This window comes from Salmo trutta, chromosome 27, assembly GCF_901001165.1.
Source record: "Salmo trutta chromosome 27, fSalTru1.1, whole genome shotgun sequence".
NCBI lineage: Eukaryota > Metazoa > Chordata > Actinopteri > Salmoniformes > Salmonidae > Salmo > Salmo trutta.
Window position 1 is genome coordinate 26,179,655 of NC_042983.1, and position 144,179 is coordinate 26,323,833.

At 43.1% G+C, this 144,179-nt stretch overlaps 4 protein-coding genes and 1 long non-coding RNA gene across 8 annotated transcripts; 3 read left to right on the forward strand and 2 right to left on the reverse strand.

Moving 5' to 3' along the window:
* Positions 1–5,647: 5,647 nt before the first annotated feature.
* On the forward strand, positions 5,648–26,850 carry LOC115164730 (uncharacterized). The gene is made up of 21 exons (XM_029717490.1): positions 5,648–5,763; positions 11,676–11,851; positions 12,751–13,035; positions 13,200–13,351; positions 13,479–13,632; positions 16,901–17,090; positions 17,214–17,308; positions 17,396–17,582; positions 17,679–17,776; positions 17,998–18,151; positions 18,330–18,448; positions 18,726–18,878; positions 19,060–19,173; positions 21,229–21,296; positions 21,499–21,610; positions 21,872–22,934; positions 23,967–24,115; positions 24,385–24,454; positions 24,566–24,758; positions 24,851–25,358; positions 26,153–26,850. Exons 2-21 carry the CDS (start codon positions 11,746–11,748, stop codon positions 26,203–26,205), a joined length of 4,023 nt encoding a protein of 1,340 aa, XP_029573350.1. The 5' UTR covers positions 5,648–5,763; positions 11,676–11,745; the 3' UTR covers positions 26,206–26,850.
* On the reverse strand, positions 26,630–81,425 carry ptgs1 (prostaglandin-endoperoxide synthase 1). 2 transcript variants are annotated; one of them, XM_029717492.1, is made up of 12 exons: positions 81,326–81,344; positions 81,132–81,180; positions 80,933–81,022; positions 64,778–64,894; positions 61,316–61,456; positions 58,535–58,678; positions 58,241–58,422; positions 51,525–51,608; positions 46,285–46,531; positions 45,801–46,087; positions 36,690–36,837; positions 26,630–27,415 (listed from the first exon to the last, which is right to left on the reverse strand). In XM_029717492.1, exons 2-12 carry the CDS (start codon positions 81,136–81,138, stop codon positions 27,066–27,068), a joined length of 1,797 nt encoding a protein of 598 aa, XP_029573352.1. In that variant the 5' UTR covers positions 81,139–81,180; positions 81,326–81,344; the 3' UTR covers positions 26,630–27,065. The 2 variants fall into 2 exon arrangements, with proteins under 2 accessions (XP_029573352.1, XP_029573351.1); XM_029717491.1 differs by having other exon boundaries at positions 81,132–81,425.
* LOC115164733 (uncharacterized) lies at positions 27,712–29,572 on the reverse strand. The gene is made up of 2 exons (XR_003869976.1): positions 29,292–29,572; positions 27,712–27,826 (listed from the first exon to the last, which is right to left on the reverse strand). It is a non-coding gene; the product is annotated as an uncharacterized LOC115164733 (long non-coding RNA).
* Positions 81,426–104,797: 23,372 nt separating the features above from the next.
* LOC115165186 (LIM/homeobox protein Lhx6-like) lies at positions 104,798–109,511 on the forward strand. 2 transcript variants are annotated; one of them, XM_029718205.1, is made up of 8 exons: positions 104,798–105,226; positions 106,481–106,663; positions 106,910–107,031; positions 107,883–108,103; positions 108,461–108,561; positions 108,751–108,846; positions 109,017–109,167; positions 109,385–109,511. In XM_029718205.1, exons 1-8 carry the CDS (start codon positions 105,110–105,112, stop codon positions 109,465–109,467), a joined length of 1,074 nt encoding a protein of 357 aa, XP_029574065.1. In that variant the 5' UTR covers positions 104,798–105,109; the 3' UTR covers positions 109,468–109,511. The 2 variants fall into 2 exon arrangements, with proteins under 2 accessions (XP_029574065.1, XP_029574066.1); XM_029718206.1 differs by lacking the exon at positions 104,798–105,226 and adding an exon at positions 105,679–106,102.
* A 9,998-nt stretch (positions 109,512–119,509) lies between these two features.
* On the forward strand, positions 119,510–132,714 carry krt1-c5 (keratin, type 1, gene c5). 2 transcript variants are annotated; one of them, XM_029717493.1, is made up of 9 exons: positions 119,510–119,629; positions 120,320–120,744; positions 121,023–121,105; positions 121,771–121,927; positions 126,682–126,846; positions 127,187–127,312; positions 128,294–128,511; positions 131,841–131,866; positions 132,013–132,714. In XM_029717493.1, exons 2-9 carry the CDS (start codon positions 120,337–120,339, stop codon positions 132,126–132,128), a joined length of 1,299 nt encoding a protein of 432 aa, XP_029573353.1. In that variant the 5' UTR covers positions 119,510–119,629; positions 120,320–120,336; the 3' UTR covers positions 132,129–132,714. The 2 variants fall into 2 exon arrangements, with proteins under 2 accessions (XP_029573353.1, XP_029573354.1); XM_029717494.1 differs by having other exon boundaries at positions 120,325–120,744.
* Positions 132,715–144,179: the final 11,465 nt, after the last annotated feature.

Sequence of the window (144,179 nt, forward strand, 5' to 3'; positions counted from 1 at the left end):
AACACTTACAATTTCTTTCCTTTTTGGTTAATAAGCAGTTCAATCAACATTTAGCATCTAAACTAGCAACATTTGCAAATCCGTTAAAAGTTGGATATTAAATATGAAATAATGTGTGTCACGCTCTGACCTAGGAGAGCTGTGTTTTCTCTGTTTAGCTAGGCCAGGGTGTGATAGGTGGGTGGGCATTCTATGTTTTGTGTTCTATGTTTTGGCCAAGTATGGTTTCCAATCAGAGGCAGGTGTCTATCGTTGTCTCTGATTGGAAGCCATACTTAGGCAGCCTGTTTTTCCTTTGTGTTTTGTGGATAGTTATTTTCCATTTAGTTGTAAAGTACCTGACGGAACTGTCTGCTGTCATTTTTTGGTTTAATTTGTAAGTGTTCATTCTTCTTTCATTAAAACTAGAAGATGAACATATTCCACGCTGCACCTTGGTCTACTCATTATGATGCCTGTGACAGAACTACCCACCACAAGAAGACCAAGCAGCGTGCACTCTCCAGGAGGAGGAGCGGGACCAAGCAGTATGGCTCAGAGGAGTGGACCTGAGAGGAGATCCTAGATGGGGCAGGACCCTGGACAAGGCCTGGGGAGTATCGCCGTCCGCAATGGGAGATAGAGGCAGCGAAGGCGGAACGACGATACTGGGAGGAACGGCTAGGCAAGCAACAGGAGGCCGAGAGGCAGCGGCAAAAACATTTTTTGGGGGGGGCACACGGGTAGATTGGCAAAGGCGGGTTTAAGACCTGAGCCAACTCCCCGTGCTTACCGTGGGGAGCGAGTGACCGAGCAAGCACCGTGTTATGCGGTGATACGCACTGTGACGCCAGTGCGTACTCACAGCCCAGTGCGCTCGGTGCAAGCTCCTCACCGTTGCCGTGCTAGAGTTGGCCGGCAGCCAGGGAGAAATGCACCAGCTCAACATATCTGGCCTCCAGTGCGTCTCTTCGGCCCAGGTTATCCTGCGCCTGCTCTACGCACGGTACCCCCCGTTCACCAGCACAGCCCAGTTCGTCCTGTACCAGCGCTCCGCCCTTGCAGGGCTATAGTCAACATCGAGCTAGGACGGGTTGTGCCAGCCCTAAGCGCTAGACCTCCAGTGCGCCTCCAAGGCCCAGTGTACCCTGTGCCTGCTCCTCGTACTCTTCCTCCAGTATGCCTCCATAGCCCAGTACGGCCGGTGCCTGCTTTGAGCACACGGTCCTCAGTGCGTCTCCCCAGTCTGGTGAGACCGGTTCCAGCTCCCCGTAGGAAGCCTCCAGTGATAATCAATGGTCCGAAGCCTCCAGTGATAATCCATGGCACGAAGCCAGTAGTGATGATCCATGGCCCGGAGCCTGTAGTGATAATCCATGGCACGAAGCCTCCAGTGATGATCCATGGCCCGGAGCCTGTAGGGATGATCCATGGCATGAAGCCTCCAGTGATAATCCATGGCCTGGAGCCTCCAGTGATGATCCATGGCACAAAGCCTCCAGTGATGATCCATGGCCCGGAGCCTGTAGGGATGATCCATGGCACGAAGCCTCCAGTGATGATCCATGGCCCGGAGCCTGTAGGGATGATCCATGGCATGAAGCCTCCAGTGATAATCCATGGCCTGGAGCCTCCAGTGATGATCCATGGCACAAAGCCTCCAGTGATGATCCATGGCGCGGAACCAGTAGTGATGCCCGGAGTCTTCAGCGGCGGCCTGCAGCCCGGAGTCTTCAGCGGCGGCCTGCAGCCCGGAGTCTTCAGCAGCGGCCTGCAGCCCGGAGTCTTCAGCGACGGCCTGCAGCCCAGAGACTTCAGCTACGGCCTGCAGCCCAGAGTCTTCAGCGGCGGTCGGCAGTTCAGAGCCTCCGGCGCTGATCCCCGGTTGAAACTGTTGAAACTGGAGCAGCAGCACGGCCAGGTGGACTGGAGACAGCAAGGAGTCATCATGCCAGGTAGTCCTGAGGCATGGTCCTAGGGCTCAGATCCTCCGAGAGAGAGAAAGAGAGAATTAGAGAGAGCATACTTAAATTCACACAGGACACCGGATAAGACAGGAGAAATACTCCAGATATAACAGACTGACCCTAGCCCCCCGACACATAAACTACTGCAGCATAAATACTGGAGGCTGAGACAGGATGGGTCAGGAGACACTGGGGCCCCATCTGATGATACCCCCGGACAGGGCCAAACAGGCTAAATAGCCATCACTAGCACATTAGAGGCTGATGCCTTATATACATAGACTTCAAATCACTGGCCACTTTAATAATGGATCACTAGTCACTCTAATAATGTTTACATATTTTGAATTACCCATCTCATATGTCTACACTGTATTCTATTCTATTGTACTGTATCTTAGTCTTAACCGCTCTGACATTGCTCCTCCAAATATGTCTATAATCTTAATTTCATTCCTTTACTTAGATTTGTGTGTATTGTTGTGAAATTGTTAGATATTAGTTGTTAGATATTACTGCACTGTGGAGCTAGAAACACAAGCATTTCGCTACACCCGCAATAACATCTGCTAAATATGTGTATGTGACCAATACAATTTTATTTTATTTGTAATCTGTATTCAGTGTGAATGCGATTTTCATCATGAATCATTGCTCAGGAATGTCCGCCTGCTGGCCCAAAGGGCCTGATTAGAGAACCAGAGCTGAGGGCTTGAATGAAACCACTCTACACACCCACAACGATGAGGGAAGTCCTCTCATATCTCACATTGTCATTATCCCACAATGAGCCCTCTCAAATAGTATCACTGCATTAAAAAAAATGAAACAAGCATCCATTACAAACAATGTTCTGATTCTATTTGTTTTATACTTCGGGGTTGTAGGCAAATGCATTTACATTACTGTGCAAGAGATGCATCATTTATAGATAGATATTCATAGCTCTAGTGACAATTTGGCTTTAATAAATGAATGACTCAACTTAGTACATTGCATTTCAATTACATTATTATTACATTATTGATGCTCCTGAGTAGATATATTTACAGCTAACCAATGACCACATTTTCTCCACAGGACTTTCATTATATATAGTGCTTTTTTTTCAACTTTATTACATCAGCAGTCAGATAGAAATGCTCAGTGTCTAGGCAGGTATTGAGCTGCACACCTCCTTTGGTGGATGTGTGTGTTTGATGTCCAGAATTGACAATATCACATGTGCCAACTAAATCAGTCTTTGTCCAGTTAATTAAAATCACTCTCCTTGCATAGATTATACATCGGTCTATTTGTACTTTAATTTCCATTTGATTGTGCTGAATTGATTGGGGAAAATAAGTCCATTTACATTTGCAAAGACTTACTACAGGTAGACCAAGGCGAGGCTATGCTTGGATAATACCCATGCCTTTGAATGTGCTAAACAGTGCTACTACAGCCTCAATTCCATGGAGATGAGACCATTGTGTTATGCTGTTCAATCAGGTTAAGCCTATCTGCTCTTCTCCCTAACATGGGTATCAGTGGAGGCTGGTGGGAGGAGCTATAGGAGGATAGACTCATTGTAATGGCTGGAATGGAATTATTGTAACGGTATTTAACAGATCAAACATATGGAAACCATATGTTTGACTCCGTTGCATTAATTCCTTTACAGCCATTACAATGAGCCTGTTCTCCAATAACTCCTCCCACCAGCCTCCACTGATGGGTAGAATAAAACTGCTTATCCTTTAATGCTTGAATTGATGTGTCCTTAATTGACAGTCTTGTCTATAGACTTTACCATTAACCACCAGTTATGATTAATTTAATGGGTTCAGTGCAGGTAATCATAATAGCCATATTTGCTATGAACAATCTGCATAGGATAAGTGTCTCACCAACATCTTACATGACATAACGGTGTTGTTATCAATTGTTTGATAATGTGTTCATTTCTGTTTTTCCTCATCTAAGACAACACATAATTCCCAAAGCTGTTGCAATATTGGTGAGTGGTGTTGCCTTGCAGTCATTCTCATTAGCCCCATTTAATGCTGAAACAGTACAGACAGCACATTCCATGATGAGCACATTCCATGATGCACAGTCCATTAACAGATCCACTTCTATAGATTGTCTCATGCCCAGACAGACATTCTATAAAACTGCCTGTTTTAGTCACTCAGGATACAGGCAACTCTTTTGACTTGTTGCCAGAGATTTCCACGTCACTAAGGACCTATCATGGTCCAAACACACCAACACAGTTGTGAAGAAAGAGGACACAAAAACGCCTCTTCCCCCTCAGGAGGCTGACATTATGGGCCATCAAATCCTTAAACAGTTCTACAGCTGCACCATTGAGAGCATATTGACTGGCTGCATCACCACTTGGTACTACTCGGCATCCGACCGCAAGGCACTACAGAGCGTAGTGTGTATGGCCCAGTACATCACTTGGGCTGAGCTCCCTACCATCCAGGACCTCCATACCAGGTGGTGTCATAGGAAGGCCCTAAAAATTGTCAGATTCTAGCCACCCAAATTATAGACTCTTCACTCACTAGACTCTACCCACACACTCACAGATACTACACTGACAATCCAACATACACACACACACACACACACACACACACACACACACACACACACACACACACACACACACACACACACTACATACACTTACACACACACGCATATTGACTTCACACTCACATATAGACACACTTTCACACTCTTTCACACTCTTCACATGTGCTGCTGCTACTGTTTATGATCTGTCCTGAGTGCATAGTCACATTTTCCCCTACCTACATGTACATATTACCTCAATTACCTCTTAACCATGCACATTGACTCGGTACCAGTACATAGCCTTGTTATTGTTATTTTATTGTGTTACTACTTTCCTTTTTAATTTAGCATTTTTTTGTTCTTACTTTTTAACTCTGCACTGTTGAGAAAGGGCTTGTAACGCCTTGATCACGCCTACAGCGTTGTTGCGCAAAATGGTACGCAGCATCATCTGGATATGTGGAAAACAAAAGTTCAACATTCACCTTCTGCAACCATTTCTATCAAGCCATCTACGCATACAGTTTGACGCATACGTTCGATAAATCCAATGTAGTCACCACATAGAACGCACTGCAACTGCCTCTGCAACGCAATGCTGCAAGGCAAACGCAGCGTTCTATTGGAAATGAATGTACTTCTGGTGTACCAAAATGCAATGATGCTGTCGAAGTGATCGAGGCGTAAGTAAACATTTCAGGGTAAAGTCTACACCTGTTGTATTTTCAGCACATGTGCCAAATAACATTTTATTTTATGTTATTCATACTGTATGCCCCATATTTTTCTAGATAGTACATTCAAATAATGTCTTTTGGCATGAACTGAATGGTTAAACATATTCATGAGTTATAATTAATATGAATTTTCATTATCTGTGCAAGTCTTCTTTCACAACTCATCAGTGCTCCTTCACTGGGAACAATAATAGAAACACAATACTTTGTATTGTATCGTGATAATAAGCTTGTAATAATACTGTTGGAAGTGGAACATTTGGGATCTCCTTGTTCTCACGTGTGTGAAGGTGGTTTTGTTCTTCATTATGGCTATAATTGGATTATGCTCTGCTCTGCTCTCCTGTGTGTGTGTGTGTGTGTGTGTGTGTGTGTGTGTGTGTGTGTGTGTGTGTGTGTGAGTGAGAGTGAGCGTGGCTTGTCCTTTCCACCTGGAACCTAAGCACATGCAGCTGACGAACGGAGGGTTTGCACGACTGGAGAAAGCTGGAGAGATCTACTGAATGAAGGTAAAGTATATTACTTTATACAGCATAACACTGTATTTCATATTTCTATAACTTGCAAATAAGTAGCATAAGCAAAGGTTGTCTTGTAGTTTTTGTTATTTTGCTACAATAGGTAACACTTGCATGCTTTCTGCATTTTATGTTGTCATTTGTTTGAATAGTTTATAGCTATAGTCTTAGTTCCAGTAACAATAGTGCTAGTTGCAGTTACATTCAAATATATTGTAATATTACAGTGGGTGTTTGTGCTTTTCTGGTAATGACATTTCATATTAATTTGGTAATGTTGCAGTGGCCTTTTACAAGCACTGGAATTATTTTCATGTATCTATGCATGTTTTCAATATTACACATAAATAATGTATTATTCAAAAACAAATTGATAGCATTTTGATGGTTTGGGAGCCTGTCTCATTGGAGTATGATTGTTCTTTCACATAAAAATGCTGCTGACAAATAGTGCATGTCTATAAGGCAAAACATCTGAAACCAAAACAAAGAAAATCTTAGGGGAAAGAGAGACAGAGCATTTAAGTGCTTGAGTGAGAGATTAAATCCAATCTTAATGACTCGCTAAACTGCTTGCGAGGTAAATGGTCTGCTGTGAGGCCAAAGCAAACACACACCCCCAGGCTCTCATCAGATGTGTGTTAGCATACCCACTGCTGGCTCTGCTTCCCATGCCAGATGAGTCAGTCCCGTAAGTGCCCATTCACATGCCCACTATCAAGCACTTCCACTACCAGCCAGGGTCCATGGCCATGGGACCACTTTCACTATCACAGTGTTTAACCCATTACAGTCTAAGACATCAAAAATATGAAATAACATATTTGGAATCATGTAGTAACCAAAAAAGTGTTAACGTAAAGCTAGGCTTCCCGCTAGCGGGACAACTTCCGGTGAAACTGGAGGGAACGCAATTCAAATAAATAATCATACAAATTATGGATATTAAACATTTAGGTCTTATATCGGTTGAAAGCTTAAATTCTTGTTAATCTAACGGCACTGTCCAATTTACAGTAGGCTTTACAGCAAAAGCATGCCATGCGATTGTTTGAGGACAGCGCCCCACATCAAAATATTTTCCCACCGGCACAGGTTTCATAAATTCACAAATAGTGATTAAAAATTCCCTTACTTTTTGAAAATCTTCCTCTGATTTGTCATCCAAAGGGTCCCAGCTATAACATGTAGTGTCGTTTTGTTAGATAAAATCCTTCTTTATATCCCAAAAAGTCAGTTTAGTTGGCACCATCGATTTGAGCAATCCACTCGTTCAACATGCCAAGATAGGATTCTGAAAATCTACCCCTAAACTTTGTTTCAAGAAGTCAAAATATGTTTCTATTTAATCCTCAGATACCCTAAAATGTAATTAAACTATAACATTTCATGCAGAAAGAAGTATGTTCAATAGGAAAACAATATTAGCAGGTGCGTGTCCTCTTCATCTCGTGCGCATACACAAATTTCCAAGTCTGTGTCCCTGTAGTAAAACTCATTATTCTTACTCGTTTTGGAAGAAACAAGCCTGAAACCTTGAGCATTTAGTGCTGACATCCAGTGTAAGCCATAGGAATTGCTTCCTGAGAGCTAGATTTCAGAATGGCCCTATACTTTCCATTGTAATAGCATGGGCACTCCAATAACTAAATTCTGGTTGGTTTTTCTTTGGATTTTCTCCTACCATATCTATTGTGTTATAGTCTCCTACATTATTTTAACATTTCTACAAACTGCAAAGTGTCTTCTTTCCAATGGTACCAATTATATGAATATCCTGGCTTCAGGGCCTGAGCAGCAGGCAGTACACTTTGGGAATGTCAGTCAGGCGGAAATTGAGAAAAAAAGGACCCTAGCCTTAAGAAGATTTATTTAATTTAAATTAAGCAAATCAAAATATATTTTATATTTGAGATTCTTCAAAGTAGCCATCCTTTGCCTTGATGACAGCTTTGCACACTCTTGGCATTCTCTCAACCAGCTTCACCTAGAATGCTTTTCCAACAGTCTTGAAGGAGTTCCTACATATTCTGAGCACTTGTTGGCTGCTTTTCCTTCCTCTGTGGTCCAAATCATCCCAAACCATCTCAATTGCATTGAGGTTGGGTGATTGTGGAGGCCAGTTCATCTGATATAGCACTCCATCACTCTCCTTCTTGGTCAAATAGCCCTTACACAGCCTGGAGAAGTGTTGGGTCATTGTCCAGTTGAAAAGCAAATGATAGTCCCACTAAGCGCAAACCATATGAGATGGTGTAACGTGCAGAATGTTGTGGTAGCCACGCTGGTTAAGTGTGCCTTGAATTCTAAATAAATCACTGACAGTGTCACCAGCAAAGCACCCCACACCATTACACCTCCTCCTCCATGCTTCACGGTGAGAACCACACATGCAGAGATCATCCTTACACCTACTCTGCGTCTCACAAAGACACAGCGGTTGGAACCAAAAATCAAAAATTTGGACTCATCAGACCAAAGGACAGATTTTCACTGGTCTAATGTCCATTGCTCGTGTTTCTTGGCCCAAGCAAGTCTCTTCTTATTATTGTCCTTAAGTAGTATTTTTTTTTCTCAGCAATTCGACCATGAAGGCCTGATTTATGCAGTCTCCTCTGAACAGTTGATTTTGAGGTGTGTCTGTTACTTGAACTCTGTGAAACATTTATTTGAGGCTGGTAACTTTAATGAAATCCTCTGTAGCGGAGGTAACTCTGGGTCTTCCTTTCCTGTGGCAGTCCTCATGAGAGACAGTTTCATCATAGCTCTTGATGGTTTTTGCAACTGCACTTGAAGAAACTGTCAATGTTCTTGACATTTTCTGGATTGACTGACCCTAATGTCTTAAAGTATTGATGGACTGTCGTTTCTCTTTGCTATTTTGAGCTGTTCTTGCCATAATATGGACTTGGAATTTCACCAAATAGAGCTATCTTCTCTACCTTGTCACAACACAACTGATTGGCTCAAATGCAATAAGAAGGAAAGAAATTACACTATTTAACTTTAACAAGGCACACCTGTTAATTGAAATGCATTCCAGGTGACTACCTCATGAAGCTGGTTGTAAGAATGCCAAGAGTGTGCAAAACTGTCATCAAGGCATAGGGTGGCTACTTTGAAGAATCTCAAATATAAAATATTTTTTAATTTGTTTAACACTTTTTTGGTTACTACATGATTCCATATGTGTTATTTCATTGTTTTGATGTCTTCACTACTATTCCACAATGTATAAAATAGTCAAAATAAAGAAAAAACCTGGAATGAGTAGGTGTGTCCAAACTTTTGACTGGTACTGTAGATGTAGCCCAAACTGTTCAGATTCCACAGACAGAAGTTGGCAGATTGGCTGTACTGACTTCAGACGAGTCCCAAGACGCTGTTCGTGAGAGTCTCATCTTTCCATAGAGGGGTCATAATATACTGAACTAAAATATAAACACAACATATAAAGTGTTGGTCCCATGTTTCATGAGCTAAAATAAAAGATCCCAGAAATGTTCCATACGCACAAAAAGCTTATTCCTCTTGAATTTTGTGCACAAATTTCTTTACATCCCTGTTAGTGAGCATTTCTACTTTGCCAAGATAATTCATCCACCTGACAGGTGTGACATATTAAGAAGCTGATTAAACAGCATGATCATTATACAGATGCACCTTGTGCTGGGGACAATAAAAGGCCACTCTAAAATGTGCAGTTTTGTCACACAACACAATGCCACAGATGTCTCAAGTTTTGAGGGAGTGTGCAATAGGCATGCAGGAATGTCCACCAGAGCTGTTGCCGGATAATTAAATGTTCATTTCTCTAACATAAGCTTCCTCCAACGTCGTTTTAGAGGATTTGGCAGTATGTCAAACCGGCCTCACAACTGCAGACCACGTAGCACCTCCACATCCAGCTTATTCACCTGCGGGATCGTCTGAGACCAGCTACCCGGACAGCTGATGAAACTGTGTTTGCACAACCGAAGAATTTCGCACAAACTGTCAGAAACCATCTCAGGGAAGCTTATCTGTGTGCACGTCGTCCTCACCAGGGTCTTGACCTGACCGCAGTTCGGAGTTGTAACCAACTTCATGTGGCAAATGCTCACCTTCGATGGCCACTGGCACGCTGGAGAAGTGTGCTCTTCACGGATGAATACTGGTTTCAACTGTACCGAGCAGATGGCATACGGCGTTTATAGCATTGTGTGAGCTAGCGGTTTGCTGAGTGCCCCATGGTGGTGGTGGGGTTATGGTATGGGCAGGCATAAACTACGGACAACTAACACAACTGCATTTTATCGATTGCAATTTGAATGCACATAGATACCGTGACGAGATCCTGAGGCCCATTGTCGTGCTATTCATCCACCACCATCAAGTCATGTTTCAGCATAATAATGCACTGTCTCATGTCCCAAGGATCTGTACGCAATTCCTGGAAGCTAAAAATGTCCCAGTTCTTCCATGGCCTGCATACTCACCAGACATGTCACCCCGGGAGCATGTTTGGGATGCTCTGGATCGACGTGTATGACAGCGTGTTCCAGTTCCAGCTAATATCCAGCAACTTCGCACAGCCATTGAAGAGGAGTGGGACAACATTCCACAGGCCACAATCAACAGCCTGATCAACTCTATGCGAAGGAGATCTGTCACGCTGCATGAGGCAAATAGTGGTCTCACCAGATACTGACTGGTTTTCTGATCCACGTCCCTACTTTTTTTTAAAAGATATCTGTATTTCCAGTCATGTGAAATTCATAGATTAGGGCCAAATTAATTTATTTCAGTTGATTGATTTAGTTATATGAACTGTAACTCACTCAAATCTTTGAAATATTTTTTTGTTGCGTTTATAGTTTTGTTCAGTGTAGTTTTTAGGCCAAACCTACAAACTTGGGCGCTACAGACAATTTTGTGAGAAGACTGATTTTCAGGACATTTCATGGTCTGACAAACACTGCTCCTAACTCTGTCACCTTTCACCGCAGATTGAGATGCATACAATGCAAAAATATATCTCTAGCTTAAACTGACAGATTGTTTTGTATTTTTAGTTATTATGCTAATTAGATTTATGTGGGGGTACGGACATCGCCTCTAAGGGGTACGTTTTCTGTGTCCATACTTCCTGCACTGTTACACTTAAATTAGTGTCGAATTGTCAGGCATCTACTTCAAATATTTACATTGAATGGAAATTGAAGTGTAAGCTTTGTTGCCTTTGGTGTTGTAAGTTTCCATACTATTAAAATCAATGTTCATGTGCGTGAAACACACGCCTCTACGAGCACCAACTGTCACATCACATAGTCATTCTATCCTTACATGGACATGTTGGGCTGAGCATGAGCATGAAAGCCCATGTGATCAGACAGGCAGCTTTCTTCCAGGGGGGCTGATGATAACTGATCTTCACAGTACAAAGCTCCGCAGTCCTTTTCATGTCACCTTCATTGAGTGGAGGGGCTGCTGCTGCTGCTGAACTGGAGGATGAAGTGGCTGGCCCATTGAAGAGAGAAAAGAGGCTAGTAACAGACAATGCTCCACTGCCATCGCGGTACCACTGAAACACACAACCAAAATAGGAATCATACAGAGCGAGAGAGTGAGAGAGAGAGAGAGTGGTGCTAAGTGAGCTCTTTCATATATTACATGGAGCACTGAGAAAATGCATACACACATGCACAAAAGAACTGCAGCAGTGCAACACAATTGGCAACCCCTTTGGATGCAAAATATTATTAGTTACGCACTATAATAAATCCACAATGAGATGAATAATTGCAAACAACACAGGGAAAATTTGAAATATACCAGGCCAGGCCCCTGATTGAACTGGTCAAACATTCAAGCTACCTTTTTTAAACCTACTTATATAATATGATGGACACAATGTTTTTCAGGACACGTACACTGCTGGTGCCATGGACGAGCCTCTCTGGACCTCAGTGTCAGGTGGAGCCCTGCAGTAAGATGCTCGAGTCTATGTTTGTCTGCAGTTCCCCTCCTGTGACCTCTCACCTTTGGCTGCTCATTCTCTCCTGCTCTCTTCATGGTCAACCAGCCCTGTCTGACCTGGGTGAGTGAGAGGCAAACTAAATACAGGGTGCACAGTATGTATGTTCTCGCTTTTGTTGCTGTTAATGCCGTTTAATGTTAAAGAGTGGGGCCAAATGTGGTCATGAACTTGGTGTTGCCTAATGATTGCATCCATAATTAATGCATAGACTGGTTGCTGCACAATTATTGCAGCATGCTGGTGATTTTTTTCTCGTCATATCATTAATGACACTTACAGAACAATGTTTTCATTAGAGATAGGTCCACCTTTATGAATTGCAACACTAATACTACGAGATAATTATGTATCAATTAAATACTGATAACTATCATGATTTCTACAATGATCGAGACCAGTTTTTCTAAATAGTCCCAATGCTAATTTCCAGACCCCATGTATAATGTGACAAAAGGCTTTAAAAAAACCTGCTTCAGCTTCATCTGTCTCCTAGCAACATGCAGCTTCATGCCACACTGTAATCTGTGATTTCTCTCAGTCCTCAGGTAGACTGGATGTTTGGGAACATATTCAATCATTAGATCTTTTGTAAATTCATATATTCATGTTATTGAATCCTCTTATGTTTTTTATTTTACTCTGTAAAGTAATAACTCAAAACAATACTCACTTTTGCTGGGTACTTCACTGTCAATGATTGTATCTAACATTAATGTTTTGAAGTAAAGAATTCATATTACTATACATAACTAGCAATGTGGGTGCCTAACTGGTGCACTGATCATTGCTGTATCCTTTCCTATGACAAGTTACTGACAATTAGACTGACTGGGTCTCATGTCTTACTTAACATTACTTATAGGATCAACTCTTAATAGGGAAGTCTCAGAACACAGTTTGTCAATTTGCCGCCTGTTCTCGCTCTCCGGTTTGTATCTCACACTTGTGTCTGTGTTCAGTGTTCTCCACCCATCCAGAGGATGGTGTTGGTGTACTAGGTGCTCCCCTCACACTGTACTGTGCAGTGTATGACTCCAGCAGCCAGGGGGAACTGTCTGTTAGATGGGAGAGGGCCAGTGGAGAGCCAGCAGCATTGAGTCCTGGTCCTGGCAGAGGGATCCACCAATTGGCCAACGGATCTCTGTTCTTCCCCCAGCTGAGAGAGGGGGACCTGGGGAGATATGTCTGTAGCGCAGGCATTGGAGCCAAACACATCATGACTGTTGTCCAAGTGATGGAAGCTGGTTAGTTGGCCTTCTCAGCTCTTCTATATGCTTCTGCTGAAATAATACAATGCATTTGCTTTAATACACATATCATCTGGCTTTTTTGTGAAATCTGTCTCGGAAGTGAGAAAAACATAGATACATTGGATCCTTTGTTTGACACTGTGTGTCTTTGTGTGTAGACCTGGAGGGGGTGTTCTTCAGTCCTCAGTCTCAGACAGTCAGTGAGGGTCGGGCAGTGTTCCTCCAGTGTGTCTCAGGGGACAGCTCCCCCCCAGCACACATCACCTGGCTCAAAGACAACACACTCTTCACCAAAGGCGCTCAGATTCAGGTATCAAATGCATTAGGCTTTGCATGCATTGTATGGATTTGATCGCATGTCAATTTTTATGTCTTTGTGTATGTAAATTTGATTGTGTGTGGCTGTGTATGTTTAAATACAAAGTGTGTTTCTCCAGGGTCAATATGGAGGGGGTAACCAGAGGAAGACCTCAGGCACTCTTCACCTCTCTAATGTCTCAATGGAGGACGACGGGGAATATGTCTGTGTCACACACAACGCCTTACTGAACACCAGCCAGGAAAGCAAGGCAGCTACACTCACAGTACAAGGTGAGACAAAGCACAGCCTCTCCCCTACTCCCTATCCCTTCTGTCTGCCCTGTCCTGTCCTCTTAGAACAGCATGGAGGACGGAACTAGTGTTGAGGTCGGTCTGTTTCTGTTTCTGTATCAAAGCAGTGGTGGAAACAGTACACAATTGTCTAACTATGAAGGTAAAGATTTCACCTTTATTTCACCTTTATTTAACCAGGTAGGCTAGTTGAGAACAAGTTGTCATTTGCAACTGCGACCTGGCCAAGATAAAGCAAAGCAGTTCGACACATACAACAACACTGAGTTACACATGGAATAAACAAGCATACCATCAATAATACAGTAGGAAAATCTATATACGGCATGTGCAAATGAGGTAGGATAAGAGAGGTAAGGCAATAAATAGGCCATGGTGGCAAAGTAATTACAATATAGCAAGTAAACACTGGAATGGTAGGATGTGCAGAGGATGAATGTGCAAGTTGAGATACTGGGGTGCAAAGGAGCAAGATAAATAAATAAATAAATAAATACAGTATGGGGATGAGGTAGATTGGATGGGCTATTTACAGATGGTCTATGTACAGGTGCAGTGATCTGTGAGCTGCTCTGACAGCTGGTGCTTAAAGCTAGTGAGGGAGGTAAGAGTCTCCAGCTTCAGAGATTTTTGCAGTTCGTTCCAGTCATTGGCAGCAGAGAACTGGAAGGAGAGGCAGCCAAAGGAAGAATTGGATTTGGGGGTGACCAGTGAGATGCTGGAGCGTGTGCTACGGGTGGGTGCTGCTATGGTGACCAGTGAGCTGAGATAAGGTGGGGCTTTACCTAGCAGAGACTTGTAGATGACCTGGAGCCAGTGGGTTTGGCGACGAGTATGAAGCGAGGGCCAGCTAACGAGAGCATACAGGTTGCAGTGGTGGGTAGTATATGGATCATTGGTGACAAAACGGATGGCACTGTGATAGACTGCATCCAATTTATTCAGTAGAGTGTTGGAGGCTATTTTGTAAATGACATCGCCGAAGTCAAGGATCGGTAGGATAGTCAGTTTTATGAGGGTATGTTTGGCAGCATGAGTGAAGTATGCTTTGTTGCGAAATATGAAGCCAATTCTAGATTTAATTTTGGATTGGAGATGCTTAATGTGAGTCTGGAAGGAGAGTTTACAGTCTAACCAGACACCTAGGTATTTGTAGTTGTCCACATATTCTAAGTCAGAACCGGCCAGAGTAGTGATGCTGGACGGGCGGGCAGGTGTGGGCAGCGAGCAGTTGGAGGCCACGGAAGGAGAGTTGTATGGCATTGAAGCTCGTCTGGAGGTTGGTTAACACAGTGTCCAAAGAAGGGCCAGAAGTATACAGAATGGTGTCATATGCGTAGAGGTAGATCAAAGAATCACCAGCAACAAGAGCGACATCATTGATGTATACAGAGAAAAGATTCGGCCTAAGGATTGAACCCTGTGGCACCCCCATAGAGACTGCCAGAGGTCCGGACAACAGGCCCTCCGATTTGACACACTGAAATCTGTCTGAGAAGTAGTTGGTGAACCAGGTGAAGCAGTCATTTGAGAAGCCAAGGCTATTGAGTCTGCCGATAAGAATGTGGTGATTGACAGAATCGAAAGCCTTGGCTTAGTAAAGTACAGATACCCCTAAAAATGACTTAAGTAGAACTTTTAAGTATTTTTACTTAAGTAAACTCAGCAAAAAAAGAAATGCCCTCTCACTGTCAACTGCGTTTATTTTCAGCAGACTTAACATGTGTAAATGTTTGTATGAACATAACAAGATTCAACACCTGAGACATAAACTGAACAAGTTCCACAGACATGTGACTAACAGAAATTGAATAATGTGTCCCTGAACAAAGGGGGGGTCAAAATTAAAAGTAACTGTCAGTATCTGGTGTGGCCACCAGCTGCATTAAGTACTGCAGTGGATCTCCTCCTCATGGACTGCACCATATTTGCCAATTCTTGCTGTGAGATGTTACCTCACTCGTCCACCAAGGCACCTGCAAGTTCCCTGATATTTCTGGAGGGAATGGCCCTAGCCCTCACCCTCCGATCCAACAGGTCTCAGACGTGCTCAATGGGATTGAGATCCGGGCTCTTCATTGGCCATGGCAGAACACTGACATTCCTGTCTTGCAGGAAATCACGCACAGAACGAGCAGTATGGCTGGTGGCACTGTCATGCTGGAGGAGATTGCTTGCAATGGCAACAATCTCAGTCCGATGATGCTGTGACACATCTCCCCAGACCATGACGGACCCACCACCTCCAAATCGATCCCACTCCAGAGTACAGGCCTTGGTGTAATGCTCATTCCTTCGACAATAAACGCGAATCCAACCATCACCCCTGGTGAGACAAAACCGCAACTCGTCAGTGAAGAGCACTTTTTGCCAGTCCTGTCTGGTCCAGCGACGGTGGGTTTGTGGCCATAGGCAACGTTGTTGCCGGTGATGTCTGGTGAGGACCTTCCTTACACCAGGCCTACAAGCCCTCAGTCCATCCTCTCTCAGCCTATTGCGGACAGTCTGAGCACTGATGGAGGGATTGTGCGTTTCTGGTGTAACTCGTGCAGTTGTTGTTGCCATCCTGTACCTGTCCCGCAGGTGTGATGTTCGGATGTAGCAATCCTATGCAGGTGTTGTTACACGTGGTCTGCCACTGTGAGGATGACCAGCTGTCCGTCAGGTCTCCCTGTAGCACTGTCTTAGGCGTCTCACAGTACGGACATTGCAATTTATTGCCCTGGCCACATCGGCAGTCCTCATGCCTCCTTGCAGCATGCCTAAGGCACGTTCACGCAGGGACCCTGGGCATCTTTCTTTTGGTGTTTTTCAGTCAGTAAAAAGGCCTATTTAGTGTCAGAAGTTTTCATAACTGTGACATTAATTGCCTACCGTCTGTAAGCTGTTAGTGTCTTAACGACCGTTCCACAGGTGCATGTTCATTAATTGTTTATGGTTCATTGAACAAGCATGGGAAACAGTGTTCAAACCCTTTACAATGAAGATCTGTGAATTTATTTGGATTTTTACGAATTGTCTTTGAAAGACAGGGTCCTGAAAAAGGGACGTTTCTTTTTTTGCTACATTTACTGAACACTACTGTATCAATGTATACCTCATTCCTGTAACTCATCCAACTCATATGCTGTATGCTAAATCAAGGTTGACTATAGTAGGGCAACTAAACATGAGGAAACTGAACCTAGGAAAGAAAGCCACTGTATAGTATTGAGGCACACCCCCATGTTTTTCTGTTGCTCTGCAGGAGTCCCTACAAGGCTGCAGATCACTCGGGGCCCTGACAACATCACAGTTGCCATAGAGACGGAGGCCTCCATGCGCTGTGCTGTCCGAGGCTTCCCACCTCCCACAGTGCAATGGTTCAAAGACAGCCATCTCCTTGTGAACAACTCTGCCTTGAGTCTGCAGAACAAGGGACAGCTGCTTGTTTTCAAGTGAGATCTTGAGGACATTAAGACATTACAAAAGTTGTTTACCTTTAAATCAAATGCAAAAAGCAAGCAGAGATAACAAAAGTGATATGAATGTGTGTGCTGTGCTGTGCCCTTTTTCCCCAGGAACGTGTCTGAGGATGATGAGGGTTCCTACCACTGTGAGGCCAGGAACAAGAGGGAGACAGTCAGGTCTCAGACTGCCTTTCTCCTTCCAGCAGGTACTCTGGTTGTTGTCAATCAAACCCAAATATCATGTCCATACTAGCCCCTTTACTGACATACAGTACCTCCCTCCCTCTCCACAGTGATGGGGTGGACCTTTGTCCAGCAACCTATCAACAAGGCTGTGAGGATGGGGGAGTCTGTTACTCTGGTTTGTAGACCCCCCTACAGCAGGCCTCCAACAACAGTGTCCTGGTTCAAAAACAACCGCCTCCTCGCTCCCAAGACACACTTCACTGTCAGGCCTAGTGGAGACCTCATCTTCCACAGGTGTGTATGACTAGATCATTTTTCTGTATGATGGTAGTCCTCCAGTCATACTGTACCAGACAGTTTCAAGCTGTATTTAACTGCTTGTTTCTCCAGTGTCTATGACACAGACAGTGGAGTCTACTTCTGCAGAGCATCCAATGTCCACCTGTACAGATCTGTGACCTCCAGAGCTGCCAGACTGACCGTTCTGGGTAGATACTGTATGACATCACACAGGATGTAGGCTTATTATTGTCTAGCCATGTGTCTGTATAGGAGATATTCAGGATGATACTTGATACAGCATGTTAATATTCATACAAATACACTTGTATATAATAATCAAAAACAGTTCATTATCTGAGATATACTTCCTTAGGTACAGAAGTAATAAGCTCACCAGCCAATTCTTCCTCCTCCCCCTGACCACCAGTATCTCCCTCGGTGAGGCTGTGGCCCCCAGTGGTGACGGTCCCTGTAGGGGCCCAGGTGGTGTTCCAGTGCCAGGTCTGGGGACAGCCCCTCCCCTCCATTGTCTGGTCCAAACAGGGACGCTCCATTCAGACTGGTGGCAAGATCGCTGTGGGGTACGTTCAGTGTAACAGAGGTGGTTCTGTGAGGCTTTAGCTTAGTGGGTGAACACGGTCTTGTGTTACTGATCACTAGAGGAAGTATTTGACGTAATCAACCAATCTGTCAGGAACCGTTAGCTTACAGACCACTAACCTTCTTGTGGTAATGAGTGACACGCTTCTCTGTTCTCAGCGTGAGAAACACTACCCTCTACATCCTGTCTGTCAGGAGTTATGATGAGGGCACGTACACTTGTGAAGCTTCCAACACTGTGGGGCATGACCGGAGAACAGCTACTTTACGTGTCGCTGGTAACTTACCTCCCCCAGTACAGTACACACATTCTGTTTGATGTTATACTATAGAACTGTGTATAATGGTTGTCTGGATGCCTTAATAGAGCCGAGTACTGTTGATCATGCTACAAATCTTGGCCTATATCCCATGTATGGACAACAGAGTTAACTTCATCACATTAGCCGGAAGTGAAGCTCAGGCGTGTGATTAAGGTGCTTAGTACCTGAATGTATTGAGACAATGTGGTGCTCTCTCTCTCTCTCTCTCCCCCCCCCCCTCTCTCTGACTTAGTAAGCCCCATCATAGTGTCCTTCCTGGGGGCAGTGAGCAGCTCAGAGGGGTCCTCCGTGGTCCTGCCATGCAGGGCAGTGGGGGACCTCCCCATCAGGTACACCTGGACCAGGGGACACTCCATTACTCCAACCCTGGAGAGGCATGTAGATGGTGAGCCAGTCACATTTTATATAAAACTTACACCTGCCAAGAAACATACCCTACCACATTCCCTTATGATGGCATAGTCCCTTCTACTTTAGTGTTTGCAGATCTGAAGAGATGAGATTGGTGGTAAGGAGAGTAATGAGAGCTTTGGTGAATGTGTGACTGTGCCTTCATGTGTGTGCAGATGAGGGGGCTCTGCATATCTCCAGTGTTCAGGTGTCTGATGCAGGGGACTATCACTGTACCGCTGAGAACATAATGGGACGACAGCAGAGAAGAGCCACCCTCACCATCTCTGGTTTAACCATGTCTTTATGATATCACCTCAACATTAAAGTAGACCACTTTTGCAGCTTCAAAATGACTAACAAATATATATTCATAATGAGTGAGACATAAGGTAATACACGACATCAACTTCTTATACATGTGTAGTAACTTTGATTATGACAATAGCAACATTGTTGTTACATAGGACTTGCAATATAGTTGCAAATTGCAATATAGTGCATCACTATTCCTTGTGTACAGTAGTTACAAAAACTCCCAGCTCATTGCTATGCAAGTGTAACAGTGTAGGTTCCGTCCCTCTCTTCGCCCCAACCTGGGCTCGAACCAGGGACCCTCTGCGCACATCAACAACTGACACCCACGAAGCATCGTTACCCATCGTGCCACAAAAGCCGCGGCCCTTGCAACGCAAGGGGAAACCCTACTTCAAGTCTCAGAGCGAGTGAAGTCACTGATTGAAACGCTATTAGCGCGCACCACCGCTAACTAACTAGCCATTTCACATCGGTTACACAAGTATTATGGCATACTAATAAAATGTTGCTCCAAAAGTAATTACAGTTTTATTACACAGGCACAATACCAATTTAATGTTAAGTGTTATTGAGAATGATAACAGTAACAAAATATGTCTATTAAGTGTTGAAAGGAAACTAAATATTTAAAAACGACCTTCTTGAATAAACTACACCCAAGGTAGCTGGAAAATCATGTTAGTTTGTATTCAGCGTAACTATCCCTTTATAAATGTTATAGTGTGTGTTTGAAACAAGAACACTTTCCTTCAGATGGACAAAGAGGTTCAAAGTTGTTTTTGCTAAGCATCCAACTTGCTGTTTGCAATTGGCTTTGAATTTCTCTTCAGTATTTTCAGGTATCATAAAATTAAGGCTGTGGCTACAGATAAATAGTTTTCGCCCCACCCCGCCCCTCCTGAAACCGATTTCTCAAAGCTAATGCTTCTATCACACCTACATCATCTTTGCATTTTGGTACACCAGAAGTGCATGAATTTCCAATGGAATGTTGCGTTTGCCTTGCAGCATTGCATTGCAGAGGCAGTGCAAACATTAGATTTGACAGAAATGGTAGCAGAAGTTGAATTTTGAACTTTTGTTGCTCACATATACAGATATACATAATATTTTGCGCAATAAAGCAGTCGGTGTGATCAAGAGGTAAGATCTGGGTCACATTCTGCGCATGCGTTATTTTACGCACACATTTGTTTCTCTGGCCTTGATCACACCGATAGTATTCTTGCGTAAAATACTCAGCATTGACTGGAGATGTGAGCAACAAAAGTTCAACATTCACCATCTGCTACCATTTCTTTCAATCCGGCTACGCATACAGTTTGACGCATACGACGATAAATCCAATGTATGCACCACAAAGAACGCACTGCAACTGCCTTTGCAGGGCAATGCTACAAGGCAAACGCAGCGTTCTATTGGAAATGAATGTACTTCTGGTGTACCAAAATGCAATTTCAATGTCGATGTGATACAGGCGTAACGTAGCTGCTGCTCACCCTCCCCCTCCCTTCACATTTCGGTCTTTACTCACCCTCTTCTACCTCTGGGCAGCCGAACGGTCTAGGCAGCCAAGCATTTAAAGTTATCCAGAAAAGTAAAAATACATGTCGATAATGAGCAATGGACATTCAGGAGAATGGACATTTACAGAATGTTTAGATATAAATGTATTGTCGAGATCAAATATGACTGTCAGATGGATTGGAATAGTACAGGAGATTGTTTGTGCTCTATTTATTTTATATCCAGCTTCAACATGCAGTTCCAGATGCAGCCCTACCATTAGCTGAAGGCAGCCAATCCAATAGTTTCTGAAAAGTAGTTACTTCCTGAGATCTGTATTAAAATATATATTTTTAAGTAGTTGCTTTCTCAGAACTGTATTCAAATAGTTTAAAAAATAGTTACTTTCTAGGATCTCTATTCAAAGAGTTTCTGAGATCTGTATTTAAATAGTTTAAAAAAGTAGTTACCTTCTGGGATCTGTATTCAAATATGCTCATCACTATCTTCTCTATCTTAAGCTGAAGATGACCCAGCTGATAGAGAAAGGCAGCATAGACAGATTGTGTCTGCAGTGAGTAATAATGAGGTTGGTGTGAAAGTCTCTATCGCTTGTCTGCTGAATTGTTGACCATAATCAGTAGTAGACATCTCTAACATCCTGAGTCACATCTTTGTGGCTCTCTTCAGTTGTGTAATTATTTAAAACGGCTTTCAGTGACTCAGTGTGTTATGCGTTTTATCAATGCCAAATTTCATGAATCTGACAAACATCTTTTCACAAATTGCAGGTTCCAAAGACTGAAGTAGAGCAGAGAACGCCCCTGTCCAGTAATGACCTGAGTCTAGTTCAGCATTCTGAGATGACCCACTCACATGTCTCCCTACAGGGAGGAAGCGCAGGTGTGTAGAGACAAAAACATAAACTGTAGTATGCAGTGCAGGCACATCCTTGTACTAACTACCTTTTGCTGTATTTACTTGCCAAAACAATATTTGACCTTTTTAATGTAATGTGCATTCTTTAGATTTTGAATCACACTCTTTGACATCAAACTTTAAACAGTCAGCTATTGAGCCTAGAAACCCAAAGAAAGCAGTGGTTTTCTTGGTGTTCTACTAGCATGCATTGTTCTGTTTGATACAATTATTTTCTATTTGCAGTCCGAGCAACTCAAAGAGACTCAAGCAATGACATCACCCAAGTGTCTACTCCTGACACTCTACGACTGCTCTCGTCTCTCAGGCAGACAGCTTTAGGACTAGCAGGTCTCTTCAGAGGACAAACAGGACTGCTGGTTCCACCTGACCTTCACTCTCTGCTCCCATTGGACCTGGCCTCGGTCAATCCAACCCAGCCCCCAACACAGATCCAGCATCCAGTGCTCCAACCCCCACCTGTATTTGAACCCTTAGACCTACTCACCCAGCCTTCAGTAACTCATAGAGTCATCTCACTCACTCAGATTCAAATAATACATAACCAGCCAACATTAACACACAACCCACCCCCAGTGACACAACGGCAGGTTTTAGTCCCACATAGACAATCTCCATTAACACAGTCCGAATCCCAAAGCCTCCACAACCAGCCATCAGTCATGCATATCCAGCGTCAAGTCACTGAGCAACCAATTAAACCCCTAAATCACATCGGCAGTATTACTCAGTCTCTGGTCTCACTCCTGCAGCCTCCAGACTCTCCCAGCCACCCTTCTGATCCCTTTACCCAGCGTCCTGATTCTCTTACCCAGCCCAAAGAACCTTTGACTCAGTCTCTACTCATACAAAGCCTGCATGCTCCCGACTCAATCACTCAAACCCACCATCCTGTAACTCAAAGTAATCCTTCAGACCCACATATCCAGGATCCTAGCACCATCACCCTGTTTTCACTCTCACAAACCCAGACTCAACCATCCAAAACTCAGCCTCAACCATCACCAACCCAGCCTGAACCTACACAAACCCAGCGTACAGATCTCCTCACCCAGCCTTCAGGCTCAAACACCCATCTTCCTGACCTTATCACCATACCCCCCACCCCTGACCCCCAGGGCCCTAGTGCCCCTTATGCCTCCACCCCAGACCCCCTGCAGCAGAACACGAGCCAGCCTACTAACCCAGCTCATCCAGCCAAACCAACCAGGCCCAATGACACAGAGCCCACAGAGTGGCTGAAGAAGAACACCTCTCAGTCCCCCATGAGGACCAACGAGGACCCCAGGTAGGGCACCATGCGGTACAGAGATAGGAGGCGGGAGATGGAGGGGACTTTTTTTACCTCCCAGGCTTGCCTGCTTACATCACGGTTCCCCAACTAGCAGCTCACCACAAGTGATTTTATTTGGCCCCCCATGTTTTCTGAGCAAAAACAACACATTTTCTATTTTATTTTTATTGTTACACATAAGACTGTAAAAACACCAGCAAATCAGTTTCAAGTGATTTTAATTTGGAACGTTTTTCCCATAGTATTCCCACGCATAATAGAGAGAGATATGTGACCATTTACAAATGTATGCATGGTTTGAAACGATGTTTTAGGCAAATATTATATCTGTTTGGGCTTCTTGCGGTCAATTTGCAGTCTACATATTATTTGTGATTATGTTCCGGCCCCGTGACCATCCGCTCAAGTAACAGTCGGGCCACAGCTGAATCTAGTTGATGATCCCTGCCTTACATCATACAGTAGATAGTTTCCAATGTCTCTGCTTACAGTGTACATTCATTTATTTCAGAAAAGCTAAATATAATATTCAATGTTTTAAGTAATGGAATGCAACAATAAGGCTTAATCAATGCAAGAACTTTCAAGACCTGAATTTCTTAAAATAGATAATGATCTGCAAAAGATGTCCGGATTTGGTTTGGTGAAGATTGTAGATACCGGTATGCAGCTTTTATCTATCTGGGGCTGACAGGCTTAAACTCCAGATGAAACTCCATCACAGCTGCTATCACTTTATCTTGCTTACATAGTTGCACGAGTTACGACGTGCACGTGGGCGTGTTATTCTGTTGACTGTAACAACCTAACTTTCTGCATGATGAGACCATGACTTGGTTATGTTCCTAATCACTTTGATTGGATAATGTTGCAAGAGAAATGTACATCACAACTGAACCTCCTAATATCCAAAGTCTGTCTTTTACATACTGTATTTGGATCTTTAGACAATTATAATCACCATTAACAATGAGAATAATTGAACAGTCTCTCTCGCTCTCTCATTCCCTCTCTCTCCTCCCCCAGAGTAAAGCCTCCTCCTCCGTGGCTTCCAGTGCTGGAGAAACATGACATCCCCATCGTGGTGGGAGTGGGCGTGTCTATGGCCTTCATCTTCATCACCATGGCCTTCTACTCCCTGGTCCAGAAGAACGAGCCTGTACCCACTATTAGAAGTCAGTGGGCCTGTATAGCTCACTCTGTACTGTAACCTCCTCCTATTGTCCACCCTTTGGCATACTGTACTCATTGTTTAAAATACTCTAAGACAAGACACTCTCATAACAAACCAGGGCACCCCCTAGGAATGTGGGAACCCCTATAAAAAAGATCAAAATTGTTTTGCTCATTCCCAAGATTCTGTATGTGATTTGAACCTTGCATGGAGTCAGAAGTGGAAATATTAATTTCTCTTATTGAATCCCATTAGCCTTGTCTTCCACAGTTCCCAGGAACCTGGGCGTCCCATGCAGACATGCTGAACGTCTGGACACTGGGAGGACCTATGAGAACAGGTGACTGTTTTCAGCACTATTGTTGTTGTTGTGGAAGGATATCTCTATGAAAATAAGACCGTACTTTCCCTAATGGCTAATATTAAGTATATGTATCCACTGTACTGAAAGGGCGTTTGAGGATGATGATTTGGTGGCTGTGATTGAACAAAGCCCCAATATATCAGATACACGCGCCAGGCCTCCTGCCCCCAGCCCAGTCACTGTGATGATAGACCCTGCCTCTGATGAGACACAGCCCCCGCACACTCCAGAACACTCGTTCATAGCAGAGACCTATCCTGAGCCCAGCGAAGACACACAGGTCAGTGTGTGTGTGCGCGTGCATGAATATGTAAAATTGGGTCAAATATAACATTTCCCACACATTACCATAACAATATATTACAAATTCAGTTGCAGCAGCTGTCTGGATCCTCTCCACCTCAGGTTGACCCCTTCCTGGATGAAGAGAAGGAATGCAGCCTGTCTCACCCCAGCATCCAGCTGCAGTGTGTGGAGGACTGGGGGGGCGGAGGAGAAGAATACGGACAATGCCAGGGCCAAGAAATCCTACCCCATCCCCCCTCTCTCTCTCCTTCCCCCCCTCCTGTGCGTGAGGAAAGCCTGCGCTCCTCCCTGACCCTCCAGACTGCTGAGCCCTATGCCACGCCGGTCCGCCACAGTGTCAGCATCTGCCACGGTAATGCCCCCCTCCTCCTCTCCCACTGCATCTCCCTGGGCCTTACCACCGTCGCTGTTGATGTCCACTTCTACCCAGCAGCCCCTGCTTCCACCACCACGACGACTGTGGCAGCCGTCACCCAGATCAATGCTACCACCGCTGCTGCTCCAGGGCCCCAGCTCAGCTCTCGATTGGCCCACAGTCAGGAGCATGACCAATCGGCTCCTAGCGTGCGCCAGAGTAAGTAACTAGATAGAGGGAAAGGCAGATGGAGAGATTATTCCAACACAGATGTTGCCATTAGTCCCCACTGGAGAGTTTGGCTGGATTGCTGGTCGTCTTCACATTTCAACTGTCTTGTTCTGACGAGGAGATGAGGAGAATGTGGTGAGGAGAATGTGTGTGTGAGAAAGAGGGATCCATCTGGATTCTGGAACCATCCACTGAAGACTATAGGACAACAGCCTTTACTCTGATGCCTTTAATCAAACCTAAAGCTACAAATGTGTCAATAACATATGTCAATGTATTCTGTTTCTGTCCTTCACAAAGAAAAATCATGAGAATAATTTATTCATATTTATTATTTCTGCTCAGTTTTCTATTTTCTTACTACTGAAGTCTTTGAATAGGGAAACAATGTATTATGGCTTCAATGTGTATTACAAATGTCAGTTACATAATGGTTCTTTAGGCCTAAAATAATGCAGTCATAGGAAGCAAAAACAATATGTAATATAGGCAAAAAAGTATTATCTGCTTCCATAATCTTCTACATGCCATGGTTTCTGACTTTACTGAATATATATAGTTGTGTACATGTCCATTATATTTATATACTTCATAAACTAGTTTGAATGTGGCAAATACATTTTTATCAGTTGTAAATTCTACAATGAAAAAAGCCAAGGAGAAAACAGCGGTGTACAAAATATTGCAATCTTTATTGCTGTACACTTCCTATTCAGGTAATCCTCTCTCTCTCTCTCTCTCTCTCTCTCTCTCTCTCTCTCTCTCTGTTGGGCCATAAACAGACTGTTACTTCTGTGCTGAAACCAAAGGAAGATGTTATGACGACAGGGCTTAAGTCCCAAATAAGACCCAGCGGACCCAAAATTGAGATGATCAGTGATTTTATGTTTTCATTATCTGGATCAGTTAACTTTATGTTCAGTGAAATGTCTCAATTTCATGAATTTCCTTTTCTACTGCCACGAATTCATCCCTCAGACATTACTGTGTAACAATTTAGAATTCTGTTTTTCCAGTATTTATCATTGTATTTGTTTCAACAACAATTGTTGCTAACAATTACCATGTCAACAGAAGTGATTGTAAACAAAGGTTTTTATTTTGTAATCTTACATATTTATTTTGGTGTATAAAAATATCAATCTTTAGTGATCTTGTTACCTTTGTATGGGTGATAAAATAGCAACTAAAAATATTAAAGTTATTTGACACAGATCTAACATTCACATACTGTGAAGTAAAACAAACAAAAACAGTACTGTATCAAATAGATTTTTTTATTTACTCAAGAATTGCCAACAATTGAAAATAATACTGCTGTACTTCATTTGACAATATTCTATTATACAGTTTCCACAATGTGATTTTCGTTTGTACCTTTTTGCAAAAATACTGTTAAATCAATGACCATAGCTAGATCATTATGGATGTACTGTAATGTAGACCTAAATCAATATCAAATAAACCTTATTACAGACTATTTCACTGTTTGACTATTTTATGAGTTTTTATCTGGGCTACTTTTCATGTTCACAAAGTACAACGTACATAGGGAACTTGGTGATGATTCATAAATGCAGTCCTTGCATTGTAAACATAATATACAGTACAGGCATCAAAGGTGGGCAAGGGCATTAGAATAATACCATACAACAACACTAACGTAACCATGGAATACAGTAAACTCACTATAGCTTACAGTTCAGTGGACGGTTTCCTTGGCGGCGGCTCCTGCCCGGCTGGAGGCACACTGAAGGCTACGTACGGACACCACTTACTGTTCAGACACACCAGGCTCTCCAGCGAGGCTGAGTTGACTATATCAAAGCCTGTCTGGCCTCCGAACGTGCTGGGCTTCCAGTACTCAGGGGAACAGATCGGGTTACCCAGAAGGCCTTTCAGGGAGAACGGAGCCCCCATCTCCACCATGCTCTCGCCAAATATGGCGTTGGGGCGTGTCTTCTCCAGCATGAGGGCGGGGTAGAACTCCAGCGCATCGATGTCACCATAGAGCTCCTCCAGCTCCCTGGCTATCTCCTCCTCACCTAAGAACAATAGAATAGATCTTTATTGTCCCAGAAGAGCAATTCAGTTGAAGCACAATTACACCGATAGGGCACATTTAAAGCATATTAATACAACATTTTATTTTGGTTATTTAGCGGATGCTCTTATCCAGAGTGACTTACAGTTAGTGCCTTTATCTTAAGATAGCTACAGTGCATTTGGAAAGTATTCAGACCCATTGACTTTTTCCACATTTTGTTATGTTACAGCCTTATTTTAAAATGTATTAAAAATCGTGGATACAGTACTTCGTAAAGAGGTAGGTTTTTCAGAATTTTTTGAAAGTTGTGCAGGGACTCAGCTGTCCAGAGTTCATCAGAAACACATGAAGTTAAAAGAGAAGACTGGTTTGAGATGACAGGACGACAGACTGCAGTTGGCTTCTTAACCTCTCTGGGGCATGTGGGACGAACTCGTCCCACCTACGTAACAGCCACTGAAATCCAGTGGCACGATTTTTGAATCGTTAGAAATACTATTACTTCAATTTCTCAAACATATGACTATTTTACAGCTATTTAAAGACAAGAATCTCGTTAATCTAACCCCACTGTCCGATTTCAAAAAGGCTTTACAACGAAAGCAAAACATTAGATTATGTCAGCAGAGTGCCCAGCCAGAAAAAATCAGACACCCATTTTTCAAGCTAGCATATCATGTCACATAAACCCAAACCACAGCTAAATGCAGCACTAACCTTTGATGATCTTCATCAGATGACACACCTAGGACATTGTGTTATACAATACATGCATGTCTGTTCAATCAAGTTCATATTTATATCAAAAACCAGCTTTTTACATTAGCATGTGACGTTCAGAAAAAGCATAACCCCCGCAAACTCCCGGGGAATTTACTAACAGTTTGCTAAATTACTCACGATAAACGTTCACAAAAAGCATAACAATTATTTTAAGAATTATAGATACATTACTCCTCTATGCACTCGATATGTCCGATTTTAAAATAGCTTTTCGGATGAAGCACATTTTGCAATAATCTAAGTACATAGCCCGGCATTACAGGGCTAGCTATTTAGATACCCACCCAGGTCAGCCTCCACCAAAATCACATTTCCTATAAGAAAAATGTTCTTACCTTGCTTGTTCTTCATCAGAATACACTGCCAGGACTTCTACTTCAATAACAAATGTAGGTTTGGTCCCAAATAATCCATCGTTATATCCAAACAGCGGCGTTTTGTTCGTGAGTTCTAGACACTATCAGAATGCTTCTTCACGGCCCTGCGCATGGCGCATTGGCGTGTCAAAAATGTCTAAATATTCCATTACCGTACTTCGAAGCATGTCAACCGCTGTTTAAAACCAATTTTTATGCCATTTAACTCGTAGATAAGTGATAATATTCCGACCGGGAGTATGCATTGAGCCTAAACAGCCAAATAAAATTTCTCCTCAGGAGCGACTCGTGCACGCGCCTCATTCAAAGGTCCTCGGAGCAGCCACTTACAAAAGGTGATAATGTGTTTCAGCCTGAGGCTCCCTCGTAAACCTTCAGTTATTTCCCGGGCTCTGAGAGCCTATCGGAGCCCTGGGAATTGTCACGTTACAGCTAAGATCCTTACTTTTCAATAAAAAGATGCAAGACGCACGACTCCTTGTCAGACAGGGTACTTCCTGCTTGAAACCTTGTCAGGTTTTTGCCTGCCATAGGAGTTCTGTTATACTCACAGACACCATTCAAACAGTTTTAGAAAATTCTGAGTGTTTTCTATCCAAACCTGAACAATAATATGCATATTCTAGCTTCTGAGTTGGTGTAGGAGGCAGTTAAAAATGGGAACATATTTTTTCCAAAATTCTCAATACTGCCCCCTATCCTCAAAAGGTTAACCCATAAGAGTCTAATCCCTATCTAATCTGGGGGGGTGGGGGGTTATTACTAAACTATATGGAATTGTTTTATTAAGCAGGTCATACGAAGGATTATTTTGCTATTTGATTTAGATTTTTAAATACCCTTGAAATATATATTTAAAAAAAATATTTGGCTTTACTGCTATTAGCCCATACAAATGCATTGAATAACAGATCTTTTGGGGGACTATCTAAAGAAGCTTGCTTTTGTCATTTTTTTTACATGTATTTTTACCCTTATTTGTGTCACTAAACAGTCTCCATACATTGAGGGAAAAAGGTATTTGATCCCCTGCTGATTTTGTACGTTTGCCCACTGACAAAGAAATGATCAGGCTATAATTTTAATGGTAGGTTTATTTGAACAGTGAGAGACAGAATAACAACAAAAAATGTTATAGATTCATTTGCATTTTAATGAGGGAAATAAGTATTTGACCCCCTCTCAATCAGAAAGATTAGCTTTATTGCCGATGATGATAAGCATACCCATAACATGATGCCACCACCATGCTTGAAAATATGAAGAGTGGTACTCAGTGATGTGTTGTATTTGCCCCAAACATAAACTTTGTCCCGAATACAAAGTGTTATTTCTTTGCCACATTTTTTGCCGTTTTACTTTAGTGCCTTATTGCAAACAGGATGCATGTTTTCAAATATTTTTATTCTGTACAGGCTTCCTTCTTTTCACTCTGTCATTTAAGTTAGTATTGTGGAGTAACTACTATGTTGTTGAGCCATCCTATCAAAGTCATTAAACTCCGTAAATGTTTTAAAGTCACCGTTGGCCTCATGTTGAAATCGCTGAGTGGTTTCTTTCCTCTCCGGGAACGGAAGTAGGAACGACGCCTGCATTTTTGTTGTGTCTGGGTGTATTGATACACCGTCCAAAGTGTAATTAATAACTTTTCACCATAATCAAAGGGATATTCAATGTCTGCTTTTTAACATTTTTACCCATCTATCAATGGGTGCCTTTCTTTGCGAGGCATGGGAAAACTTCCCTGGTCTTTGTGGTTGATTCGGTGTTTGAAAATCACTGCTCGACTTAGGGACCTTACCATATAATTGTATGTGTGGGGTACAGAGATGAGGTAGTCATAAAATAATCATGTTAAACTACACTATATAGTGCATTCAGAAAGTATTTAGACCCCTTGACTTTGTCCACATTTAGTTACATTACAACGTTATTCTAAAATGGATAAAAAAATATCCTCATCAATCGGCACACATTACCCCATAATGACAAAGTGAACAGGTTTTTAGAAAAGTTTGCAAATGTATTAAAAATAAAAAACAGAAATACCTTATTTAGATAAGCATTCAGACCCTTTGCTACGAGACTCGAAACTGAGCTCAGGTGCATCCTGTTTCAATTGATCATCTTTGAGATGTTTCTACAACTTGGAGTCCACCTGTGGTAAACACAATTGATTGGACAATATTTGGAAAAGCACACAACTGTCTATATAAGGTCCCTCAGTTGACATTGCATTTCAGAGCAAAAACCAAGCCATGAGGTCGAAGGAATTGTCCGTAGAGCTCCGAGACAGGATTGTGTCGAGGCACAGATCTGAGGAAGGATACCAAAAAATGTTATGCTGTATTGAAGGTCCCCAAGAACACAGTGGCATCCATCACTCTTAAATGGAAGTTTGAAACCACCAAGACTCTTCCTAGAGCTGGCCGATGGGAGAAACTTTACGAAGGACAACCATCTCTGTAGCACTCCACCAATCACGCCTTTATGGTATAGTGGCCAGACAGAAGCCACATGACAACCCGCTTGGAGTTTGTCAAAAGGCATCTAAAGGAGTCTCAGACCATGAGAAACAAGATATTCTGGTCTGATGGAGCCAAAATGGAACTCTTTGGCCTGAATGCCAAGCGTCACATCTGGAGGAAACCTAGCACCATCACTACGGTGAAGCATGGTGGTGGCAGCATCATGCTGTGGGGATGTTTTTCAGTGGCAGGGACTGGGAGACTAGTCAGGATCGAGGGAAAGATGAATGGAGCAAAGTACAGAGAGATCCTTGATGAAAACCTGCTTCAGAGCGCTCAGGACCTCAGATTGGGGCGAAGGTTCACTTTCCAACAGGACAACGACCCTAAGCATACAGCCAAGACAACACAGGAGTGGCTTCGGGACAAGTCTCTGAATGTCCTTGAGTGGCCCAGCCAGAGCCCGGACTTGAACCTGTCCGAACATCTCTGGAGAGACCTGAAAATAGCTGTGCAGCGACTCTCCCCATCCAACCTGACAGAGCGTGAGATGATCTGCAGAGAAGAACAGGAGAAACTCCCCAAATCAGAGCCAGTCAGCCCTATACATTCACTGCGGAAGTTGTGTAGGGCCCCGGAAATTACACAAGGGCCCTGCCTCCCCCTCATGTTAAAGCGGGTGTCAATGTTTACAACTTCCATGAGAGGATAAAGCTGAACTATCCTTCTGGTCACGAAAAGAGAAAAAATAAAACACCATGAGAGTGAATTGCGGGAACAGCGATCAGGTAAACTTGTGTTCTCTCCTCTCCAAGTTTGATGTCAGCAAATAACAGTACCGTTAAGTTGATGTGCTAGCTTGCAGTGAATCTCTCTAGTCTGTCTGTCTTGCTAACCTAGCTGGGCAGAGCATCTCTTGGTCTGTCAGTGTCTTGCTTGCCAGCCACTTCCATGGCTGTGTTCTGTGACTTTGTGCCTGACAAAGTGAGAGTGAAATACATCTATTTGGGGCAACAGTGTTTATAAACTGCAGTTTGGAAAAGAAAACCATGTCACTCGTGAACATGCGTTCATATGCGTGTGCACGAAATGAAACTCGCGCTTTCCAGCAGCAACCTCCGTGGGAACCAGTCCAGACAATATATGGGTGTGATGGCACTCCTCATAGGTGCTAAGTCTAGAAGAGGTTTCCATTTAGGCTTATTACAGAGACAGCTGTCAAATGAAGAAAAGATTACCAGGAGCTAGCTTTCAAACTCAATCAAAAACAACGATGTGTATTGTTTTTGCTGTAAGCTCTTTTCTAAAAAAGACTACAAAATAATAAAGGAAGGCGTGAATGACTGGTCAAAAATCAACGCCATTCTGAAACACCATGAGGGTAGTCCTGAACACACAACAATATGATTAAGTGGAGAGAACTTGATCTGTGCCTAAGTTGGGGACAGACTCTTGACCAGATATAAATTACAATTTTGGAGGCTGAAAGAAAGAGATGGCGGGATCTCCTTACACATTTAATAAGTATCACCCAGTCTCTGGCTGAAAGGAACCTAGCATTCAGGGGTTCATCAGACAAACTCTTCCAACCAGATAATGGAAACTTCCTAAAAGAGGTTGAATTCCTGGCAAAATTTGACCATGTTATGGAAAATCATCTCAGCAAAATTAAAGATGGAGGGACACATGCTCATTACCTTGGGAGAGCACACAGAATGAGCTGATACAGATTACGAGTGACAAGATTCTGGAAGAAATAGTAACTCAAGAGACTCAAAGTACTTCTCCATTATCTTGGACTGCACACCTGACATTAGTCACCAGGAGCAAATGTCCACTATTCTAAGAAGCGTGGTTTTAAAGGGAAAGCCAGAGATCAAGGAGCACTTCCTCGGCTTTGTTAATGTTAAAACAGGCTTGAATCTGTCCACTGTCATCTTAGATAAGCTGAAGATTCCATTTGAAGATTGCAGAGGGCAACCATATGATAATGGGGCCAACATGAAGGGCAAGCACCAAGAAGTACAAGCCAGACTGCTCAAAAGAAATCCCAGAGCCGTGTTTGTCTCATGTGGAGCACCGACTCTAAACCTTGTCATTGCAGATGCTGTCAAATCTTCAAAAGATGCAGTTGGGTTTTTGTGCTAAAGTTCTTCACCTTCTTTTCAGCTGGCACAAAGATGGAGTGTTTTGAAGAAACACGTGAACATAACCGTGAAGTCATGGAGTGACACAAGATAGGAAAGTAGGCTCCAAAGTGTTCTGCAATCAGGTATCAGGCTTCTGAGGTTTGGGAGGCATTACTGGAAGCCAGACAGACGATCAACAGTCCTGTGGCCAAAGTGGAGGCACAAGCACTTGCAGAGGAAGTTGGGTCCTACCGCTTCTTGATTTGCTGTGTCGTATGGTGTGAGAGACTGACAATGACAAACAAGGTGAACAAGCTCCTCCAATCCACCTCAATGTAGTTGATATCGCAGTGAATTTAGTCTCAAATGCAAAAGGCCTCCCTCACTACATACCGGGAAACTGGATTCCCTGAGGCCCAGACAACAGCCAAAAGCATTTGTAAAGAAGTGAGTGCTGCATCAGATGATCTGGCCTCCACAATGCCCCAACCTCAACCAAATTGAGATGGTTTGGGAGTCGGACCGCAGAATGAAGGAAAAGCAGTCAACAAGTGCTCAGCATATGTGGGAACTCCTTTAAGGCGGTTGGAAAAGCATTCCAGGTGAAGCTGGTTGAGAGAATGCCAAGAGTGTGCAAAGCTGTCATCAAGGCAAAGAGTGGCTATTTGAAGAATCATAAATATATTTTGATTTGTTGAACACTTTTTTGGTTACTCGATTCCATATGTGTTATTTCATACTTTTGATGTCTTCACTATTATTCTACAGTGTAGAAAATAGTAAAAATAAAGAAAAACCCTTGAATAAGTAGGTGTTCTAAAACCTTTGACGGGTAGTGTATGTAAATGTGATTTCATATTTTTTTTTGGGGGGGGGGTTATACATTTGCAAACATTACTAAAACCCATTTTTGATTTGTCATTATGTGGTAGTGGGTAGATTGATGAAGGAAAAAAATAACGATTTAATATATTTTAGAATTAGGCTGTAACTTAACACAATGTGGAAAAAGTCAATGGGTCTGAGTACTTTCCGAATGCACCGTATATACAAAAGTATGTGGACACCCCTTCAAATATGTGGATTCGGCTATTTCAGACATACCCCATTGCTGACAGGTGTATAAAATTGAGCACACAGCCAAGCAATCTCCATAGACAAACATTGGCAGTTGAATGGACTTACTGAAAAGCTCAGAGACTTTCAAAATGGCACCGTCATAGGATGCCACCTTTCAGTTCGTAAAATGTTTGCCCTGCTAGAGCTGCCCGGCCAACGTGCTACACGCTTCAGCACTCGGCGGTCCAGCTCTGTGAGCTTGTGTGGCCTACCACTTGGCGGCTGAGCCATTTGTTGTTCCTAATGTTTCCACTTCAGGGGGGGCCCTCGGAGTGTGGTGTCAGGAAAATAACCTCACACTCAACGTCAACAAAACAAAGGAGATGATTGTGGACTTCAGGAAACAGCAAAGCGAGCACCCCCCTATCCACATCGACGGGACAGTAGTGGAGAAGGTGGGAAGTTTTAAGTTCCTCGGCTTACACATCACGGACAAACTGAAATGGTCCACCCACACAGACAGCGTGGTGAAGAAGGCGCAGCAGCGCCTCTTCAACCTCAGGAGGCTGAAGAAATTCGGCTTGTCACCAAAAACACTCAAACTTTTACAGATGCACAATCGAGAGCATCCTGTCGGGCTGTATCACCGCCTGGTACGGCAACTGCTCTGCCCACAACCGCAAGGCTCTCCAGAGGATAATGAGGTCTGCACAACGCATCACCGGGGCAAACTACCTGCCCTCCAGGACACCTACACAACCCGATGGCACAGGAAGGCCAAAAAGATCATCAAGGACAACAACCACCCGAGCCACTGCCTGTACACCCCGCTATCATCCAGAAGGCAAGGTTAGTACAGGTGCATCAAAGCTGGGACCGAGAGACTGGAAAATACCTTCTATCTCAAGGCCATCAGACTGTTAAACAGCCATCACTAACATTGAGGGGCTGCCTTCAACATACTGACTCAACTCTAGCCACTTTAATAATGGAAATATTGATGTAATAAATGTATCACTAGCCACTTTAAACAATGCCACTTTATATAATGTTTACATACCCTACATTACTCATCTCATATGTATATACTGTACTCTATACCATCTACTGCATCTTGCCTATGCCATTTGGCCATCACTCATTCATATATTTTTATGTACATATTCTTATTCATTCCTTTACACTTGTGTGTATAAGGTAGTTGTGAAATTGTTAGGTTAGATTACTTGTTAGATATTACTGCATGGTCGGAACTAGCAGCACAAGCATTTTGCTACACTCGCATTAACATCGCTAACCATGTGTTTGTGACAAATACAATTTGATTTGGTTATTCTGACATTTCATATTCTTAAAATAAAGTGGTGATCCTAACTGACCTAAGACTTGGATTTTTTTACTGGGATTAAATGTCAGGAATAGTTTAAATGCATGTAATCTTCCGACTTCAAATGTAAGTCAAGACATTTCAGCCTTTCCTTTTTTATTAATTTATAAAAAATTGTAAGCCAGTGAAAATCTCAATTTAATAAATTTTAAATTCAGGCTGTAATACAATAACATGTGGAAAAGTCAAGAATACATACGGAAAGCACTGTAGGTGCTCTTTCGACCGCAAATCAGTCTTTGTCGACGCTTCATCAATTGAGGTTGAAACGAGTCAGCTTTTTCATCAGTAAAAGAGCAACTATGCATTAGAAAATACATATGGTTGTTGCCGTCTTTTTGGATTCATGACTTTACCCAGATGAGCACCCGATTCCATAGAGCCATTTTCTGTTTATCATCAAACGTCACGTTCGATTGATGCGCACCAATCCCGACATCAAAAAGCTCTGTCGCAGGATAGCTAATTCTGATGTCGAGACCTTGACAAAATTAACAGTGAGTGAGTGATGACCATGAAAACAAGCAAGACTAATGGCTATAGCTATGATCAACAAGTATATTATACTTCTGGCTTTATCTAGCTCTATTTGGGATATTTTACCTTGCCTCCCTGGCTTGCTAGGTAATCAATCCTCTCATGACATCTGCAATGTTGTAGACGATAACCATCTGATTAAGTGTTAGTTTACTTACACCATCTGCATTTCAATTTGCATGTGATCGTATCCACTGCTACGTAAACAAAAAGGTTTCTGATTACGAACTGTGTGTGTGTGTGTGTATTGATATGTAGGCTACATGTGCCTTTTGTAAAAAAAAATAATAATAATTAAATACTGATGCAGTTCTGTCCTTGAGCTGTGCTTGTCTATTAACGTTCTGTATTATGTCATGTTTCGTGTAGACCCCAGGAAGAGTAGCTGCTGCTTTCACAACAGCTAATGGGGATCCTAATAAAAGACTAATACCAACTGCGCATGCAACTTTTTACGATGCAGCCGGGAAATGGTTCTATAGAAGCCTTTAGTATCACCGGAATTTCCAAAACTCTAAATATGTAGTCTTACCAGTGAAGTCAGAGAAAGATGTGTAGGGCCTCAGGTTGAACCTCTTCCTATACTCGTTGAAGGGTTGAAGACGCAGAGCCCTGGACTCTTCAATAACACCCTCGGCCACCTTGGTCACCACTGGGTGGATGTTCTTCCCACCTCCTATCTGAGAAACAGAGAAAGGATTAAAACCAACTTAACCTCTGACCCCATACCCATAGGTACTGGTGTAGACTAGATCTAAAAGGATCAGACAGGCATCACCTGTATAAATATAGGATGCATGACTACATGAAAAAAGTATTCAAAAGAAACAGGTAGCATAATAGCTCTCAGATGGATAGTTGATAGGGATTGATTTGGAAATCGGGAAGAGAATGATCTAGGAAAGATAAACATGTTCAGACAAATAAGAAAGCGAGAGAGCTTAAAACTGCACTATTCAAGGCAAGCATAGTGTGATGGAAAAATTTACGTTTGTGCTTTTCTAATAACCAATTTCTGTGTTCATGCAAGTGACTGATTGAACGAATCCTCACTATCAGTATCTGCAATTTGGCAGTAGCCTCGTGAGGTATTGGTCTGTCACATGCATGAACCAAATGTTAATGATGAATTAATTATGAATGATGAATAAGTTAAATCATGCCTATGTAACGTGTATGTAAGCAGGATATAAGAGATCTAAATGGGACTGCCCCGATAGTACACGTCAAGTTTATTGGAACCTCTCCAGTTAACTGTTAATAAACAATGATTCATTTAAGATTGACTTTGAGTGTCCCTGTGTAGAATTTCCGCAACAATAGAAATCTAAAAACAGGTTCTTTCACTTAAGTCTTCCTGAGTAACCAATGACTATAACGAGCAGAGGATTTCTTCTCAGGCTACATGACAGAAGGTGAGAAAGGTGCCATCTCAGCAATTGTATATTTTGTATACAGTGGGAAAAAACCCTTTAGACATGGAAGTGACTGCATACGAAGATGAAGTTATAAAAACTGCAGTTGAGGGTCAGCTACTCTAATGTGGTCTGGGTGAGAATGGCCCTCCCAAGAAGGGCCCTAAATGTGTTACTCCATATACAGTATACACCCACAGGACTTCACAGTACATGGATTACATTCTGATTATCTGTCACTGACCTACACACAACACCCCATGCCAAAGTGGAATTATGTCTATTTTTTTATTAATAAATATTGAAAAAGCTGAAATGTCTTGAGTCAATACGTATTCAATCCTTAGTTAATTGTATTTATTATGGATCCCCATTAGCTGCTACTGAATCCTGCTAAATTAAGGCAGTTATAACCTCAACTTGCTTTAAAAACATTACAACACATTAAGTGTGTGCCCTCAGGCCACTACTCTACTACCACATATCTACAACACAAAATCCATGTGTACGTGTATGTATAGTGCGTATGCTATCATATGTGTGTGTGTGTGTGTGTGTGTGTGTGTGTATGCATGCGTCTGTGTTTGTCTCTCTTCACAGTCCCCGCTGTTCCATGTTTTTTTTAAATCTAATTTTACTGCTTGCATGAGTTACTTGATGCGGAATAGAGCTCCATGTAGTCACGGCTCTATGTAGTACTATGCGCCTCCCATAGTCTGTTCTGGACTTGAAGACTGTGAAGAGACTACTGTTGGTATGTCTTCGGTCTTCTGGGGTATGCATGGGTGTCTGAGCTGTGTGCCAGAAGTTCAAACAGACAGCTGGGTGCATTCAACATGTCAATACCTTTCAGTAATACAAGTAGTGATGAAGTCAATCTCTCCTCCATTTTGAGCAAGGAGAAATTGACATGCATATTATTAATGTTAGCTATCTGTGTACATCCAACGGCCAGCCGTACCGCCCTGTTCTAAGCCAATTGTAATTTTCCTAAGTCCCTCTTTGTGGCACCTGACCACACGACTGAATAGTAGTTCAGGTGCGACAAAACAAGGGCCTGTAGGACCTGCCTTGTTGATAGTGCTGTTAAGGCAGAGCAGCGCTTTATTATGGACAGACTTCTCTCCATCTTAGCTACTGTTGTATCAATATGTTTTGACCATGACAGTTTACAATCCAGGGTTACTGGATTAGTTACCTCAACTTGCTCAATTTCCACATTATTCATTACAAGATTTAGTTGAGGTTTAGGTTTAGTGAATGATTTGTCCCAAATACAATGCTTTTAGTTTAAATATTTAGGACTAACTTATTCCTTGCCACCTATTCTGAAACTAACTGCAGCTCTTTGTTAAGTGTTGAAGTCTAACAAAACAGCCCCGAGAATCTTTTTATCAATTTCTCTCAGCCAGTCAGTCATTTGACTAAGTGCTGTGCCTGTTGAATGTCCTTCCCTATAAGCCTGCTGTTGTCAATTTGTTTACTGTAGCATTGTATCTAGTCAAACACAATTCTTTCCAAAACTTTACTAAGGGTTGGTAACAGGCTGATGGGTCAGCTATTTGAGCCAGTAAAGGGGGCTTTACTATTATTAGGTAGCAGAATGACTTATGCTTCCCTCCAGGCCTGAAGGCACACACACTTTCCAGTAGGCTTAAATTGATAATATAGCAAATAGGAGTGGCAATATCGTCTGCTATTATCCTTAGTCATTTTCCATCGACGTTGTCAGACCCCGGTGCCTTGTCACTGTCGATAGACAATTTTTCACCTCTTCCACACTCACTTTACGGAATTCAAAATTACAACGCTTGTCTCATAATTTGGTCAGATATACTTGGATGTGTAGTGTCAACATTTGTTGCTGGCATGTCATGCCCAAGTTTGCGAATCTTGCAAATGGTGAAATCCCTGAGTGGTTTCCTTCCTCTCTGGCAACTCAGTTAGGAAAGGCGCCTGTATCTTTGTAGTGACTGGATGTCTTGATACACCATCCAAAGTGTAATTAATAACTTCACCATGCTCAAAAGGGATATTCAACACTATTAAGCACTATTATTGCAAACAGAGTTAGTGCAACTTTGTATGTGACTTGTTAAGCACATTTTTACTCCTGCACTTGTTTAAGCTTGCCATAATGCCTCTGCTGATCCCACAGATATTGTATGTCTCTGCCTGGCCGGTTCCCCTCTCTCCACTGGGATTCTCTGCCTCTAACCCTATTACAGGGGCTGAGTCACTGGCTTACTTGGTGTTCTTCCATGCCGTCCCTAGGAGGGGTGCGTCACTTGAGTGGGTTGAGTCACTGACGTGGTCTTCCTGTCTGGGTTGGCGCCCCCCCGGGTTTTGCCGTGGCGGAGATCTTTGTGGGCTCGGCCTTGTCTCAGGATGGTAAGTTGGTGTTGAAGATATCCCTCTAGTGGTGTGGGGGCTGTGCTTTGGCAAAGGGTTATATCCTGCCTGTTTGGCCCTGTCTGGGGGTATCATCGGATGGGGCCACAGTGTCTCCTGATCCCTCCTGTCTCAGCCTCCAGTATTTATGCTGCAGTAGTTTACGTGTTGGGGGGCTAGGGTCAGTCTGTTATATCTGGAGTATTTCTCCTGTCTTATCCGGTGTCCTGTGTAAATTTAAGTATGCTCTCTCTAATTCTCTCTCTCTTTCTTTCTTTCTCTCTCTCGGAGGACCTGAGCCCTAGCACCATGCCTCAGGACTACCTGGCATGATGACTCCTTACTGTCCCCAGTCCACCTGGCCGTGCTGCTGCTCCAGTTTCAACTGTTCTGCCTGTGGCTATGGAACCCTGACCTGTTCACCGGACGTGCTACCTGTCCCAGACCTGCTGTTTTCAACTCTCTAGAGACAGCAGGAGCGGTAGAGATACTCTCAATGATCGGCCAACTGACATTTACTCTTGAGGTGCTGACTTGTTACACCCTCAACAACTACCGTGATTATTATTATTTGACCATGCTGGTCATTTATGCACATTTGAACATCTTGGCCATTTTCTGTTATAATCTCCACCCGGCACAGCCAGAAGAGGACTGGCCACCCCTCATAGCCTGGTTCCTCTCTAGGTTTCTTCCTAGGTTTTGGCCTTTCTAGGGAGTTTTTCCTAGCCACCGTGCTTCTACATCTGCATTACTTGCTGTTTGGGGTTTTAGGCTGGGTTTCTGTACAGCACTTTGAGATATCAGCTGATGTAATAAGGGCTATATAAATACATTTTTACTTAATTTAATTTATGGGTATCCTTGCTATCAGCAAGAACTAGGGATTTTTTTTAAACAAAACTAAATGGAAATTCACCTTTTAGCAGGACAATAACCTAAAACACGAGGTCAAATATACACTGTAATTGCTTACCAAGACGACATTGAATGTTCCAGACGGGCCTAGTTACAGTTTTGACTTAAAAATTGGCTTGAAAACGTATGGCAAGACTTGAAAATGACTGTCTAGCAATGATCAACAACCAACTTCGCAGAGCTTGAAGAATTGTAAAAATAATAATGTACAACCCAGGTGTGCAAAGCTCTTCAGCCTTTTTCACACCGCAGGCCTTAATGCTCAAATGAGTTTGTTTTTCAAATCCGTGTTGGACTACTGACTGTCCAAACAGCAAATTACAAGTGACCAAATTGGATGTGTGTGTTCTGACAGCAGTCATTTGCTGACAAGGCTATGCTAGTTGTCACAGTAATAATTGGTGTGTGCGCAATTGTGTAGGCTGTTTTGTGGTGGTGCTTGTGCTTCCTATCACTCAGAAGTTACGTAGCAATTTGAATGTTCCAAATCATAGAGTAAGAACACTTTTAAACCTTGAAAGGATAAGACGATCCAACTTTCAAAACAAGTCCTTTTTGGCTAGCCACAACAAGCTTGCTAGGTAGCTGTTTAGTTTTCTAGCACATTCACAAATGTGTTTGTAAACAATTAACAAGCTAGTTAGCTACCACATGTGCTTGTCAAACTGTCAGAATACCTAGCAAGCAACAAGATATGTCGAAAAACAGTCTAAAAACATCTTGAGGGCAAATAAGTCAGATTTGACCGTTCAAACAAGTCACATGGCCAGGAATCAGATTTGTATTTGACTTCAAACCACCTACAAAGCTGGTTTGAAATGTGGCTTGAAATATGCGATTCCATGTGCTTTTTGGCTGTTCAGACTGCAGGAAAAAATAACAGATTCGAATCGGATATGCAAATAAATAGCATTTGAGTCACTTTAAACTGCCATCTGCCAATTTAGAGACTTACCCAGAAAGACTCATAGCTGTTAATCGCTGCCAAAGGTGATTCTAACATGTATTGACTCAGGGGTGTGAATACTTATATAAATGAGATATTTCTGTATTTCATTTCCAATAAATTAGCAATATTAAAAAAAAACATGTTTTCACTTTGTCATTATGGGGTATAGTGTGCAGATGGGTAAGAACCCCCCCCCCCCCCCATCCATTTTGAATTAAAGCTGTAACAACAAAATGTGGAATAAGTCATTGGGTATGAATACTTTCTGAAGGCACTTTCACAGCCTTATCATTTCCTCTCCATCTCTCATACACAACATTTGCCTGGCTCAAAAGAAGAGCTATGACAACACACACATCAGGGTTGGGGTCAATTCAGTTGAAGTCACTTCAGATAAATAGCTTCTGCTTTTTGGTAAAAATAAAAAATGAAAATAGATTACATTCTTCAGAATTTCAGTTTACTCCCTGAATAGACTGACTTCAATTCTAATTGACCCTAACCTTGACACACAATCCTATCAGACAGATCATTATAGCCCAGATCTGTATGCACTTTAGACAACTTTTTATGTAGGGGAGAGTGCCAGGTAAGTTAAGCCAAAGAGTTAGTTGAGCAACCCTTTGTTTCTAGGAAACAAAATTAATAAATGTAACCAAATATTTAGGAAGAGGTCATAATTTCATGTAATCTATAAAGGAAAATCCCACATGGAAAAAGTTAGGTAAAATAAAAAAGATTTTCACAAAGTCAAATGAATTTATTGTGTTAAGAGATTTCATGATGCTTGTATCTAAACTGAATTAGATGGATTTATAAATCAGTTGGGGTCTCTATAAGCTATGAGATGAGGTCCTAAACATAGCATGAAAGTGCATCCTTGTAGCTGTATGGGCTAATATAGTCAAAATGTTTGCCTGGGTTAAGTTGAACCAATGGCTATCATACCCCATACAAATTATGATTACATTTGTCAGTTTGATGCATAATACAAATAGTATTTTTGCATTGTGTCATGCATATGAACGCATTTTTGTTACAGAGCAGATATCATGCAACAAGCCCCCGTTAAGGTTATTGAGAGAGCAGCCAAGGAAGTGAGAGAAGGGAAGAAGTACAAGCAGCAGCAAGGGATTATAAAAATAACTGAATGACACTGAAGTAGATTGACAAAAAGGAAAACAAACATGTTGCTGTGTGAAAGAGAAGCTATGATAGAGTAGTAGAGGCACAAAAGGTCTTATCTGATGACAATGAGAACAGTAAATTAATGATTTAACAGAAATTACTGTAACCAAACAAACATTTTAGAATAGAAATTATAGGAATTAACAGTAAATGTACTATTGGTGATATACTGTATGTAATGGGTAATTGATACACACTAAATCAAAACACAGACAACTCACACAATGGAGTTATGAAACAATGAATGTGCACAAATTGGCAGGAGAGAGCACATTCTAGAGAGAGACATGCATTGTGCATCTTAGCCACAGTCTTGGCCTCCGCAATGGATTAGCTCACTGAGATGGGCGCGAATCAGACAGGTGTCTCGTGTGCCATAAAACAATATGTTTATTTGCTACTTCTCTACAAAAGCGACTAATTGGGGTCAACCCTAATTGTTTTACAGAGTCAGCCCTAGTAGTACGGTGCCCCTGGAGCAAATTAGGGTTACGTGCCTTGGTCAAGGGCATAGACAGATTTTTCACCTTGTCGGCTCGGGAATTTGGACCAACAACCTTTTGGTTACTGGCCCAACGCTCTAACCGCTAGGCTACCTGCCGCCTTACTGATTGTACAAAACATTACAAACACCTTCTTAATATTAAGGTGCACTCTCTTTTGCACTCAAAACCGCCTCAATTTGTCAGGGCATAGACTCTACAAAGTGTCAAAAACGTTCCACAGGGATGCTGGCTCATGTTAGCTCCAATGCTTCCCACAGTTGTGTGAAGTTGGCTGGATGTCCTTTGGGTGGTAGACCATTCTTGATACAGACAGGAAACTGTTGAGTGTGAAAAACCCAGCAGCGTTGCAGATGTTGACACGCTCAAACCGGTGTACCTGGCACCTATTAATGAATAGCATTCTCACAAACATAATTTGTGAATGCTGTTCATTGACTACAGCTCAGCGTTCAACACCATAGTGCCCTTTAAAGCTCATCAATAAGCTAAGGACCCTGGGACTATACACCTCCAACTGTAACTGGATCCTGGACTTCCTGACGGGCCACCCCCAGGTGGTAAGGGTAGGTAACAACACATCCGCCATTCTGATCCTCAACACAGGGGCCCCTCAGAGGTGCGTGCTCAGTCCCCTCCTGTACTCCCTGTTCACTCATGACTGCATGGCCAGGCACGACTCCAACACCATAATTTTAGTTTGCCAATGACACAACAGTGGTAGGCCTGATCACCGACAACGACGAGACAGCCTATAGGGAGGTCAGAGACCTGACCGTGTGGTGCCAGGACAACAACCTCTCCCTCAACATGATCAAGACAAAGGAGATGATTGTGGACTACAGGAAAAAGAGGACCGAGCACGCCCCCATTCTCATCGACTGGGCTGCAGTGGAGCAGGTTGAGAGCTTCAAGTTCCTTGGTGTTCACATCACCAATGATTTATCATGGTCCAAGCACACCAAGACAGTCATGAAGAGGGCACGACAAAACCTATTCCCCCTCAAGAGACTGAAAAGATTTGACATGGATCCTCAGATTCTCAAAAGGTTCTACAGCTGCACCATCGAGAGCATCCTGACTGGTTGCATCACTGCCTGGTATGGCAACTGCTCGGCCTCCGAATGCAAGGCACTATAGAAGGTAGTGCGTACGGCCCAGTACATCACTGGGGCCAAGCTTCCTGCCATACAGGACCTCTATACCAGGCGGTGTCAGAGGAAGGCCCTAAAAATTGTCAAAGACTCCAGCCACCCTAGTCATAGACTGTTCTCTCTGCTACCGCACGGCAAGCGGTACCGGAGTGCCAAGTCTAGGTCCAAGAGGCTTCTAAACAGCTTCTATCCCCAAGCCATAAGATTCCTGAACACCTAATCAAATGGCTACCCAGACTATTTGCATTGCCCTAACCCCCCCCCCCCCCCCAATCTTTTACACAGCTGCTACTCTCTTATCATCTATGCATAGTCACTTTAATAAGTATCTACATATTACCTCAACTAACCGGTGCCCCGCACATTGACTCTGTACCAGTACCCCCCTGTATATAGTCTCGCCGTTGTTATTTTTCTGCTGCTCTTTAATTACTTGTTACTTTTATTTCTTATTCTTATCCGTATTTTTTTAAACTGCATTGTTGGTTAAGGGCTCGTAAGTAAGCATTTCACTATAAGGTCTACACCTGTTGAATTCGGCGCATGCGACCAATAAAATGTGATAATTTACCATACCCTGTTCAAAGACATGTATGTGTGCCTATTACACAATCCATGTCTCAAGGCTTATTAAATCGTTCTTTAAACTGTTTCCTCCCCTTCACTTATTGAAGTTGATTTAACAAGTGACATCAATAAGGGATCGTAGCTTTCAGCTGGTCAGTCTATGTCATGGAAAGAGTTCCTAATGTTTTGTACACTCAATGTACAATATACCATTCCATGAATTAAACTTTGACCTATCAGCACCGTCACCCACTTACCCATGGCGGTTCAACTTACCCTGTCTCTATGCTCAACTTAACCCATACCCTGGGTAAGATTTGCCAAAAGACCACTTTTTTTGGACATGCTATTTTCTCAAACTGTTATGTTTACATGAATTCTAGCATCCTGAAATATATGTAGATATCTCTGTTAGAAAGAATGCTATATTTCCCTTGAGTTAGTGATGCTGAATAACATATACCCCACTCTCCCCTATGGCATGACAATGATATTGAGACCAGAGTTCATCAATACAACACTGCATATGACATCCCATAGTCACCACACAACCCATACCTGTCCAGCACACTGGCGTGAGAAAGCGTCCACCAGTTTCTCCACCCCGTAGTGTGTGACGATGGAGGTGTTGAAGATGAACTGGGAGTAGGGCACCACGTCTCCGTCTATGTGGAAGCTGTCTGGCATCAGGGGGTGCCAGTGGTATAGTTGGTTGAACTCCACAGCGATGCGGTTCCTGTACTGGAACGTGGACTTGAAGAGCAGGACCGGATCGAACTTCAGATCCAACAGGTAGCCGCTCAGGTGCTGCACGTAGTCCTCGATCACTATCCGGATAGTCTCACCTGAAATATGAACAAAAAAATGAATCCACTATAGCAGTGTGTGGATTATTTTCCCCCGTAACTATTCACTCAACCCAGAACATGGAAAGGTTTCCTTAATATTAATATTCCGCCTAAAGCACAGTGTCTAAAATGGACAGTGTGTGGCAACATGAAAGACTAGAGTGAGATCTCTGTTCAGTCCAGTGTGTACTTACCTATGACGATGAGCCTGGCGGTCTGGAAGAGCTGCTCATCCCCCCAGGTGGGGTGCTCGGCCTTCAGGATGTCACAGATGCGGTTGTGTTCTCTCAGCCACAGGGTGGCGTACATGGTGAGGCCTGGCAGCAGCCCAAACACCTCCTGCCCAATGGCCATGCGCTGCCCCTCGGGAACCCCTCGAGGGTAGCTCATATTGACCGGCGCCTCTGCTACCGTTGGAGGGTACACCTCACCTTTAATTACCTGGAAGAGAAGACAGACAGTGAAAAAGGGAAAGTAATACTATGGACCCCTTAAGAGCTTTACTGACTCAATAGCACAATACTGAGCTTTAGTGATTCAATGAGCATGCTTTACTCATTTCTTTGGATGATAAAAAACTAAACATTAGTGACCCCTTTGGGGTTTTGTGGAAAAGACATTTGAAATATGTCACTGACAGGAATGGACCTCAGACTGTAAACTTTATTATGTATCCTTCCTTTATACATACTGTAACTTAAAGGAAGTAATTTGTTCACCAACGTCTTCATCCTAGGACTCAATTTCACCAGCAACCTGCCAAACTAATCAATGAATATGTCTTGCCAGAGCCCAATCATTAGCAGTGGAGGAATGGGCCGTGCCCATGACCACAACATTTTGAAACACTACTGTTACAGTAAATACTGTTTACCTCAACAACCCCCCTAAATAACCAACAGTTGTACAGCCATCTCATCCTGAGTATCATATGCATACTGTTAAGTTAATGTTTTAAGTATCCCCTATACTTCTGTTATTACGGTGCTATCACTCTGTTATTAGTGCGCCTGCGCAGAAGTCTCTCTTTCTTAGACCTGGCCTGAGTGTGATGACAACTACGTACTGTGGAAATAGAGCAGGGTTTCCCAAAGTCGGTCCTGGGGCCCCCCATGAGTGCACGTTGTTTTTTTGCCCTAGCACTACACAGCTGATTCCAATAATCAACTCGTCATCAAGCTTTGATTATTTGAAATCAGCTATGTAGTGCTTGGGCAAAAACCAAAACGTGCAGCCATGGGGGGGGGGGGGGCAAAACCAAGGGAAATCCTGATTTAGAGTTAACATTGGTAGCAGAGGATGGCTAATAACTACAACGTGCCACCTCGCTTCGACGAGAAGAGGTTTTATGTAAGTTTGAAAAATGAACTTGGGATCTGGATGAGAAAAAGCAAGCATTTGCGGTGGAATTATTGCTCGAGGGGAGAGCGAGAGATACAGCACAGGAAAAATCTGCGAAGGATTTGAACAAGGACGACGGTATTCAAACTTTGATCAGAGAACTGGATTCTGCTTCTTAAAGAAGAGAAAGACTGCCTACGAGGCATATTCAAACTTTGATAGTGTTACTAGACATATTTTGGGTTGCAATGACTGACTACATCATTTATTTTGAACAGAGGTACAACAGGATGTGCAAGTACAACATGGTTCTCCTGGATGCAGTGTTCACTTTCAAGTTGCTAGATACTGCCTGTCTGGAGAGTAGGGAGAAACAGTTGGCTTTGACTGCTTGTACGGTGCTGACTTTTGCGTCTATAAAGTCGGCACTAAAAAGGATTTTGGGTGAAAAGACGTCTGTCACGCCAATAATAGATGGAATGCAAGTGAATGACGCAGCATATTACACTGAACAGCAGAGAAAAGGCGCCAATAAGTCATGTTATCAAGACAACTAGATGAGGGCGCCATTGCCTCGCACAAATCCACTGGGCAGGTATGGAAGGCGATCAAAATGTGTTATTTGTCAAAGCACTTACCATAGGGTTAAAGACTGTCCTCATAAAAACTAACAAGTTAAAATAACAGAGGAAAATGTATACAGAGAGATAGAACAGTGTAACATTACACTGTTTTCAAACCAATCTGCTTCTAATACTGAGATCTTTATAGTTGAATCCTTAGGATCTGCAGTGATTGATACTGTGTACATGCACAGTGTGTGGTACAAAATGGCTTGATAGCCATGTCAGTGAACTAAATTTGAAAAAAGTACAAAATATGATTGACACACCAAGCAACAGAGCTTTCAAATTTGGAGATGGGAGAGTCGTCCACTCTACCAAGAGAGTCAAGATACCAGCAAAAATTGTGTCACATTAAAACAAGAGGTGGTCCCTGTAGATATCCCTTTATTATTAAGCAAAGTTTCCCTCAAGAAGGCAGGGGCTGTACTAGACATTACAAATGACAAGGCTGTGATGTTTAAACAACCAGTGACCCTTGCACTTACGACCTGAGGCCACTATTGTGCTCAAATTTCAGACAAAGACATCACACAAAGTCCATGTGAAAATGAGATTCTGACGGACACAGAGCACATGGAGAAGAAAAACAAAGTATTGTTAAAACTTCAAACAGTTTGGACCAATGGAGGCTCATAATGGCTGGAACGGCGAGAATGGAATGGCATCAAACACATGGAAACCATGTGTCTGTTGTATTTGATACCATTCCAATAATTCTGTTCCAGCCATTACCACGAGCACATTCTCCCCAATTAACATGCTACAGTTGACAGACGTCAGAAATTACTCAGCAGTTCTGGGAATAATGAAGACGTGCGTATTTCCATTCTACGGCAGATAGTGAGCAGTTGTGAGACATTTAAAAAATATATATTGAACCTTTAACTAGGCAAGTCAGTTCAGAACAAATGCTTACTTACAATGACAGCCTACACATGCCAGACAAAGCAAACCCAGACCAGCTGTTGGTTTGCCACTGGCTTCCAAGTAAAATGAAACACTGGCTGTAGATCTACATGAGCTAGGACAAAGTCTGTGGTACCTTCACATAAATGGACCACTTCACACGCTTCAGTGCTGGAAGCATTGTGATTACATAGAAACCCAGTGAAATCGTCAAGCACTTCATTCATTCGTGGATAAGTGCGCATGGCCCGCCCCAGAAATTGTACAATGACAACGGAGGAGAATTCAATAATAATGAAACAAGAGAAATGGCTGAGAAATCCAACATGGAAGTAAAGACAACTGCTGCATACAGTCCATAGAGCAATGGACTTCTGGAGAGACAATCAAACTTGCATTTCTACAGGGAACAGAGCTGTCAAGGGACATTCACGTCTGACCTGAGGGTAAGGGCGATGGAACACTGTGGAAACTAAAAAAGTGTATGTATGGCCTGGCAGATGCATCACTCTACTGGTACAACAAACTCAAGGCAACAGGCCTCCCGAGTGGCGCAGCGGTCTAAGGCACTGCATCGCAGTGCTAGCTGTGCCACTAGAGATTCACAGCCGGCCGCGACCGGGAGACCCATGGGGTGGCGTACAATTGGTCCAGTGTCGTCCGGGTTAGGGGAGGGTTTGGCCGGCAGGGATGTCCTTGTCCCATCATGCACCAGCGACTCCAGTGGTGGACCGGGCGCAGTGCACGCTGACACGGTCACCAGGTGTACGGTGTTTCCTCCGACACATTGGTGCGGCTGGCTTCCGGGTTAAATGGGCATTGTATCAAGAAGCAGTGCGGCTTGGTTGGATTTCGGGGGAACGCACGGCTCTCGACCATCGCCTCTCCCGAGTCCGTACGGGAGTTGCAGCGATGAGACAAGACCGTAACTACCAATTGGATACCACAAAATTGGGGAGAAAAAGGGGTAAAAAAATATTTAAAAAGTCAAGGCAACAATGCTGAGTACAGATTGCAAAATGTCACAAGTGGGTCCTGCAGTCTTCTATTGGCTTGATCAAGACTGCAATGTGACTGGAGTACTTGCCTGTCATGCTGATGACTTCATCTAGTGTTGCTCACAGACCTTTGCTACAACTGTGATTCCACACCTCAAAGCCGTTTTCCATGTGGAATTGAAGCTGATTGAGGTCAAAAATAGGTCAAATGCTATGGGTTGCAAGACAGTAGACCTGATGTAATGTTTGATGGCTGCAACTTGGGATCCAACACAAAACATGCCACTGTACAAACCATTCATGAGGCAAGCCAAGTTGTTTGTAAACTGAAATCAGAACAAGTGACTAAAGTTTCAGCATGTGGGAAAAGATGACTCTCAGAAACCAGTTGTCTTCAGTGATGCTTCCCTAGGGAACCTTACAGATGGAGGCACACAATGTGGACATATAATCGTGTTAATGGGTGAAGGAGGAAGATTCTCACCTATCTGTTGGCAGTAAAAAAGGATAAGGAGCGTTGTCCGGAGAACACTTGCTGGAGAAACCCTTGCTCTTGAGGAAGGAATTGACAATGCCATCTTTCTGGCAAGTCTGTTCTCAGAGCTTACCACTGGTGAGTCAAAACAACCCATTGTACCTGTAGTTTGTGTCACTGACAACTACTTCCTAGTTTATGCTGTCAAATAAACCAAGTCTGTCACAGAGAAAATACTTCATCTTGAGATTAGCAGCATCAAGGAATTTATTCAAGCACAGAGAATCCAGCGGATTCTGTGGTCAGCCATAAAGGAACAGCTTGCTGACTGTCTAACTAAAAAGGGAGCATCATGTCTTGTGCTTCTAAAGGCACTCAGTAATGGAAAGTAGCAGCTTGATTAATAAAAACAAACAAATTGTCAGACAACCCATTTGTAATGGGGGACTTGAATAATACTTGGACATTTAATTATTTTGCTGATGTTCTATTTGTCTTTAAAGCAAAGTGGGAGATTGTTAGTCATGTTTTAAGTATCCCTATACTTCTGTTATTACGGCGCTATCACTCTGCTATTAATGCGCCTGCGCAGAAATCTCTCTTGCAGTTGGACCTGGCCTGAGTGTGATCGCAACTAAGTACTGTGGAAATAAGGTAAAGTAAACATTATTAAACTGGAACCTCGTCGTGGTGTCATTTATAGTTAACACAAGCCACTGCTGAAAGAGACATTGATCAATGGGGTTGTTACAACATCAGCTCTCCCTGACTCTGAACCAACACCCATTTCCCAAAAACGGATACCAATCCCAAAACTCCTTTCTGTAGAAGTTCATTTCAACAGATAAAGCCAACGGGTGCACTTCTTTATCCCGACATGAGTCAAGATGTATTCCCTCTTAAAAGATGTGTATTCTTTCATGCTAGTGATGCGATAAGAGCATTTATGTGGCTCGGAACCAATAGTGTTTACTTTAAGCACAAGTTCCTCAGAGTTACCACAGAGTGGTACCATGTTTACAGTAACATTCCAGTGGAGACCTGTCCATGCTTTCGCACAGCTGGAGTGAAGTTATGCATCTACATACCTGGTATTTCATCTTTCCGTCTTTAAGAAGCCGGAGGTTCAGTTGACGCACCAGATTATCGCCGTAGACATTGCCGGCATCCACCTGATTAGAGATATTATAAAATATGAGATTAAAAAGAGATTTTGTGAGACATGATGCGTGGCAAGAGATAGAGATGAATTTGGTTCTCATGTCTCTCGTAGAGTGTGCAGGGTTTGTTTCATTGATGGTGATGACATCGTGATGAGACAGATGATGGTTTAGCTTATTTGAACTTGACTGGCGCTGTGCAGTAAAAAAGTCTCACAGCGCACAAGTGACATTGAGTAACATGCCTATTCCTATGGCCTATTTCAAATCAATACAGTGAGAACCAAAAGTATTGGAAAGTGACATCTTTTTTTGTTTTGGCTCTGTTTAGTATTTGGTCCCAAATTCCTAGCACGCAATGATTACATCAAGCTTGTCACTACAAACTTCTTGGATGCATTTGCTATTTGTTTTGGTTGCATTTCAGATTATTTTGTGCCCAATATAAATTAATTGTAAATTACGTAGAGTCATTTATTGTAAATAAGAATCAAATAAATTTGTTATACATCCTTATTTTATTTTTTTAAACCCCTTTTTCTACCGAATTTCGTAATATCCAATTAGTAGTTACAGTCTTGTCCGTATGGGAGTTGCAGCAATGGGACTCGGGAGAGGCAAGTTCGAGAGCCGTGCGTCCTCCAAAACACGACCCCGCCAAGCCTCACTGCTTCTTGACGCAATGCTCGCTTAACCCAGAAGCCAGCAGCACCAATGTGTCCGAGGAAACACCGTACACATGGTGACCGTGTCAGTGTGCATTTCGCCCGGGACGAGGACAACTCGGCCGGCAAAACCCGGACTACACTGGGCCAATTCTGCGCCGCCTCATGGGTCTCCCGGTAGAGGCCAGCTCGGACACAGCCTGGGATCGAACCAGGATTTGTAGTGATGCAGCTAGCACTGCAATGCAGTGCCTTAGACCGCTATAGAATACATTTCTAAACACTTCTACATTAATGTGGATGCTACCATGATTACAAATTGTCCTGAATGAATCATGAATAATGATGAGTGAGAAAGTTATAGGCAAAAATATCATAACCCCAAGACATGCAAACCTCTCACCATTACAGTAACAGGGAATGTTAGCATTTTCGGGGGGGAGGGGTAAGATATTTGTGCGACTAACTTTCTCACTCTTCATTATTGATGATTTTTTCAGGATTATCTGTAATCGTGGTAGCATCCACATTAATGTAAAAGTGTTTAGAAACGTATTATATTCTTATTTACAATAAAAGCGACAAAAAAATTACAATACATTATTTGTCACTCACTTCTTTTGGCCACAAAATAATCTGAAACAACAAAAACAAACAGAAAATGCATCGAACAAGTTTGTAGAGTCACACACTTGATGTAATCATTGTGTGCTAGGAATATGGGATGAAATACTAAACTTTTGACTACTTTAATACACATAAATGAATTTGTCCCAATACTTTCATTCCTCCAAAATGGACTATGTACATAAACTGCTGTAATTTCAAAAACAGTTCACCCGATATGGATGAAAATACCCTCAAATTAAAGCTGACAGTCTGCACTTTAACCTCATAGTCATTGCATCATTTCAAATCCAAAGTGCTGGAGTACAGAGCCAAAATAATAATAATTGTCGCCATCCCAACACTTTTGGCACTCACTGTCTGTTATGTAGCTTACAGAATGCAAGACAGGAATTCAGGCCAGACAGAGTGGAGAATTCCACCAAAGCAGTGCAAAATGTCCAGTCAGGAAATATTGTTTCTCTCCCTCTCACTCAGTGTCAGATGCATGGGCATTAGGCTATATCCTAAACCTATATTTTTTTGATAACACTTGACACCCAGTGTCATAACATGTTATAACCATGTCATAACAGCTGATGCGTCATAACCTGTTATAATATGGTCATAACACTCATGACATATGTAGACCTTTTGTGACATATATGGAGTTATTTTATGGCTGGTTAAAAGTGCAAAAACCCACAAAACCTAACACGATAGTTCTTTTATGGCTAATTATGATACCAACACAAGAGTGTAAAAACTCACAAAATCTACCACTTAAGGAAACATTCCATTACACCATGGCCTAATGGCAACAGTATGTTTACATTATATATACACAAACACTTTTTTTTTGTCTTTGACCATATTCAATTATCATTGTAATTGCGCACACGCTGATATCAGACATGCACCTACCCCAATGCTCTGTTGCTGATGACTGAGATGAATGCAGAAACAGATTTCAGGAGCAGGACAAGACACCTTTTCGACTGATGACTGATTAAAGGGCATGTAAGTGATTGGCCTATCTGAATTATGATGGTCATATTGCTTCTTGACAGTGTATATTTTTTGTCCACATAAAGTGACACAGGATGGTCATAATCCTTCATGACAGTGTCATAAAGTATATTTTTGACAAGTGATCTAAAATGATGAAAAAAAACACGACTAAAGAATTAAGGATTAAAAAAAAAAATGTTTTACTTTAAAACAACCCTTCTCTTTTTCCACTGTTCCGTTACAGCTTTATTCTAAAATGGATTCAAATGTTTTTCCTCTCAATCTACACTCAATATCCCATAATTACAAAGCGAAAACAGGTTTAAAAATTCTTGCACATTTTAAAATAAAAAACAGAAATATCTTATTTACATAAGTATTCAGAACCTTTGCTATGAGACTAAAGTGAGCTGAGGTGCATCCTGTTTCCATTGACCATCCATGAGATGTTTCTACTACTTGATTGGAGTCCACCTGTGGTAAATTCAATTGATTGGACATGATTTGGAAAGGCACACACCTGTCTATATAAAGGTCCCACGGTTGACAGTGCATGTCAGAGCAACAACCAAGCAATGAGGTCAAAGGTATTGTCCTTAGATCTCTGAGCCAGGATTGTGTCAAGACACAGCTCTGGGGAAGGGTACTAAAATATGTCTGCAGCATTGAAGATCCCCAAGAACACAGTGGCCTCCATCATTCTTAAATAGGAGAAGTTTGGACACACTAAGACTCTTCCTAGAGCTGGCTGTCCTGCCAAACTGAGAAATCGGGGGAGAAGGGCCTTGGTCAGGAGGTGACCAAGAACTTGATAGTCAAGCTGACAGTGCTCTAGAGTTCCTCTGTGGAGATGGGAGAACCTTCCAGAAGGACAACCATCTCTGCAGCACTCCACCAATCAGGCCTTTATGGTAGAGTGGCCAGGCAGAAGCCACTCCTCAGTAAAAGCCACATGGCAGCCCGTTTGGAGTTTGCCAAAAGGCACCTAAAGGACTCTTAGACCATGAGAAACAAGATTCTCTGGTCTGATGAAACCAAGATTGAACTCTTTGGCCTGAATGCCACGTGTCACATCTGGAAGAAACCTGGCACCATCCCTATGGTGAAGCATGGATGGCAGCATCATGCTGTGTGGATGTTTTTAAGCAGCAGGGACTGGGAGACTAGTCAGGATCGAGGGAAAGATGAATGGAGCAAAGTACAGAGAGATCGTTGATGAAAACCTGCTCCAGAGCACTCAGAACCTCTGACTGGGGCGAAGATTCACTTTCCAAACTGAGAGCGACCCTAAGCACGCAGCCAAGACAACACAGGAGTGGCTTCGGGATAAGTCACTGAATGTCCTTGAGTGGCCCAGCCAGAGGCCGGACTTGAACCCGATCGAACATCTCTGGAAAGACCTGAAAATAGCTGAGCAGCGACACTCAAATCAAACTTTGTCACATGCGCCGAATACAAGTGTAGACCTTACCGTGAAATGCTTACTTACAAGCCCTTAACCAACAGTCTAGTTGAAGAAGAGTTAAGAAAATATTTACCAAATAAACTAAAGTAAAAAATTAAAAGTAATAACATAACGAGGCTATGTACAGGGGGTACCGGTACCGAGTCAGTGTGCGTGGGTACTGGTTAGTTGAGGTAATTTGTACATGTAGGTAGGGGTGAAGTGACTATGCATAGATAATAAACAGCGAGTAGCAGCAGTTTACAAAACAAATGGGGGGGGGGGGGGGTCAATGTAACAGTCCGGTGGCCATTTGATTAATTGTTCAGCAGTTTTATGGCTTGGGAGTGGAAGCTGCTAAGGAGCCTTTTGGTCTTAGACTTGGCGCTCCGGTACTGCTTGCCGTGCGATAGAGAAAACAGTCTATGACTTGGGTGACTGGAGGCTCTGACAATTTTATGGGCTTTTCTCTGACACCGCCTATTATATAGGTCCTGAATGGCAGGAAGCTTGGTCCCAGTGATGGACTGGGCCGTACGCACTACCCTCTGTAGCACATTATGATCAGATGCCGAGCAGTTGCCATACCAGGAGGTGATGCAACAGTCAGGATGCTCTCAATGGTGCAGCTGTAGAACCATTTGAGGATCTGGGGACCCATGCAAAATCTTTTCAGTCTCCTGATGGGGAAAAGGTTTTGTTGTGCCCTCTTCATGACTGTCTTGGTATGTTTGGACCATGATAGTTCTTTGGTGATGTGGACACCAAGGAACTTGAAGCTCTCGGGCCGCTTCCACTACAGCCCCGTCGATGTTAATGGAGGCCTGTTTGGCCCGCCTTTTCCTGTAGTCCACTATCAGCTCCTTTGTCTTGCTCAGAGTGAATGAGAGGTTGTTGTCCTGGCACCACACTGCCAGTTCTCTGACCTCCTCCCATAGCCTGTCTCATCATTGTCGGTGATCAGGCCTACCACTGTTGTGTTGTGTTGGAGTCGTGTTTGGCCACACAGTCGTGGGTGAACAGGGAGTACGGGAGGGGACTAAGTACACACCCCTGAGAGGCCCCAGTGTTGAGGATCAGCGTGGCAGACGGGTTGTTGCTTACCCTTACCACCTGGGATCGGCCCGTCAGGAAGTCCAGGATCCAGTTGCAGAGGGAGGTGTTTAGTCCCAGGGTTCTTAGCTTAGTGATGAGCTTCGTGGGAACTATGGTGTTGAACGCTGAGCTGTAGTCAATGAACAGCATTCTCACATAGTTGTTCCTTTTGTCCAGGTGGGAAATGGCATTGTGGAGTGCGATTGAGATTGCATTATCTGTGGATCTGTTGGGGCGGTAACCGAATTGGAGTGGGTCTAGGGTATCCGGGAGGATGCTGTTGATGTGAGCCATGACCAGCCTTTCAAAGCACTTCATGGCTACCGACGTGAGTGCTACGGGGCGGTAATAATTTAGGCAGGTTACCTTCGCTTCCTTGGGCACAGGGACTATGGTGGTCTGCTTGAAACGTACGTATTACAGACTCGGTCAGGGAGAGGTTGATAATGTCAGTGAAGACACTTGCCAGTTGGTCCACGTATGCTTTGAATACACATCCTGGTAATCCCCATTCAACCTGACAGAGCTTGAGAGGATCTGCAGAGAAGAATGGGAGAAAGTCCCCAAATACAGGTGTGCCAAGCTTGTAGCGTCATACCCAAGACGACGAGGCTGAATCGCTTCCAAAGGTGCTTCAACAAAGTACTGAGTAATGGGTCTGAATACTTATGTAAATGTAATATTTTTAGGTTTTATTGGTAATATAAATTTGCAAAAAATTCTAAAAACCTGTTTTTGCTTTGTCATTATCAGGTATTGTGTATAGACTGAGGATATATATATTTTTTAAATGCATTTTAGAATAAGGCTGTAACATAAAGTGTGGAAAAAGTCAAAGGGTCTGAATACTTCCCAAATGCAGTGTATGTCACAGGTGTAAATATGGGTCATAACAGTGTTATCACATTATGACATGGTTATGACCGTGTCATAATGTGTTAGGACACTGGGTGTCAAGTGTTAGCTTGATTTTTATAACGGACACTACCTAACTATCTTGTGTCTAGCAGTTTTTTAAACGTTTCATAGTTTTATGCATGGCTTTTTCCTAATCAAACAATCCATCTCAAAAAGTACGTTAGCCAGAGGACTAATAATGAGAGAGAACAATCAATATCAATAGCCTACAGAAGAATTGAATGATGATAAGCTTAAAATGTATTAAATTTAAGAAAGAAGATATCCATAAAGGCCGAGAAAATCCTTGCATGCGAGAGACAAGCAATATTTATTTTTCTATTATTTTATGAGACAAATAAAGCAAGTATTATCCAGTTCTGAAGACGGTAGACTGCTTCTATCCAGCCCATGGTGTACTGTAGGTTTATAACCCAGCTCATTATGGTAAGACAGTCACTGCTCCATCATGTGCTCGCAACACAGACAGACACAGACAAACCTGTTTTGCTCCTCCACCAGAAAGGAATATAAGAAAAGATGTGCCATTGCGTGCACGTGCCAGGCTTTCAACAACATTATCTTTTGCCATGATTCATTCAGTCGCATTTGATTTTGCGCTATAGCCCAACTGTCGTTTAAGCTGATATTTTAATGTCATTTTTGGGGATATTTTTATATACTGTATCACAATGTTTTATGGGTACTTATAATCAAGATAGGACAAAAAGTTTGACGTCGCCAAACACTAGTTGGAATAGATTTTTGTTTTGCGCCAAGGATTTGAGTTGTCCGCCCCCGCTAACACCTAAATACATTATCTCCCCTAAATATAATAGAATATAATGCAATAATTATATCATAATTGAATAAAATACTGTACAGTACAGGGAGTACATGTACAGTAGCGGTAGTAACATTCTCACCCCATGCCCCAGCGCCCTGGTGAAGCCCAGGCCCATGCTGTTTTGAGTCTTGAAGAACTGATGGGTGAAATGCTGAGCGAAGAAAGCAAACATCAGGTTGGTTCCCTGTGGATCTGGCCTGAACTTCCTCCTCAGCAGAAACTTCTCCACCACCAGCTTTGGGTCTGGGAGGACAGGCTTTCCTGGAGAAAAGTATGTATGTTAGCTATGCATGTTGCCGTTGGGAAGATTTATTTCCGTAAGTAATCTTCAGTAGTCATTATTTTCTGATAGGAACTTTGGATGCCCTCTCACCTTTGGCACCCATAGGGGTGGGGCAGTCTTCAGGCACAGGGGGTAGGATACGGGTGTAATAGGAGACATTGGAGTAGGATTCCCAGCTGAGGTATCCATACTTTGAGTTGAAGGTAGGAGGACTGGGAATAAGGTTTGCTCTGACTTTGGCAGGGAGAACACAGAATTGTTTGACACATTGATCATTAAAGGCCTGAAGTTTCACTGAAAAAGCAATAATGGTTGGAGGAAATACAACCCATAGGATGGAAATGCATGCGTACGTACGTGCGTGCGTGCGTGCATCACACATTTTAGATGAAGAGGTCACTTTTCTCATACTACAGTATGTTACAGGAAACATTCTGTAATGTCAGAAAATTACTGACTTCCAAACAACCCTGATGATAATCATCTTTTAAAACTGCAACTTTCAACTCAGTCAAGACACATTCTCAACATTGAAGAAACTTCCAATTGAAGTTGAGAAACATTCAACTTTTATAGTTTAAATCCGGAATCTAATCCAAGGCCGTTGGCAGAGATTCTACTCATGGTAAACGCTGAGGAGGTCGGCTCAAGCGTAAAATACCTTTAAAGAGGGGCATTGTTGGCTGTGTAGTGCCCTGCAGTATAACACGCCTTGGATTTCAGCCCAAATAAAATTAAGTTAAAGTTGAGAAAAATAGTCTACAAAATATTAGTTACTTCATCAGAAGTGTTGCTTGACTTTGCAAAGCCCCAAACAAACATTTGAGGGAAGAAAGTATCAATATGATGCAACTGAAAACAATTAACATTATAGTACATAATATCAAGAAACAAACTTTGTTGTTCATCTGCAAAGCAAAATAAACCAATATTTCTTAGACACACAAGTCAGTCAGGTTCTGCTTGTGTTTATAGCACATGACAATCAGCTATACATCTTGAAACAACTACGGCTGTGGAAAAATACACGGATCAGATCCTGTCATAAAACAGAAAAACCGTGAGGAAATCCAGCTACCAGCCAGGGAGGGAATATAATCCTGTGAGGAATGCAGCTGCCAGACAGAGAGAGGGGGTGAGGGGAAGCCAGGACATCCAGTAAACAAGCTCACGTCGACAAACACACTTAGCTCAGACGCCATGCCATGAAAGATTAGACCTTAGGAATTCTTAAGACACATGGGGCTTGCTATGGCAGACGAACATGACATGGTTGTTAACAGGGTTGACACAGATGTGTTGGGGTTTAGTGGAGGAACAACGTTGATACAGTACATACTGATGAGATGAACAGCATGGGTTTTAATGTTAAGGCTTAACACAGTAGCCTTTTAGTATAATGGAAGTACAGAAGTGACCCATGCTCCGTCCCGACATTCCCTTCCATTTCAGTCATTTAGCAAACGCTCTTATGCAGAGAGACTTACAATCAATCAGTGCTTTAAAATAAAATAGGTAAAAACAACCACATCACACCTAGACGATACCAGTATAGCAATACTCGTTAGTATGGTGGCAAGGAAACAAAACACGAAGCAGATTTAACATCTTTAGGAAAACAGCCCTAATGTTGGAAACAAACATGTCATCCAGAGTCACATTTATTTCCCAAGCTAAAGAACACAATATTTTACATATGGCTGTTTTTTTAAAAGGACCAAAAACTTTGGTCTGCTTTAGGCTTACATTTTTGGCATGGATAATATATTACGAAACTGGTATCGTCCCGGGCCTAATCACTACCCTCTCTCACCTTACCACCCTAACACACCCCAGAGATTGGTAGCACACTAGTGTCGCTTCCCAGTCATGGGGTTAGAAAGAGGGGAGACAGATGTGAGGAAGTCTCCATTCCAATCTCCATGGAAGGAAGCGATGTGTAGAGCGAGGTGGTAAATCAGCTGGAGGACCATGGAGCACAGGCCTGGGAGAGAGACTGAATAAATAAGGTCAGGATGTCAGGCCAGGGTGCGCTGCTCCACCCAACTACCAGTTAGCACGCACACAAACACAGACAGGAGGAAATTGGTCGAGAGAGTGAGGACCAGCATAAAAACACTGGACCATGCCAGCTTAAAAACAACCTAGCTGTACAAATGAATGACAGAATGGTTAGTAGAAAGCGTTGTAGGGTGCAAATATACATTTAAAAAAAATATTGGACAGCTCAAATAAAAAAAAGTCCATAATGATCACAGCTGCTGCTGCCATTTCGACTTTAAGGCAGTGTTTATCTGCAGATGAGTAGTGAACTCAGTGAACCCTTTCTTCATCTTTTCTTAAGGCAACAGCCCGGGCTTCTGAGATGACTTACAATACCTCACCATGCCCCTCTCCTAGATGTTAAACCTTGTAAATACACCTAAAACTGTACTCAGCTGTAGCGAGTTAGAAGGGAGAGCTCAGAGTGTGGTGATGAAACCATGGGCCAATATGTGTTATCCAAATATTTACATGCTGGGAACATAACAAAAGGAACCCAGAGGCAAATGAACACAAGTTGTAAGCAAACTGTCCAATTAATCTGCCGTAGTCGGACTGCATTGGTAGGGAAGAGAAACTATTCTCTTAGTGCAGTAACATAAGGTAGATATATGAATATATGGCTCTGGAGAGCGTTACAGCATTTTCAACAACATAATTGATCCATGCATGCATTTCCATCATCATAACTTGTTCCCCCTGGTTGCAAAGCACTGTGCATTGTAGGGCATTAAGTTAGCCATTCCACCCCTTATACATAGCACCCACACGGCAACCATTTTGTGCCAGAATGCTCACCACGGCTGCATTGAATGCCAGGCGACTCACCTGTGAGGACCACCCTCATGAGCCAGTCCCGTAGGAAGGTCCTGTTGATGAGGCTCCACAGCCAGTGGAAGTGTGTGAGAATGTAGTGGACCACATCAGGGCTCGGCTTCAGCTTCAGGTAGACCCTTGTCCAGAACTCAGCTACACAGAGAGATAAGGCACACAGCAGGGATAAAAAAGATAATGCACAAAGCTTTGATAAAGCAGGCGTTGCATACAGTACAGCAGAGTTCCCAAACTGGTGGCTCACAGGTTTCATTTGGCCCCCCCTAAGTTTTCAGTAAAAAAATAAACAATTTGGGGACATAAAAGACTAAAAACAACAGGAAATGAGCTCCAAGTGATTTTAATTTTGGATATCTGTTCAAGTATTCCCACACATAGAGATAGACACGTGACTGTATACAAATTAAAGCAATATTTGAAATAATTATGTTTTAGTCAAATATGTGTATTTGGGCTTCTTGTGGTCAATTTGCAAACTGCCAGTCAATGTTTCCCTCAGATTACTTCACAGGCAGGGTGAAGAGGGTCCCTAAATAATCATCCAGGGCTTCCAAAGCCAACATTTTCAATTGAGACTAATTCAGGCCAAACTAAAAGGGTAAACAGAGCAAGGCAGATGGCCCACCCTGCCTGAATAATAGTAAGGGAAACATTTCTGCTGCCAACTATAATAGCCAGGGTTGAGGCGATAAACCATGGTAGCATTCTAGACTACTGATGAGCACTCCACATAAGGAGACATTTAGCAGTGACAGAATGATAACAAGGAAGAGGATATACAGACCATTGATGGGATAGAAGAGACTCACTTCTGAGTTTATCCAATTTACACTCCACTGTATTTGACATTGAAAAGCTATATTATCAGAAAACCCCTGAGCAGGACAACACTGGAAATGGCTTGTTTTCCTTTTAATCTAATTTCTACTGGTGTTCAACTCAAACCTGGCCGGTTTCTTTTGACTTTGAGCTGTGATAAGGGGATGTTGTTTCATTTCACCTCATTTTGAAAGTCCCCTCTCCACAGACATACAGTTTGACATGTTACTGAAAGTCTATCCTTTATTGAGTATCTATAGATGGACTATGCCAAAACTTCCACAGCTTAAATGTCCTGAATGTAGAGTTGTATAGTGCCACAAACATGCCTGTTAGATATGCTGGGCCAGCCCAGGACAGAGTGTCCTAGTAGTGGAGGTTAGAGAGGAGGTGAGAAATGCAACCATGAAGTGCCATCTGCATCAATCATTACTGGCTCGTCTGGTATGAAAATATTTACATATGTCTGGATTTCCAATGCCTTCAGAAAGTATTCACACCTCTTGACTTTTTCCACATTTTGTTGCGTTACAGCCTGAATTTATAATAGCTTACATTGAGATGTGTCACTAACCTACACACAACTATCCATAATGTCAAAGTGGAATTATGTTTTTTCAAAATATTTGCAAATGAAAAGCTGAGATGTCGTCTCGAGTCAATAATATTCAAACCCCTTGTTATGACAAGCCTAAATAAGTTCATGAGTAAAACATGTTCTTAACAAGTCACATAATACGTTTACATGGACTCACTCTGTGTGCAATAATAGTGTTAAACATGATTTTGAATGACTACCTCATCTTTGTACCCCACACATTCAATTATCTGTAAGGTTCCTGACTCGAGCAGTGAATTTCAAACACAGATTCAACCTCAAAACACCAAGGAGGTTTTTCAATGCCTCAAAGAAGGGCACCTATTGGTAGATGGGTAAAAAAAAGCAGACATTGAATATCCCTTTGAGCATGGTGAAGTTATTAATTACACTTTGGATGATGTATCAATACACCCAGTCACTACAAAGATACAGGCGTCCTTCCTAACTCAGTTGCTGGAGAGGAAGGAAACCACTCAGGGATTTCACTATGAGGCCAAATGGTGACTTTAAAACAGTTAGAGTTTAATGGCAGTGATAGGAGAAAACTGAGGATGGATCAATAACATTGTAGTTACTCCACAATACTAACCTAATTGAGTGAAAAGGAAGCCTGTAGAGAATACAAATATTCCAAAACATGCATCCTGTTTGCAACAAGGCACTACAGTAATATGGCAAACAAATGTGACAAAATGAACTTTATGTCCTGAATATAAAGTGTTGTATTGGATTTGCCCAAAACATATTACTGAGTACCACTCTCCATATTTTCAAGCAGAGTGGTGGCTGCATCATGTTATGGGTATGCATGTAAGTGTGGGGATAAAATAATAATGGAATGGAGCTAAGCACAGGCAAAATCCTAGACACTGGGAGAAGAATTCACCTTTCAGCAAGACAACAACCTAAAACACAAGGCCAAAGATACACTGAATTTGCCTGTCAAGAAGACAGTGAATGTTTCCGGGTAGCCGAGTTACAGTTTTGACTTCTGCTTGAAAATCTATGGCAAGACTTGAAAATGTTTGTCTAGCAATGATCAACAACCAATTTGACAGAGCTTGAAGAATTTTGAAAAGAATAACGGGTAAATATTGTACAATCCAGGTGTGGAAAGCTCTTAGTGACTTACCCAGAGAGACTCACAGCTGTAATCTCTGCCAAAGGTGTCTAACATGTATTGACTCGGGTGTGAATACTTATGTGAATTAGATATTTATGCATTTCATTTTCAATAAATTTGCAAAAATGTCTAAAAACATGTTTTCAGGAGAATATTTTTTTTATTTTAAATCCATTTTAAATTGAGGCTGTAACACAAAATGTGGTCAAGGGGTATGAATACTTTCTGAAGGCACTGTAAATGTTCAATTTTTTGATAAGCAAGGTTTTACACTGGTATGCCAGTTTGAACATGGCATTCATTTTTAACCCTAGACTGTATATCTGTTACCTTATTTCATAACTGGCAGTATTAAGAGACAACATTGAAAGTAATTTCATTTCGTCTTAGTATTATTCATTATTAAATGCTGGTTCAATAAAATCATGCACTATGATTCCCAGAAACCTTTCCTACAAGTGTGAAAAGTACGCCACAAAACATGACTGAATTCAAAACACTAAGTATTACTTATCGTGAGGATAACGTCAGTTCCCGTTAGGATGGAAGAGGGGGAATGAAACAAATGAAGTGTTTACAAGCTACTAGATGGATGAGGGACCAGTGGAACTTTAAAAGGCGTAGACATTTCTCAAGTAAACTATCAGTGTTAGACTGGACACAAAAATGTTTACCTGGCTTTGTAAAGCCATACCCCAGCTATGCAGAACCCCACTACCAAAATCATTCACTTTTATGGCCTAGAAATGTTATTTCCTGGTTATGCACTCATCTTTTCTTTTCATTTTACAAGTCCTTCTGCACATCAGGAAAGAAAAGCAATATTTTGATAAGCCAGGGAGGAAAATGGAAAATGTAACTTAATCAAAAGAATAATAATGAAAAGAATGTATAAGCAAAACATTTCACTTACGGATAGTGCAATTCTGTCCATAGAAGCCGGTGCGAGTGCAGTCACATTCATAGCGGTCAGTGCCAAACCTTAAACACACACCCCAGTTTTGACAGGGGTAATAGCAACAGGGATTCACTGCAAATGAAAAAACATACACTTCGATTAAAGTATAGTTTGGGCACTGAGCTTTTCCTGACCATTTGAAATTACCAAGAATGCCAAAGTTTTTCCTAGTAGAGCACATTGTCATAACAATGCACATCCCTGTTGTCAGCCAGGACAATATTCAGATGGTGTCCAATGTCTCTCTAGCTTGGATGCCACACTGAAAAATGTGCTTAAAGCATGAGCAGAACAATAATCTCAGGCTGGAATTTGATGTGTTGCCCTCCTCCCTGGCGAGGTAGGGAAGATATATTTAATTATACATTTATGTGCACATAATAACTGCAGTAAAAGTCAAGTAGAAGGGAGAAGGGCAACATCAAGTTCCAGCCTGAGTTCATTGTTTTGCTCATGCTATAAGCACATTTTTCATGATTGTCATCTGGCAAGGACACTCACCAAAACAACAGCTAAATGAGCATGTCATCTTAGTCAGGGCCAAATCCTAACTCGAGGTGTGTACAACCTAACCTACTATTTTCACACAAATCTTCCATTAGCAGCAATGCACTAGTGCATTAACAGTAAGTTCAATGATTTCCAGTTGAGATTCAGCCTGTAATTAATTTACAAGCCAGGAAAGAAGAGTGTTGGGACTACTGAGAGTCAGACTGGGGTTGGAGAGCTGTGCTAACAGAAACGTCTGCTGCCATGAGACAAGCAAGATGCCAACTCTCACATCCTTGGCCATGCAGTCACTATCATGTTATGGCTTCCTGTCCTTCCCTGCAAGACACGCATCCATTGAGATGATCATAAATATAATTTTCACAATGAAGAGTATGAGTGGCAGTAGTTCAGCAGATCCTTCCTCATTAAGCAGTATTCTTCAGTCATTTAGATAACTGGAGTCTTTGTCTCTTTCTGCTAAGAGGAAATGGTGGCTTCTTGATAGGAGACATAGCCCTATACTGTACTAGTAGTCAACTCATTCAACCGACAGGACAGATATTTGGTTGAATATTTACAGTATGAAATATGTATTAAACGCCATAGTGTTCCTAACCCTTTCAAATGTACAAACAATGGAAGTTTAAGATTTGTACCGTTAACTGAAGAAAAAAAATATGATACAGCAGAATTTGTTCCCGGCAGATCATCTTATTGCACAGAATTTAAAACAGTCTTCCTCCGCCTGCAAATATGCTTTGTGCCATCTGTGTTAACACAAACAAGTAAGTGTGCCAGTCGGTATTAGGCCATTAATACTACAAGTTTAGATAGCTGGCTAACTTAGCAATATAAAAATTGTTAGCTTACATTCTAATTGAGTGAATTTCAGTGACAAATAAGAGAAAAAATTCTAAATGGTGTATTTTACTATTCTAACCCTTAACAGTAAGTTGAGACCCCGACAGTTTATTATAAAATATTGAACTGGGGTGTATTCATTAAGTCCTGCACCAGAAACCGTTTAAGGACCAAATGGAATAAAACGGGGAGGGACCTACCTGGGGTATATTCATTACGGAAATCATTTACCATTTAAGAACCAAACGGAAGCAAAACAAGAGCTTCTATTGGGCAATTTCAGTTAGGTCCCTCCCTGTTTCGTTCCATTTGCTTGAGTTTAAGAAACTATTTTTTTCATTGCTAAATGTTTTCCATTTGGAGAAAACAGTTTGTTGCAAAACATTTTGCAACAGACTAACTATTGTCTTTCAAATTAACTCATGGCTAGATGGCTTGCCTAGGGCACATAGCGGTCCTATGAGTGGGGGCTATCAGTCAGGGATGTAAATCACGTCTTGAATGGCAAACTACACTTGCCCGCTGGCGATAGGAATTTATGGTCTAAATAGCAAGCGGGAGGAATTTTTTTGCCATCTGGGCCCCTGTTCATTAGCTTCATATTCATGTTGTATGCTTTGGAAAATGTACATAAAAAGACAAGAGCTTACCCATGATGTTTCACAACGATTCAAGTCAATAAGTCATTGTTTTAGTCAAAGTATGATACGCACAGAACAGAAATATAAAAACGCAACATGCAACAATTTCAAAGATTTTACTGAGTTACAGTACATAAGGAAATCAGTCAATTGAAATAAATTCATTAGGCCCTAATCTATGGATTTCACATAACTGGGAATACAGATCTGCATCTGTTGATCACAGATTACTTTTTTTTTTAAATGTAGGGGTGTGGATCAGAAAGCCAGTCAGTATCTGGTGTGACCACCATTTGCCTCATGCAGCACAACATCTCCTTCGCGTAAAGTTGATCAGGCTGTTGATTGTGGCCTGTGGAATGTTGACCCACTTCTCTTTAATGACTGTGCAAAGTTGCTATATATTGGCGGGAACTGGAGCACGCTGTCGTACATGTCGATCCAGAGCATCTCAAACAATGGGTGACATGTCTGGTGAGTATGCAAGCCACGGAAGAACTGGGACATTTTTCAGCTTCCAGGAGGTGTACAGATCCTTGCGACATGGGGCTGTGCTTTATGCTGAAACATGAGGTAATGGCAGCAGATGAATGGCACGACAATGGGCCTCAGGATCTCGTCACAGTATATCTGTGCATTCAAATTGCAAACGATAAAATGCAACTGTGTTTGTTGTCCGTAGCTTATGCCTGTGCATCATGGGGAACTCTGTTCCACACCCACACGACACCATACACACTGCTTGCCATCTGCCTGGAACAGTTGAAAACGGAATTCATCCATGAAGAGCACACTTCTCCAGCTTGCCAGTTGCCATCAACGGTGAGCATTTCCCCACTGAAGTCGGTTAGTGCCGAACTGCAGTCAGGTCATGGCACTGATGAGGAGGACGAGCATGCAGAAGAGCTTCCCCGAGATGGTCTCTGACAGTTTGTGCAGAAATTCTTTGGTTGTGCTGTGGAGGTCGTGAAATTTTGTCAAGCAAATAACTGCTAGTCTCACGGTAATTAACAAACACTTTAAGCATCTCCTGGCTTCCACGCATAACCTACAAGCCACTGATGTGGACGTTTGGAACATCTACATTTTAAAAAGTGTATAGCCTACCCATCACAATAAATTGATTATTTACGGCATATTCTGAGTTTTCCTTATTTTAAGCCCTCATCTGGCTTTGGCATATGGCTTTGGGCTACACTAGTTCATTTAGAAGGCAAGATTTGCTTTGAATTCCATGGTGTTATTTTACAGTATGAAGAAAACAGAAAGTGGCTGGCACGTGGCTATTCTGTGTTGAGCGATTAACAAAGAAACAGGTCCACCTACAGCGCATTCAGAAATTATTAGGACCCCTTGACTTCTTCCCCAAAATGTTAGGTTACTGCCTTATTCTAAAACGGATTAAAAAAAATCCTAATCTCAGCAATCTAAACACAATACCCTATAATGACAAAGCAAATAGGTTTTTAGAAATGTTTGCAAATGTATAAAAAAATGTAACGGAAATATCACATTTACATAAGTATTCAGACCCTTTACTCAGTACAGTGAATTATAAGTGAAATAATCTGTCTGTAAACAATTGTTGGAAAAATGACTTGTGTCATGCACAAAGTAGATGTCCTAACCGACTTGCCAAAACTACAGTTTGTTAACAAGAAATTTGTGGAGTGGTTGAAAAACGAGTTTTAATGACTCCAACCTAAGTGAATGTAAACTTCTGACTTCAACTGTATATAACCTTTACTTAAGTCACTTAAGAACAAATTCTTATTTACAATGACGGCTTACTGGGGAACAGTGGGTTAACTGCCATGTTCAGAGGCAGAACGACAGATTTTTTCATTGTCAGCTCGGGGATTCGATCCAGCAACCTTTCAGTTACTGGCCCAACACTAACCACTAGGCTACCTGCCACCTGCTTGGGTACAAGCTTGGAACACCTGTATTTGGGAAGTTTCTCCCATTCTTCTCTGCAGATCCTCTCAAGCTCTGTCAGGTTGGATAGGAAGCATCGCTGCACAGCTATTTTCAGGTCTCTCCAGAGATGTTCGATCGGGTTCAAGTCCAGGCTCTGGCTGAGCCACTCAAGAACATTCAGAGGTTTGTCCCGAAGCCACTCCTGCGTTGTCTTAGCTTTGTGCTTAGGGCCGTTCTGTTGGAAGGTGAACATTCACCCCAGTCTGGAGTGCTCTGGAGCAGGTTTTCGTCAAGGATCTCTGTATTTTGCTCCGTTCATCTTTCCATCAATCCTGACTAGTCTCCCAGTCCCTGCCGCTGAAAAACATCCCCACAGCATGATTCTGCCACCACGATGCTTCACCGTAGGGAAATCATGTCCAATCAATTGAATTTACCACAGGTGGACTCCAATCAAGTTGTAGAAACATCAAGGATGATCAATTGAAGAAGCAGGATGCACCTGAGCTAAATTTAGAGTGTCATAGCAAAGGGTCTGAATACTTACGTAAATAAGGTATTTCAGTTTTTTTATTTTCAATAAATGTGAAATTCTGAAACCTCTTTTCACTTTGTCATTATGGGGTATTATGTGTAGATCGATGAGGAAATAAATATATTTAATCCATTTTAGAATAAGGCTGTAACGTAGCATGTGGAAAAAGGGAAGGGGTCTGAATACTTTCCAAATGCATGTTATATGCTTAATTTAGAGTTATTTATGCTACTTCAGTTGTGAAAAACATTAGAATGTATAAAAAAATCTAAACATATAGCCTAAGGCTGCATGATGCCACTAACGATGATTTGAAAAAGTTGCATGGAAAGGCATGAGCTCTGCTCTGTTTTTTTTTTGTGCAGGCTGCACACACTTCAGTCTCTCATGCACAATTTGACAAGCACTTGATAATATTCTCACCCATCAGACATTTCTTAATTTAATCTGGTCTTTACATATAACCTACTAATATGTGTGGAATTATTTTGGATTTAGAACGCCCTACAAAAAAATAAACATGTTATCCATTGCCTGCACTCAAATAGTAAATTGAGGTTACGTGCGGCTACGTTTTTAAAATGCAAGCTTAGGCCGCTCTCCTATAAGCCTAGGGGAAGCTTTCCCTAACGTAAAGTTTATAAAAATTGTAAAAATTATATATCCTAGTTAGCCTACGTCTGTCTATACAGAAATCACTCAAAAATAGGCTACTAAACAATAATTTGTCCATAAAGGATCAAAAATATGTGGTGGATTGTTCTAAAAATCGCATACAGTTGGAAGGAAAGGCAGCGCGGGCAATTTGGGGACATTATTGTTGAGTTACGACTGTCTGAAAAGTAGGAGGCAAAGCCAGGGATATCGCAGTATTTCAAAATACAATTGCGGGAAAACATAGTTTGGAAAGCAAATGGTTATTGCTTTAAAAGAGAATACATAAAATACTATTCTGTTTTTTAGTTATCAAAATTCTTAAATCAATTGAGTGAACAACAGTATAGCCCATCTTATTGGCACCAGAGGAGAGCATATTCACTACTTATAAATGTTGGTTCAGTGCTACTTAAGTTTGTTTTTGGACAACAATTTCCTCCTCCAGTTTAAATGGACGTCATATGTGTGTGCCTCACCTTCTCTTAGGCTTATTATATGGACAACGTCATTTTTATTCATCTTTGTCAGTGTCAGCAGTGTAGGCTACTCTGAAATGTGTCATATTAGAAAAGACTCCTAATGTCTCCAGTCATATAAAGTGTAGTAGAATTGCATGAACATTTTTATAAAAAGGCCACATTTTTCCCCAGTCGAAGAAAGAAGAAACGTAAGCCATCTGAAATAGCCTATTCCATACGCGCTCAGCCATGTATTGAACTGTCTTTTTTTTGCGAACAGTGATCGAGTTATATTAGCTTACATTATGACTATCCAATCTACTCATGACTTTACGAATAATAGGCTAGTCTGCAAATGTGATAATGAATGGAATGTTTTATTATAGAGGTTAATTTTTATGGTGAAAATGTGCTTCCCTAAACTTGAAATACACACACCACATACTGTGTTGTAAAGCAGATTAAATGTTCTTAATTTCGCAAATTTCGCAATAAATATATAAGCACGAGAAAGCTGGGATCTTCTTTTAAATAGTGGCTAGTCAAAACTCTTTTTACACGCAATTGTGCAATGACTAGGCTTATAAGAACAGAGGTTTCACTAGGCTCTGTAGGCTATGTCCACTCCAACCGTGTTGCAGGGGTCCTAGGCCTATAGGCGACGTTTGGAGTCATTTGGCCATTTTAGTTGTAATACAAACCTTGTCAAAACATATAGGCCTATGGACTAGGCTACATGTGTGCAACTATGATTTGAAAAAGTCAACAACAAAAAAATTATGCGCCGTTTTTTGCCTTAGACTGCACATGCAGGGCATAATTCACAAGTGATAATATTGTCACCCATCAGACTACTTTCAATTGAATCTTGTCTTTACATATACTAAATATTATATGTGTGTGAAATGAGTTTTGATTTAGAATGTAACATTATCATGCACCTGTCGGAACAGGGTCAGGGGGAAAAAAATAAGTGTCATATGCACTTAAATAGCGAATGGAGGAAGCTTTTCCCACAGTCAATTTTTATGCCAGCCTGGTAAGCTATACTCCTGTTGTAAAGCAAAGTAATGTGTTTAATATTAGGAACGTTGAGAAATAAACAAATAAATAAAATAAATATAGTAGGTCTGGCCTATAGAAAGCTGATGGGATCCTCTTTTTAAGAGGCCATCAAAACTGTTTTCTCACGCGATTGCATAGTCTATAGAAATGTTGCGCAACATGAGCTCATGGACTCTAATGAAGTGTTGTATTTGCAATAGCATTTGCATTGACGTCAGAGTGATTAGAGGGACAATAGAGCGCTGAGTACCAGGCCATTAGCAACTGGCCGTTAGCAAGTTTGGTAGGCTACTTATGACCATCAGCGGCATCAGAGCGCAGTTTTGGAGAATCCTAGTTACCCTGACTAAACGGTCAGGTGGAATTTGACTGCGGCCATGACTTGTTACGGTAATATGCTCACCGTAACAGCCCTAGCTGTCCAAACCCACAGTTTCATCAACCGTCTGGGAGGCTGGTCTCAGATTATCCTGCAGGTGAAGAAGCAGGATGTGGAGGTCCTGGGCTGGCATGGTTACACGTGGTCTGTGGTTGTGAGGCCGGTTGGACATACTGCCAAGTTCTCTAAAACGACTTATGGTACAGAAATTACCATTTCATTCTCTGGCAACAGCTCTGGCGGACATTCTTGCAGTCAGCATGCCAATCGCATGCTTCCTCAAAACTTGAGACATCTGTGGCATTGTGGTGCGTGACAAAACTGCACATTTTAGAGTGGCCTTTTATTTACATTTGAGTCATTTAGCAGACACTCTTATCCAGAGCGACTTACAGTAAGTGCATTCATCTTAAGATAGCTACACATATCACAGGCATAGAAAGTACATTTTACCTCAATGTAGCTGTCAGTAGTGTCAGAGCTAGAAGGTGGGGTGGGAGGAGGATTATTTAAAGGTACTGTTTGAAGAGGTAGGGTTTCAGATGTTTTCGGAAGACGGGCAGAGACTCTGTTGTCCTAGCATCAGGGGGGAGCTGGTTCCAACATAGGGGTGCCAGGACAAAGAAGAGCTTGGACTGGGCTGAGTGGGAGCTGCCCTTCCATAGGGGTGGGAGGGCCAAGAGACCTGAGGTGGCAGAACGCAGTGCTCAGGTTGGAGTGTAGGGTTTGAGCATAGCCTGAAAGTAGGGAGGGGCAGTCCCTCTTGCTGTTCCATAGTTAAGCACCAAGGTCTTATAGTGGGTGCGAGCTTCAACTGGAAGCCAGTGGAGTGTGCGGATGAGCAGGGTGACATAAGAGAAATTGGCAAGGTTGAAAACCAGGCGGGCTGCTGCATTCGTTGCAGGGGTTTGATGGCACAAGTGGGGAGCCCAGCCAACAGTGTGTTGCTGTAGTCCAGACTGGAGAGGACAAGTGCCTGGATTAGGACCTGCGCCACTTCCTGTGTAAGGTAGGGTCGGACTCTACGGATGTTGTAGAGCATGAACCTACAGGATCGGGTCACTGCCTTGATGTTTGCAGAGAACGACAGGGTGTTGTCCAGGGTCACGCCAAGGTTCTTTGCACTCTGGGAGGGTGACACTGGAGTTGTCAACCGTGATGGAGAGGTCTTTGAGCGGGCAGGACTTCCCAGGGAGGAAGAGTAGTTTCATCTTGTCGAGGTTGAGCTTCAGGTGGTGGGCCAACATCCAAGTTGAGATATATGCCAGGCACACAGAGATGCTTGTCGCCTGAATGGTTAGGGTAAAGAAGATCGTTCTGAGAGAGATAATGAGAAAGTTGATCAGAGACAGCACGCTCAAGTGTTTTGGAAAGAAACGAAAGGGATACAGGTCTATAGTTTTTGACGTCAGTTGAGTCAAGTGTTGGTTTCTTGAGGAGGGCAGCAACTCGGGCCATTTTGAAGTCAGAGGGGATGCAGCCAGTGGTCAGAGATGAGTTGATGAGGGAAGTGAGAAATGGGAGGTCTTCAGAGATGGTCTGGAGAAGGAAGGAGGGGATGGGGGTCGAGCGGCCAGACCTCACTAGTCACAGGATGTCATCGGGAGAGAGAGGGGAGAAAGAGGTCAAGGCGTAGTGTAATTCTGTGTGAGTGGACTCAATACGATGAGTATATGAGTAGCGGATGTCGTCAACCTTTTTTTTCAAAGTGGTTGACAAAGTCATCCACAGAGAGGGAGGAGGAGGGGTGGAGGATTAAGGAGTGAGGAGAAAATTGAAAATAGTTTCCTAGGGTTAGAGGCAGAAGCTTGAAATTTCTAAAGTGGCTTTAGTAGCAGATACAGAGGAAGAGAGGAGGGAGGAAAAGGATGATAGGTCCTCCAGAACTTAGGTTTTTCAAATTTTTCGCTCAGTTGCCCACAGCTCTGTTCTGTAAGCTCAGCCACGGAGCAGAAGGGGAGGGCCGAGCCAGCCAGGAGGAAACGGGAGAGCGAGTCGTAGGATGCGTAAAGGGAGGAGGGTAGGGTCGAAGAGGCGGAAGGGAGAAGGATTTAGCAGAAGGGAGAGATGATTGGATAGAAGAGGAAAGAGTACTGGGAGAGAGAGAGAGCGAAAATTGCGACGGCGCATTACCATCTGGGAGAATCTCAAATATAAAATATATTTTGATTTGTTTAGCACTTTTTTGGTTACTACATGATTTCATGTGTGTTCTTTCAAAGTTTTGAAGTCTTCACTACTATTCTACAATGTAGAAAATAGTAAAAAATTAAGAAAACCCTTGAATGAGTAGGTGTTGCCGTTTGGATTTACGCATCCTGAAAATAAACGCTTAGACGGCAAAGGCTTTCTGTGGCAGAAAAATCTATGTAGAACAATTCCCATCCCTTACAATGGGCTAAAATATAGGTTAATTTGTGTGCATATCTCAGCAAAAACAATTATTCCTCATACTTTTATTTAACTTAGCCTAATTACATCAGCAAATTCTGTATTTAAAATCTGATATGCCAACTTGTGTCTTTGAAAATAAATGTAATAAGCATTTATGGACAGTGATGAATATAGGCTAAGTCATAAAATGAGAAATGCCCCTTGCCTTAAATATCCTGTTTTGACATTTTAGTATAGTGCACAAGCTGCTAGGCAAAAAAAGGTAAGCATAACTGCAACAACAACAAAAATCTCTAGCCTATGTAAGATGGCAAGGTTTTGCAAATCTGCCTCAAACACCTTAAAATTGATATTCATTAGATTTTTCTTGAATGTGGGGTAATTGTGTAGAAATCAAATGTCACACGAACATATTCAAACTCCCAGTATTTGGGGAAAAGATCAGGGGTGGGAAGCCAACCCTCTTGGAGAGCTACAGGTAACTGACAAAATAAAGGAAACGCTTGAGTAAATAAGGGATAAAGTATATTGAAAGCAGGTGCTTCACACAGGTGTAGTTCCTGAGTAAATTAAGCAATTAACAGCCCATCATGCTTAGGGTCATGTATAGAAATGCCCAGTATTTTGTCTACCATGGCTAGAAGAAAAGATCTCAGTGACTTTGAATGAGGGGTCTCAAAGAAGCATAGGGGGTTTAAAGTGTATCTGTGTTTTTCCAAGTGTCCAAGCCATAGACTGTTCACTCTGCTACCCTCCGGCAAACAATACCGGAGCATCGACTCTCGGACCAACAGGCTCCGAGACAGCTTCTACACCCAAGCAAAAAGACCGCTAAATAGCCATAAGACTGTTAAATGTGTTAATTAAATGGTTACACAGACTATCTGCACTGACCCTATGCACACTCACAAGACATATACATACATATATATATATACATACACACACACACACACACACACACACACACACACACACACACACACATACATACACACTACATCAGCACACACAACACAAACACACTTTTGCACTCATCATATGCTTCTGCTACTCTGTTCTTTATTATTATCATCATCATCATCATCATCATCATCATCATCATCATCATCATGTCCTAATACCTAGTCACTTTACCCGGCATTTATGTAGATACAGTACCTTCAATGAGTATACATACCGCCTTGACTTACATCCACATTTTGTTGTGCTAAAGCTTGAATTCAAAATGGATTAAATAAATAAAACACTCACCCATCTACACACAATACCCCATAATGACAAAGTGAAAATGTTTAGAAATGTTGGCAAATATATTGAAAATGAATTGCAGAAATATCTGAAGTACATACCGTACCAGTCAAAAGTTTGGACACACCTACTCATTCAAGAGTTTCTTTACTTTTACCATTTTCTACATTGTAGATAAATAGTGAAGACATCAAAACTATGAAATAACACATATGGAATCATGTAGAACCAAAAACAAAGTGTTAAAATAGTTAAGAGGCAACTCCAGGATGCTGGCCTTCTAGGCAGAGTTCCTCTGTCCAGTGTTCTTTTGCCCATCTTAATCTTTTATTTTTATTGGCCAGTCTGAGATATGGCTTTTTCTTTGCAACTCTGCCTAGAAGGCCAGCATCCCAGAGTCGCCTCTTCACTGTTGACGTTGAGATTTGTTTTACAGGTACTTAATGAAGTTGCCAGTTGAGGACTTGTGAGGCGTGTGTTTCTCAAACTAGACACTAATATACTTGTCCTCTTTCTCAGTTGTGCACCGGGGCCTCCCACTCCTCTTTCTATTCTGGTAGAGACAGTTTGCACTGTTTTGAGAAGGGAGTAGTACACAGCGTTGTACGAGATCTTCAGTTTCTTGGCAATTTCTCGCATGGAATAGACTTCATTTCTCAGAACAAGATTGGACTGATGAGTTTCCGAAGAAAGGTCTTTGTTTCTGGACATTTTGAGCCTGTAATTGAACCCACAAATGCTGATGCTCCAGATACTCAACTAGTCTAAAGAAGGCCAGTTTTATTGCTTTTGTAAATCAGCACAACCGTTTTCAGCTGTGCTAACATAATTGCAAAAGGGGATTCTAATGATCAATTAGCTAATCCAAGTTTATAATATTAAAAAGGCTAACACAACGTGCAATTGGAACATAGGAGTGATGGTTGCTGATAATGGGCCTTTGTTCACCTATGTAGATATTCCATTAAAAATCAGCTGTTTCCAGCTACAATAGTCATTTACAAAATTAACAATGTCTACACTGTATATCTGATCAATTTGATGTTATTTTAAATGGACAAAAAAATTGCTTTTCTTTCAAAAACAAGGAAATTCCTAAGTGACACCAAACTTGAGTGGTAGTGTATATATGAAAAGTTTATTCAAGTGCAGTCGCAAATACAATCAACCGCAATGATGAAACTGGCTCTCATGAGGACCGCCACAGGAAAGGAAGACCCCTAGGTACCTCTGCTGCAGAGGATAAGTTCATTAGAGTTACAAGTCTCAGAAATTGCAGCCTGATGCTTCACAGAGTTCAAGTAGCAGACACAACACCAACTGTTCAAAGGAGACTGCGTGAATCAGGCCTTCATGGTTGAATTGCTGCAAAGAAACCACTACTAAAGGACACCAATAAGAAGAAGAGACTTGCTTGGGCCAAGAAATGCAAGCAATGGACATTAGACCAGTGGAAATCTGTCCTTTAGTCTGATGAGTCCAAATGTGAGATTTTTGGTTCCAAACGCTGTCTTTCTGAACAGATGATCTCCGCATTTGTGGTTCCCACCATGAAGCATAAAGGAGGAGGTGTGATGGTGTGGATGTGCTTTGCTGGTGACACTGTCAGTGACTTATTTAGAATTTAAGGCACACTTAACCACCATGGCTATGACAGGATTCTGCAGCGATACACCCTCCCATCTGGTTTGCGCTTAGTGGGACTATCATTTGTTTTTCAACAGGACAATGAACCAAAACACACCTTGAGGCTGTGTAAGGGCTATTTGACCAAGAAGGAGAGTGGTGGAGTGTTTCATCAGATGACCTGGCATCCACAATCAACCCAATTGAGATGGTTTTGGATGAGTTGGACAGCAGAGTAAAGGAAAAGCAGCCAACAAGTCCTCAGCATATGTGGGAACTCCTTCAAGACTGTTGGAAAAGCATTCCATGTGAAGCTGGTTGAGAGGATGCCAAAAGTGTGCAAAGCTGTTATCCAGGCAAAGGGTGGCTACTTTGAAGAATCAAAAATATATTTTAATTCATATAACACTTTTTTGGTTACTATATGATTCCATGTGTTATTTCATAGTTTTGATGTCTTCACCATTATTCTACAATGTATAACATTTTACAAATAAAGAAAAACCCTGGAATTAGTAGGTGTGTCCAAACGTTTGACTGGTACTCTGTGTGTGTTGTTTATTTATATATACTGCTCAAAAAAATAAAGGGAACACTTAAACAACACAATGTAACTCCAAGTCAATCACACTTCTGTGAAATCAAACTGTCCACTTTGGAAGAAACACTGATTGACAATAGATTTCACATGCTGTTGTGCAAATGGAATAGACAACAGGTGGAAATTATAGGCAATTTGCAAGACACCCCCAATAAAGGAGTGGTTCTGCAGGTGGTAACCACAGACCACTTCTCAGTTCCTATGCTACCTGGCTGATGTTTTGGTCACTTTTGAATGCTGGCGGTGCTTTCACTCTAGTGGTAGCATGAGATGGAGTCTACAACCCACACAAGTGGCTCATGTAGTGCAGCTCATCCAGGATGGCACATCAATGCGAGCTGTGGCAAGAAGGTTTGCCGTGTCTGTCAGCGTAGTGTCCAGAGCATGGCGGCGCTACCAGGAGACAGGCCAGTACATCAGGAGACGTGGAGGAGACCGTAGGAGGGCAACAACCCAGCAGCAGGACCGCTACCTCCGCCTTTGTGCAAGGAGGAGCATGAGGAGCACTGCCAGAGCCCTGCAAAATGACCTCCAGCAGGCCACAAATGTGCATGTGTCTGCTCAAACGGTCAGAAACAGACTCCATGAGGGTGGTATGAGGGCCCGACGTCCACAGGTGGGGGTTGTGCTTACAGCCCAACACCGTGCAGGACGTTTGGCATTTGCCAGAGAACACCAAGAGCACACGGCGCCCTGTGCTCTTCACAGATGAAAGCAGGTTCACACTGAGCACATGTGACAGACGTGACAGAGTCTGGAGACGCCGTGGAGAACGTTCTGCTGCCTGCAACATCCTCCAGCATGACCGGTTTGGCGGTGGGTCAGTCATGGTGTGGGGTGGCATTTCTTTGGGGGGCCGCACAGCCCTCCATGTGCTCGCCAGAGGTAGCCTGACTGCCATTAGGTACCGAGATGAGATCCTCAGACCCCTTGTGAGACCATATGCTGGTGCGGTTGGCCCTGGTTTCCTCCTAATGCAAGACAATGCTAGACCTCATGTGGCTGGAGTGTGTCAGCAGTTCCTGCAAGAGGAAGGCATTGATGCTATGGACTGGCCCGCCCGTTCCCCAGACCTGAATCCAATTGAGCACATCTGGGACATCATGTCTCGCTCCATCCACCAACGCCACGTTGCACCACAGACTGTCCAGGAGTAGGCGGATGCTTTAGTCCAGGTCTGGGAGGAGATCCCTCAGGAGACCATCCGCCACCTCATCCGGAGCATGCCCAGGTGTTGTAGGGAGGTCATACAGGCACGTGGAGGCCACACACACTACTGAGCCTCATTTTGACTTGTTTTAAGGACATTACATCAAAGTTGGATCAGCCTGTAGTGGGGTTTTCCACTTTAATTTTGAGTGTGACTCCAAATCCAGACCTCCATGGGTTGATGAATTGGATTTCCATTGATTATTTTCGTGTGATTTTGTTGTCAGCACATTCAACTATGTAAAGATCAAAGTATTTAATAAGATTATTTCATTCATTCAGATCTAGGATGTGTTATTTTAGTGTTCCCTTTATTTTTTTGAGCAATGTATATCTCACACACACACACACACACACGTGTCTATATATTTCTTAATCCCATTTTACCTTTAGATATGTGTATTGTCAGATATTACTGCACTGATGGAGCTAGGAATACAAGTTTTTCGCTACACCTGCAATAACATCTGCTAAATATGTGTACGAAACCAATTAAAGTAAAAAAAATTGATTTTATGCTTTTCAGCAACTGGGAGACTGGTAAGGATAAAGGGAACAATGAACGGAGCCAAATTAAGGCAAACCCTTGATGAGGATACTTGAATCCCATTGAAAATCTGTGGAAAGACTTGAAGATTGCTGTTCGCTCTAACTTCACCAAATCCAGATGTGCAAAACTGATACAGAGATACCCAAGACGACTCAAAGCTGTAATCGCCGCCAAAGGTGCTTCTTCAAAGTATTTACTCAGGCGTGTGAATACCTACGTAAATGTTTTAACTTTATTTAACTAGGCAAGTCGATTAAGAACAAATTCTTATTTACAATGACGGCCTACCCCGGCCAAACTCGGACGACGCTGGGCCAATTGTGCGCCACCCTATGGGACTCCCATACAGCCTGGATTCGAACCAGGGACTGTAGTGACGCCTCTTGCACTGAGATGCAGTGCCTTAGACTGCTGCTATATTTCATTTTCAATGAATTTGACACTGTCATTATAGGGTATTTTGTGTAGATGGGTGAGAAAAATAATATACTTAATCCATTTTGAATTCAGGCTTTTACAACAAAATGTGGATTAAGTCAAGGGGTATGAATACTTTTGGAAGGCACTACAAATGCTTTGTAATCCTGCACATTGATCTGGTACTGGTACTGCCTGTATATAGCTTCATTCTTGTATTTTATTCCAAGTGTTAGCATTTTTATTCTTACTTTTTAACTCTGCATCGTTGGGAAGGGCTCGTATTAAGCAAACATTTCACCGTCAAGTTTACACCTGTTGTATTCGGCAAATGTGATAAATACAATTTTTTGGGTGTGTGTGCACGTATCTCAGTCACCAGATCTCAACCCAATTGAAAACTTATGGGAGATTCTGGAGCCACCTAAGACACCAGTTTCCACCACCATCAACAAAACACCAAATGATGGAATTTCTCATGGAAGAATGGTGTTGAATTCCTCCAATAGAGTTCCAGACACTTGTAGAATCTAAGCCAAGGAGCATTGAAGCTGTTATGGCGGCTCATGGTGGCCCAACGCCTTATTAAGACACTATATTGGGGTTTCCGATTATTTTGGCAGTTACCTGTACCTCAAGGCAGGATTTGCTAAGGTCCTATTTTCAAGGGATAGTTCATCCAAATGAATTACATATTTACATGTTGGTTTCTTAAAGTCAAGGAGAGACTGCAATTCGTACTATGGTTAGCCACTGCCACCAACTATTAATATCATATACAGTTAGCATACTCTAAATTCAATGGCCAAATAATCTGAAAGTAACTTCGAGTTTTGAGTGTGTATATTTAAAATAAACCTTAATACATCTGACCAGTGCTTTAAAGAGGGCCTAAGGCTAAACCATGTGAAAACATGTAGATTTGCAGGAAATTAGCTTTAAAATAGATTTTTTTCCCTGGACTGGATCCCCGGAAAAAGCTTGACGCCCCTGGAAAACTTGGCACCCCTGAATAATACTATAGGTTATAATAATACAAGATATTATAGCTTACCAACATTCGCAGAGACGTCTTTGATCTCTTCCCCTGGACATGTTGGTAACCTTAGCAGCAGGATAAACGCCCATACGCACACGATGCACTCTAGAAACACAATTATCAAAGTTAATTAATTGAGAAACCACCGATAATAACCAGGCTTGGCGACTTTGATTAAATATGTTCGGGGGGGAATTAATTGTAAGGAACTCACCTCTCATTGTAAGATTTAATGCATAAAACGCACCTTCAACGCGCGCGCTCTTCTCAGTAAGGCAGTGCAACAAAAACAAGTAGTTATTAGAGTACTCTCATAAATAAACACCCATACCCGATACGAAGTATTTTCAGACAGGAAACTATTTAGATACCATCTAAAAACTGACAAGTCCACACAGAATTACATACAGGACATTATGACTGCGAGAAAGTAGAAGCGAAACGAGTGGTGTAGCTCCCCATCTCCTGGTTCACTTCAGTACGCAGCCTACTCAACACCCTGACCGGCTAGTGTGCAATGTAGTTTACTGGCTCCATCTATTGGTTGTTATGAGAGCATTACAATCCTAGTGAAGATACTTTAAACTAGTATGAATACTTGCTTTTCTTGCAATTGCAATATCCTTGAATTTTGCAAATTACACACCCTGAAAATCATCATCATCGTAAGTGTAACCAGTATAGAGGTAAAATGGTTTTATATTGGATATTCAGTTCTCTCGTCAATAGCTATTGAACCAAACATGTCATTACTATGAACATAGTATATTCTGAATCAGGGATGGATGGAGAAAAATCCACATGAGTTAAAAAAAAAAAAAAACGATTTCAGATTTCAATCTTCACACAAAGCGTTCCAAATACTATGAAAATGACATATTCTGAATCGGGGGAGGATAGACAAAAACGTACAGAGTCATCATTTAGGATGTGGAGTTCCAGGTCCCAGTGGGAATTTACAATGCAGGAGGAAAAAAATAAGAATAATAAACAAACTTAAAAAAGCTAGCTTGCTTTTAGGCTACGTCCATTTGGCGCAGGCCTACATGCAACACGCTTCTGAGTATCCCTTCATCTGCAGTGGGGAACTTTACGGAAATAAACCTTTTATTTTTCTTCTTCTGTGGGTTTTATGGCGGACTACACCCCAAAAAAAGTGTAAAGCCACTACAAACTGGACATGGTTAAAATATTTTTCTTTAAAGAAAAGCCATATGTGATGGGGAAAACTAACTTCATCCACCCAAATAAAAACAAAACAAAACTCCCACTTCTTCCTCCCTTCAAATCTTTGCATATGGCTCTAGCCCAATATTGGACTAAAGGAGCCTAATGTTACTCCTTAGTCCAAGAACCTTACTTGTACTGTTTAAAGTGTGAATTGGCTCTTGGAGCCAAAACAGCCAAATACTCCAATTAAACCTGATTCGATTCTCAATTGTGGTATGGTTCTAGAAACATAATCGGTTTTAACTCAGTTGCAGCCAATAGTATTTGTCAGACAGTGAAAACACATTTGTGGCGTCTGTGCTGACAAGGTAAAAATCTGTCGTTCTGCCCCTGAGCAAAGCAGTTAACCCACTGTTCCCCGGGCGCCGAAGACGTGGATGTCGATTATGGCAGCCCTCCGCACCTCTCTGATTCAGAGGGGTTGGGATAAATACAGAAGACACATTTCAGTTGAATGCATTCAGTTGTACAAATGACTAGGTATCCCCCTTTCCTTTCTTCCGTTTACAAACAGGTGTTCGGAGATGCAGATAGCTAATTAGCACAGGTAGTCCACTCTGTCTTCAATCTGTTTTCCATAAACAAGCGCTGTAACATGGAAATATGGCCGTGTGGGAACACTAACCCTATAAAGGTGTATATCAATTTAACCTTTTTTTAATGATTTCTCGCTGATATTAAAGCTACAGTCTTTATGCTTCCAAACCGCAAAGCAGTGTGTTGCTGTTCAGAAGCTTTGCGGCTCTTAACAAAACTCCCCCCTACAGAAGACACCTTCATCCAATGACTTGTATGTGTAATGTAATGGAACTGAGAGTCATGATCAAGGGCTAGTACGTCCCGTGACAATACTCCATGCAATTCCTTCAACGAGAAGTCTTTCAGTCCCAGGAACCGCTCCAACGCCTCCACAATGATATCTATTTTCCATGGACTTCCTGTGGCACTGTCCTTGGCCATTCATCACCATAGCTATAAAGACCACAAAGTACACCTTCTTAACCTGTAAAATATCTGGGTCTTGCTGGTGAAAGGCATCCCCTGCAGCCTGCAGTGAAGGCCTATCCACCACTAGGGCTGTTACGGAGACCTTATTGCCAAACCGGCGGTCTCAAGTCATGAAGGCAGTCAAATTCCATGTGACCGTTTAGCGGTAATTAGGCTTCTCCAAGCTCTGATGCTGCTGATGGTCATTAGTAACCTACCAAACTTGCAAACTGCCTGGTACTCAGCACTCTATTGTCCCTCTAAACACTCTGACATCAATGCAAATGTAATCGAAAATCTAATCAAACACTCCATGAGAGCCCATGAGCTATTGTTGCGCAACATTTCTAAAGGCTATGCAATTGCATGAGAAAAACAGAGTGATCATCTTTCTATAGGCTAGGCTTACTATATTTATTTCTCAACTTTACTAATATTAAGCACATTGCTTCTCTTCACAACAGGAGTATAGCATACCTGGCTGACATGAAAATCAACCACGGGAAAAGTGTCCTCCATTCGCTATTTGAGTGCATAGATGACATGTGCCTGATAAGGGTCCATTCTAAATCAAAACAAATTTCCCACATATATTATTTAGTATATGTAAAGACAAGATTAAATCAAGAATAGTCTGCTGGTTGACAATACTAGCCTATCACTTTTGAATGATGTATTATCACTTGTGAATGATGCCCAGTGTATGGCAAGAAACAATGCCTTTTTTTGCAACTTTTTCTAATCATAGTCTCACACCTCATGTAGCCTAGCCCATAGGCCTATATGCTTTGATACAGTTTGTATCACAACTAAAGTGGCCAAATAACTTATTAAAATGAAACACATGAATCTGCTTTACAAGGGGTGTAGAGCCTAACTGGCATACAGCGGGGGAAAAAGTATTTGATCCCCTGCTGATTTTGTACATTTGCCCACTTACAAAGAAATGATCAGTCTATAATTTTAATGGTAGGGTTATATGAACAGTGAGAGACAGAATAACAACAAAAAAATCCAGAAAAACGCATGTCAAAAATGTTATAAAATGATTTCCATTTTAATGAGGGAAATAAGTATTTGACCCCTCTGCAAAACATGACTTAGTACTTGGCGGCAAAACCCTTGTTGGCAATCACAGAGGTCAGACATTTCTTGTAGTTGGCCACCAGGTTTGCACACATCTCAGGAGGGATTTTGTCCCACTCCTCTTTGCAGATCTTCTCCAAGTCATTAAGTTTTCGAGGCTGACGTTTGGGAACCTTCAGCTCCCTCCACAGATTTTCTATGGGATTAAGGTCTGGAGACTGGCTAGGCCACTCCAGGACCTTAATGTGCTTCTTCTTGAGCTACTCCTTTGTTGCCTTGGCCGTGTATTTTGGGTCATTGTCATGCTGGAATACCCATCCACGACCCATTTTCAATGCCCTGGCTGAGGGAAGGAGGTTCTCACCCAAGATTTGACAGTACATGGCCCCGTCAAATGATGCGGTGAAGTTGTCCTGTCCCCTTAGCAGAAAAACACCCCCAAAGCATAATGTTTCCACCTCCATGTTTGACGGTGGAGATGGTGTTCTTGGGGTCATAGGCAGCATTCCTCCTCCTCCAAACACGGCGAGTTGAGTTGATGCCAAAGAGCTCCATTTTGGTCTCATCTGACCACAACACTTTCACCAGTTGTCCTCTGAATCATTCAGATGTTCATTGGCAAACTTCAGATGGGCATGTATATGTACTCTTGAGCAGGGGGACCTTGCGGGCGCTGCAGGATTTCAGTCCTTCACGGCGTAGTGTGTTACCAATTGTTTTCTTAGTGACAATGGTCCCAGTTGCCTTGAGATCATTGACAAGATCCTCCCGTGTAGTTCTGGGCTGATTCCTCACCGTTCTCATGATCATTGCAACCCCCTCACCGTTCTCATGATCATTGCAACCCCACGAGGTGAGATCTTGCATGGAGCCCCAGGCCGAGGGAGATTGACAGTTCTTTTGTGTTTCTTCCATTTGCGAAAAATCGCACCAAATGTTGTCACCTTCTCACCAAGATGCTTGGCGATGGTCTTGTAGCCCCTTCCAGCCTTGTGTAGGTCTACAATCTTGTCCCTGACATCCTTGGAGAGCTCTTTGGTCTTGGCCATGGTGGAGAGTTTCGAATCTGATTGATTGATTGCTTCTGTGGACAGGTGTCTTTTATACAGGTAACAGGCTGCGATTAGGATCACTCCCTTTAAGAGTGTGCTCCTAATCTCAGCTCGTTACCTGTATAAAAGACACCTGGGAGCCAGAAATCTTTCTAATTGAGAGGGGGTCAAATACTTATTTCCCTCATTAAAATGGCAATCAATTTATAACATTTTTGACATGCGTTTTTCTGGATATTTTTGTTGTTATTCTGTCTCTCACTGTTCAAATAAACCTACCATTAAAATTATAGACTGATCCTTTCTTTATCAGTGGGCAAACATACAAAATCAGCAGGGGATCAAATACTTTTCCCCCCCACTGTACATAAGCAGCGCGTGAGTTTCAAGTTTGGGGAAGATACATTTCTCCATAAAAATGCACCTTTATAATAAAAGCATTACATGCATAATCACATTTGCGGTCACTTTTGATAAAGGTGTTTCCTGCTATTTGAACATTCACACTTATAGCCTACTGCCCTGTGCACATTGCTGCGCTTATAATGTGAAGAAGAGTTTATCAACACTTTAAGCTAAATGTTCTGATCTGTTCTGTCAGCTTCATTGCGTAAAAACGTTTTTTTTTATGCTAGTGATTGTATTTATTTGGGATCTATGGCATCCCACAACTGTTCCTGACTATGTTTGGAATATTTATTTCTTGCACAGAATAGGTCAACTTCTGTAATATGGGGGATAGTAGATTGACATAGGCTAGTACTTTTGCTGTTAGTTAGGCCTACTCATCTTGTTGGCTGATGAAAAGTAAATGTGGACAGTTCTTCCAAATTCTTCAACATGCACCTCGGAATTGGATAAGGACATGCGCAGTTGCGTTCCTGATGTGTCTGTCTTAACTTGTAGCCTGTGAGAAAGACCCGATCATGTGATGGAGAGCCATGTGAGTGAGATGTGCTTCAGAGCACGCAGCACTCAGTGAGAAGGGAATTACAATTATTATATCTGGCCACTGGCCGTAAAAGGCATGGATTTTTTTAGGGGGCATTACAGCCACACAAAGTGGATGCCACCGGGAAATTCAAGACATTATCAAGTGCTTGTCAAGCTGTGAATGAGAGACTGATGAAGTTTGTACAGCCTATGCAAAAAACAAAGCAGAGTTCATGCCTTTCATGCAACTTTTTTCAAATCATCATTAGAGTCACATCATGCACCTTACAATGTATTAAAAATCAAAACATACAGCTCAACATTTGTAGAACAACTAAAGTTACATTAATAACTCTAAGTGAAGCATATAGGAGTACCTGTTTATTTGTTAACTGCTTAACACAGAATAGCAGCATGTGCGCACACCCTCAAATCGTTTGGAGAAAATATCCTTTGCATTTTATTCAGCTTTGTTCAATTGTATTATTCATACTATGAAATAATAATAACGCTATGGGAATTCTAAACAAATCTTGTCCGCTAAATGAACTAGTGTAGCCCATAGCCATAGCCAGATGAGGACCTAACAGAAGGACAACTCAGAGTATGCTATTCTGTTCTTCTGAAATAGACTACATCTTCTTCATATCATGTTTCTTTAGACCTGTCTAAAGTAAATAATGGATTTATTGTAATGGTGTAGGCTATATTACATGGATTTATTAGACTTTTTAAAATGTAGATGTTCCAAAGGTCTGCATCAGTGGCTTGTAGGCTATGTGTGGAAGCCAGGAGATGCTGAATGTGTTTATGTTAATGAACGGTCATTACCCTGAGACCGGCAGTTATTTGACAATCACCTGCTGACGAAATTTCATGACTGCCACAGCCCTATCCACCACCATGGACTCTTCAGGAAGACATCTCGGCTTCTAACCTTCTGCAGACACTTGAAACAAGTCAAAAAGCTTTACAGTGATCACACTGCATTGGTCTTGGGATAAATGCTCTGACTCGATAGTTTATATACCCCAACTGCACCTGAGTAGGGAAAGACTCCATGTAAAAAAAACGAAAGAACAGATAGACTCTTCACTTTCTCTTCATTTACCACACAATTCATCCGACATGCATCAATCAGTCCTGGAATATTCTTAATCTCAGCAACATCGACATGCCGTTAGATGCCAGATATTACCCTCTAGGGGCGCCCTATTCCGACTATTGTAGCCGTTTCCAGCTACAATAGTCATTTACAACATTAACAATGTCTACACTGTATTTCTGATGAATTTTATGTTATTTTAATGGACAAAAAAAGTGCTTTTCTTTCAAAAACAAGGACATTTCTAAATGACCCCAAACTTTTGAACGGTAGTGTATGTATGGAAGGTTACGTTCAAATCAAAAGGAGTGCTGTCAAAACGTTATTGAATTCAAATGGATTTACCCTCCTACCTAATTCTGTACTTCTAAGAAAATAAAAAATTGCCCTACTAATTAAAAAAAAAAATCCACCATCCACCATCCCATTCAATACCGCCTTGCACACTCTCGCCTGCATCTAGCTGATCTAGGGTGTAATCATTAGTCCAACAGTTGCAAACAAGATATTCTATTGGAGAAATTCAGGTATGTTTATCCCCGTTTCATTCCATTTGCTTCCGTTTTAGAAATGTTTTTCAACAGAATCAGAGGAATGAATACACCAGTGGAGGCTGCTGAGGGGAAGATCGCTCATAATAATGACTGGAATGCAGTTAATGGAATGGTAACAAACATGTGGTTTCCATGTGGTTAAAACCCCATTGACTCCATTCCAGGCATTATTATGAGCCATCCTCCCCTCAGTAGCTGTCACGTCCTGACCAGTAGAGGGAGTATTTGTTATTGTAGTTTGGTCAGGACGTGGCAGAGGGTATTTGTTTCATATGGTTCAGGTTGTGTGTGTATATAGAGGGGTGTTTGGTTATGTATTCTGTTTTTTTTTGTATTGTTCTATGTTAGTATAGTTCTATGTTCTGTCTAGTGTATTGTAGTTCTATGTTTAGTTTATTGGGGTTGGACCTTCAATTGGAAGCAGCTGGTTATTGTTGCTTCTGATTGAAGGTCTTATAATTAGGAGTTTGTTTTCATGGGGGGTTTGTGGGTAGTTGTTTTTGCACTGCGTTTTGTTAGCCTGCAAAACTGTTCCTGTCGTGTTTCTGTATTTTCTTGTTTTTTTTTCGTGTTCACGTCTTTAATAAATAATATGTTGAGCACACAACCCGCTGCGCCTTGGTCTCATCACTACGACAGTGGCAGTAGCCTCCACTAGAATACACCCCTGATCACACACAAACTTAGTTAACTTCATAGCAGCCACACACAAACAGCATGATCAATTTACTTGTTAATTCCTTTCTCGCATCTATGCGCTCTCCTCCTCTCACCTTTTCCCTTTGCTTGTGGACTTTAGTGCAAAACACATCACCTGCCTGTGACCAGGCAAAAAAAACTTCCCAAGCCAAACCTTCATATCATAACTGTAATAAAGTCTGTGTGAGTGTAACCGATGTGAAATGGCTAGTTAGTTAGCGGTGGTGCGCGCTAATAGCGTTTCAATCAGTGATGTCACTCGCTCTGAGACCTGAAGTGGTTGTTCCCCTTGCGTTGCAAGAGCCGTGGCTTTTGTGGCGCGATGGGTAACGATGCTTCGTGGGTGTCAGTTGTTGATGTGTGCAAGGGGCCCTGGTTCGAGCCCGGGTTGGGGCGAAGAGAGGGACGGAACCTACACTGTTACATGAGCTGGTGTGGAGGAGTCAGGTGCAGGACAGCAGATATGAGTAAAAAAACGTATTTACTCAAAATACAAACAAATACAACGCAATAATGCGAGCCCACAATAACGAACCGTATTACATACAAACAATTACTCACAAACAAATATGGGGGAACAGAGGTTTAAATAATGAACAAGTAATTGGGGAATTGAAACCAGGTGTGTAAGACAAAGACAAAACAAATGGAAAATGAAAAGTGGATGGGCGATGGCTAGAAGGCCGATGACGTTGACCGCCGAACGCCGCTCGAACAAGGAGAGGGACCGACTTCGGCGGAAGTCATAACAATAACTGCTCCACACCGCCTTATTTGTTGTCACTACATTGGCTAAGGTAATAGTCAACATACAGTGCATTCAGAAAGTATTCGGACCCCTTACTTTTTTCAAAATTTTGTTATATTACAGCCTTATTCTATAATGTATAAAGAAATCGACACACAATACCCAATAATGTCAAAGTGAAAACAGGTTTTTAGAAATTGTTGCAAATTTATAATAAATAAATAAAAAATACCTTATTTACATACGTTTTCAGACCCTTTGCTATGAGACTCGAAATTGAGCTCAGGTGCATCCTGTTTCCATTGATCATCCTTGAGATTTTTCTACAACTTGATTGGAGTCCACCTGTGTTAAATTCTATGTATTGGACAACATTTGGAAAGGCACACATCTGTCTATATAAGGTCCCACAGTTGACAATGCATGTCAGAGCAAAAACCAAGCCATGAGTTCAAAGATATTGTCCGTAGAGCTCCGAGACAGGATTTTGTCGAGGCAGAGATCTGGGGAAGGGTACCAAAAAATATTCTGCAGCATTGAAGGTCCCCAAGAACACAGTGGCCTCCATCATTCTTAAACGGAAGAAGTTTGGAACCACCAAGACTCTTCCTAGAGCTGGCCGCCCGGCCAAACTGAGCAGTCTGGGGAGGAGGGCCTTGGTCAGGGAGGTGACCAAGAACCCAATGGTCACTCTGACAGAGCTCCAGAGTTCCTCTGTGGAGATGGGACAACCTTCCAGAAGAACAACCATCTCTGCAGCACTCCACCAATCAGGCATTTATGGTAGAGTGGCCAGACAGAAGCCACTCCTCAGTAAAAGGCACATGACAGCCTTGCCAGAAGGCACCTAAAGGACTCTTAGACCATGAGAAACAAGATTCTCTGGTCTGATGAAACCAAGATTGAACTCTTTGGCCTGAATGCCAAGCATCACGTCTGGAGGAAACCTGGCACCATCCCTACGGTAAAGCATGGGGGTAACATCATCATATTGTGGGGATGTTTTTCAGTGGCAGGGACTGGGAGACTAGTCAGGTATGACGGAAATATTAACAGAGCGAAGTACAAAGAGATCCTTGATGAAAACCTGCTCCAGAGAGCTCAGGACCTCAGACTGGGGCGAAGGTTCACCTTCCAACAGGACGACGACCCTAAGCACACAGCCAGGGACAAACATCTGAATGTCCTTGAGTGGCCCAGCCAGAGCTTGGACTTGAACCTGATCAAACATTTCTGGAGAGACCTGAAAATAGCTGTCCAACGACGCTCTCCATCCAACCTGACAGAGCTTGAGAGAATCTGCAGAGAAGAATGGGAGAAACTCCTCAAATATAGGTGTGCCAAACCGGAGGAGATGGCTACAGATTTATGGGCTCCTAACCAATTGTACTATTTTGTGTTTTTTTTGCATTGTTTGTATTTTATTTTGTACATAATGTTTCTCCCACCGTCTCTTATGACCGAAAATAGCTTCTGGATATCAGAACAGCGGTTACTCAACTCAAACTGGACAAAGATTTTTTCTTTAACGAGTCTAAGGATTTATTGCTGACACCGGACCAGGCCCAAATCCCCGTCATTCGCATGAAGAAGGGACGCCGATACAGAGGACGCAGGTCCATGTGCCTTGTGAAAATGTGTTGGCGAGTGGGTAACCCGCCTCTACCATCCGTCCTATTGGCCAACGTGCAATCATTGGAGAATAAACTGGATGAACTCCGTTCAAGACTATCCTAGTATATCCTACCAACAGGACATTAAAAACGGTAACATCTTATGTCTCACCGAGTCGTGGCTGAATGATGACATGGATAATATACCGTTGGCTGGTGTTTTCCACACATCGGCAAAGCAGAACAGCTGCAACCGGTAAGACAAGGGGTGGTGGGCTGTGGCTGTTTGTCAATAATGGCTGGTGTGCAAAATCGAATATTAAGGAAGTCTCAAGGTTTTGTTCGCCTGAGGTAGAGTAATTAATGATAAGCTGTAGACCACACTATTAACCAAGAGAGTTTCCATCTATATTTTCGTAGCTGTCTATTTACCCCCACAACTTATGCTGGCACTAAGACCGTACTCAACGAGCTGTATAAGGCCATAAACAAACAAGAAAACGCTCTTCCACTGGTGGCGCTCCTAATTGCCAGGGACTTTAATGCAGGGAACTTAAATCCTTTTTACCTAATTTCAATTTAAACTCTAGACCACCTTTACACCACACACAGAGATGGGTACAAAGATCTCTCTCGCCCTCCATTTGGCAAATCTGACCTTAATTCTGTCCTCCTGATTCCTGATTACAAGCAAAAACTAAAGCAGGAAGTCCCAGTGACTCACTCAATAAGGAAGTGGTCAAATGACGGAGATGCTAAGCTACAGGACTGTTTTGCTAGCACAGACTGGAATATGTTCCAGGATTCATCCGATGGCATTGAGGAGTATACCGCATCGATGACATCGTCCCCAAAGGGACTGTCCGTCCATACCCCAACCAGAAGCCATGGATTACAGGCAACATCCTCACTGAACTAAAAGGTAGAGCTCTGGACTCTTACCTGGACTTTTATAAGAAATCCCGCTATGCCCTTTGACTAACCATAAAAAAAACTAAGCGCAAATACAGGACTAAGATTGAATCCTATGACACCAGCTCCAACTGTCGAATGTGGCAGGGCTTGCAAACTATTACGTAATACAAAAGGAAGCCCGGCCGCGAGCTGCCCAGTGACATGAGCCTACCAGACAAGCTAAATGACTTCTATGCACACTTCGAGGCAAGGTAAACTGAAGCATGCATGAGAGCACCAGCTGTTCCGGACTACTGTGTGATCACGCTCTCCGTAGCCGATGTGCGTAAGACCTGTAAACAGGTCAACATTCACAAGGCTGCAGGGCCAGATGGATTACGAGGACGTGTACTCCAAGCATGCGCTGACAAACTGGCAAGTGTCTTCACTGACATTTCAACCTGTCTCTAACCGAGTCTGTAATACCTACATGTTTCAAGCAGACCACCATAATCCCTGTGCCCAAGAAAGCGAATGTAACCTGCCTAAATGAATACCGACCTGTGCGTGCTTAGTCCCCTCCTGTACTCCCTGTTTACCCATGACTGCGTGGCCGAGCACGACTCCAACATCATCATTAAGTTTGCTGACGACACAACGGTGGTAGGCCTGATCACCGACAACGATGAGACAGCATATAGGGTGGAGGTCAGAGACCTGGCAGTGTGGTGCCAGGACAACAACCTCTCCCTCAACGTGATCAAGACAAAGGAGATGATCGTGGACTATATGAAAAGGAGGGCCGAGCACGTCCCATTCTCATCGACGGGTTTGTGGGGGAGCAGGTTGAGAGTGTCAAGTTTCTTGGTGTCCACATCACCAACAAACTTACATGGTCCAAACACACCAAGACAGTCGTGAAGAGGGCACGACAATGCCTATTCCCCCTCAGGAGACTGAAAAGATTTGGCATGGGTCCTCAGATTCTCAAAATGTTCTACAGCTGCACCATTGAGAGCATCCTCACTGGATGCATCACTGCCTGGTATGGCAACTGCTCTGCCTCCGAGTGCAAGGTGCTACAGAGGGTAGTGCATGTGGCCCAGTACATCACTGGGGCCAAGCTTCCTGCCATACAGGACCTCTATAGCAGGCGGTGTCAGAGGAAGGCCTGAAAAATTGTCAAAGACTCCAGCCACCCAAGTCATAGACTGTTCTCTCTGCTACCGCACAGCAAGCGGTACTGGAGCGCCAAGTCTAGGTCCAAAAGGCTTCTTAACAACTTCTACCCGCTAAGCCATAAGACTGCTGAACAGCTAATCAAATGGCTACCCGGACTATTTGCATTGAACCCCCCCCCCCCCTTTTTTTACGCTACTGCTTCTCACTGTTTATTACGTATGCATAGTCACTTTACCCCTACCTACATGTACATATTACCTCAATTTCCTTGACTAACCTGTACCCCTGCACATTGACTCGGTACCGGTACCCCCTGTATATAGCCTCGTTATTGTTATTTCATTGTTGCTCTTGAATTATTTTACTTGACTTTATTTTGTAAATATTTCCTATCTCTTATTTTTACACACAATACCCCATAATGACATAATGCTAGATTAATTATTTGATCATTTTAATTGGTGCAGAACATGTCAGTTCATGCTGCAAGAGCCCTGTTAGGTTGGAGGACATCCTCTAGAAGTTGTCATAATTACTGTGTATGTCTAAGGAAAGGGGTGAGAACCATGAACCTCCAATGTTTTGTAATGAAGTCAATGTACCCAGAAGAGGATAGAAACTAGCTGTCCTCTGGCTACACCATGGTGCTACCTTACTGAGTGCTGTTGAGGCTACTGTGGTCCTTTATTGCAAAACAGTTGTTTAATCAATTATTTGGTGACATGAATATATTTAGAATAGTTGTATCTAAAAAGGATACATTTTTTATGTTTCATTATTTAATTTTTTATTAAATTCACTGAGGAGGTTCCTCCCCTTCCTCCTCTGAGCCTCCACTGACACAATCTGTACACAAACCATTCACATGCTTGCCAACCAGATGTAATGATGAGTTTAATGTACAATGTCCTAGGTTCAACCAAACAAACAGTACCTCTTCCTTCCTAATCGAACCTTTGAATCTTGGTCCACAGACCTTTCTTTTGAGGGCATATAAATGTTGGCTTTTGGGCTCGCTGTCTCAACCCTTCTGCCACACATCTATCATAATGGCTCTATTTTTACATTTTGCCTCACCACTACCCAGGGAAGCAAGAATATACATCTAGTTTGAAAGCCCTTTTGGCTACCTGATCTACTTTCATTCCTGCCCACCCCGAGTGGGCTCAGACCCAGCAGAATCGCACTACTACACCCAGTCTCTCCATAATAGTAGGTCACTCCTATTAGATTTGTCAGATGATAAACTATTCAATACAGACAGGGAATCTGAGCATACTACATTTCTGACAGGTTGAACATCCTCCACCCACTGGAGGGCAACTACTATCGCCAACAGTTCAACAGAGTATACTTAAAGTTCATCTGTTAGTCTTTGATATATCTCCACATCAAATTCAGGAATGTAAACTCCTGCTCCTGTGTGACCACTATCTGGGTCTTTGGAGCCATCTGTAAAAAATGGTAAAAGCTTCAACCAGTGTAATTGTTAACCAGTACCATAGAGATAGATAAATGACTCATCTTTATATCTGTGCCATTATAGCGCCTGTGACAGCAGGGCATCGCTATTGAGGCTACAACCCTTAGGAATCCCCACCCATTTGACTACTCTGACTACTTTAAAATGGTGGAAGCATGGTGGAAGCCCTCAATGGTCCTGAACCATGCTAAAATGGCCTTTGGGCCACTAAAGGTCTCTATCATTCTCCATGACCAGTATATTATTTTTCGTCTTCTCTAAGGTTTTATGGCGTACCACAACTAAGTGCTGTATTGTTGCCACCAACTGGATGGGGGTGAGAGAGAGAGAGGGGGGGGGCTGTAGTTGCATCACTCAACAGCCCAGAGACTGGAGGAGAGAGAGAAGACCCAGCTCGCCCTGTATCCTTCATGTCCAAGAACCCAAGACTGTGTCAGCAATACATTCACTCTGACAGTGGCTGGCTCTCCGTCAGGGAACAGAGACACGTTACGCAAACAGTTGCAGCTTTTCCCTTTTAAGGCTAATCCCAAAATGGGAATTTTAAATCTGTAAACTGGAGTATTGCAAGCTAAACTCATTGATTTGCTATTAGGCTGTGCCAATCAGACCTGGGTTCTAATAAATATGTATTTGAGTATCTGGTATTTAAAATATTTTTTTTCTGTTTATTTTTGTATTTTCAAATACACAGTCAAAAATAAGTACTTTTATTTGAGTATTTGAATGGTTATTTGAAAAAACGAAAAGTCTACCAAATTGTGTTTGAAAGTATTTTCAAATACTATATTCAAATACCTGGATTAAATTCACGGAAGTGCATTTGAGTCAGTGTATTTGAGTATTTTTAAATACTTTCCAAGTGTTTTTATATTACTTGTATAAATATTTAACTACTTTTCTTTTCAAATTAAATATATCTGAATACAAATGTTATTTGTCATGCGCTGAACAGGTGTAACAGGTGTAGGTAGACCTTACTGTGAAATGCTTACTTACAAGCCCTTAACCAACAATGCAGTTCAAGAAATCGAATTAAGAAAATACTTACGTCATTTAGCAGACGCTCTTATCCAGAGCGACTTACAGTAGTGAATACATACATTTCATTTTCATTTCATGCATTTAAAAAAAAATAAAAAATGTGTACTGGCCCCCGTGGGAATCGAAACCACAACCCTGGCATTGCACAAATGATGCTCTACCAACTGAGCCACAGGGAATACTTAATACTAAATAAATACTTAATACTAAATAAACTAAATTTAAAAAATCTAATCAAATCAAAAAGTAACACAAGAAAATTACATAACAATAGCGGGGCTATATACCAAGTCAATGTGAGGGGGTACAGGTTAGTCAAGGTAATTTGTAAAGTGACTATGCATAGATAATAAACAGCAAGTAGCACCAGTGTACAAATCAAATGGGGGGGTCAATATAAATAGTCCGGGTGGCCACTTGATTAATTGTTCAGCAGTCTTATGACTTGGGGGTAGAAGCTGTTAAGGAGCCTTTTGGTCCTAGACTTGGCACTCTGGTACCGCTTGCTGTGCGGTAGCAGAGGGAACAGTCTATGACTTGGGTGACTGGAGTCTTTGACAATTGTTTGGGCCTTTCTCTGACACCGCCTTGTATATAGGTCCTGGATGTCAGGAAGCTTGGCCCCAGTGATGTACTGGGCAGTACGCACTACTTACTTTGAAATGTATGTGAGGTAATTGAGATATCGAGAGCTTGGGACTATAAGGTTCTATCTGCATTTTTTGTAAAAATGTTGTTATTGCCATAGCCTTGTCCTGTTCAATTTTCTCTACTTATATAGTACTCTAAATATCCCAAATTATGCTGTTAAGTTCAAAAGAATACAATGTAAAAATTGTTGACACCATTCAAACCAATTAGGGTTCAGAATTTTAAAGCCAATTATCTCAGAATCATCTTTTTGTAGATAGATATTTGAAAAATTATTTGAACCCAGATCTGGTGCCAAAACAGTTCCCTCTGGAATGTTTGTGATTGTACAGTACACTCCATAAAATTAGAATATTTATATTCTATTACATTCTATTTCTATGGTACACACCATGGTCTACTACACCCCAGAACACTACAGTCTGAACTTGACTATATCTGATGTCTCTCCAAATTGAGCTCGCAGCAACAAAACCACATGCATCTCGTGATGGATATTTAAAGGAATGAAAAAGCACCAGGAACCAATTATCAAATAATAATTTACCCCTTTTCATGATGCATACCGTATCTGTATGGGGCTATACTCTCTCTATTGGTTACCATGGCTGCACTGCATTATTTGCTCAGGCACGGGTAGTGTTGAGGTTCATATATAGGTTCCCCAGGCAGCAGTAATTGAGATCAGATGCGTGATACATCTCCGACCTGGGCCCTGACTGTGACTGAGTAACCTGGAAGCATTTATTTTATCGAGAAGATGTTTAGTTAAGAGCGGCAGTGTGGCTTAATGAGTCTGGACCCGGGCGGCCCGGCCTGCTGATGAATATGATTGGTGAAAGCACTGAAGGCTGGTTCCTGAGCCCTTCCTTCCCCCTGGATCAGGTTTCAGATTAGTAGACTTCCTGTCCAGTGGGTGAGCAAGCGGAGTGGACTGACTCTTTAGCTCCAACTGATGTATTCTGGTGGTGGTGGGGACCATCAAGTATTATCTCAGATGTGGTTTAAGACAGAGTCAGGAGGCCCTCTGAGTCTCATTTGTTACATCTGAGGAGAAGCAGCTGATTCTAAATGAGTTCTCCCCTGTCGGGGGGGGGGGGGTGTTAATTTACCTTGATGGCCCTCTTTGGAGCAGTGGTGTGGGATTTCTAGTGTAGTAGGTGGTCTCCGACTTCATAAGCTGCTCTCTCCCCTTTTCGGTTGTTTAGGAATTTGTATGGGGATCAACTTGAGTTTATATATAGCATGTTTACATGTTATAGGGCCTAATGATGTCTACAACACACGTGACAATTCAACATGTATTATATAAACAGGAAGTCTAGTCAACATGTAGCATAAGAGTATATCATCATCAAACAGAATAAAGTGCTACTAGTGGGATCGTTTCCTACCACCCTAGTCCTGCATGTAATGATCGGTAGGCTCAATGGGAGAGCCAGTATTGTGCTCATTTATCAGCTGTCAGAAAGTTGGCACAGTTCACCGTAGGAAAACACAGAGGCCCCTCATTGTAATGTAGAGACTCTGAGCCCTGGGAGGAAGGCTGTGCCGTAAAGGGTTAGGCGTTCAAAGGAAATTAGTGAACGAGTACTTAAGGGATTGACTCCCAGTGTGCATCAAAACACATTACACACAGGAGCACATGAGTTTATTTTTTGCTCTAGCACTTTGTTTGTGTGTGGGTTATGTCACTTGATGATGTGTGGATCCTGACACTTAACATCTTTGCCCCTCAGTCCCTGATAAATGTCCAATTGCTTATAACTATTCCTGTGCTGGCTAACTAAATGGTCGAGACTGGTTTCACACATTTCGTCTCATTCTCAAAAGTGGTGAATGACTAGGGGGACTCATTGAAAACACACTGCCGGGGTAGATGAAATGACTGATTGTAGTCCAGGTAACAGGTTACAGACTCTATCCAGTCCCACTCTTAAACACTCCTCTTCTTCCTGTCCAACCGTGTGTATTCCCTCTGGTTGTTCAGAGTGCAGGACTGGCGAGCCTCGGTCAGCTCTCCTTGACAGTGCTAGATTTTACACACTGAGTTGTTAGGATCAACAGGAGGAGCAGGATATTGCAGCCGGCATTAAACCAAGCATACAATGGCCTCCTGCGCAAGTAATCGCCACGTTGAGCCGATTTGATCTGACAGTTTAAACACTTGAACTCAAAGATGTCCTGTTTTGAGGGGGATTGCTCAGTGCCAGGGTGTGTTCTGGACATGCTGCACGTGGACCCAAGGGGGTTTCCTTTTGATTAGGGGCTTATTTCACTGTGAATTGCTCAGGTCACTGTAGGTGAGTGCAAGTAGTCGGATGTAAACAATTTTCCACCTGGAGGTAGTTACCTGATTGTGTAAGTAGTTGACCCCTGACGCCAGCCCCACTCCATACAAATATGGGGCTGGTGCTAGGGCTGGGCCAAGGGCTGTGGCTGGGACTATGGCTGGTCAAGGGCTGGGGCTGGTATGCTTATCTAGGGCAGTATTTCTACAATACAATAAATGTGTCACCACAGCATTTGACAGTCAGTCAGACAATCAGTCACCTGGATGCCTGCGCAATGACCATATGTAACCGATGTGAAATGGCTAGTTAGTTAGCGGTGGTGCGCGCTAATAGCGTTTCAATCAGTGACGTCACTCGCTCTGAGACTTGAAGTAGGGTTTCCCCTTGCGTTGCAAGGGCCGCTGCTTTTGTGGCGCGATGGGTAACGATGCTTCGTGGGTGTCAGTTGTTGATGTGTGCAAGGGTCCCTGGTTCGAGCCCAGGTTGGGGCGAAGAGAGGGACGGAACCTACACTGTTACACATACACCTGCACAAGACCCTTGCAAATAGTGGAAAATCTGTTACCATGTTCACAGACCTCTAACAGCTTGTATATTTTCATCCTGCAGAGAAAAAGCATTAACTCTCCTCTCTGCCCAGCTCCAACCTATGTGCTGCCTCCTAGTAGTAAACACAGAGGCATACTGTAATACACTTGATAAATATCAACCGAAATAAAGCAATCAGCTGCAAGCAATTTGCATGTCTGTGTTGGAGCCAGCGGCGAGTGGTTTTCTCTGCTGTCATCCATCATGGGCTCCAAGCTCGGGCCAAGATACACAATGCCCTTAAATTGCTGTCATATGGAGCCCAAGTGCAGAAAAACCCACAATTTCTACTGGTCTGTACTTCAAATAACACTTGTGTTTAATGTATTTTTGTCCACTTACAGTACAACAATGCTTCAGAGAGAGAGTTGGTGGAATGTTAGGACCCTAATCTGCCGCATGCAGGACCCTCATTTTATCTGAAGAGTAGGTCCAGACCAGTGTTACAGTAACCTCCTCATGGGGATTTTTCAACGGCCCACATCTGTACCAGCTCTCAATTCAATATGATAAGATATGCAACAGTGTCCACTCATCATTTATAAGAGATCATTTTCATGTAGCCTGATTTTCAGTAAAATAAAGAGGTCAGGAGTCCCCGCACTAAGCCAAAATGATAGAAAAAGCTGAAGGCTATATGATCTGTGGTGCTTACCCCAAAAAGTCTCAAAAAAGGGTCCGGCTGCAATATATAGAATTCAATCAATGTAAAGTAAGCAAAAACAAACTTTTATTTTTTGCTCTACAATAACTGACCAATGGAAATATGAATATAATCCAACCGCCAACACCCGTTTGTTCAGGGATCATTTTTATCAGTGTGTCATATGGTGAAACAAGCCCACAATGGCAGTGGTGCTACAGAGACAAGATAAGGTCCCAGCATTGCGTTTGGGCTTCGTTGCCTCCTTCCCCAAACACTTTCTTTCAGCGAACATGTCAAGCAGAGCATCTGTCATTCTGTCACTTGGCTTTAGGCTGTGTGTGTGTGTGTGTGTTCAAGTTCAAGTCACATGCACAGGATGCACATGGTGTACACAGCCCAATCAAATGCTTACTTGGAGGATCCCTCTCGACAATGCAACAACAATAATAAATAATACAAAATAAAGATAATGTAATTAAATAGAATACACATTTTGCATAACTATAAATACAGGAAGGAACTCTACAATTTTACAGTACAATATTTACATTTGGAGAGCAAAGTGTTTAAAGTGTGCAGTATTTAGCAATAATAAATAAAAGTCTAGTAGCAGCAGTCGTGTAGCATGTATGTATGAGTGAGTGAGTGAGTGAGTGAGTGAGTGAGTGAGTGAGTGAGTGAGTGAGTGAGTGAGTGAGTGAGTGAGTGAGTGAGTGAGTGAGTGCATGTGTGCTAAGGTGCGGAGAGTCAGTGCAAATGATCAGTCCACTCTTACAAAAAAGTCCTACAGGAATCTTGCAGAAATGTGACCCTTTGTTAAGGAATTGTGCAAGTGTCCTGCAGGATTCACAAGTATGAATTTCGAAAATCCTACAGGACCATGTCAATCCTGCAGGACCGAAACCTTCAGGATTTTGATATTCCTGTAGGTTATGGAAATTCCTGCAGGACCAAGTACATTACAGCACGAATCCGGCAGGACGGAATCCTGCAGAATTTTGATATTTCTAGGGCCATATCGGATAGTCAAACTGCTGAAAGAGGAGATAAAATGTGTGGAGGTGAATGCACATCATTTTGTATATAGCTAGCTATTTTTTTTTATTTAAAAAAACATATTTTTAACCAGTGCTGTAAAGTACTTAAGTAAAAATACTTTAAAGTATCTGTACTTAACTTTACTATTTATATTTTTGACAACTTTTACTTCACTACATTCCTATGGAAAATAATGTACTTTTTACTCCACACATTTTCCTTGACACCCAAAAGTACTCATTACATTTTGAATGCTTAGCAGGACAGAAAATGGTCCAAATCACACACTTATCAAGAGAACATCCCTGGTCATCACTACTGCCTCTGATCTGGTGGACTCATTAAACACAAATGCTTTGTTTGTAAATTATGTCTGAGTGTTGGAGTGTGCCCTTGGCTATCCGTAAAAATATATACAGTATATAATTGTTTGTTTTTTTATTCATACTTTTTTACTTTTGATAGGCAAGTATATTTTTGCAATTACATTTACTTTTGATACTTAAGAATATTTAAAAGCCAAATACTTTTAGACTACTCAAGTAGTATTTTACTGGGCGACTTTCACTTTTACTTGAGTCATTTACTTTTACTGAAGTATGACAATTGTGCACTTTTTCTACAACTGTATTTAACACTCCTTTACAATTTACAACAAGAAGAGGAATGGTCATATGACATCTTGGTCACCATAGTAACAGTTGACAATTGGCAGTTGGGGAAATGGCTGCCAGGCAGTGTAGCTAGTTCAAGCACAGAAAGAACAATAAAAAAATATTTGGTTCAAGTACTGCTAATATTACTGTTTCAGAGAAACATACTAAAACTACAACAAATATGTATGTATATGAACATGTTAGAGGGTAGCATAGTTATTTTTTATGTGTTGTGTTTGCAGAATATTTTTCATGAGTAAGATACTTGCTTAGCTAGTATGATCTCTACCACTGGCTGCTAGCTAGCTTTGATTAAAAAAATATGTTTTAAACTTTTGTTTCCATGGAAAGTGACAAATGAGGTCTGATTTCCCTCTTGCTTCTGTACGTCTCTGGTACTTTTGTCACAAGTTTGGCTATCATTTTTAAGTGTCTTGAAACTGATGGCCACAGATTCAATTTTTAGAATAGGTGTCCTTTACTACTACAGTACATAATGTGCAATACACATAAGTTGTTCATGTGACATCACCATTACTCTCACTCTTGTTACAAAATATGCTTTTACCATATTTATTCAAAATCTCATATTTCCTTTCTCCTAGGAATCATATTTTATGCAGTGCTGGTGAAATGGACAATCAAACATGTCCACTGTTGCTGCATTGAATAAAAAAATTGCCATGCAATCTGATACCTTGTGCTTTCTGTCCATTCATTTGAAAGAATGTGGATTATCCTACAGTAAATTCTCTCTGAAGGATGAGAAAGGGATCCTGCAGGAAAATGGCCCTGAAAATCCTGTAGAATTACCTGCAGGATTTTTACCTACAGGATCTCCCACTTGATTTTGGGGCCATCTTGCTGTAGGACAATTCCTGCAGGTAGTTCCTGCAGGTAGGACTTTGTGTGCATGCACAACACGTCTGTAATTGACACCAACATGGGGAAAGCCTGCGGTACTCCAGGAACAGGGTTGCCTACCCTTGGACCAGAACATGTTGTTTGTGTTTACTTGTTTTCCACAATAGGACTCCTCCTTAATAATGATAATTTTCCTGTAAGCAATAGGTACACAAACAATGCCTTTAAATAACCCCTCGTTACCTTGTGAATGCATTCACACAGAGTGGACGACACGTGATCCATCGTCTTCGTACTGACCCATGGACTGTCCACTGGGGCCTATTCAGTGGCTGTGATGGCTTCAACATGTGTTATGCAGGTTGTTGTTATTGAGGTTGTGGACAGAATGCTTATTGTCTGTGTAGAACATGGACAGATGTATTCTACCTACCGGAAAGGCAGGGTAACAGGAACACGGTCACATCGCTGCACCTCACCTCACAACTTCCACAGAACAACACAGGAAGCAGCAGGATGCCACAGGTGTCACCTCCCCGCCAGTGACCTTTCCTATTGTCTGAGGATACAACCAATCAAAACACACTTCATGATTTTGTTGAAGAAGCAAAGCCAAAGACATTGATGCCGACCAAAATGACTATTAAACAGAGAAAAGAGTCATCCATTATTTTTTACTGTATTACAGTAGGATCATAGGTGACAGTAGTTTGAGTGCCAGTCTTCCACTCCTTAGTCCTTGTATTCTGGGTAATGTTCCAAATAACATGGAGTACAAGGAGTGGAGTGTTGCAGAGGCTGGTTCCCATCCTAAGGTTACAGTATATTGTATGGTTATTCTACTTTATAATATAGAATGAGTGAAGGAGACCGCAAAAGCCTGTTACTGACAAGACCACAATGTTACTGACAATCCCATGGTGTTACTGAAAAGCCCATCCCACTGGGCACAAACTGGTTGAATCAATATTGTTTCCTCATAATTGCAATGAAATGAAATGACATTGTACCAACGTGTAATAGACATTGAATTGACGTCTGTGCCCAGTGGGACGGCTGTGCCATTACAGAGCTGCATGGGAGGCTTGCCGGTGTCTGGGAAGTTTTTATTTTTTTATTTAACCTTTATTTAACTAGGCAAGTAAGTTAAGAAAAAATTATTATATACAATGATCGGCCAAACCCGGACAATGCTGAGCCAATTGTGCGCTGCCCTATGGGACTCCCAATCACGGCCGGTTGTGATACAGCCTGGATTCAAACCAGGGTGTCTGTAGTGATGCCTCTAGCACTGAGATGCAGTGCCTTAGACCGCTGCACCACTCGGGAGCCCCAGTGACACTCCCCTGAATTAAAACTCTATGGGGAAACAGGCGGAAGACATTAATGTAACAAGCAGGACAATGTGGTTCCTCCGGTTCATACTTAATCACATTTGTTTTGGTGTTAGAACAATTAAGTAGGTCTACAATTCATCAATGAACGCTCCTGAGACAATCCCAAAGTGTAACACGCAAGGAACACTCAATGTCCTCATAAAGACATTGAATGCTGTTTGCAGTGTGTTCTCTCTACAAGAGAAAGAGGTGTGGCATGGTTTTATAGAGAGACATTCCATTAAAGGATGCCTCCCATCAAAACACACACACACACACACACTTCTGAAATGTCCACTAATATTGGGATGTGTTGAATTTAAGAAACCAGTAAATGAACAAATAAGTAGACCTAAATGTTTATTTTGATTGGCCAATTATTCATATTTGATCTCCTGTTACTATAAAACAGGGGTAGGTCACCCTGGTCCTCGAGTGCAGCAGGCACTTCATGTTTTGGATTTAACGGACCTGGAAGACCAGGTGTGTTGAATTTAGGCAATCATTGAACTGATGGATTAGTTGTCGGTCAGGTGAGGTGCCTAGTTGGAAGAAAATTCTGCAGTACCTATGGCACTCCAGGAGCAGGGTTGCCTAGACCTGCTTTAAAAGTTTCAGTATCTCGAGTACGATCAAGAAAGTATGCATTCAGCTGATTCAAACCTCAAATCATCACAATTACTGCAGACAAAGTGAATGGGGTAGGAAACATAATTTAGTGCTCCTGTATTTGTGAATTTACCACATATCTACTTTTTTCGAAGCCAAAAGTGTTCTATTTTACATAATAGTAGGCCTATTTATTGAATTGTAAGTATCATATTTATGCATGTTCTCACATTTACTGTAGCACTTTGAAGCATCCATGTATAGTACTGGTAAACGAGATTATAGATAGGCCTATTTTCATCATCTGCTGCCCGCAACAACAATACAAAAACATCTTAATTATGTTATTTATGCCCCCACCCCACTCCGATTCCTCTCAAGGCAGACCGGAGTAACGGCCCTTTTGGAGAGGTGGAGAGGGCGAATGTCTGAAGGACCAGTGATTGTCTTTCATCCCCTCAAAAGCTTTCTTGAATGGAAACCGGTCGCTGAATTTCCTGAACGCACCGACCTACACAGTGCAGAGCGCGCGGGATAGCCTCCCCAACTCAGAGCATGCCGATACATCGCAGGCCACCGTCGATTTGGACTCATTTGCTGCTTGATGCAGCTTCAACAACATATAGCGCAAAGGACTGTATCTTGGAAATAAACACCAAGAGGGAGTGGCAGTAAAGCTAACTGTCATGGACAATTCAACCTAATTTTATGAATGTCCGTGCAAAGAGTTAAACGCCTTTTTGCTGTTTGAATTTTAATTGTCATGTGTAAAATCGTAATTCGCTACTAAACCCATCCCGGGACCCTACTTGGATACCGCCTACCTCTCACTTAGACGACAGTGTTAACGGGTCCTCTGCATGTACTGGAACAATGTACTGGAACAATGTACTGGAACAATGTACTGGAACAATGAAGTTCCATCTCCACTCCCGGAGGAGAATAAAGTCTTATTGGACAATGTTTTCGTTAAGCAGGTATGACATGACATCTAATTATCTGAGGATATGCAGTATAGGCTATCGACTCACTGCAAGTGAAGACTTATGCTAATTGCTTGGCTGCGCTGCTCGTTGAATAGCCCAGCTGATTGCCTTTTTGTTTTCCACGCTCCAGCCTATGTTTAATGATAATTATAAACACATTTCACAATTGTGCTAGCCTAATTTTGTTTAAACGAAGGACAAAATAGATTCTGAATTCCACCCAAAACCAGATTTCTGGCACTCTTTGAATACCGTTTTAATCACCAAGAGAGGCTCAAGTGTCCTATCATAAGGGAAGCCGAGACAATCACGCTCCTTTATGTTTCAAGATCAGCTGCAACTTATGTAGGCTACATTGTCTACTATGAATAGTGCGATGTTCAATTGAGGCTCTTCAAATCTTAGTCTTGTGTTGAGAAATTCGATTTTCGATTACGGCTATTAAAATTAAAATATGCAATTATTCTGGTGGCGCGATGCCTTCTCTGATTGACAGTTGAAATTGACACTGGCTGCCTCTTATCCCGAGCATTTGAAGCCATCACTAATTGCAGGTAGTCCATCTTTTCAGTGCTTTCGATTGCATGGGAACTATATGCGATTATTTAAGGAGGTAGTTTACGGGTTGTGCGTAAAAGAAAAAGATAAGGCCTAATTATAATTGCTTTAGCAAATGTAGCTTTTGTCGCCAGGATTTAAATGCAGTAGAAAGTGTTATTCATTGTTTTGGACTGGATATAGCTTGCAGTATGGGCTGGTAGGGATGCGTAATGCTCAGAGCAGAGCAAGGCGCAGAGTAGACTTTTGGCGCAGCTCCGGGCTTCATCTACACCGCTGTTTCTCCACAAACAGAATAGCTTGATAATGGTGAGTTATTCCGATTTAAGACATTAATTATGTTACCTAATCAAAATAGGAACATCGACATAGTATAAACTGATAATCGGAGTCTTGGCCGAACTTGGACTACATGTTTTTCATTTCCCAACCCCATTTTCATAGTTTACTTTTGTGACAGGCCTTTTACGTTTTGTTTTCAGTAGCAGGGTGTTGTAAGCCCATTTCATTCGAAATGTGTGTTACATTTAGGCTACTGCATACAATGCTTGTTTTCTTGTACCCTGTGAGTATGTCATGTGCTGTGCCATGTGTCCTGGAATTTATACAAGTCGAGAGGCCTTGTAGCCTACCTTGCATCCCTGGCGATATAAGATTATGACAAGAAAAATATATCCCAAACCTCAGTCTCATTCGGACGGGGAGTCTCACGCAGATGTAAAAGAAGAGGCTCCTCTCCTGCCCAGTCCTCCGGTAACACCGTCTATGTGCTCGCATCCGACCCTGGCCTCCCCGACGCCAGTTCGGTCCACGGGGAAAAACCAGTGTGCCAACTGCGGCACAGAGATCCAAGACAGATACCTACTGAAAGTGAGCATTATAATGCCTTTTATTACACTGCTCAAATCAATAATCATTTCATATTGAATATTGTTTATTCCTCACGAATTGCATGCATATTTGCATAGTCTTTCACATTACTTCCATTTTATAAAATAAGTACGCCGAACAAAACTGTATTATTATTATTATTATTATATGATTGTGATTGTTGTTGTTGTTATTATTGTTATTATTATCATCATTATTGTTATGCGTGTTTATTTATCATTGCAGGTGAACAATTTGAATTGGCACGTGGGATGTCTGGAGTGTTCAGTCTGCAGAGTATCATTACGTCAGCACAATAGCTGCTACATCAAAAACAAAGAAATATTTTGCAAATTGGATTATTTCAGGTAGGGTAAGTTTTGCTATTTGTTTTCCTGAAAATGTATGTTCTATGTTTGGCACGAGGACGAATGTTCATGAACAATTTATTAAACATATCATCGTTATTATACATTTGACTAAAAATGCATTGTTATAAGGCGAGTGTTTCATTATGTCTCGGGGCAAGTAAACAGGATTGTACTGGTTTTTTCGTTGAACTTCTAAATCAAATAAATACAACTACACGCTTTACTTTTGGTAAAGCAACAACAAATGCAAATCTGTTAACGAGGCTATTTGAATAAAAACCTAGACCATTTATAACATATAATAATGCATACTTTTACGACCGATAAATAGCTTTTGTCACGTTATTTTTCTCTTCTTTATATATATTTTAATTGTTGTCTTTAGTGATAATGTGGCGGACATTATCAACATTTTTACTCTCAACCATGATTCTTACAACTTTGAGATTATTCGTTTTTGTTGTTCTTCATTTATTCGTGTATTATCCCCTCCTCAGACCTAAAACATTATGTCCTTTATCAAGGTCTCTTTTTCTCATTCACTCTATACTTGAAGCATGTCAATTAAACGCTATTGTTATATTCTAATCATTATTCTATAATTATATTGTTATTATTATCTTATTGCTGTTGCTTGTTATGGTTTTAATTAACAGAAGGATAAATAATATTTGACTAAAGTGAAATTAGTTTGGAAAACTGTAAGCAATGCTGTCTGTAATCTTTTACAATACAATTACTTCTTTCTATTCCTGGCCTGCACAACATTTCAGGTGACTACAAGTTTATTTTCATTAGCAGTGAAAGACTACTGACAATGCCCCCTGCTCTTCTCTGTCTCACCACAGTAAGTTTGGCACCAAGTGTGGCCAGTGCGGGCGCCAGGTGTATGCCAGTGACTGGGTGCGGCGGGCGCGGGGCAGTGTGTACCACCTGGCCTGCTTCGCCTGCTACTCCTGTAAGAGGCAGCTGTCCACAGGGGAGGAGTTTGGTCTGGTGGAGGGCAGGGTGCTGTGTCGAGCCCACTACGACACCATGGTGGAGAACCTCCAGAGAGCGGCTGAGAACGGTACGTGGTCAGACGGGTGTCACAGACAATGTCAGGGAGTAGGGAACCCAAATACGAGCCAAGGGAAGGGTACTGATTCCTAATACATTTTGTGTGGAATGCATGCAGCCTCAGAATTTAATCAAGTAAATCATCATGTATGGGATTTTACAGGTAGGATTCGTCCCTGAGTAAACTGTACTGGGGGAGAATTCAGACATAATTGGGGTCCTACGTTTCTTACTCTTAGGACTGTATGCTTTGATATCCAGCGCCTGCACACATTATATGTGTAGCCTATTTCTCTTTTCGTTGTTTTATGAGACAAACAATATAACCCTGTGTGGTGTTTTTTTCCACCCTGTTCGTGTGATTTAGGGACAGGTCTCACTTTGGAGGGAGCCTTCCCCTCTGATCAGGATGGCCAACCCAAACCAGCCAAGAGAGCACGTACTTCCTTCAGCGCTGAGCAGCTACAGGTACGGTCAGAGTGAGTCTGTGAAAGTATGACAGAGAGAGACTGAACAAAGAAGACAGGATGAATGTTAGTTTTAGTAGTGCGTTCTACATCATTCAGATAAATCTGACTGACTGAATTGGCTTGATTCAGTGAATATTCAGCTGAATATGTAGCTTCATGACTGAGTTTGCTAGGTGTGTGTTCCCAGGTGATGCAGTCTCAGTTTAACCAAGACAACAACCCTGATGCCCAGACTCTACAGAAGCTGTCAGACATGACAGGACTGAGCAGACGGGTCATACAAGTATGTATGACAATATCAAACTAGTGCGTGTAAGGTTGTTAGACATATAGGATTTTTTTTAAATAATGTAATAAAATAAATAATATGATATAATAAAATCATTCATCTATACCAGATGACTTGTTGCATGCATCATTCAACGATCTTTAGTAACGTTCCATTTTCAATAGGTTTGGTTTCAGAACTGCAGAGCAAGACATAAAAAGCACCCTCCCCCCCACCCCCAGTCCAGAATCGCCCCCTCACTGCCAGACAACCTCTACTCCCCCTTCAGCAGTCCCGACAGACCACACCTGCTGGCTCTGCATGGATACATAGACAGTGAGTAGTTTTTTTCATATCCATGGACAACACATGCATGTACATTTAGGTGACTTTGGCTCTAACATAATACATTTTTTTTTAACTCCATTCTTCGATGCAGATAATCAAAGACAGTTACTGACTATAATGTATTTAAATTCGCATCGCATCACTTATAGTTCTTGTGTATTTAGTCTAATTGAGTAAAAATATATATATATCTTTCTGTGCACAGGTCATCCCTTCTCGATGCTGTCCGCCCATAACCACCTCGCACACCCAGGCATGGCCTTACCACAGTTACCCATCAGCCGCTAACTAACGCCCCTGAGACCACCCCTGAGACCACCCCTGAGACCACCCCTGAGACCACCCCTGAGACCACCCCTGAGACCACCCCTGAGACCGCCCCTGAGACCACCCCTGAGACCACCCCTGAGACCACCCCTGAGACCACCCCTGAGACCGCCCCTGAGACCACCCCTGAGACCACCCCTGAGACCACCCCTTCCCCCACACGCTTTATTTCTCACAGAACTTTCCATCCCGCAAAGTTGAGAACATTTCAACATTTGCCTCTCCCATTTTACTATACAAGAGGACTGCTGCAGTTTCTTCCGCCTCCATGGTCTGCAGAGTTGGAAATATCACATTGTCCATTGGACGGACAGTTTTATAATGGCAGCTAGACTTTAGATCATCTGTGGAAAAACATCCAGTCCAATATAAATATTAGAATCATCAGGACCAGATTTGACCACCCATCCTTTGACAGGGAATAAATTGGAACTCCAGGACCAGGATTAGGAACAGGAAGACTCATCCAACAGGAAATCTCCTTTCATTCATTGTGGATTATGATTTTTCATCATCTTATTCATCAACTGGTAGTACTAAAGGTATTTCATGTTTCAGTTTCCATCGTTTTAAAGAATACTTTTTTTCTGTCACTCTGTCAGCTTGTTTTCCTGTATATATCCATCCCATACATAGACTCTTATTTATGTGTAAGGTGACGATGAAGACTCTTCTGACCTTGTGTGCTGAGAGAGAGTGTTGAGTGTTGATATTTACTTGTTTCAGTTCAGTAAAATGGAAAGCTTATGTGTCGCTTTATTTATTAAAAAATATACTTCACCAAGAAGCACTTTTAAAAATGTTTTCAAATGAAATAAATAATTTATTGTAAATTGTAAATATTTTACTGATTTAATCAAATGTGCCTGAAAGGCTGTTGGGAAAAAAATCAGTTGAGAAATAGAACATTTCACATAACATTTATAGAAATAAAACTATTTGGTTTTACATGGACCCAACAGGAAACATGAAGAATTCAAGTTCTATTATCGTGTGGAATAGGGAACATGCTGTGCAGAAGATAAAACACACAAAGTTTAACTAATTATTTCACTAACACACACACACACACACACATACGCATGCGCACACACAAACACTTTTATTTATTGCTAAATACTGCACAATTTAAACACTTTGCTCTCCAAATATAAATATTGTACTGTAAATTGTTGAGCTCCTTCATGTATTTATACTTATGCAAAATGTGTATTCTATTTAATTACATTATCTTTATTTTTATTTTTATTTTGTATTATTGTTGTTGCATTGTCAGGAAAGAACCTGCAAGTAAGCATTTGATTGAACTGTGTACAACATGTGCATCCTGTGCATATGACAAATACACTTAAACACACGCATGCACACACACACACACACACACTCCCCCTGATAGAAGCACCTTACACTCATTCAACAATAGTAAATCCATTAGGTTACCCAGTAAAGGCCAAGTACCCTTTATAACCTGTATTTAACAGCAATATTCATAAGTATGTAATGATCATGCTACAGGTTGAGGGTCCCCAATTTAGTCCCTATGTGTTTAATGGCTGCAAAAATCAATCCGATGGCAATAACCATTTAAAGCGTTTAACTCTGTGGATGGTATTGATCTAGCACTATGATTCATTCCATAAGACCTTTTTCCTGTGATAATCTGAAGTTGTATATTAGTTGGCAGCCCTCAAGCTGCTGTTGTGGCAAGGAAGAGCATAATGAACTCTGAGGAAGATGTAGTCCTGACCGTTTCCTTTGTTAGGGACCCTAGTCAGTTATCTGTTGTTAATACTAACTAAGCCTGAAACAATTCCCGCCTTTCCATTTTCATGCTCTCTTCAAGTAGGTTGACGGTCCGTTTTCCCTGATCTTTGAATTTGATAAAATGAGAGAAAAATACAGCTCAATGTACCTTGCATAAAAAACGTATAACACTTCAACATGTTTTACTACCTGTCATTCTTTGCCTTGTAAAACTAAAGTGAAACAGTGATTATACATAACAGTCATTGAATGAACAAACTTATTCATACTCATATTGCATACAGTGTTTTCAGCTCACATAATCAAAATTCTCGTTATAACAGTACATTTAATTAAACAAGTATTGTCATAAGCAGTGAAAGTGAGAGAGGAACAATACTCCGGCAGACCTCATACACGCAGTGCCACATACTGTGGAACAAATGGAAACCGCAGTCGTTCCTAGCTTGTGACATTCGTTGGTGCTTTAACCATGCTAAAATATCTGGCATCCCAGTCAGAACCTCTCTCTGTCAGAGGGAATTCACTTGAAATCAAAGAATCTTGCTGTTGGCATTCAATAGAGGGAAATGTGTTTTGAATTTGATGCATGACAGCACCAGCAAAGTATGTTTGACAAAGAACAGGATTTACTGTACGCTATCTGTCTGTTTTTTGAGAATCCGAAGGATTCCATTTTTGAATAAAGTGTGTTGGTAAAGGCCAAATAGAACCATTTCAAATGAAGATACCTCCAGCCTCAAGGGCCCTCTCTTTTCACCATTCCCCGCAGGCACAGATCTGGGATCAGCGTAACCTTAATCGATCCTCAACCATTAGGGAGGGGAGAATGCAAATCTGACCTTAGAGGAGTGTTTAGGGGCAACGTCAATCTATACTCTCATCCATACTCAGAGGGACCACTGTTCACCACAAGGGGGCATACATCCAATAACCACATCATCCCAAGCCATAGACCAATGGTGCTCTCGGGAGTAGTAGTTGAGTTGCTCCTTGACACTGATTTAAGGTCAGTTTTTAATTTTCCCTCCTAATGGTTAAGGTGATGATTGAGAGGGTAAGCTGATCCAAGATATGTGGTTATGGGCAACTTCTACCCAGAATATGTTCTTGCTGCATTAGGGGACAGATAGCCTCCACCAGGCTTTCACCTGAGTGAGGCCTGAAAGCCTTGGCTAGGAGATAGAGAATGTTAGATACATGACTGCATGTTCCTTGACCCAGTGACACAGAAACCAGAGCTACAGTAAAAAGAGGGGTATATACTGTAGATAGAAGCAGCAACAGTGGCTTCCCTTGTGCTGTGATTTGACCATTGAAGATTTAATTAGAGATGGGTATGCATTGACTGAGCCAGGTGTGGATCAGGCAGAGATGTGAAACCCACCCAACATGAGTGGAGCAACGGAGAGGACATTACCATGCCTGACACATGGAAACAAGGACAAGGAGGAGGAAACGGAATCTCAAGATGTGGCCAATTACAGAGAGATGGAAAAGAACAGTCAGGAACAACAGTTGAACAGCTTGGAATTTAACATGATGTTTACATTCATTCTAATTACTCTAATTACATTTGTAATTACAATGTAATAACTTTCTTTTTTTTATTAAAACAAGTCATTATGAACGGTCTCTACAGCATATTCAAAGTCACTTTTTTTATTATTCCTTTACAGTCAAACCCATTGTGAAATAGAAAACAATTCTGAATTCCTTGAGGTGACTGGTTTTGCAAGACACTTTACCAATAACCAGTGCTATCAGCTATATGATCTGATTTGCCTTTCTTTTGCCCTTCTAGATGTAATCTGTGAAAGGAACTTTTTTGTGTGTTGTACAAAGAACTACCTGATGATTATCAATCAGGCATATTCTGGGCTACAGTCCAACTAAATGAGATATAAATGCAAATTCGATTTTTTTGGTCAAATCAAAATCTCTAACACAGCAACCAATACTAATTGAAAGCATGAAGCAGACAGAACAGAGGATTTAGAACCATGTTTCTCCAGGCACAAGCATCTCTGATAGTTAGAACTGTCTCATTTTGTCATAATGTCATGCATCTGCCCTGTGATTGGCAGGCTCAAGTGCTTACAGATGAAATGGGGCCCCATGCTAATGAATAGGCCTCTGATTGCAGGATTCCTCTTCCTGGATTACAGCGTAGCTCCACTGATGAGCAATTACATCTACAGTAGCTCTTGTCTCTGCTGCATATTCACATCATCACATCACTGTTCCTGCTACTCACCATCATACTGATCAGCAGCACTTAACATCTCTCGCTGCAGACAACAAAAGTCTGTGCCGGTTGGTGTTAGTTACTCTACCTCCTCTTTTGCCTCTTTCTCTTCCTAAAGTTTATTTCTGAAGTTTCATTTTCATTTTCTGCCTGCTTTTTTTGTATGCGCACCTTTTTTTCTGTTCAGAGGAACCCTCATCCATACAATGTATCGCAATGATGTACAGAGAATAGCCTATGACAAAAACAGTCGTAATGGTCACAAGGACTTACACAATCTAACATAGATAATGATGATGACATACTGTAAACTAGAAAAAATGACAAGCTGTAAAAGCATAGTGTTCTAGGAATGCCTCAGCTTGTTGACAACTTTAAAAGGCCTCTTCCTGTCATCATTTTCAGAGTATTCACATCGGATATCAAGAATAACAGTCATGCAAGTCCACCACAAAATATGGGTTGAGTGTAGCTTTTTTAAGCATCAGAGAATATTTTTGGTTGGAACACTATAGTTGTACTTAAACCTCATATTTAAAGTATTTCTGGCATGCAGGGTTATTCATCAGCTGTTTTTGTGACACAAGACAGAAGAAATATCTACATGAAGGACGTTCAACCCCAGTCTCTATTCTGGACCTGAACTAGCCGGATGGGGGCCAGTGGTGAAAACCATCTACAAGGGCATAGTAGTTGACACACTACTGTACATAGCAGAGCATTGCTGAGAGAAACACCTCACTTTGAGGCCAAGAGCATGCTGTTTATGAACATTATGTTGAGTTAGTTTACAAAAAAAAATAGTACATGTGTATTTTTGTTAAATATGGGAAGGAGAAATTTGAAAATCATGGAGACTGTACATAAAGTAGTTTCTGAATGCTAGAACATGAAAACCGTAGTATAATAAGCTCAGATTCTTACTGTAGCACACAGTACAACTACGCCTACACTAAGAACCATACACATATGCATTTAACATGAGGAGTAGCCTACCATTGAGGAAAACTGAGGAAATAGCTAACACAAATGATAAACTTTGACAAAGCTCAAAGCCAACTGCCCACTTTGCAAAAATAAATATGAAATGTCAGCGTGAGTCAAAAATGTGTTTATTTATCAGGGTGACAACAACTGTTAAAACTGAACAGCAGTATTTCCGTTTGATTAATGATTGGCTACACTCACTACCCTATAATTGACTGTAACATCTTGGAAGCAAAACCCTGACTGTGGCTACTCTATTGTATTGTACTGGCAGAAAGGGGGGGGGGGGTGCATATAGACTGTGGATCAAGCATCTGGAAGACTAGAGTATAGACTGTTTCCAAGCAGCCTTTTAGCTTAACGAATACACCCCTGCCCTCTCAGCCATAGAATGAGAAATCAGTGTCTATATTCTTAACCCAGTTTATTTACGTATGTTTAGGCCTACAAATTATTTGATTTCTATTTTGCACTAAGTTACTGAATTCAAATGCATCTACACTGAGTATACAAAACATTAAGAACACCTTCTCTTTCCATGACAGAATGACCACTTATTGATGTCACTTGCTCAATCCACGCTTGTAAGCAGGAATCAAGAGGATAGAATTATGGTCGGATTTGCCAAATGGAGGGCGGGGGAGAGCTTTGTATGCACCGCACACAGACATGCATACAAAGCTCTCCCCCACCCTCCATTTGGCAAATCCGACCATAATTCTATCCTCCTGATTCCTGCTTACAAGCAAAAACTAAAGCAGGAAGTACCAGTGACTCGCTCAACACGGAAGTGGTCAGATGGCGCGGATGCTACGCTACAGGACTGTTTTGCTATCACAGACTGAAATATGCTCCGGGATTCATCCAATGGCATTGAGGAGTATAGCACCTCAGTCATCGGCTTCATCAAAAAGTGCATTGACGACGTCGTCCCCACAGTGACCGTGCGTACATATCTCAACCAGAAGCCATGGATTACAGGCAACATCCGCATCGAGCTAAAGGCTAGAACTGCCGCTTTCAAGGAGCAGGACAGTAATCCGGAGGTCTATAAGAAATCCCGCTATGCCCTCAGACGAACCATCAAACAAGCAAAGCGTCAATACAGGATTAAGATTGAATCCTACTACACCGGCTCTGATGCTCGTCGGATGTGGCAGGGCTTGAAAACTATTATGGACTACAAAGGGAAACCCAGATGCGAGCTGCCCAGTGATGCGAGCCTACCAGTCGAGTTGGTAGGCTCGCGTAAAAAATGACTTTTATGCTCGCCTCGAGGCAAGCAACACTGAAGCATGCATGAGAGCACCAGCTGTTCTGGATGACTGTGTGATAACGCTCTCAGTAGCCAATAAGAGCAAGACCTTGAAACAGGCCAACATTCACAAAGCTGCGGGGCCAGATGGATTACCAGGACGTGTACTCAAAGCATGCGCGGACCAACTGGTTTAGTCTGATTTAGTCTGTAATACCTACATGTTTCAAGCAGACCACCATAGACCCTGTGGCCAAGGAAGTGAAGGTAACCTGCCTAACTGATTACACCCCTGAAGCACTCACGTCAGTAGCCATGAAGTGTTTTGAAAGGCAGGTCATGGCTCACATCAACAGCATCCTCCCGGATACCCTAGACCCACTCCAATTTGATAACCGCCCCAACAGATCCACAGATTACGCAATCTCAATCACACTCCCCACTGCCCTTTCCCACCTGGACAAAAGGAACACCTATGTGAGAATGCTGTTCATTGACTACAGCTCAGTGTTCAACACTATAGTGCCCACGAAGCTCATCACTAAGCTAAGGACCCTGGGACTAAACACCTCCCACTGCAACTGGATCCTGGACTTCCTGACCGGCCGCCTCCAGGTGGTAAGGGTAGGAAACAACATGTCTGCCACGCTGATCCTCAACACTGGGGCCCCTCAGGGGTGTGTACTTAGTCCCTCCTGTTTTCCCTGTTCACCCACGACTCCAACACCATCATTAAGTTTTCTGACGACACAACAGACTGATCACCGACAACAATGAGATAGCCTATGGTGCCAGGACAACAACCTCTCCCTCAATGTGAGCAAGACAAAGGAGCTGATCGTGGACTACAGGAAAAGGCGGGCCAAACAGGCCCCCATTAACATCAACAGGGCTGTAGTGGAGTGGGTCGAGAGTTTCAAGTTCCTTGGTGTCCACATCCCCAACGATCTATCATGGTCCAAACACACCAAGACAGTCGTGAAGAGGACACCACAACACCTTTTCACCATCAGGAGACTGAAAAGATTTGGCATGGGTCCCCAGATCCTCAACAAGTTCTATAGCTGCACCATCGAGAGCATTCTGACATCCTGACTGGCATCATCGCCTGGTATGGCAACTGCTCGGCATCTGACCGTAAGGCGCTAAAGAGGGTAGTGCGTACGGCCCAGTACTTTCCCTGGGGCCAAGCTTCCTGCAATCCAGGACCTATAGAATAGGCAATGTCAGAGGAAAGCCCATAAAATTGTCAGAGACTCCAGTCACCCAAGTCATAGACTGTTTTCTCTGCTACCGCACGGCAAGCGGTACAGGAGCGCCAAGTCTAGGACCAAAAGGCTCCTTAACAGCTTCTACCACCAAGCAAGCCATAAGACTGCTGAACAATAAATCAAATGGCCACCGGACTATTACATTGACTCCCCCCTCCATTTGTTTTGTGCACTGCTGCAACTGTTTATTATCTATACATAGTCATTTCACCCCTACCTACATGTACAAATTGTCTCTAACCTGTATCCCTGCACACTGACTCGGTACCGGTACCCCCTGTATATAGCCTTGTTATTGTTATGTTATTGTGTTACTTTTTATCATTTTTTACTTTAGTTTATTTGGTAAATATTTTCTAAACTCTTCTTGAACTGCACTGTTGGTTAAGGACTTGTAAGTAAGCATTTCACGGTAAGGTGAGCAAGTATTCGGTGCATGTGACAAATAAAGTTTGGTTTGATTTGAAGGGGATGAGACAGGTTAAAGAAGGATTTTTAAGCCTTGAGACACTTGGAACATGGATTGTGTATGTGTGCCATACAGAGGGTGAATGGACAAGGCAATAGACGTGTGCCTTTGAACGGGGTATGGTCATAGTAGGTGCCAGGGGCCCCAGTTTGTGTCAAAAACTGCAACACTTCTGGGTTTTTCAGACGCAACAGTTTCCCGTGTGTATCAACAATTGTCCACCACCTAAAGGACATCCAGCCAACTTGGCACAACTTTGGGAAGCATTGGAGTCAGCATCCCTGTGGAATGCTTTTGACACCTTGTAGAGTCCATTCCCCGACAAATTGAGGCTATTCTGAGGGCAAAAGGGGGTGGGAGGGTGTGGGCAGGGGGGGTAACTCAATATTAGGAAAGTGTTGCTAGTGTCTGGTATATCAATTTAAGTCTGCTTTGCTATTTCAGAAAAGGAATGTAGTTGCCTATAAATGCAATAGCTCCTTCTTACCACTGAATGGGGTGAGAGCACTGCCAAAGGCAGCTCCTATCAACATTTCATGTTGGGGATGTCAACAGGTATGTCTCCACTCTTAATCTTAATTATCCCAACAATTTGTTTATATATTGTTAACAACTTTGGATTTCCTCATGTGGTCAGGGTCCAGGTATGGCAATATGAATGAGGTCAGTTTTAGTATCTGATGTGTTGGAGGTGGTGATGTTTCCCACAAGGAACCACTTCAAACTTATTCTTTCCCAGCTTGACTCAAAAAACACCTATCTTTCATTGTTTAATGCAGATGTAGTTCAATCTGACAGTGGTTAGATATCAAAAATAAGGACTGCACGAAGGCACACATAGACATTACCAAAACCTAGACTTGCAATGCAAAGGTATGTCTGTGTTTTTAGGCCAGAGCTCAGCCCCAACCCAATCTCCTACTTCCGCCCACCTCGGTACAATTTCTCAGGGGTTTTTCCTTTCTTTCCTTTCTCCTCACTCTCTCTCTCCATTGTCCCAGCTTCCTCCCTTCCTCTCTGCTCTCCCCAGCCCCTCGGCCCTCAGCCCATCCTCACATGGAACAGTTGTATCCGGTTACTCTGTATTGTGCTGCGGCTCAATAGGAGCCATGTTCAGTGTAATAGTGAGTGTGTGTGTGTGTGTTCACCCCTAGCTAAACTCTCCATTGTAGCTAATCAGGTCAGACAGGACAGTGCCTTTAAAGAGGATGCTGTTACTGTACTGAGATTGGAAGCATAACAGGCAGTAGAGACTGTCTGTGTGACTTCTCAGTTTGCCCTAGCATTATTGGTCCGTCATTGATGTGCTAGCATTGATTTTTAGTATAACGTTAGTCTAATTAATATATGTCTATTGTATTATATATTTGTGCCATACTTGTTCAGTTAGTGGTGTATCATTACGATGATGGGATTTTTTGTAAGCCTCCATTTTTGTCAATGAAGGAGCTGAGAAATAAGACATATGGGATTACAGTATTTGAGGGTGTAACGGCCGTCGAAAGGAGTAGACCAAGGCGCAGCGTGTTGAGTGCTCATCATATACTTTTAATAGAACACTTAAACAAAACAAGAACACGAACGACAGCCAAACAGTTCTGTCAGGAACATCAACTAAACAGAAAGTAACCACCCACAAAACCCAAAGAAAAGCAGGCTGCCTAAGTATGGCTCCCAATCAGAGACAACGATATACAGCTGTCCCTGATTGAGAACCATACCCGGCCAAAACAAAGAAATACAAAACATAGAAAAAAGGACATAGAATGCCCACCCTAGTCACACCCTGGTCTAACCAAAATAGAGAATAAAACCCTCTCTATGGCCAGGGCGTGACAGAGGGGATTATAATGATGATATATTTTATCTATCATGGCAAGACCTCAAATTTTGTAACCCTCTAGGGTGTCACATTGCGCTCTACTAGTGGATCCTTTTGATTGGATACATCCATGATGGCTCCGCCCAATACACATATATTCTGAGCCAGTCCCTCGCCCCCTTCGGTGACACAGCTCAGCTCATCTGAGGATTCTCATATAGCCATAACAGTCACCTGTACCATCAGGGTCAGAACCCATCACACCTCAAACAACTTTCACAGGATCTGCTTCAGCACACATACATATGTAAGTATTTTTTTCTTTGAAGTTCTCCTTTATTTTCCAAAAGTTTGTAAATAGATTATAATTATGTATGTTGAATTTATTTCTGTTATGTGACCTGAAATTGACAGTAAACAGGCTTTTTAGTGTTTGGTAAGCAAGTTTTTCTTTGTACTTTTTCAGTTCACACTGGGGAGGGGAGAGTTAAAACACAATGTACAGTAGGTCTGAAGCAGTGACATCTAGATGCAAAATTAATTTGTCTTGTGCAAAGAGATGGAGACTTCAGCTTCATGGATATTAGATGATTGGATGATTTTGGATGATTTCAAACATACTGTATTGTTCGCTAAAGCAATATTGTCTGAGAGTCTATTGGGCACAATTGACATGAACAAAGGTTATTGTTAATTTACACCACCAGATCAGAATATTATGAGTTTAGGTCTGAGCTCTGTGTGCTGTATGTTTCTATAATGGCACAACACTGCATTTACAGTGGGTGTATAGTCCAGCTGCTATATGATTACAAATGACAGAATAGTTCATAAAGTGTGTTTTAGTCCTCCTCTACTCTGGTTAGTAGTGTGGTTAAGGTTATGGTTAGTTTTTAATTCAAATTTTTAGGAGAGAAATGTAATAACTTTTGCCTTTGCAGCTTGGCCAGTTAGTGACAACTGAAAACACTCTACTCTCTCCACCACTCTGCCCCAGCGCAGCAGAAACGCACCATGTCCTCCACCTTCTCCATGCGCAGCTACTCAGCCCGCCAGCCATCCTTCTCCAGCATGTCTCTGAGAGACAGCAGTAGTAGTGGTGGCAGGAGCCGCTCCAAAGCCCCTGTCTCCTCCCTGTCCTCTGCCAGCACCCTGTCACTCTCCCGCTCCCTCTCCATGGGCAACGGGCTCAATGTCCTGGGCGCCCTCTCCTCCCTGAACGGCATTGGCGTGGGCGCCAGCGACAAGGAGACCATGCAGGGCCTGAACGACCGGCTGTCCAACTACCTGGACAAGGTGCGCTCCCTGGAGCGATCCAACGCTGAGCTGGAGCTCAAGATCAAACAACTGATGCTGGAGCGGGCCCCCAAAGGTCACGATATCGAGGGTATGATGGCCCAGGCTCACGCCATTGGACAGGAGGTCAGTGCCCACCTGGCCGTAATGATGAATATGATATGTAATCAGCTAGTCAGTAATTGTGTATAGGTCACTATACCTGGGTACCCTTATTGTTTACATTTGTGTAGTCATATTCCACAAATGTCTCCTGAATGTGCCCTGCCGTGCTCCTCAACTTCTTTCACTAGCACATCAGATCCGACTGCTGTCCTGCGATGGGACACTTTCAGATGTGTATCTATGTGCTTTAGTGTCTAACTTTAAAGTAAATGTGTTCCTTCCTTCCTGCTACTTCTCAGGTGAGAAAGAAGACCCTGGAGAATGCTCGCATCATGCTGGAGATTGATAATGCCAAGCTGGCCGCCGACGACTTCAGGGTCAAGTGAGTGCCAAACATAGAATTAGGAATTAGAACACTAGAATGGACATAAACCTTCTTATGATGGGATAAAGGTCAGCTATTTTGTTCAGGGAGTTGGTCAACCATGGTTTGCCAGTGCTTTCACCCCATTCCAGAACTTTTAGGGTTCATGATATAGCCCCTCTAGTAATTTAATAAGATCTCTATGGTGCCAACACAGAGGGGCTATTCTTTTACCTGCCTGTCTGTGAGATTCACATGGGAGTGCTAGACTACGTTGCATTTGGATAAATGACCTCTCTGTCAGGCCGAGAAATAAGAGCCTGCTCCCACGGTACTCACAGACTGAAAGGAGGCCATCAGTTAGCACTGGCCATGATAGCTAGATAGGGTCAAGGAAACATCATCCATTTCAGAGGTATCTGTGGTTGGCAAGGTGAAGCACAAATCAAGAGGTACCAGAGTTGTCTGTGTCAAGGTCCCTATGTATTCACAATGTACTGATGGTATACAGTCAAATGTTGGAATGCAGCAGTGCTCACAGTATGTGTAGATGTATCTGCTGACCGAGGTATGGTTACGTGTGTGTGTGTGTCTACCTGCGTGCATGTGTCTGCATACCGGCGTGTGTACCTGTGTGTGTCCATGTCTGTGTGCTATGCCTCTGTTACCATCCATTTGTGTAGATGGGAGGCTGAGGCCACACTGTGCCAGTCTGTAGAGAGGGACTGTCTGGCTCTCAGGAGGGCCAAGTCAGACCACGACCAGCTCATAGCCACCCTGAGAGGAGACCTGGACAGCCTGAAGGAGGAGCTCTACTTCCTCAAGAAGAATCACGATGAGGTGAGAGCTCCGCTGCATGGGTAAAAACTGGCCCAGCTATTACTGATGAGTAATTACACATCAACCTAATCACTTCACACGTTGTCAAACTGTTTTTGGTTCAGGGGAGGGTTGTTCCAGGAAACAGAGTTGTATTCCAGATTGTCTCAGTGCACATACTCTTAAATATGAATTACATCCTCAAAAAAACATGAGGGTTCATATGGTATCCTTAAGGCATCTTGTTTTACTTCGTAACATTTTTATTATTTTAGGCAAATGGTGCTTTTTGGTACATGGGTAATTGTGTTCAAATAAAAAAATAGATTTTCATTTGGTACGTGAATACAGTTTCATTTCCCCATGCATGTTGAATGTCACTGAAATATAATCATGTGCAGAATGACCACACCCTGTACTCCATGTAGTCTTTGAGTCTGGTGATACCATGATCATACAGACTACTGTACACACACACACACACACACCCACACACACACACACACACACACACACACACACACACACACACACACACACACACACACACACACACACACACACACACACACACATTACGTGACTTCCGCTAGCCACAGGGAGTGTGTGTGTTTAGACAGCCAGGTGTGATGTCCAGGATGTGGCCAACTACTCAGGCTCCCTAGTAGAAATTATATCTCCCACACACACAATATTACCTCTGAATAATTCATAATAAATAATTTATTGGGTTCTTATATCTGTCTTATTGTCAATGTTTCCGTCAGATACCTTTTTAACCTCCCTGGGCAAGGTGGGACGTTTGCGTCAAAAAATGCTATAACTTCAATTTCTCAAACATATGACTATTTTACACCAATTTAAAGACAAGACTCTGGTTAATCTAACCACATTGTCCGATTTCAAAAAGGCTTTACAGCGAAAGCAAAACATTAGATTATGTCAGGAGAGTACCCTGCCAAAAATAATCACACAGCCATTTTCAAAGCAAGCATATATGTCACAAAAACCAAAACCACAGCTAAATGCAGCACTAACCTTTGATGATCTTCATCAGATGACACTCCTAGGACATTATGTTATACAATACATGCATGTTTTGTTCAATCAAGTTCATATTTATATCAAAAAACAGCTTTTTACATTAGCATGTGATGTTTAGAACTAGCATACCCACCGCAAACGTCCGGTGAATTTACTAAATTACTCACGATTAACGTTCACAAAATACATAACAATTATTTTAAGAATTATAGATACAGAACTTCTTTATGCAATCGGGGTCAGATTATAAAATAGCTTTTCGGCGAAAGCACATTTTGCAATATTCTGAGTACATAGCCCGGCCATCACGGCTAGCTAATTTGAGACCCACCAAGTTTGGCCCTCACCAAACTCAGATTTACTATAAGAAAAATTGTATTAAATTTGCTGTTCTTTGTCAGAATGCACTCCCAGGACTTCTACTTCAACAACAAATGTTGTTTTGGTTCCAAATAATCCATAGTTATATTCAAATAGCTCCGTTTTGTTTGTGCATTCAGGTCAGTATCCGAAGGGTGACGCGCGAGCACATTTCGTGACAAAACATTTCAAAATATTCCATTACCGTACTTCGAAGCATGTCAAACGCTGTTTAAAACCAATTTTTATGCTATTTTTCTCGTCAAATAGCGATAATATTCCAACCGGGCGACGTTGTATTCATTCAAAGGCTGAAAGAAAAAAATGGAGAATTCTCATGAACGCGCATCTCCAGTGTCACTGTTCCCAGCCTGACCACTCACAAACAGAGCTGCTGTACTTAGCCCAGAGACTGCAGACACCCCATTACACTTTCTGGCGCCTTCTGAGAGTCAATGGAAGCCTTGGAAAATGTCACGTTACAGCAGAGATGTTGTATTTTCGATAGAGATGCCACAGAACAAATTGTCAGACAGGGCACTTCCTGTATGGAACCTTCTCAGGTTTTGGCCTGCCATATGAGTTCTGTTATACTCACAGACACCATTCAAACAGTTTTAGAAACTTTAGAGTGTTTTCTATCCAAATCTACTAATTATATGCATATTCTCATTTCTGGGCAAGAGTAGTAACCAGTTTAAATCGGGTACGTTTTTTATCCGGCCGTGCAAATACTGCCCCCTAGCCCCAACAGGTTAAGAGCTCATTTGGTGTCACGGCTGTTCAAAGGATTGGACCAAAATGCAGCGTGTTCGTAGTTCCACATATTTATTTTTTCCGTGAAACTAAATGCAATACACTCAATACTTGAAACACAAAAAACAACAAACCGTGACGCAGAGAGGAAAACACACTACTCAAAAGATAATCACCCACAAAAACAGGTGGGACAAACATCAACTTAAATATGACCTCCAATTAGAGACAACGACAACCATCTGCCTCCAATTGGAGATCATACCAAACAAAACCAACATAGAAATACAAAACTAGAAACTGAACATAGAAATACAAAACATAGACAAACACCCCCTGTCACGCCCTGACCTACTCTACCATAGAAAATAACCACTTACTATGGTCAGGACGTGACAGTACCCCCCCCCAAAGGTGAGGACTCCGACCGCACCTAAACCCCCACCCCCAACAACAAAACACAAAGGGAGGGTAGGGTGGGCAACTAATATCTATGGCGGCTCATATGCAGTACCCAGAACCTTCTTATCCAGCGCCCCCACCCATGGAGGCGGCTCGGGTTCGGGGCGTAACCCCCAACCCACCCACTGATCCCTCTGCTTCTTTGCTACCTGACCGTGGATCGTCGTCGAAATAACCAGACTGTAGATCATTGCTGCGGCGCGCCGCTTAAGGCTCCGGAGCGCCGTTGAAGGCTCCGGACTGGGGAGCGCCGCTGAAGGCTCCAGACTGGGGAGCGCCGCTGAAGGCTCCGGACTGGGGAGCGTCGCAGGAGGCTCCGGACTTGGGAGCGTCGCTCGAGGCTCCGGACTGAGGAGCGTCGCTGGAGGCTCCGGACTGGGGAGCGTCGCTGGAGGCTCCGGACTGGGGAGCGTCGCTGGAGGCTCCAGACTGGGGAGCGTCGCTGGAGGCTCCGGACTATGGAGCGTCGCTGGAGGTTCCGGACTGTAGGCCGTCTCAATAGGTTCCGGACTGTAGGCCGTCTCAGTAGGTTCCGGACTGTAGGCCGTCTCAGTAGGTTCCGGACTGTAGGCCGTCTCAGTAGGTTCCGGACTGTAGGCCGTCTCAGTAGGTTCCAGACTGTAGGCCGTCTCAGTAGGTTCAGGACTGAAAAACGTCGCTGGAAGCTCTGGACGGGGAACTGTCGCCAGAAGCTCTGGACGGGGAACTGTCGCCGGAAGCTCTGGACGGGGAATGTGCACTGGAATCCTGATGCGTGGTACTGGCATGGGTGGCGCCAGACTGGTAACCCCCACCTCAGGATGAGTGCAGGGAGCAGGAACAGGACACTCCGGACTGGGCAGGCGCACTGGAGGTCTAATGCTTGGGGCTGGCCTAGGTGGCGCCAGACTGGTAACACGCACCTCAAGGCGAGTGCGGGAAGGAGGCACAGGATGTACCGGACTACGGAGGCGAACTGGAGACCAGGCATGCTGAGCAGGTCTACTCCTTCCTGGCTGAATGACCATCTTCGCCCTACACCGGTCAGGAGCTGGCACCGAGAGCACCAGGCTGTGAGTGCGTATGGGCGATATATTGCGCATCACACCATAACCCATTACTCGTCCATCCACTCGCTCCTCAGCACGCCCGCTCCGTAGTGCTCTTTCTGCCAGTACCTCTCTTCGGAATCTTGCGTCGAGCTCCGCGCTTGACTCCCAGACTGGCTCCTGTCTGCTCCACGGCTCTCTCCGATATGCACGGGAAGTTAGATCAGGTCTCCCCCCTGACGTCACCAAACTTCCCGTATGGCCCCCAAACTCCCCGTATGTCCCCCTCTCCACCTTGCCTATTGGTGGATATAGCGCCTCATAGTATCCGTCGCTCCCTCTTTTCTTTTTCAATTTCCTCCTTCGGGCATCGATACTCCCCAGCCTGCCTCCAAGGTCCTTTTCCATGCAAAATTTTCTCCCAAGTCCATTCCTCCGAGATACTCCTTACCATGCTGCTTGGTCCTTTTGTGGTGGGTGATTCTGTCACGGCTGTTCAAAGGATCGGACCCAAATGCAGCGTGTTCGTAGTTCCACATATTTATTTATTCCGTGAAACTAAATGCAATACACTCAATACTTGAAACACAAAAAACAACAAACCGTGACGCAGAGAGGAAAACACACTACTCAAAAGATAATCACCCACAAAAACAGGTGGGACAAACATCAACTTAAATATGACCTCCAATTAGAGACAACAACGACCAGCTGCCTCCAATTGGAGATCATACCAAACAAAACCAATATAGAAATACAATACTAGAAACTGAACATAGAAATACAAAACATAGACAAACACCCCCTGTCACGCCCTGACCTACTCTACCATAGAAAATAACCACTTACTATGGTCAGGACGTGACACCTGGCTGCCTCCCCATAGAACCAGCAACAACACACTGACCTCAACTGTCGTCTGACATCTTGGTGTTAGTGTGTAGACATTGATTAGAACCTATCAGTATCAGCCATTACAGTTTTCCATTTCCAGGCCCACTGAATGTGTTTGTTTCTCTCCATCAGGGTTGGGGTCAATTCCATTCCAATTCTAACTCCAGTTTAATTCCTGAGGTGACTGAATTGAAATGGAGTTGACCCCAACTATGGTCTCTGTCCCTGTAGGAGATGGGCTCCATGAAGGCCCGTATGGCCAACGAGCAGGTGAATGTGGAGGTGGATGCAGCCCAGGGCCCAGACCTTGGGGCCATAATGGCTGAGCTGAGGAGCCAGTATGAAGGCATTGCGCGTAAGAACAAGGAGGACTCAGAGACCTGGTATCTTAAGAAGGTCAGTGAGACATCTGACATGGTAATGATGAAGAACTCAGCTGAGCTCAGTAGGATGTCACTGAGTAGAAGTATTCTACAGTATATCATCTGTGTTTGTGAACGTAGTACTGTATGTGGGTAGATGTACTCATGACTGCTGTGTGTATGCAACACTGCTGGTGCAATGGAATACTTATTCAGTGTCAGCCTGATTGTTTACTGTATGTACACGTATGATATGTGTGTGTGTGTGTGTGTGTGCGTGCACTTGTGTCTGCGCGTCTGTGTGTACGTGTGTATGTGTGTGTGTGTGTGTGTGTGTGTGTACGCATGTGTGTGTGCGTGTGTGTGTTTTGCAGCTGGAGTCAGTGCAGTCAGAAGTAAAGGAGAGCGGTGAGGCGCTACGCTGTGCTCAGAGTGAGCTCAGCGAGAGACGCCGCTTCCTACAGGCCCTGGAGGGGGAACTGGACAGTCTGCGCAAACAGGTACTGCAGCTGTCCTTCAGCTGTCCAAACGCCCCCTTCTGTCGACATACGCCCCTTTCTGTCCAGACACACCCCTTTCAACAGTCCAGACACACCCTTATCTGTCCTCTACCATTTCCTCGGCCTCTACCAATGCTTTCTCCCCGATGAGAAGCAGGGTTGGGGTCAATTCATTTTGGATTTTGAGGATACTGAATTCCTGGGCATCATTGTAAAATGAACCCTGTGGGAGGTACATGGAAAAACACTGCTCAAATAGATTGAGTCATCCTCCCTTAGTGTGTTGCTTCACATCTGCATCTGCTTTGCCATTATAAAGCAACAGTGCTGCAGTGCACACAGTGAATATCCTCTGCTCTCCTGAGTGAATGGAGGTGAATGGAGGTCAATTCATCAATGTGTCAGGACCCAGACAGAGCCAGACAAGTCAAGGTCATGTCTGTGGCACTGTCAGTAACATGGGAGGGCAGATATATACATCCCGCAGCAGCTCCAGATCTACATAGAGAAGGCGCTGGTTTGGAAAACAGATCATGTGTGTTTGTTCAACCTGATAAAGTACCTACTGTCTCTATAAGCTGAAGAATGATGAGTGAGGATGACACTCCCTGGTCTTGCTGGTCAATTGGTGAGGTTTGACAGATGGTAAATTGATGAGCCAGGTGTGGAATTCGAGAGCCATATACAGACTGTGTAGTTCTACTCAGGAGCGTATAACATGGCTGCTGTGTCTGTGTATAATATTAGTGCGCCAGCTTGAAAAGTGATGAGCTAGTGGCAAGCTACAACAATTTGGCAGCCATGTTTGTGTATAACATAAGCATTACAGTGATGAGTGGTGTAGTGGTAAGACACTATCACATTTCTAGCATGTCTGAGAATATATAATTAGCGCCTTAGCTTAGCGACGATCCCAACATCTAGCTAAACACAGTAGGTTAACTTGGCTGCCCTGGCCTGTCTTGTCTGTCCCAAATGCAGGTGGGTGTGTTGGAAGGGAACCTGAGAGAGACAGGCCATAAGTATGCTCTGGAGATGGACAGTCTGCAAGCCACGCTGTCTCAGCTGGAGGAGGAGCTGTCCCAGCTGCGTCTGGACATGCAGCGCAACAAGACAGACTATGAACAGCTGCTCCGCATCAAGCAGAACTTGGAGCTGGAGATCGCCACCTACAGGAGACTGCTAGAGGGAGAGGAAGTGTGAGTCCCTCTATTGATTTATTTTAATATTTGTATTCATTTTTTAAACTCAGATTTACACAGGCATAATTAGTATGAAGATTGACATTCCCTCACCTTCCCTCACTGACATTCCCTCAGATTTGAACATAAATACAGTAAGATACTGGGGGAGGATTATTGTTCTTGGTATGAGTTATTTGGAAACAAGCCTGAGCCTTGGTGAACTGTCGTCTAATTCAGACGGTAAATGAGACAAGAGCCTGGCGACAATGCTACCACTGTATGTGTGACTTGGCTTACTTCCTTGATATGTACACTGAACAAAAACATAAATGCAACAAATGTTGGTTCCATGTTTCATGAGCTGAAGTAAAAGATCCCAGAAATGTTCCATATGCACAAAAAGCTTATTTGTCTCAAATTTAGTGCACAAATATGTTTACAATCCTGTTAGTGAGCATTTTTTCTTTGCCATGATAATCCATCCACCTGACAGGTGTGGCATATTAAGAAGCTGATTAAACAGCATTACCATTACACAGGTACACCTTGTGCCGGGGAAAATAAAAGGCCACTTTAAATGTACAGTTTTGTCACACAACACAATGTCACAGATGTATCAAGTTTTGAGGGAGGGTGCAATTGGAATGCTGACTGAAGGAATGTCCAAAAGAGCTGTTGCCAGAGAATGTAATGTTAATTTCTCTACCATAAGCCAGAGATTGGTGGTAGAACATCATGTTCTAAAACATTGTTTTAGAAAATTTGGCAAAATGTCCAACCGGCTTCACAACCGCAGACCACGTGTAAGGTGCCATGTGGGGAAGCAGTTTGCTGATGTCAATGTTGTGAACAGAGTCATGGTGGCAGTGGGGTTATGGTATGGGCAGGCATAAGCTACGGACAATGATGTAATTGTTGTCGTGTGTGGAGGACCAAGACGCAACAGGGAAGTGTATACTCATCTTCTTTTTAATATTGAAGAAGGAGAAACAAAATAAATACGTATACAATTACGGAAACGACACTAACAGTTCTGTCAGGTGAAGAGCACAAAACAGAATAGAACTACCCACAATCCACAATACAAACACACCCCTAATTATAGGACCTTCAATCAGAGGCAACGATAGACAGCTGCTTCCAACTGAAGGCCCCAACACCAATTAGAAAAACATAGAAATTCAAACGACTAGACAGAACATAGAAATAAACTAACATAGAACAATAACCAAAAAACCCCGGACTAATAAATCAAATACCCCCTCTACATGAACACATACACAAACACACCCTGAACCACATAAAACAAATAACCCCTGCCACGTCCTGACCAAACTATAAGAACAAATAACCCCTTTACTGGTCAGGACGTGACAAACGAACACAACTGCATTTTAGCGATGGCAATTTGAATGCACAGAGACACCATGAAGAGATCCTGAGGCCCATTTCTGTGCCATTCATCCGCCGCCATCACCTCATGTTTCAGCATGATAATGCACGGCCCCATGTCACAAGGATCTGTACACAATTCCTGGAAGTTGAAAGTTCTTCCATGGCCTACAGTCGTGGCCAAAAGTTTTGAGAATGACACAAATATTAATTTTCACAAGGTCTGCTGCCTCAGTTTGTATGATGGCAATTTGCATATAAACCAGAATGTTATGAAAAGTGATCAGATGAATTGCAATTAATTGCAAAGTCCCTCTTTGCCATGCAAATGAACTGAATCCCCCAAAAAATATTTCCACTGCATTTCAGCATGCCACAAAAGGACCAGCTGACATCATGACAGTGATTCTCTTGTTAACACAGGTGTGAGTGTTGACGAGGACAAGGTTGGAGATCACTCTGTCATGCTGATTGAGTTCGAATAACAGATTGGAAGCTTCAAAAGGAGGGTGGTGCTTGGAATCATTGTTCTTCCTCTGTCAACCATGGTTTCCTGCAAGGAAACACTTGCCGTCAGAAAGTCCAGCAAGTGCCAGGACCATCACGTAAAGTTGATTCAGCTGCAGGATCGGGGCACCACCAGTACAGAGCTTGCTCAGGAATGGCAGCAGACAGGTGTGAGTGCATCTGCATGCACGGTGAGGCAAAGACTTTCGGAGGATGGCCTGGTGTCAAGAAGAAGCCACTTCTCACCAGGAAAAACATCAGGGACAGACTGATATTGTGCAAAAGGTACAGGGATTGGACTGCTGAAGACGGGGTAGTCATTTTCTCTGATGAATCCCCTTTTCGATTGTTTGGGGCCTCTGGAAAAAAGCTTGTCCGGAGAAGACAAGGTGAGCTCTCCCATCAGTCCTGTGTCATGCCAACAGTAAAGCATCCTGAGACCATTTATGTGTGGGGTTGCTTCTCAGCCAAGGGAGTGGGCTCACTCACAATTTTGACTAAGAACACAGCCATGAATAAAGAATGGTACCAACACATCCTCCGACAGCAACATCTCCCAACCATCCAGGAACAGTTTGGTGACGAACAATGCCTTTTCCAGCAGGATGGAGCACCTTTCCATAAGGCAAAAGTGATAACTAAGTGGCTCGGGGAACAAAACATCGATATTTTGGGTCCATGGCCAGGAAACTCCCCAGACTTTAATCCCATTGAGAATTTGTGGTCAATCCTCAAGAGGCGGGTGGACAAATAAAACCCCACAAATTCTGACAAACTCAAAGCATCGATTATGCAAGAATGGGCTGTCATCAGTCAGGATGTGGCCCAGAAGTTAATTGACAGCATGCCAGGGCGGATTGCAGAGGTCTTGAAAAAGAAGGGTCAACACTGCAAATATTGACTCTGCAACAACTTCATGTAATTGTCAATAAAAGCCTTTGACACTTATGAAATGCTTGTAATTATACTTCAGTATTCCATAGTAACATCTGACAAAAATATCTAAAGACACTGAAGCAGCAAACTTTGTGGAAATTAATATTTGTGTCATTCTCAAAACTTTTGGCCACGACTGTACATATTTAACAGACATGTCACCCATTGAGCATGTTTGAGATGCTCTGGATTGACGTGTGCAACAGCTTGTTCCAGTTTCCACCAATATCCAGCAACTTCGCACTGCCATTGAAGAGGAGTGGGGCAACATTCCACAAGCCAATGGCAGTCACGCCCCAACCTGTTTTTTTAAAGTATCTGTGGCCAACAGATGCATATCTGTATTCCCCGTCATGTGAAATCCATAGATTAGAGCCTAATGAATTTATTTCAGTTGACTGATTTCCTTATACGAACTGTAACTCAGTAAAATCTTTGAAATTGTCGCATGTTGCATTTATATTCTTGTTCAGTGTAAGTAAACTGTGTTTTATTGATTTGACTTTCAGGATCAAGGAAATGCCTCCTCCTAAAAGTAAGTACATTGTCAGATAATTTGTTCTCTAACCTCTATCCCAGCCTTTAAGATCCTGGCAGCCATTTTGTGCCACACATCAGCTATTACAGTGTACTAGTGCTGATAAGTGGAAACTGAAACTGTGGATCTGTTCTGTGTTACAGAGGAGCCCGAGGTGAGGACCAGGAAGATCGTCAAGGTGGTCACCCAGACCATGATCAACGGCAGGGTAGTGGAAGAATCCAGTGAGGTGGAGCAGATCAAAGACAGCAAGAAATAAGCTAATCAGCTCCATTCATTTATATCTTCATTATCTTCCTCATCATCACATACACAGAGCCTTGGCCCTCCACATTCTAGTTGAAATCACAAATTTGTGAAAGAATGCTTTTTTATCTTCAAACAAGGACAGTCTGAGTCGACTAAGGAGATGTTCGACCACCAATCTCTGGACATGCAGTAACTGTAGACTAAAACGTGGAAAATGTGTGGGGTCAATGTATAATCAATATTGGGAATATATCATTTTGGGGTTTATTTGGGAAATAGTAAACAGTAGTAGGCTAATTGTGGACTAGATGTGTGTCTGTTTTTATATGAGCTTGAGAGCATGAGAGATTCCTTCAACATTCTACTTTACATTAAGTTCTTTATGGCATATAGTAACTTTGTAACTATGCTGTACATTCACCAAAATGTAATTATGCCTATATTGTAGCTGCAGATAAAGTTTCTAAAACAATGATTGTATTGTAATGAAAGGAAACGCTCTGTTAGCAGTAGTTACAAAGTGGAATCCCCCCCAAATAACAGAATCTAGTGTTACCATATGGAATTGTATTAAATATAATATATATACATATATATATATATATATATATATATATATATATATATATATATATATATATATATATATACTACCGTTCAAATGTTTGGGGTCACTTAGCAATGTCCTTGTTTTTGAAAGAAAAGCACATTTTTTGTCCATTAAAATAACATCAAATTGATCAGAAATACAGTGTAGACATTGTTAATGTTGTAAATGACTATTGTAGCTGGAAACGGCAGATTTTTTATGGAATATCTAAATAGGCGTACAGAGGCCAATTATCAGAAACCATCACTCCTGTGTTCCAATGGCACGTTGTGTTAGCTAATCCAAGTTTAGAATTTTAAAAGGCTAATTGAAAACCATCTTGCAATTATGTTAGGACAGCTGAAAACTGTCATACTGATTAAAGAAGCAATAAAACTGGCCTTCTTTAGACTGGTTGAGTATCTGGAGCATCAGCATTTGTGGGTTCGATTACAGGCTCAAAATGGCCAGGAACAAAGAACTTTCTTCTGAAACTCATGAGTCTATTCTTGTTCTGAGAAATGAAGGCTATTCCATGCGAGAACTTGCCAAGAAACTGAAGATCTCGTACAAAGTTGTGTACTACTCCCTTCACAGAACAAACTGTCTCTAACCAGAATAGAAAGAGGATTGGGAGGCCCTGGTGCACAACTGAGCAAGAGGACAAGTACATTAGAGTGTCTAGTTTGAGAAACAGATGCCTCGCAAGTCCTCAACTGGCAGCTTCATTAAATAGTATCCGCAAAACACCAGTCTCACCGTCAACAGTGAAGAGGCGACTCCAGGACGCTGGCTTTCTAGGCAGAGTTCCTCTGTCCAGTGTCTGTGTTCCTTTGCCCATCTTAATCTTTACTTTTTATTGGCCAGTCTGAGATATGGCTTTTTCTTTGCAACTCCCATCACTCTCCTTGGTCAAATAGCCCTTACAAAGCCTGGAGGTGTGTTTTGGGTCATTGTCCTGTTGAAAAACGAATGATAGTCCCACTAAGCACAAACCAGATGGGATGGCATATCGCTGCAGAATGCTGTGGTAGCCAGGGTGGTTAAGTGTGCCTTGAATTGTAAATAAATCACTGACAGTGTCACCAGCAAGGCACCCCCACACCACCACTCCTCCTCCTCCATGCTTCACAGTGGGAACCACACATGCGGAGATCATCCGTTCACCTTCTCTGTGTCTCACAAAGACACCATGGTTGGAACCAAAAATCTCAACTTTGGACTCATCAGACCAGACAGATTTCCACCGGTCTAATGTGCATTGCTCGTGTTTCTTGGCCCAAGCAAGTCTCTTATTATTATTGGTGTCCTTTAGTAGTGGTTTCTTTGCAGCAATTCAACCATGAAGGCCTCCTCTGAACAGTCTCCTCTGAACAGTTGATGTTGAGATGTGTCTGTTTGTCACGTCCTGACCGGTAAAAGGGGTCATTTGTCATTGTAGTATGGTCAGAGCGTGGCAGGGGGTGTTGTTTTTGTGTGTTTTGGGGTTGGTTTGTTTCATGGGGATTTGTTCTAGTTTTCATTTTCTATGTTCATTTTCTATGTGTGGCCGAGTATGGTTTCCAATCAGAGGCAGGTGTCTTTCGTTGTCTCTGATTGGAAGCCATACGTAGGCAGCCTGTTTTTTCCTGTGGGTTGTGGGTGGTTGTTTTTCGTATAGTCTATGTTACCTTACAGAACTGTCGTGTGTCATTTTGTTATTTTTTGTTTAAGTGTTCACGTTACTCTAAATAAAGAAGATGAGCACTAAACATGCTGCGCTTTGGTCTAATCCTTCCGACAGCTGTGACAGAACCACCCACCAAAAGAAGACCAAGCAGCGTGGTAAGGAGCAGCAGAGGTATCTGGAGGAATGGACTTGGGAGGAGATTCTGGATGGTAAAGGACCATGGAGGCAGGCTGGGGAGTATCGTCGTCCGAGGGAGGGGATCCAAGCAGAGAAAGAGGAGCGACGATACTACGAGGCGTTATATGCACCGAAAGGCAAGACTGAGAGGCAGCCCCCCCAAAAAATTTTTGGGGGGGCATACGGGGAGTTTGGCTAGGTCAGGGGGAGCCCTGACTTAACTTCCCGGGCGTACAGGAGAGAGCCGTGGAGCAAACCGGAGCCAAGAATGGAGTCAAGCACGGAGCTTGACGCGAGATTCCGGAAGGAGGTACTGGCGAAGAGGGCACGACTGAGCAGGCGTGCAGAGGGGCGAGCGATGCATTACGGGGTGATGCGCACTATCTCGCCCATCCGCACGCACAGTCTGGTGCGGTCGGTACGGGCTCCGCAGCATTGCCGTGCTAGAGTTGGCACTCAGCCAGGAAGGAGTATGCCTGCTCAGCGCATCTGTCCGCCAGTGCGTCTCCTCGGTCCAGCTTATCCTGCGCCTGCTCTACGCACGGCAGCCCTCATTCCCCAGCACAGCCCAGTTTGCCCTGTGCCAGCGCTCCGCCCGTGCCAGGCTACAGTGACTATCCAGCCAGGACGGGTTGTGCAGGCCGTGCGCTCCAGACCTCCAGTGCGTCTCCAAGACCCAGTGTACCCTGTGCCTGCTCCACGTACTCTTCCTCCAGTGCGCCACCATAGCCCAGTACGTCCTGTGCCTGCTCCGCGCACTCTTCCTCCAGTGCGCCACCATAGCCCAGTACGTCCTGTTCCTGCTCCCCGCACTAGCCCAAAGGGGCGTGTTAGTAGCCTGGCGCCTCCCATGCCAGTCCCACGTAGCAGACCTCCAGTGCGCCTCCATAGCCCGGAAAGGCCGGTGCCCGCTTTGAGCACGCGGTCCGCAGTGCGTCTCCCCAGTCTGGTGAGACCAGTTCCAGCACCCCGTAGGAAGCCTCTAGTGATGGTCAATGGTCCAACGTCTCCAGCGATAATCCATGGCACGAAGCCTCCAGTGATGACCCATGGCCCGGAGCCTGTAGTGTTAATCCATGGCACGAAGCCTCCAGTGATAATCCATGGCCCGGAGCCTCCAGTGAGGATCCATGGCACAAAGCCTCCAGTGATCATCCATAACGCGGAACCAGTAGTGATGATCCATGGCACGGAGCCTGCAACGAAGGTCCCCAGTCTGGAACGTACAGAGACGCTCTTCATTCCGGAGCCTCCAGCGATGCTCTTCAGTCCGGAGCCTCCAGCAACGCTCCTCAGCCCGGAGCCTCCAGCGACGCCTCCCAGTCCGGAGCCTCCAGCGACGCCTGCCAGTCCGGAGCCTCCAGCGACGCCTGCCAGTCCGGAGCCTCCAGCGACGCCTGCCAGTCCGGAGCCTCCAGCGACACCTCCCAGTCCGGAGCCTCCAGCAACGCCTGCCAGTCCGGAGCCTTCAGCGACGCCTGCCAGTCCGGAGCCTCCAGTGACGCCTGCCAGTCCGGAGCCTCCAGCGACGCCTCCCAGTCCGGAGCCTCCAGCGACGCATGGCAGGGGGTGTTGTTTTTGTGTGTTTTGGGGTTGGTTTGTTTCATGGGGATTTGTTCTAGTTTTCATTTTCTATGTTCATTTTCTATGTGTGGCCGAGTATGGTTTCCAATCAGAGGCAGGTGTCTTTCGTTGTCTCTGATTGGAAGCCATACTTAGGCAGCCTGTTTTTTCCTGTGGGTTGTGGGTGGTTGTTTTTCGTATAGTCTATGTTACCTTACGGAACTGTCGTGTGTCGTTTTGTTATTTTTTGTTTAAGTGTTCACGTTACTCTAAATAAAGAAGATGAGCACTCAACACGCTGCGCTTTGGTCTAATCCTTCCGACAGCTGTGACACTGTTACCTGAAGTCTGTGAAGCATTTATTTGGGCTGCAATCTGAGGTGCAGTTAACTCTAATGAACTTATCCTCTGCAGCAGAGGTAATTTGGGGTTTTCTTTTCCTGTGGCGGTCCTCATGAGAGCCAGTTTGATCATAGCGCCTGATGGTTTTGCGACTGCACTTGAAGAAACTTTCAAAGTTCTTGGAATGCTCTTGATTGACTGACATTCATGTCTTAAAGTAATGATGGAAAGTCATTTCTCTTTGCTTATTTGAGCTATTCTTGCTATAATATGGACTTGGTCTTTTACCAAATAGGGCTATCTTCTGTATACCACCCCTACCTTGTCACAACGCAACTGATTGGCTCAAACGCATTAAGGAAAGAAATTCCATAAATTTATTTTTAACAAGGCACACCTGTTAATTGAAATGCATTCCAGGTCACTACCTCATGAAGCTGGTTGAGAGAATACCAAGAGTGTGCAAAGCTGTCATCAAGGCAAAGGGTGGCTACTTTGAAGAATCTGAAATATAAAATAGATTTGGATTTGTTTAATACTTTTTTGGTTACTACATGATTCCATATGTGTTATTTCATAGTTTTGATGTCTTCACTATTATTCTACAATGTAGAAAAAAGTTAAACTAAAGAAAAACCCTTGAATGAGTGGGTGTGTACAAACTTTTGACTGGTACTTTATATGCTGTCATAGTGGTGACACAAGACCACATGTAAAATCTATGGAAGAATAATCAGGGACTGAAAATAATAGGGAGGCAGAAACTGAGGAGAGGCCCAAATACAGTAGTCTCAGATGTCAAGTGTGTGTGTGTGTGTGTGTGTGTGTGTGTGTGTGTGTGTGTGTGTGTGTGTGTGTGTGTGTGTGTGTGTGAGAGAGAGAGAGAGATGTCTAAATAACGTTTCCGAAACTGAAACACACATTAGTTTGCGATGACAACAGTGACGCCCTTGGCAGCCTAGGCAGGCAGTACAATTGATGCCATGAAAAGCATTGTATTGTCCTGTTTTTCTGGATTATTGCGGTACGCATAGAGTTAAGATCAGGTGTCATATCAGTTATAATACCATCTATAGCTACTGTCACCTGCCCCAAATTGGCCAACCCACAGAATAAGCTTGAAAATCTGGTCTGATCTTTCCATCGTCTATCTAAGTTCTTTATTACTCTTTTTAACCTGGATGATCAGTTGTAGATAAGGGACAAACTTTTATCTTCTACTACTTAATAATGAGCCTGTGTAACTCAATATCTACAAAGTGCACAATGCTCCTTTTTCAAAGCACCCTTTTTTTCTACCCTTTTCACTGCCCTGACCTTGAGTTCAGTCTCTAATCACTGAGGCCCTCACTAGTGTGTGAAGTTCCATCTGAGTGTGTGTGTGTGTGTGTGTGTGTGTGTGTGTGTGTGTGTGTGTGTGTGTGTGTGTGTGCACCCAACCAGCTGCATGTATCGAACCCTGTAATGCCATAGAAACCATGGTAAGTTTAATAGCATATCTGAGTAAAGTATTAATGTCGTTTTTATATGAAAAAAATCTGTAACAGTGATCGTCTACTGTATGTATTTACTAAGCAGCTGAGATACTGAGGTCACTGAAGCGCTGCATATAACATCATATAACGCTGTATGATGCCTCCTTCGCTCACTTCACACATACGACATGTATGTAAGGGGTGCGTACTGGCGGCAGAAGAGCAAAAACTGGCGTCAGGAGAGCAAAAACTGTGTTTCCAACGGCGCAGATTAATAATAAAAATCACTGTAAACAGAACAATAAATACAATGGGTACAAAACCCGTCGCACACCAGAATAACGTGCACAAGCACTTACAATAAACAAGTCTGGACAAGGACATGGGGGGAAACAGAGGGTTAAATACACAACATGTAATGATGGAATTGAAACCAGGTGTGTGGGAAGACAAGACAAAACAAATGGAAAATGAAAAGTGGATCGATGTTGGCCAGAAGACCGGCGACGCCGATCGCCGAGCGCCGCCCGAACAAGGAGAGGGAGCAACTTCGGCGGAAGTCATGACAGTACCCCCCCCTTGACGCGCGGCTCCAGCAGCACGCCGACACCGGCCTCGGGACGACCCGGAGGGCGAGGTGCAGGGCGATCCGGAGGAAGACGGTGGAACTCCTGCAGCATCCTCGACTGGAACCCAGCACCTTTCCTCTGGACCGTGCCCCTCCCATTCCACGAGATACTGAAGGCCCCTCGCCCGACGCCTCGAATCCAGTATGGCGCGAACAGAGTATGCCGGGGCCCCCTCGACGTCCAGAGGTGGAGGAGGAAGCTCCCGCACCTCAGACTCCTGGAGCGGGCCAGCCACCACCGGCCTGAGGAGAGACACATGGAACAAGGGGTTAATACGGTAATCGGGGGGAAGCTGTAACCTATAACAAACCTCGTTCACTCTCCTCAGGACTTTAAATGGCCCCACAAACCGCGGACCCAGCTTTCGGCAGGGCAAGCGGAGAGGCAGGTTTCGGGTCGAGAGCCAGACCCGGTCCACCGATGCCTCACTGCGGTGACGGTCTGCGTTCTCTTTTTGGCACAGCACGCCTCGCTGAAGGTGAACGCAGGCAGCTTCCCATGTCTCCTCCGCGCGCCTGAACCAGTCGTCCACCGCGGGAGCCTTGGTCTGACTCTGATGCCAAGATGCCAGAACTGGCTGGTACCCCAGTACGCACTGGAAGGGAGAGAGGTTAGTGGAGGAGTGGCGAAGCGAGTTCTGTGCCATCTCGGGCCAGGGCACGAACGCCGCCCACTCCCCTGGCCGGTCCTGGCAATAAGACCGCAGAAACCTGCCAACATCCTGGTTTACTCTCTCCACCTGCCCATTAGTCTCGGGGTGAAACCCCGAAGTAAGGCTGGTCGAGACCCCCAGACATTCCATGAACGCCTTCCAGACCCTAGACGTGAACTGGGGACCCCGATCAGACACTATATCCTCAGGCACCCCGTAGTGCCGGAAGACGTGCGTAAACAAGTCCTCCGCAGTCTGTAGGGCCGTAGGGAGACCGGGCAGAGGGAGGAGACAACAGGACTTAGAGAACCGATCCACAACGACCAGGATCGCGGTGTTACCCTGTGAGGGGGGAGATCGGTAAGAAAATCCCCTGACAGGTGCGACCAAGGCTGTTGTGGAACGGGTAAGGGGTGTAGCTTCCCTCTGGGCAGGTGCCTAGGAGCCTTACACTGGGCACACACCCAGCAGGAGGAAACATAAACCCTCATTTCCTTAGCCAAGGTAGGCCACCATTACCTCCCGCTCAAACAGCGCACTGTCCGACCGATCCCATGATGACCAGAGGAGGGTGACGTGTGGGCCCAATAGATCAACCGGTCACGAACAGCAGACGGGACATACAGACGCCCAGCGGGACACTGGACGGGAGCGGGCTCTGCACATAACGCCTGCTCAATGTCCGCGTCCAGCTCCCACACTACCGGTGCCACCAGGCAGGAGGCGGGGAGTATGGGAGTGGGATCCATGGGCCGCTCCTCTGTGTCATACAGCTGGGACAATGCGTCTGCCTTCACGTTCTGGGAGCCTGGTCTGTAGGAAAGGGTGAACACAAAACGGGTGAAAAACATGGCCCACCTTGCCTGGCGAGGGTTCATTCTCCTCGCTGCCCGGATGTACTCCAGATTGCGGTGGTCAGTCCAGATGAGAAAAGGGTGTTTAGCCCCCTCAAGCCAATGTCTCCACGCCTTCAAGGCCTTGACGACAGCCAACAGCTCCCGGTCCCCCACGTCATAGTTTCGCTCCGCCGGGCTGAGCTTCTTCGAGAAGAAGGCACAGGGGTGGAGCTTCAGTGGCGTACCCGAGTGCTGAGAGAGCACAGCTCCTATCCAAGTCTCGGACCTGTCCACCTCCACTATGAATGCCAAAGAGGGATCCAGATGGGCCAGCATGGGAGCCGAGGTAAACAGAGCCCTCAGGTGACCAAAAGCCCTGTCCGCCTCAGCCAACCACTGCAAACGAACCGGGCCCCCCTTCAGCAGTGAGGTAATGGGAGCCGCTACCTGACCAAAACCCCGGATAAACTTCCGGTAGTAGTTGGCAAACCCTAAGAACTGCTGCACCTCCTTTACCGTGGTGGGAGTCAGCCAATTACGCACGGCTGAAATGCAGTCACTTTCCATCTCCAACCCTGGAAATGTGGTACCCTAGGAAGGAGATGGACTGCTGGAAGAACAGGCATTTCTCAGCCTTTACGTACAGGTCATGCTCCAACAGGCGACCAAGCACCCTGCGCACCAGGGACACATGCTTGGCGCGTGTAGCGGGGTATATCAGAAAGTCATCAATATACACCACTGCACCCTGCCCGTGCAGGTCCCTGAAAATCTCGTCTACAAAGGCTTGGAAGACTGATGGCGCATTCATCAACCCATACGGCATGACGAGGTACTCATAGTGCCCTGAGGTGGTACTGAAAGCCGTCTTCCACTCGTCTCCCTCACAGATACGCACCAGGTTGTAAGCGCTCCTGAGATCTAGTTTGGTGAAGAAGCGCGCCCCGTGCATTGACTCAATCGCTGTGGCTATGAGCGGTAGCGGGTAACTATACCTCACTGTGATCTGGTTCAGACCTCGATAGTCAATACACGGGCGCAGACCTCCCTCCTTCTTCTTCACAAAAAAGAAACTCGAGGAGGCGGGTGAAGTGGAGGACCGAATGTACCCCTGACGCAGGGATTCGGAGACATATGTTTCCATAGCCGCCGTCTCCGCCTGTGAGAGGGGATACACGTGACTCCTGGGAAGTGCAGCGTCTACCAGGAGATCTTTTGCACAATCGCCCCGTCGATGGGGTGGTAATTGAGTCGCCTTCTTTTTGGAGAAGGTGAGTGCCAAATCGGCATATTCAGGGGGAATGCGCACGGTGGAGACCTGGTCTGGACTTTCCACCGTAGTAGCACCAACGGATACCCCTAAACACCTCCCCGAGCACTCTCGCGACCACTCCGTGAGAGCCCTCTGTTGCCAAGAAACAGTGGGGTCATGGCAAGCTAACCAGGGTAGGCCTAGCACCACGGGAAAAACGTAGGCGAGTCAATAAGGAAGAGACTAATTCTCTCCTTGTGACCTCCCTGCGTCACCATGCCCAGAGGAGCGGTGGCCTCCATAATCAACCCTGACCCTAATGGTCGACTATCTAAGGCGTGAACGGGGAAGGGCACAGCCACGGGAACAATGGGGATCCCTAAACTATGGGCAAATGATCTATCTATAAAATTCCCTGCCGCGCCTGAATCGACGAGCGCCTTATGCTGGGAATGCGGGGAAAACTCAGGAAAAGTGACATACAAAAACATATGTGCAACAGAGGGCTCTGGGTGAGACTGGTGCCGACTCACCTGGGGTGACGCCAGAGTGCCCTGCCTGCTGCCTCGATACCCAGAGGAACCAACCCAGCACCAACCGGCAGTGTGACCTCTGCGGCCACAGATGATGCACGAGCTGGAACCCCCTCCGGTCTCCCTGCGCACCGCACCTCCCAGCTCCATGGGTATCGTAGAAGGGGTGTGGGGGGATGGAACCAACAGACCCCGATCTGAACGTCCGCGGGTAGCCAGCAGGTTATCCAGCCGGATGGACAGGTCCACCAGCTGGTCGAATGTGAGGGTTGTGTCTCTGCAAGCCAACTCCCGACGGACGTCCTCGCGCAGACTGCAGCGATAATGGTCGATCAGGGCCCTGTCGTTCCATCCCGCGCCGGCAGCCAGGTTACGAAACTCCAGGGCGAACTCCTGGGCGCTCCTTGTCCCCTGCCTCAGATGGAAGAGGCGTTCACCCGCCATTCTACCCTCGGGCAGGTGGTCGAAGACTGCCCGGAAACGGCGGGTGAACTCCTCAAACTGGTCCAACGACGCATCTCCCTCTCTCCACACGGCGTTGGCCCACTCCAGGGCTTTCCCGGTGAGGCACGAGACGAGGGCGGACACCCTCTCACGACCCGAAGGAGCCGGGTGGACGGTTGCCAGGTATAAGTCTAGCCGCAACAGGAACCACTCGTATTCCTGGGGAAGGGAGAGTAGAATCCACTGGGACCAGGAGAAGGAGGGGCGCGTAGTGGAGACCCCGGTTGTGCTGGTGGAGGCGCTGGTAGAACTTCCTGTCTCTCCCAGCGGTCCATTGTCTGGACAACGCGGTCCATGGCAGTGCCAAGATGGTGGAGCATTGCTGCGTGCTCCCGGACGTGCTCCTCCACCCCTATACCCGGGGTACCTGCTCCTGCTGACCCCATAAGTTTGGTCCGGAATTCTGTAAGGGGTGCGTACTGGCGGCAGAGAAGTCAGGTGCAGGAGAGCAAAAACTGTGTTTCCAACGGCGCAGTTTAATAATAAAAATCACCGTAAACAGAACAATAAATACAATGGGTACAAAACCTGTCGCACACCAGAATAACGTGCACAAGCACTTACAATAAACAAGTCCGGACAAGGACATTGGGGGAAACAGAGGGTTAAATACACAACATGTAATGATGGAATTGAAACCAGGTGTGTGGGAAGACAAGACAAAACAAATGGAAAATGAAAAGTGGATCGATGATGGCTAGAAGACCGGCGACGCCGACCGCCACCCGAACAAGGAGAGGGACCAACTTTGGCAGAAGTCGTGACAGTGTATCAATCTACCCTAAGTTTGCAAATCTCTACTGATAATCCACCACATCATATTTACAGTATGGAGACTGATTTCATGATAGTCATTTGACGACTATGTAGAGTATAGTCTATTGACAATATTAAATAGTCCTTGTCATGTTCTCTAATTTTTAAATGACACAGTGGGCCGCTGACATATTTTTTCACAATACAAAGACAAAGACATAGTGTCAGTGGTCATATGAACCAGGAGGGTTTAGTGCAGCAGAATAAAGAAAAACTATCAGGGGGAATAGCAGCACCAAAAATACACCTATGCGAGTCACATCTATGTTCAACATGAACGTACATTTTCCCGACAGAAACTGTTAATGTGAGTTGGGGAGAGTTAATATTTTTAACGTTATATGCTAAACAAAAGATTATGAATGGCTTTGTCTCACAGTCATACTTTTGAAGAACAACTGAATGGAAGATGAGACAACATCACGGAGGGGCTGTGGTTACTCAAGGCATTCATTTATGAAGTCACACACACCAGCATGCAGGTGTAGGTCAGCCTGGCCCCAGAGTCATACGAAACATACTTTACGTATTTCTGAGCACCTCCAAGACGTATGATACCTACTTGGTGTAGTTACTTTAGACAGAAACGAAAGTAGGGAGGTTGGTCGGGGAGGCTGGGTAGGCGCAATCAGCGACCGTTTAGCAATCCAAAGGTTGTGTGTTTGAGTCGCGTCAGGGACAACTGGAGCATTTTAGCTAAGCTTTCCCCTTATTTTAAACTTAACCCATTTCACCTAATCTGCTACGTAAATTACCCTAACCTTTGTCATTAGTTCCCCTAAATACCAACGTAAATTCTCCCTGTAATTCCCACCCACGTACACACAAAGACACAAAGATTTACAAATATATAAGCAAACAGGTGCAGTTCAAACAATAAATATCTTTCTTCCTAAAAAGGAATAAGAAGAACAGTGACTGGAACCAAAACTCTGCTTTCATATCATGTCAACGATGTACAGTATATTGCCAGATCACTGTCTGACAAATCTGCAACACAATCCTGGAAACTCCCTGTGAAATT

Bases quoted from the DNA above. Each gene is read 5' to 3' on its own strand.
- LOC115164730 (XM_029717490.1), top strand. From the start codon at position 11,746: ATGCTCGAGTCTATGTTTGTCTGCAGTTCCCCTCCTGTGACCTCTCAC. The intron at 17,777-17,997 runs GTAGATACTGTA...CCTGACCACCAG, and splicing joins TGCCAGACTGACCGTTCTGG to TATCTCCCTCGGTGAGGCTG. The intron at 24,759-24,850 runs GTCAGTGTGTGT...TTACAAATTCAG, and splicing joins AGCCCAGCGAAGACACACAG to TTGCAGCAGCTGTCTGGATC.
- ptgs1 (XM_029717491.1), bottom strand. The intron at 61,457-64,777 runs GTAAGTGAAATG...CTCTCTGTGTAG, and splicing joins TGGACAGAATTGCACTATCC to CTGAGTTCTGGACAAGGGTC. The intron at 36,838-45,800 runs GTATGGGTTGTG...TCTGTTTCTCAG, and splicing joins CACGCCAGTGTGCTGGACAG to ATAGGAGGTGGGAAGAACAT.
- LOC115165186 (XM_029718205.1), top strand. From the start codon at position 105,110: ATGTACTGGAACAATGTACTGGAACAATGTACTGGAACAATGTACTGG. The intron at 106,664-106,909 runs GTGAGCATTATA...TTATCATTGCAG, and splicing joins AAGACAGATACCTACTGAAA to GTGAACAATTTGAATTGGCA. The intron at 108,104-108,460 runs GTACGTGGTCAG...CGTGTGATTTAG, and splicing joins CCAGAGAGCGGCTGAGAACG to GGACAGGTCTCACTTTGGAG.
- krt1-c5 (XM_029717493.1), top strand. From the start codon at position 120,337: ATGTCCTCCACCTTCTCCATGCGCAGCTACTCAGCCCGCCAGCCATCC. The intron at 120,745-121,022 runs GTCAGTGCCCAC...GCTACTTCTCAG, and splicing joins CTCACGCCATTGGACAGGAG to GTGAGAAAGAAGACCCTGGA. The intron at 128,512-131,840 runs GTGAGTCCCTCT...TTTGACTTTCAG, and splicing joins CTGCTAGAGGGAGAGGAAGT to GATCAAGGAAATGCCTCCTC.